Below are 124762 nucleotides of genomic sequence, written 5' to 3'. Positions count from 1 at the left end.
CCCCTCTCACTTGTTTCGAATCACCCTTCTTTTTATTATCTTGCTCATGTTCCTTTCTCCTAATCGGTAAAATCATTTTGCACGTTTTTATCTCTTTACTTTTCAAATGTCATTCAGTGTTTAGACGGAGTCTTGTCTGGAGAACCGAAACTATAGTATGTCCATTTCTGTACTTGATTTTTGTTTTTTTAAATAGTTTTTAAATTAGTCTCTTAATTATTTTTCTATTAAATTTTCTCGTTTAGTGAGCTGTATTTTCCTCACTTAAGTAATTTAGCCAAATGTACTTACTGTTATTACTTCATTTTTTTAGTAGGATGTTAAATGTGCTTAAGGGCAGTCATTACTTAACACCCTATATACATAAAGGGTGTTGTGTAATGTCAGCTCTTAATCTGTATACGGGATCCCTGAATGCTTCCTACGGAGAGCGAGTACAAAATATGTATACAGGTCGTATGGGGGTCATAAATGCTTTCCGAGTCGGGGGTTGCAAATTATATGCAATATACAAGAATAATATAAATGAATAATATAAATATTGTATACTTAAGGATTGTCCATGTTTACGTATAATATAAGAACATATCTTTATTTAGATTGCATTTTCACGTATGAAGATAAAGCGGAAGAACCCTTCAAGAATGACGATTGCATTGTGACGATTACTGAGTTTTAACAAATCGATAACGGTTCGGTCCGATATTTATTACATAGTGAAGATGGGAGGAAAAACGTGTTCTGCCAGCCATTGAAATCAGAATCAACTTTCATCTTTCCATCTTCATTTACGATCAATACTAGTTCAGCCTATATACTTGCTGTACTAATGTAACTACTGATGATTGCATAAAAACATTCAAAGTCGTGCTAAGCACTTAGGATAATATATCAGCGATAAGAGCAGACTAATGGATTGTAGTACGTATTTTAGTGCAGATTCTATTCATCTCCTGCAGTCAGTCGTAAATGTGTAAGATGTGTGGAATTACTGTGCAATTAAATCGGTACAGAAGGATTTATTGCCTTTAATTTTCACGTTTTCAATTTTCACTCTGTCTATATAATAATTCGGAAATTGGTTTAAAATCGACGCTAAAGAGTAGTGAGAAAGATTTCATTGATACAAAAAGGACTCAAAAACATATATTTTAGTGCCTTTATTACAAAATATGCGATAGTTTGTTCTAATAATTCAAAATAGTGCATCTTTTTAATAATAGTGTCTATATAAACAATCTGTACATTATGATAAATGTGATCAACACAAGGTAAAAGCAATGGTGGCAACATTACAGAAAGGTGGTCACATTATTCAAGACATTGTAAAAATATTTTTAAAGAATGTTGTCATAATATATCAACGTTTAGGGAAAATAGAGTATCAAATATTTATCTAACTTTCATATACGACCAGTGTTGTTTATGTACAAAGTCCTCTACACAATAAATCTTTCATAATAATTCGATGCAGAATTGATATAAGAACTTATCATGCTGTCTTTTTATATATAAGAATAACAGTTTCGTCTAAAATTATATCATTTACTGTAGGAACTCTGGCACACTTAAAATGTATCCATTTTGACAAACATTTTAATAGTTTACTTAATTAACTTACATATAGGATTTTAAAGATTTATATTTGAGAAACTATTGCAATAAATGATACACAAAATTAAAGAATTTTTTCAGTTACATATTTAATGTTGCACGGTTAACATCTAATCTCTTCGTTCCACGCATTTTGTAGTTTACACTGCATGCTGCACGAATGTGTTTATTTTTGTAGTGCTTTCGGCTTCATATTTAATGTTCCACCGTTAATATCTTCGTTCCATACCTTTTGTAGTTTACACTATTATGCATGCTGCACAAATGTGTTTTCTTATTTAGTGTTTTCGGTAGCTCAGTGTCTTGTGTGTAATGATTGATGGGGGAAAATTGCTCAATAATCAAAATTCTAAAAATTGAATGGAATTCAACCGGTGTATTCCTCCGATTATGTTATGTTTTCGAGAAGATGTTTGAGCAAGCTTCAATAAGTATTATTATTGGGATTTTTACCTAATTTTATCATTCATAAGAATTTTTTTTTTTTTTGTATTTTGGAAATTTAAAAAATTCAAATTTATATTAAGCCATCTATGCCTTTTATCAAATAGAGTTTCAAAATAAATAGTAAAAAGCACAAGTCATATCGTAAACAGTACGAATTAAATTATACACGATAGTGTATAATATAACAATATAGGATTAATATAACCTTCGGCGTTAAGCGTAAAATTTTTTTAAGTAGTGACCGGAAGTCTTATTGCAAATATACGCCTCCAATACTTAACTTTAGATTGTTCTCCATCCATATGGCCCCCAAGATCACTCGACCTGACGCCAAGTGATTTCTTTTGATGGTGATACATATAAGTGTATAAACATATGTGTGTAAAACATATAAGTGTATAAACATATATCTGTTTATGAGCCACTGATTCTGAAAGCACAGCAAGCACTTGAAAAACGAATTTCTGCCAAACGCATTGATGAAGCGAAACTACAAATAGAGTGAAAAGATTTAGATTACATATTAGGTATTTGTCGTATAGCAAAGGGTATCGGATTACATAAAATGTGTGTAGCAGAAAAAGTTTGATAATCATTTAGAAGCCAGTCGTTTACTAGTGTGTTACCCTGTATTTAATGTTCCTCCGAAAAAAACAAAAACAAAATACTATATTTCAGCAACTCTTTTCATGCGCTATAGCGTCAGATATGCAGTAGTAGCACCATTCTGGGATGTAAAGGAAGATAGGAGAAGAGTATTGTAGATTGCATATAACTGATGAGACAGTATGCATGAAAGCATTGAAAGTGAATGTAAAGTCGTGCTAAGAATTTCAAAGAAATGTAAAATGGATACATTACGAGCAGAACAATTTCTTAAGGTACGTTTTCAGGGACAAAAGGACTTTAATCCGGACCCCTTTATCGTCGAATGGTATCAGTTTATAGCGAGCGTTGCCTAGGCTATAAGTAGATAGTGTAAATGTATTTGTAAAGAGTGGACATCAATATCGAATGTAGCAATACTAGGGTAAGTAAATACCATGATCTCTAATTGATACATTGATGTTGATTAAATAATTAAAGTTTATCAAAGATTAACGAATCGTGACATCTTTACAGCACTCTGTTAGAGTAAACAAATTGTGCGAACACTTTCTTTATTAAATCCGTTTTAATGCACATTGTTCTGTTCAGGATGGATAACAGTCTTAACAGTCTTTTAAAGTGCTTTCATGCTTTTCTTTATAACCTTGAATGGTGGCACTGCTATCGCTATTGTTCTCGTTATCACGTGTGTACTTATTTTTACGACCCTAATAAATGCTTTTCTTGTTTTATTTATAAGTGGTATTCAAGGTTTAAACATAAGCTTTTAAAAAAAACGTGAATACAACTATTACAGCTAATAAATTTTAAAAATTGAAAAATAAATCTCAGTCGCAATTATTACTCAATTTAACATTTTAACGCTTAGTAATATTTCAATCTTTGCCGAAAGAAAAGTACTATTGTGTTTTATTTATTCTTACTTAACTAGTTAATCAAAGTTCTCCCAGGTATCAAATATAAAATATTTATTTTTGACACCTTTTTAATTCAACAACTATAAAAACTACATTATATCTACATATATACTTTTTTATATGTTTATCACATTTTAACTTGTATTGGATTGTAATATTACGTATATGTTGGAAAAAAGTAAAGCAGAATCTAGCCAAAATCGTTATGAGAACCTAGATACTGATGTCATACGTCTCACAAATCAAAGTACTCGTTCAACACAGAATTTTTCTTGTAGCAATTTTTCAATGTACAGCATGCAATGGCAGAGAATACATTGTATTTATACCTATTACACCCAGTCGATGTGGTAGTTTTCGCAGTTTGGACAGGAATTTGATTCCTCGCGCAAATGATTGATCGTCACCAATAGCCTAATAGAGTAGCTCAAGAGTGATGCTTACAACCGAAAAACACTTATAAAAATTAATTTAAAAAAAAAATATTTGGTTAATTCTGTGCTTTAAGATACGGTAGTTTATTTTCTCCCCATTATTGTCAGATGCAGGGTTTTATAAATATAAGGCCGAAAGACTAATTCCACGAGTAACAGCTACATCAGGTATAGGTTTTTCTAGCACATCTTACACTAATCTTTACCCCCATAGCTTCCTGTCAACAGTTGTAGTCTTCAACTGGCTGTGTGATCTTCTGTTAGTTATTGCGATATAATTCCCTTGATTGTTTGGCAACAGTTTCTACTTTGTAGTTCCTTGGTATGAACTGGCTGTGTAATTCATATCACATGTTCTAAAATTTATTGCAATTACACTCCATCCCCATATTGCCTTGTAAACAGTTCCAGTGCTAGTTAAATGATTTATGGCAAAATATCCGAAAAAAAATCACATTGTCTCTTCTTGTTTCATATCTTCAACTATTTGTTATTTTATCTATTATACATATCTTGTTGCAATATTAAATCAAAGGACCCTTTTAAATCCTTTCGGAAAGAATAAAATTTCCTCGAACAGTCAAATAATTTTAGCTTCAGAGAAAAGCAAAACGTAAACTAACTCAATACTACTAATAAAGAAGTAGTGTATGATATTAAGTATTCCAAACTACAGTTTTTTATTGAAAATATAAATTATTAAAATACTTTTAATTTAAATTATATCAATTTGATACATTAAACAACAATTAATTGAGATAAGTACCGCTAAAAATATAGTTTGGAGAACTGAAATTGTAAGTATTAAAGTTGTTTTAATGATGGGTTGTAACAAATGTACTTCTACTTCAATTTAAAAAAAACTAATTTTAAAAAGTATCAAGTATATACTTTGAGTAAGTATATACTTATTCAAAGTATATTTAAGATGACGAATAACAATTGATTGACGCATTTTCAAAAATATAATTTAGAAAACTCACAGTATAATTATGAAATTCTTTTAAAAAAGGATATTAATTAATGTGGACTTTCACTTTATTTTTAAATAACAAATTTCAAAAGTTTTTAAAATTTTTCTTTAGTTTGCGGGTTTAATTGATAAAATTTCTGCACAAAATTTAGCTTCGAAAAAGACATTAAAAATCATAAATTTAAAAAAAAAATATCTTTGCATTAAAACTAATGAAAACTTAAGTTTGTCATTGGGTATTGACATTTTCATTAATATAACAGTAAAGATAATCAATTTCACTGGAAACTTTGTCTTAATTTGCTCAAGATTAGATTTTTATTCTTATAAAATATTATTTTTCGAATTTCATACCTTATTTTGCATAATTTAAATTTTTCCTCCTAAAAATTTGACATAAACTATATGCGATTATTTAAAAGATTGTTAGGGATTGTTGTGCTAAAACAATTAGTATAACAAAGCATTTAATAATCATTTAAATCGCAATAAAACATTTTGGTGAGATTTAAGTGCATAATTTAGAAGAAAAAAAGCATCAAAAGAGATTTTTTTATTTTTTTTATCAAACGGTGTTAAAGCATTAATGTTTAACAAAAACTGATCCCTTTGTCAAATTATGTTCCTGGCATCTGTTGAGAAAATGAGATGATTTTCTGTTGACGATTTTCAATTGACATTGTGGACACAAGCAATAATTTTTGTATTTTTTCCCCATCGTCACATATTTTTATAGGCGTTTGATTGGAATTCACAAGAAAAGAGAAAAACGCAGGACAATCAATAATAAATTGAAGATCGTTACTAAATCAGGAATAAAGCTGTTGGCAATGAAAAGAGGGACATCCTGACCGACAATCTGAAGTGATTTGGTACAAATTTTGTAGAATTAATCGATTATGATATATTTCAACCCTTTAAAAGGCCCTTTTTTCTAGTTATGTAAAAAAAATTTTGGTAATGAAATAAACTCTATAAGAAATGATAAAAGGAAAGAGCGTATAAAATACAAAAGAAAATATATTCCAGTATTGGCTACTTTTCTTGACCCTACTCTAGCTTTTACTACATTGACCCTACATTGATGTAAACAAAGTTCTTGAGCCGTGGTGGCTCAGGGGATAGAGCGTTCGGCTTCCATTCAGGTGAACCGAGTACGAATTCCAGCAATGCCTTGTTAATGCGAACTCCACACTCGGCTTGCACCGATCACAGTGCTGACGTAAAACATCCTCAGTGGTAGACGGATCATGGGTTAGAGTTTCCTTGCCGTCAGGCTAACCGGGGGGGGGGGGGAGGGGAGGGTTCTTCTCAATGCAATGCAAATGCGGGTTAGTTCCATCGAAAAAGTTTCCACGGAGGCAAATTTTTCCCAATGCTAGATCCAGGAGTGCCCTTGTCTTCTGGATTGGGTTCAAAACTACAAGGCTACTGAGTTGAACATTAGAAGTCGTAAACCCATAATTGGGTCAGCTGTACAATAACGGTTATAAAACAAAGTTCTTAACAAATATTTTTTCTTGTATTTGGCGACACAAGTCATTGGTGAAAAAATAGTTTCACATCGACGTTTAAAAATGAATTAATTTGTTGGTATGTATACTTATAAAAGGCCTTATAAAGGTTAAAAAATTTATAAATTTACTAAGAAATTTTGTATCAGTTTAAATAAGGAAAAAACTTCCAAAATTTTCATTTTAAAAGTCGCGTGATACTTATATAAACAAATTTCAAATAGTTAGTGAATAGTTTATGTAACAGAAGAAAAAAAATGCGATGTCGTGACTTGCTGAACGCCATTTTTGTTGTGTTTTAGGGTGTGTCTAAGTTATGTTCTGTGCATTTTATTAGAGTGATTAAACAGAATTCACATTAGTTATAAATGGCATGTGTTTCGCTTATTTCTGCGTACAAACTGCCAACTTAATTTACCGTCATGTGGAATAAACATTATGGAAATACTCTATTTTTTATAGATTCGAAAAGGTAACGCAAATTAATTTCCATTTAACTATATGTATGATTAATAAAATTCTTTATATAAAAAAAAACAAGCTTAAATTCGTAAATAAAGTGATGATACAGAGGATGTTGCCTCCTAATAATTATATAAATTAGAAATAAATTGGAAATGCCTCCAACCATGTACCTTCACTGCAAAGCTAAGTTTAAATCGGATTTACTCTGTTGTCCTCGATAATTTAACATAGACAACTGCTTCGCACATCGACAAAGGTGGTCGCAAAAGGGAAAAGAATCGACCATCAGTGTCTGCTAGTTCAGCGTTGATGTTGTTTTCCCTGTGTTCGTTAGTTTGGTGCCTTCTGCTATTTCGATAAGAGGGATAGTTAGTTGCTGTTTGATGATTTGGTGTTTAATATTACAATTGGAAGCTTCAGTCATTTCATTTCTTATAGTTCACGGTTTAATTTTGATTTTTGAGGATTTGGTGTTCATTATTGCAATTTGAAGCTTCAATTACTCAATTTCTTATATTTCAGTTTTCATGTAATTTTTGATGATTTGGTGTTTATTATTGCAATTTGAAGTTTCAGTCAATTCATTTCTTATATTTCAGGGTTTCATTTTGATTTTTGACGATTTGGTGCTTATTATTGAAATAGGAAGCTTCTATCATTCCATTTCATATATTTTTGCTTTTGTTTATTTATTTTTATTTATATATTTTTTTGTTCAAAGATTCTATTATTTACATTATATTGGGAATCAGTGAATTTATAGCATTGAATTGTAAGGGAAAAAATGAAGAACTATTCGGCCGATTTCGTTCAAAATTTGTATTTTGCCATGCAAAATTACATTCTTTAAAATGGTGTAAAAAATTATATACCTAACATTTTAAATTTTTTTCAACTAATATTAAATAAAATATTAAAAATAATAAATATTTATAAGAAGTTATTTTTTGCATGGAATTATTTTTGGATGAATGAAGTTTATAATTGTGTGTAAAAATGTTTTCAATTCGCTTAAAAAGTTCTCGAGACTCAAAACGTAACATTAAGGGGATAATACTTTAGACCGCTTTCCTAACCAAACTATCGGGACCATGTTTTCCAGATTGCGACCATTTAAACCGCTTACGACATGCTTATACCATAGTAACTTCGAAAGACATGAAACTTAAATTCCTACGTTAAACACACAAACTTAAAATCTGGTAATTTGAGAAAAGCTATTAGATTGGGCACATTAAAAGCAGAATAATTTTAATACTTGTTCTAGTTTTAAAGAATGGATAAATAATCCAATGAATATTAAACAAAAAAAATGAGGGAATCGTTATATTTTTGTAGAGTTCTATGAAAAAATTCATCAGTAATTAAATGTCTTGTTTACATCATTGTGAACTGAAATAAACATCATAGTTCATCAAGTTGCTTGTTAATATCATAGAGAAAATATGGAGATTAATGCGAAGAGAAAAAAAAATTACTAAAATAAAATATATTTAGATAAAAAAAAATAAAAAAAAATAATATTAAAAAGCTGGAAAACAAAAGTATGAAAAGAAGTAATTTCTTCATCTTGTTCATCACTCGAGATTATATCTTTTCATATTTTAGTTTTCCGGCTTTTTAATGTTATTTTTAAAAAATATTTTCTTTCAATAATCTTTTTCTTCTTCTTTTTTCATTACTCTTTGATATTTCAAGCTTATTTTATGAGTTCTATATACTTGCAGCTGAGATGCGTAGTAAATAAAACTTACTAATTTTCTTAATTTTCTTCGTTTTTCTCTTAGCATTATCATTTCTTTTTATCATTTTTGTCTCATTTGTATACATATATATATATATATATATATATATAGTATACCGAGACCGAGTAATTAAACCGGTTCTTTTAAATATTTTTTTCAATTAAAATTTTTTCACGGATTTGTATTGTTGTGAGGGCGGATAGGAAAACTGCTTCAGTAACACTATTTAAAAAGCTTATTTTCATAAATAATTTTAAAAAATGAAATTTTCTTTGCAATCAGAAGAGTAAAGCTCGCTTATTTAAAACCATTTTAACCACCTTTCTGCAAATATTCTATGCAATACATTCTATTATAAGAAGAAAAGGAAGACTGATTGATGAAATTGTAGTTAAAAACAAACTAACTAAATATACGATTCTATATTATTGTATATTATTGCTGTTTGCTCTTTTCATATTCAATTGTATCCTCCATTTTTACAAACTCTTTGGGTTTTTTTCTTGTCAGTGAATCTTTTCTTCTTTGAGCTTCTGGTTGTCTCAAAACTAAAACGGGTGTTTTTTCATTCTGCCGGGGTTTGACTAACCGAATCAATTGTCCAATCTGTTCATCTACTCGACTTATTTTAGTATTAAGTCTCTGCATTTCTAATTTTAAATCAACTCTTAAATCTACTAAATTAGCGAGCAACTTTTGATAATCGGCAGATGTTTCTAATTCTTCTCCTCGTGGAGGAATTTCCTCTTCGATTGTTGGTTCTTTGGCCAATATGCGAGACCATTTGGAAAAGGAACGGTTACCTGTCCTTTGAACGGTATTTTCTTTATCATCTCCTGGATCTTTCGTGACTGTCCACTTGGTTGACTGACACTTAATATCACCGCTTTCAGTTACTTGTGCAAGTCTCGGACTCACCGTTGGACCTTTTTCGACATCAGGGGTGGTCCTATCGTGAGAGCCATTTCTACGAAATTTTGAGAAAATTTTTCTCACCAAATGATCTTGAGATAGTTCTTGTAAAGGCTCATTTTTTCGTCTCTCTGCTAGTTCTCTCTCCCGTTTGACATCCGATACTTTGCGAAAGATCAGCTGAAACGGAACTAAAAATTAAACAGAGCAGAAGATGTCAAAAATTGTAGCTTAAATCATTCAATATTTTAAATCCTTTTATTATTAAATAAAAAATTTCAAATTTGAATTAATTTTTTTTTTTGAGAAAAAGAAAAGAAGGAATTCAGACTTAAGGAAAAATATTAGACTTGAAGAAAAAAATTCAGCTTTGAAGAAAAAGCCTTAGATTTGAAGAAAAAAAATATCAGACTCGCAGAAAAAGCCTCAGACTTAAAGGAAAAAAAATTCTTTCAAAAAAAAAAAAAAAAAAATAAAGAAATATCAGACTTATAGAAAAATGTCTAGACTTTGAAAAAGTTTAGATTTGACACTATGGTGGTTAGTCTGCTACGACTTCGAATATTGAGGGTTGACCTTCAATACGCGCTGCCGGTTCCGAGTTTTTGTTTTCATTTATTTATTTTTTGATTCGGTCAAATATGTAATTAATGCGTGTGTTTGATTCTTATGAGAGGATTGGGCGCATGAATTACTGTCTTCTGGGTTTTTTGTTTACATTTGATGGAGTAGGAAAAGGCTGGAATGCTTATTGGTTTAGGTGGGTGTAGACTTGTTTCTTATTTAACAAACAAGTCTACACCAACAACTAGCAAACAGTATTCTGAATGTTTTGGGTAAGTTTTGCAATTTAAAAAAAAAATTATTAATGCTGTGAACATTTTACTACTGTTTATTTGGGTACTGTCAATAATAATAAACTGTAAATTTCACCGTATTTCTTTGCAATATTATTTTTTTATCAATTTTTAAATGAAATTAGGCTTAAATCACCCTTGCCTGTGTATAATCTCACCGGTCCTGAACTGGGGTCTCAGGAGGGTTAAGGCGTGAATTAAATTGTGAACAATATATGCATAGAAATAAAATGAAAAATCTTACCCTATGTCGCAGATTGTAAGTAAGAAGTAGGTTTCTTGCAAATGAGTTGGCAAATGCATGATAAAAATTAAGCACTTCAAGTAATTTATCTCGCTTAATGGAATGTAAATCACAGTAAGTTAGACCTCGAACATTAGCACAAGATTGTCCAATTGTTGGTTCTTTCCAAAACGCATCACCAAATACATCTCCTTTGCCTGAAATCATAAATAATCTCTGTTTAGACATCGGTGTTCTATGATCCTTAATATGCTTGAGGCATGTCCGGAAAATAAATACCGCTTTATTCTGCCACAATCGCAGTTTCGCCCATGCGCACACGTATTATCTGTCAAGTGACGCCATTAACAGTCGGATTGTGTTGCGTGTCACTAAGTGTTCAAAACGTTTAAGACGATTGCCGATCCTGCCGACTGTGAAGTGCGTTCTACAATACAGTTTTCCTCACAGAACATGAAGCTATCTGAAATTTATCGTCAACCTGAAAAAATTTACAGAGAAAATATAATGAGTGGTAAAGATTCAACTTTAGATCCCTCAATGTTCATGATAAAATATGGAGTGAGCAGCAATGGTCAATGATGGTGTAAAAGTGAATGAGAAAATTCGTGAATATAGACACAAACTCCAACAACTATTTTCCATGAGATGGTCACAAACTTTGCAGATGGTCAGATGGTTTTGAGATGGTCACAAACAGTTCAACAGTCTTTGCAGTCTTTCTTTGAAGATTGGCTTCCAGATTCTAAATGTTTAAACAATGTTTGTAATTATGTAGAAAAACAGTTTGTAAAATGTTCTTACATGTAAAAATAAATTTTGTTTAGAAAAAAGCAGCACTATTAAGGCGAATTTTTCCAAAACGGTGTTTGCTTTCCGGACGTGTCTCGAAAGAATGAAGTCAAAAATGTATACAAATTAGGGGCCGTAAAATAACATTTAAGCGATGAAAATATAAAATACGCGTTCAAAAATCATTATTGAGAAAGGCGGAATTGCAGTTAACTAAAACTGTTTACTGCCGAAGGAAATTAGGGGAAGATAAAAAGCGGTTATTAAGAAGTTTTATCAGGCAATCAAATTGGCTTTTTTGTTCTTAATCCCGTTTTGCTCACTTGCGATTCGGCAAATTTCTGCTGCGTTTTGGTTTCATGGTCGCATAAAACTAATTTGCGACAGCTAATGTGTATATTTTATTTCTTCAATAAAGATGCATTGACACATTTTTAAGGCCGGGATAGCCTGGTCGGTAGGGCGCTGGGCCCATATCCAAGAGGTCGTGGGTTCGATCCTCGCCGGCCGAAGACTCCCCATGTAGTAAATGGTGACTGATGCACGTTAAATCTGTCGAGTCTCAAAGTCCTCCATGTTCCCACAACAAATCAATACCTCTGAGGGTACTGATCCAGGAGTTTCCTTGTCTTCTGGATTGGTTCAAAATTACAAGGCTACGGAGTTGAACGTAAGTAGTCGTAAACCCATGAAATTGGGTCGGCTGTTCAACGACGGTTATAAAATAAAATAAAGATGCATTAAAAGAGGTGATTTCAAAACACTCTGTATTATTAAACTACCTATATCAAATCTATCTTGACGAAAAGAGCAGTTTTATAAATATAAATATACGATATGCATTAACATTTATTTTGGTAAGAATGGAAATTACACAAACTTGAAAATAAATTAAAATAAAAATACTAAATAATACACTACCCAACAATAAAGGAAGAGACACTTTCAATTTTTAATATTTTTTTTAAAAAATTTCTCAAGAGTTACTAAGAGAATTATTTTGTAACTTTAGAGTTGTTCAGTTTTAACAATTTTTAAAATTTAGCAATAAAGTTGAAAGCTTTCAGAGGTACCGACAATAAATTACTAAAGAAAACAAGTTTTTTTTACACTCTATGTTAGAAAATCAAGTAAGAAGATTGTAAACTTGGATCAATTAGTTTGGTTGTTATTTTCAATAATTGTATGAAATTTCGTAAGCCTAGCCTAAAAAAGTTTTGGAGTTATGGACTGTTTTACAAAATACTAGTTTTTTTGTCTTACGTCTTTTGCTATAACTTTAAAAATATTCAATAAAATTAAACGAAATTTGGGGAGCAATTTAAAATTAATTACAACAACAATGTTTAAAAATTTTTAAAAAATTGTTAAAAACTGCGTAAGATACGAATATTTAAAGTAGCTTTTTAATACTGCGCAGCGCTGAAAAAATATAAAAAAAGCATTTTCTATAATTTTGTATTGAATCGAATTTGAAAACTAATGAAAAATATATGATTTGAATATCTTAAAAATTTATGAAGTTTCAATCATTTTTCGAAGTTGTTTTTGTACTTATTAAAAGAAAGCTCAAAATGATCAGGGACTTTACACAAATTTTATTTTATTCTTGCTGTCTGGTAGTAGAGTTTGCAATAATACGAAATTAACTTTGTGGGAAACGACTGATCAGTTTGACATTTCCTTTAAGAAATACAAAAACTACTTGAAAAATTGATTGAAACTTTTTATATTTTTTCGATACTCCAGGCAGATTTTCTTCATTAGTTGCTAAATACAATTCAGTCAAAATTATGAAATATTCTTTTTAATTTTTTCCCCGCGCATGCGCAGTGATCATATGTTGATATTGAATACCTTACGACCAGAGTTGGAGATCGATTACAGTAATCGATTACAACTGTAATTGATTACAGATAATTACAGCTATGTAATCAATTTACTTGTAATCACGATTACAAGTAATCGCGATTAAAAGTAATCAAAATTTTTGATTACATCAGAGTAGAGCGAAACTGTAATCGATTACATTTTTCAATTACAGTAATCAATTACTTGTAATCGCGATTACAAGCTTAAAAAAATTTTGATTACAGCTGTAATCATGATTCCAAACAATTGCGATTACAAGTAATCACAACAAAAACGATTACGGGTAATTATGATTACAAGTAATCAAAACATATGATTACATGTAATCATGATTACATGTAATTTTATTACATGTAATTGTGATTACTTGTAATAAAACTATACGATTACAAGTTCTTACGATTGTGTACTACATGCAAATTCATTATGTAAGTATGTATGAGTTTACATATTTTTATGTACATAGAATGTACGCACGCATGAACGTACAATTTGTGATTCCTACAATGTATGCACAAACGTTGTTTGTACGCGCAATCTACATAATTATGTTGTAATGTACTTAATGTAATATGTATATGCTTAGTACATATAACTATGCATTCATGATACATGTACGCATCTATGTTAGTTTGCACGAAAATGCAATGTTTTGTATCTTTGTATACATGGACAATATATGTATGAACATAAATGAAAGTAATGTTCATACGTTTGCATGCTTTTATGTACTTAACTACATACATTGTACAAATTTACGATAATAGCGCGTATATACAATGTACGTATATATATAAAATTGTACGTATTTACGTGCAATATGTATGAATGTTGTTTAAAGGTACAATATATGCACATAGTTGCGTAAATAAAATGCCTACATGTATGCATGTGTATGTTCATTTATATGTACATTTATATGTACATCGATATATGTACACGCAAAGTATGTACTTATGTGCACGTACGTATGTACTTATGTGCACGTACGTATGTACTTATGTACAACGTACGTATGTACTTATGTACACGTACGTATGTACTTGCATAACTACATACTTTGTTAATACATATGCGCATGTAATGTATGGATGTACAAAAAAATAGTTACATGCTCAATGTGCGTATGTACATACAACAAATACGTGTACATAATTACAAGCAATGTATAAATACATGCTTACATTTAAATATATGTAATTGCAATATACACATACATTGTGCATACACCATTTTGCTGTGATTACTTGTAATCGCAATTACTTAGAATCATGATTACAGTTGTAATCAAAATTTTGATTACAGCTGTAATCAAGATTACAAGTAATTGGTTACTGTAATCAATATTGTAATCATGATTACAGCTGTAATCAAAATTTTTTGAAAGTTGTAATCACGATTCCAAGTAATTGATTACTGTAATCGATTATGTAATCATGATTACAGTTGTAATCAAAATTGAATCACGATTACAAGTAACTGATACTAGTTATAAACTTATTGCTTATTTTCTGGCATAGGGTGTTAAAAAATGCTTGTTAATTTTTAACTTCGTAGCAAAGTTCCATCTTTTATTAGAAATTCAATCCTCAAATTCTTACCACTCGCGAGAAAGAAGAGGGGAGTGTAGAGGCTTACATAAGTTAGCATTGGAATGATTTATAATATGCTTACTTTTGCTGACAAGGCTTTTGTAAAAATTTCACAAATTTACTTTTCTAAAATTTGAATATCTTTTTATTATTCTTTACTTTTTTGAAAACATAAATCATCACTTTAAAAGAAAACTAGGCACAAATGAATTCATTTAAAAAACTGTCAATTCTTTCCATTTATTTTTCAACATATCGTCAGTGAACATTTTAGTCTAGACACAGCTCAAAGTGCGTGCTTGAGAAAATAGACACAGTGCCTTTAAAAAAATGGATACAGCTCGAAATTTTGAGTTTTGAGCTGTGACCGTTTTCTAAAACATGCATTTTGAGTTGTGTCCTTTTTTAAACACGCAGTTTGAACTGTGTCCATTTTCCTAAACATGCATTTTGAGCTGTGTCCAGTTTTTTAACACGTTCTCTGCAGCTGAGTACAGGTGGTTATGCTAAATCTATCATTGAAAGTGGCAATCGATAGATATGAAATCTAAGCTAATTTTTTTTAATTTTAGCTTCTAGAATTCGCAATTAGTTTGTTTTAATAAACAATATGTTATTGACGGGTGAAAATTTCCTACTTTTTGTAAAAATAGTTGAATGATAATATACATTTTGCTATCAATTGATCTGTTTTGTCGACACTAACTGCTAAGCTGAATTTTGTCTCGTGCTGGCGCGGAATCGGCAGTGAAAAAGTTAAACACCTATTTCTAGCTGAATAAAAATGACGGTATGTTTTACTATACCTAATATTGCTACTACTTCATCATCTTGAATAACTTCTAATGATCCTGTGACTACGAAACATAGTGTATCAATACTTTCTCCTGTATGATATAATAAATCTCCAGGAGCTGAATGTTCCATTGTAAAATACATAGCTAAAGCTCTTAAACATCCATCACTGGCTAAACGAAAAGCTGGATGCTCGTTAAATACTTTTCGATTCAGGTGTACGCAGATGTCAGCTGTCATGTCTTTTGGACAATAGCTCAAAACCTGAAATACAAATCATTCTCAAATCAATTTTAAATAATTACACGCTGTTAATAATAAATCGCTCTCAGTATGCAGAGTATCCCGTAAATTTGTAGGAGAGGTATGGCAAATTTTCAAGATTATTTATTGCATAAGAGAGGAATTTCCTATCCAATGAAATTTCCTTTCCTATCCTACAATTCTACTGCGTAGCTAGGGGCACATCCCTAAAATGGATTACACTGGCGTGCCTTTAAACCGGTACTTTTATTTATCAAAAATATCTTAATTTTGCGTTAATTTTATGTATACTGATAATTATTGACAGAAATTGCATTCAAATAGGATCAAAAATATCTGTTTTATCGTAATTTAATGATTTGTCTTTCCAAATTATTAAATTACGATGACACAACTATTTCTGAGTCTATTTATATGCAATTTACGAAAATAATTATCAGAAAACATAAAATTAAGATATTTTAGAAAAAAAAGCATCTGTTCATAGGAACCCGAAAAATAACTTAATAATAGTAAAGCACCACTTGTATAGATAGATGACATTTCTATGCAATTCATAATTCTTATAATGTGCCCTTGAAGTTTGTCGCTATACACAATGCATATATTTTTTAAATATTTGTCAAAAATGAAATAAAAAGTGCATACGCCTCACAAAATAATATTTAAATAAATAAAGAAGTTGAAATCTAACGAAATACTATTAAGGAAGGCGGGGCTTAAAATCTCAACCCGTTAAATTGTCGAGAGAGGGTTGGAAAGAAAATATTTAAAAACTCTTCCAAGTTTCGCCAGACAATGAAATTGATTTTGATGTAATAAATTTGTCTTCTCCACTAATAATTCGACAGATTTTGATACATTTTTTAGATTTTCGTCAATAAAATAGAAATTTGTGATCCCTCAAGTGTCCACTTTTTGGCAATTTTTCTAATAATATATAAAGATAAAATATTTAAACTCATTATTATTATATATACGTAGTACGTATATTAATATATTAATATATATACGTTATTAATATATATATACGATAAAATATTTAAATAATGTAAGGAATACAGAAGTGATGTTCTACTTTCGACTGTTTTACGTTCCGTTAGGTAGCTTTTACTAAGATATTCGCAATAATCATTCTTGGGAATATTTCTCAAGAATGAAGGGATCGAACAGTAAATTTTAAGAGAGGAGACAAAGTCAAACGTTATAAAAATTCAATTAATCACTAATATTTTTTAAAATTTTTAACAAGAATTTTAGAAATGCATATTAAAGTTAGTCATTGGACATCCTGTAGAAGCAACTTAATGAGAAAAAAATACGTAGAAAATTCGAAATTCGAACAATAATTTGATTTTTGAACAAAATTTTATTCATTCGTTGAAAATGTTAGAATAGCACAATAAAAATGTACTAAACAGCAAATTTTTTCCTGCCTCAAATTTATATTCTCTTAACGGCTAATTTCAAACTCTTTTTTTATTAACTAAAGTTTTCTTATTTTTTCGCTTTAAAAAATTGCTAATTCTTTTTCCAGAAATCTTTGGAAAATTTGTGTGCGCAATTATGTGCATTTGTCAAATATTCTAAACGATTTATAATGCAGACCTCAAACTTTATATATGCCTACAAGATTTTTCATAAATTTTTAACATTGTCAATATATATATATTTATATATATATATATATATATATATATATATATATATATATATATATAATATCATATGTCTATAATTTCATATGTCTGACATATTTCATATGTCTATAATTTTTCTTTGTTTTATTCTTCATTTTGAACTTATATATATATATATATATATATATATATATATATGTTACGGCCAAAGCCCGAATTCGGCCACTTCGCGAATTGGCCGGCGAGATCGCGAAGTGGCATAGGATGGCTGACCAATGTCCGATCCTTTCTTGATTTTGGGAATTGGCCGGCCAGATCGCGAAGTGGCATGGGAGGATCAGCCAAAGTTGGCAGAAAAAATATATTTGGCACGTATTATTGGCTCTGTATAACCATAACTTCATTCTTTAAAAATTACTAGCGGCGGTACCCGCACTAACTGCGGTGGGATGTGGCAATTTGAGACAAAGTAAAAAATTAAATTTTTAAAATTTTAATTTAAAAACTTGTCTATTTCTTATATTTTTAAATTAGAAGATTTATACTTTAGAGAATAATTATAATTAGAAGATTTATATTTATAAAAGCACAAATGTCGCCACGTGGCACATTCCCGCCGGAATTGCAGATGCGCCGCCTACCGGGCATTCTTGAATGAGCACATCGCGTTTTGGCCGGAACATCGCTGCCACTTCGCGAAATGGCCGGCCAAAGTAGAATATTCACTGATCGTTTCAATTCCCTCTCACTTTGGCCGAGAGGCATGGCCAAAGTGCAAAATGGCTGGACTTAACATATATATACATTTTTTTTTACAAGATTAAGTATTTTTTTCTGTTGACAATAAAAACAATTAGTTCCCGTTAAGTAAAACAGTTAGTTGTTTAGCTTCCCAACTAAGTTTTTATTTTCCCCCAACGGGCATCTTTAATGCTTTTACGTAATATGAAGTATTTTTATGTTCTTTTAATGCATAATTTATTTATAATTAGCGACGATTTTAATATAAATATAAAAGTTGAAAAAGGAGAAGAATTTTGTGACTTCTTGAGAAACGCTTGTTGGCTGGAATTGAAATTGAATCCAGCTCATTGAATGACAACTGGATAAGCATAAATTGATGCAGTTCTTTCAACCCATAAATTGAAATGATGAAGTGTTTATGAAAGTCTATCCAAAAAAAAAAAAAAAAAAAAAAATGACCAATGGATAACCAGTGAGTGCAATCACAATTTCCTCTTCTTTTATAAATGTATTATTTTATAATTTTTCATTATATTATTGTTTTCGAATAGTTATTTAAATTGTGTTCTAATAAAAATATGAAAAGTATATACACTGCTCCAAACAATTAAAGGATATTGTAAGTCTTGTATAATATAATGGTATAAGCAAATTTTTTTCTTCATAAAGTGGAATAAGAAATTAAAATTTTCCCTATTTTCTAACTTCGCATTATGCAAATTTTGAGTTTGACGTCGAAAATGACGCTTCAGCAGCCGCGAATCTGGTTTGTCTTTCAACTTATATAAGACAAAGCGGAAAAGAACGACCGACATTCAGTAAGCGCGTTGTTTCGATGAGTGCGATGTCTCAACGAAGTCATTTAACCGAATCAGAAGCTTGGAGAGTTGTTAGCAGGTTCTTCTATACCCAAATGCTTAATAAAAGGTTTTTTTTTTTTTTTTTTTTTTTTGCCGAACAAATGCCATTTTTATCTCATATAGCCTACTACGTCTGTCGATAATGCATCAATCATTCAAATAATTCTCCAGGTGCAATATCAACTCACGACCTCAACATCCTTTTATTGTTTTGAGCAGTTTAATTGTTTTTAAGTAAATGTCCAATTTCTCTCATTACATTGGCAATGTGGCATTATTTGACGAGTTTGCAAACAATTATAAAACTGGACCAAAAAGATATTGGAGAATCTCATTCGTATGATCGTATGAGAGAAGATAAAAATGAAGTAGTTAAATGAACAAACGAACAAGAGACATCGGTGATTTCAAGAAAGATCCTTAATAGAAGATTTTGAAAGATCTTTTATGATAATAGGGAAAAACATTGAAATCGCGTGCTTGATATGTAACCTATCAAAATTCATTTTCAAATTTTCCTAAATCAGTAATATCATCCATGGGTTAAACAAGTATTAAAAAGAAAATTCGTCTAGTCACGCCATTCTCAACTTGTTGGTCTGGCAAAAAATCTTTGGCATAGCTGGTTAAGAGCTTTTCATCGCAAATTCGATTTCACCTGCGAAACTAATTTAAAATTTAAGATATAGAAAAAGTGAGTTCAGGTTAGCCTAGAGTGAGCCATGAAGTTCCAAATGCTAAAAAAGAAGTTTTCAAAATATCAAAAAGTAAACAAATTATGGAAGGATTACGCAATGGCCTCTAACAATTTATTTGCATTTTTAAAATATTTTTTCCGTGATTGAAACGACATCGTTTTCTTCCAAGTTTACCCGAACTCACTTTTCACTAAATTTCAAAAAAGCAATGGTGGTGAAAAAGAATTTGCCATGAAAGGCTTCTACCGTAGTATATCGTACTCTTAATATTTGGACCCATAAGAAAATGGGAGAATTCCAAAACAAAGCAGCAGAGAGAAAAATGGATCGAATATCAAACTTGTATTATTTATTGGTTCCTAGAATCCTCAAAGTATTTAGATCATTATTTATGTGAGAGCTCATCATACCCACATTAAAGATCTTCATTAATACTTTTTCATCTCAGTTTGTTTAATACATAAATTATATATTTCTTTAAACATTTCGAATTAAATTTATATCATTTGGTCTGGCTGTTTTTAATTTTATTTCATTATACTTTAAGAAAATTTTATCTTTTCCTCTTTCCGCCAATTACCCTATTAAAAAAAATAAAATAGCGTTAGTATTTATGTAAAAAATGATGCTGAGCATCTTATTAACTACTTTATTAACATAATATAGTATAGGTGGACAATTATTGTAACATATAAAAGAAACAGTCATAGCTTTTGAAATGAGGGAGAGATTCAATTAAAACATCAAAAGTGAATGCTCGACATAATGGAAACTTTTTGAGCATGAACAGTTTTATTTTTGTTATATGCAGCGCTGAAATGCAGCGATTATAAATGCATATAGGTATAGCTCATTCACCAGCAGTGGGCACTTAGCTCCACCTTCATTACTTGGTATGCGACGATACTATTTCGCTATTTTTGGGAGAAGGTTACGAGCAATCCTGAACAAGGTTGCTATTTGGCAATCGTTTCACAAGAATATTTATTTCGAAAACTTTACCTGCATTTTTTAACATTAAATATTTAATAAATTTGATGATATTTCGCGCCATTTTTTATGATATTTTTCTCTTTTGAGTGAATAGTTTGTCCTTTTTGAGACATTTTGCTGGGAAAACAGTTTTTAAATTTAAAATATATTTAACGAAAGGTATAATAGCAGATGATAAAGCGAAGTAAGTAACTGAAAAAGAAGTCACTGCTTGTGTTTGGCGCACATAAAGGGTTATCCCAATTTCAAGAGCGGAGATGTTTCTCTTCTTACTCCCGCGCTGAAATGAACTCTGCGCTCGAGGAGGTGGAGCCAAGTGCCAACTCCTGGTGAACGAACTATACCCATATGCTACTGAAGTAGGAATCGCTTGACTGCCCTATTTTCCTGGTCTCAACTCTCGTAATTTATTTATGTTAAATAATATTTAAAAAAAAAACTGTTTACAAACAATTATTCAGCTCAAAGCTGATAGTTACTTTGTTTTTATAAGTATCGAAAGTTCAGAATTCATTCTACTCATATGTGCCATATCATACCATTGATGTCAAGAAACTAAATCCGAAGTTGTGAAGAGCTATTAAAAGTTTTTAACATTAGCAGCTTTTGGATTTTGTTTAAATTTTATATTACTCATTATTTGACAACCTGTAAACTCTACAGGATGTCCAAAACTAGGCTTACGATTTTTAAAAATTTATAACGAGAAAAATGCAAAAAAGAAAAAACTGTTTCTGCAGCATTTCAATTTTTTTTAAAATTTTTCAATTTTTTTCAATTTTTTCGCCATTGCTTCTTACTGATCATGAGGGAAGTTCTTTCCATAGACAGACTATAGGAACTTAACCTAAAAAACGGTAAAAGGAACTTACAGTGAATCCCTTGGAAAAAATTTGAAGCATACTCAGAAGCTCTTGGAGGTAAAAAATTATGCCTTGTTTCCTTACCTTAAGAGTTTTTTTTTAAAAAAATCATTTTTGAAAACCAAGAGTATAAGTTAGGACAACTCGCATGTCCTAGATAAAAGAAGAAGAATATTTTGTGCAGGCTGGAGTTAAACGTACCTTACTCGTATCAATTCCTTTTGTCATGGCCCATGTTGATACAACATAGTCCATAACTCGTTCACTAAGTGCTTTGGGAACTTCATGCAATTTCATAAACTCTCGTACATTATTTAGCATTTCATGATAGCGGGCAGTTGCTGACGTCATTTGCTGAATTATAGTAGTGACATGACCAAAAATGGTGGCGTACAATAAAGCTGAAATAGAAAATAGTATCGAACTTTTATTATCCCGAATTAATAACCATAAGAGAATCAAAAATAGAATAAATCAGTTGATGAGCAGTAAATTAGACCAAAAAAGTGGAAGTATTTTTAATTATTTGGTAAAGCGGAAAAGTTGCCAACTATTATTATCTAGAAATGTAAAAAATTCTATAACTGTGAGTTTATATCTTCATCCACCTTAAAAGGAAAACCACTTTATGTATATATAATATTATATTAGGGGGACTGGAAAGTAATGTCGCTTCAGAGCCTTAAATATTCGTTAGTCTTAAAAACCAATTCATTTTCTTCGATCCATTTCGATTCATTTTTGAACCAGCATTGAAAGGTTGTTGCTAACATGGGAGAATACATTATTGATTAAAAATAAATATAAACAAATAGCAAATACACCGAAACGACATTAATTTCTGGTGCACCTAATATATATATATATATATATATATATATATATATATATATATATATATATATATATATATATATATATATATATATATATATATATATATATATATATATATATATATATGCGCGCATGCATGGTAGAATGGGGTAAACCAGAATCCAGATAGTGGGGGGAGACCGAATACCTTGATTGTATCGAAATTATTTCCATTTTCTAGATTAGACAAACTTTAAATTATGTACACTTATATAATCAAGAAAAAGGATCTACCTTACTGGCGTGATTTGGTGTTGTTAATTCTAAGCGTCTGAGTAAATAATTTTGTTTCGATATGTCAACTCTCTTATGTCTTATGTTTTAAAACTAGTCTTAGCTATAGGTCATTTCAGTTATAGAAATTATATTTAGTGCAGCTTATTATACGTTTACAAAAGATTCGTACCCTAATAAACAATTAGGTTTTAGATCAACTGCACTGTTCTGTTTAGTTTCAACAATCCCTGCTTTACAGATAAGTACGGGTAGTATCATGTCTTTCCCCTTTCCTTGAAGTGAGTATATCACGTGCTCACTCTGCAATATGAATATATCGTATGTTAACACCTTGAGTTGAGCTTTAGTTTCCATCTAGAATTGACTGAGGAAGCAAAGGGGGTAAAGCTTACACGCTGCTATCTAGACAAATGATATTATGTTTTCTATGTAAGTGCTTGCTCTGAATTGAGTTTTTGTGACTTTAAGATTATTTTAAAGTCACGCCAAAAGTGCACTATACATATTTTGATTTTTTTAAGGTTTTACTTAGGAGATTGCATTCAAAGAAGTGTTTACCTTTGTGGTAAATTGTTGGCACAAGTAAATTTTGACGGCGAAAGTCTAAGAAATTAGCCTTATTTCAATTTTTTTTTTAATAATCTTTGAGGCAAAAGCCAATTGTGAGTATTTATATCTTATTTGTTAGTGTGGAGGAAGTAGAACACAAAATAACACTAACTGCAACGCTTCACAAAATGTATTGCCACTTCTTAATGGATGTGTTTTTCTTAAGAATACAGAGGATTCCCAGTTTTGACCCCTATAACTTTGCAAAAATCTAATTTTCGCAAAATTTAAAGAACACACGCTTAATAGGTTTACGCAAAAAGAAAAACATACCTTAAATATATCAAGAAAATAAAAAATATCAACTGCTTTTATTTCATGAAGAGAATTCAAAAATACACCTACTCCACTCAGATCTAAATGGAGCGTTAGTACGGTTTCTATCTTGCAGTTTCGAAATGCTATTAATGCCATGATTAAATAAAGATTTACCTTTTGACGTGTCAGCAAATTTTTCAATGCATAAATTAGGAGTGAATGATTATGACTTGTATGTGCAAATAGGTTGTATGGTCTCTTTTAGCATGGTGGATGCTTGAAGTCTGCGAGTGAAAAGATAGGATGTTCCCGCCCACTTCCCTCTATTCCCTCCGGATAAGATTTGATAGATTTATTTTCACTTAGTATTTTGGAAGATAATCATTGAATTTACCTGGATGAATTTTTATGATGCATAACATTACTCCACACATATCTAAAGAAATCTTCCGAAGGTTTACAATGTGTCATTGCATCTCGCGTGTGTATAAAGTGACGTTTTTACCTTTCTTACGTCCACTTTACATATGAAGATCCCTCAGAATAAAGATATAGATTTGTTTTATGTCGCGGTAAAAGAAGGTAATCAGACGATTCTTCGGTGAGTATTGTTTAAAATGTAAGAAGGCGATTTATCTTCAGAACAATCTGCAAGATGGGAACCGTACTAGCGTTCAACTGGATAATGAATTATTCCTACCTCCAATTATCATCATGCAGATGGTAAACACTTTTTCATTGTCTGTCTCAGCAGCAACATTGCCGAATCCAACAGAGGTCATACAGGTCATCGTGAAGTAGAGTGCCGTGATGTACATAGTACCTCTTGGTGGACCACCAATTAGCTCATACTTAACAGTCTCTCTATTGGTGATTCTACTGAAGTTGAATTGCTGTTGAGTGATGTTACCCAATTTCCATAACCAGCTGTAGGAGACACCATTTTCTGCGTCACTTCGACCGATGCTGTAGAAGATGCAGGCTAACCAATGAGCAACCAACATGTAGAAGCATAGAAGAAGAATAAGCATAGCAGCACCATATTCCAAGTAGCGGTCAAGCTTTCGGACGACGCGACCCAATCGGAGTAATCGGACCACCTTCAAGGCGCTGAATAGGCTCCCAATGCCTTGCTACCGGGACACAACGTTCATTTTAGAGAGCCTTGGTACCAACAATCCCCTTCGTTTTCCTCGCCTTTTGTGAGAAAAACGCCATTTCTTAATACTACCTCAAGTTTGGGCGGCGGTATAAGAAAACAAAGGGATATTATTTGCTTTTTAACATTATTTTCTTTTAACATTATTTTCTTTTTAATATTATTCTCTTTTTAACATTATTTAATTAAATTCCTATTCAACGGAATATGCAAGATGGATACGGTTTGTAATGATGAGAATTTTATTTTCTTATTTTTTTTAAAATTTTTTTTTAGAATTTACGAAACCGATTTTCAAAATTAGTTTTTTTCTTTTTTTTTCTCCAGATTTATCTGTTCTTAGGACTTATTAAGACCTCACGTTTTTTTTTTTTCTTTTTTGCAATTCTGAGGATTTCCCTTACGAAAATTAAAATTTAAAAAAAATAGATAAATAAAAGGAAAGATTTAACGAAACTTAAAACCCCCATTGACTAAAAACTAAAAATTAAGTGAAATTAGCGTTACGGATTCCAAAATTTCGACCACTGTCCAGAAAAAACTATTGGAACCATGCTATCCAGATTGAGCTATTCAGAGAAAGTACGTTTTTGAGTTTGATTTCATAATTTAAAATATTGCCTGCAATAATTAATTAGTACACTTATGGTAAGATCTTCAAACCATAAAGATTGCATTTTAATACATTAAAATCTGATCTTTCGATCGCAAGTCATTATGCTGTTTTTTTATTTTCTCTGTACGCTAAATAATCTTCTAAAGAAAGCACGAAGATAAATCATAAGCTAAGCTAGAACATTTCCCCCTTCCTTTGTACAAACACGTAACAATAAAATGTAACCACGTTTTAAGCGTTTCCTAAACTATTTTAAGTTATTATAGCTTTTATTTGTGAAAATTATGACTGGCTGCAGTTTAAGAGGGCGATATATCACGGGAGGAACTTGTCACGACTAATTCTCTATCAACTCCATAAGTTATTTTAAAGTATAGAAGCATTTAATTCTTGTAAACCTAGAGTAGCCATAAAGTTTTAAATGCTGAAAAAAATTTTCAAACTATCAAACTGCAAACAAATTAAGAAAGGATTACTGAGAATAACGTTAAAGGGAAGTTCTCTTCCAATAATTTGTTTACATTTTGAAAGTGTTAAAATAATTTTTTAACATTTGAAACTTCATGGTTTACCTAAACTCATTTTTTTAAACTTTAATTTACAATATATCAGATTGCAAAATATCATTAAATTCAACAGTATGGATAATGGAGACAAAACAGAATGCGAGATGAAAAGTTTCTCGCTCGGTATAGCGTCCTCTTAAGAAGCACCCCGATTTAACGAGCAAATTGCTCCGTTTTCATTAGTATCTGTTTTAGTAAAATGCATTTGAAGTTTTGTAAAACTTTGCAGCAAAAATTACGAAATAGATACATAAAAATAATTTTGTGGATTAAATCACTAATCAGAATCAAGTGTACTTGATCATGAAAGCATGTAGAAAAACCATGTAAAAAAGAAACATTATTTTGAAATGAACGAACAGTAGACTCTAAGGCATTTTAGATTTAATTGAACATGGGTAAATAGAAGGTGAAGGTATTCTGCAATGACTCATAATATATACAGTGGTGGCCAAAAGTGTGGACACTTTTTGAAAGTTTCATGTTTTTCAACTTTGTGTGCTTGTAGAATATATTAATTTTCGCTTAAATACAAACGTTTATATATCAAATTGAAGGTAATTTAATGTAAAATTTAATAATAAATACAGTATTGCAATATCTGCATTACAAAAAAGTTATGCAATTAATAGTAAGATCTATCTTAGATTTGTATTTTTTTAAAGTGATACTTACACAATCAATACTTAGTAGGATAACCCTTATTGTTTAAGACAGCTTCACAGCGTCTTTTCATCTAGTGAACGAGTGTTTGGAGTTCATCTTTCGTAATCACATGGTGCCAAGAATCAATTATAGCTTCAATAAGTTGTCTTTTATTGGATGGACGTTTTTTTCGTACAAGAAGTTTCAAACGTCGCCACAAATTTTCAATTGGATTGAGATCAGGGCTGTTTCCTGGCCATGGTAATATATCTATGCCTTTATTTTGAAACCATGCTTTGCATACTATTGCTGTGTGGCATGGAGCTGAATCCTGCTGAAAAATAAATGGCGCGTTGTTGGAGAAGAGATCCCTGATGGAAGGTATCAATTTTGGTTTCAGGGCAGTTTCGATGTATTTTTTGGCATTCAGGATGCCATCAATCACTTGAATTCGGCCCACGCCATCTGCAGATATACATGCCCAAATCATGACATTTGTTGGATTTTTAGTAGTTGCTTCAACGCAATCAGGATGAAACGCTTCACCTACTCTACGTCTCACGTATTTTCTACCATCACTTCTAAAGAGCGATATTTTACTCTCATCACTCCAGATTACTTGCTTCCATTGATTTTCTGAAAATTTAATGTGTTCTTTTGCCGACTTAACTCGTTTTTCGCGTTGCTTTTGATTTAAATATGGTTTTTTCCTTGGAATTCTAGCTTGTAGTCCAAATCCTGATAAGCTTCTTCTTATTGTTCTTGAACTTACTGCAATACCAGCTGCATTATTTTCACATCTAATGGCATGTAATGACATTTTTCTATCTTGAAGGCATAGCAATTAAATTTTTCTATCGGTAGTAGCACTTGTGCATTTTTTTCGGCCTGATTTGGCATCCTGAATGCCAAAAAATACATCGAAACTGTCCTGAAACCAAAATTGATACCTTCTGTCAGGGATCGCTTCCCCAACAACGCACCATTTATTTTTCAGCAGGATCCAGCTCCATGCCACACAGCAAAAGTATGCAAAGCATGGTTTCAAAATAAAGGCATTGATATATTACCATGGTCAAGAAACAGCCCTGGTCTCAATCCAATTGAAAATTTGTGGCGACGCTTGAAAATTCTTGTACAAAAAAACGTCCATCCAATGAAAGACAACTTATTGAAGCTATAATTGATTCTTGGCACCATGTGATTACGAAAGATGAACTCCAAACACTCGTTCACTCGATGAAAAGACGCTCTGATGCTGTCTTAAAAATTAAGGGTTATCCTACTAAGTATTGATTGTGTAAGTATCACTTTAAAAAAATGCAAATCTAAGATAGATCTTACTATTAATTGCATAACTTTTTTTTGTAATGCAGATATTGTAATACTGTACTTATTATTAAATTCTACATTAAATTACCTTCAATTTGATATATAAACGTTTGTATTTAAGTGAAAATTAATATATTATACAAGCACACAAAGTTGAAAAACATGAAACTTTCAAAAAGTGTCCACACTTTTGGCCACCACTGTATATATATATATATATATATATATATATATATATATATATATATATATATATATATATATATATATATATATATATATATATATATATATATATATATATAAAATAAATAAATAAATACAAGAAAACACGAAGAAAGTTAAGAAAAACAATAAGTTTCATTTATTGCGCTTAAGCTGCAAGTAAACAGAACTTATTAGATAAGTTCAAAAAGAAAATAAAACCAAGAAAAATAATAGACAAATTTGTTTTATTTTCTTTCTGAACCTTGAATCCTTGATAAGAGTTAAGTAAAAAAGCACATGGCCTGTCTATTTAAGGAACTCCCATTGACCTGGAGCAGTGGCGGGGACTATGCATACGATATTTAACCACTTCTGGTAGGGGGTCAATAATCAATTTTCTTCGGTCTATTACAAAGCTCCCCTTTTATAAAGTGCTATTCCTTGATTGCATAGCATCTAAGACTTAGAGGAGAGAGGAGTTTTTTAATAGACAGATTAAACACATAATTGTCACTCATAATTATTTACGTAAGAAAGGAGCAAAAACGATATCGAAATTAATATATCATATAAAATTAATATACATCACCACTGAAGTTTTTTGATTGTTGGTATAAACAGACAGGAGTTAAAAGGCAATTATTAGAACCCCTTAAAGCTTGTTTTTGTGAAACAAACTTAAACCGATTTTGGTGTTTTAATCCTTTTTTCCTTACTAGTAACACAGCAACACATATACTAATAAGTAAAAGAACGGAAACATAGAAATATTTTCAATTTGCTAAATCATATTTTTAATGAGCAATAAAATAATTAAAGTTATACATTTTTTTCTAAAAAAAGAGATTCTTTAACATTACGGAAAAGCTGGAGAAGGACGTAGAATCAATTTTACATTTGAAAATGAGTTATCAAAATTCGGTATTAAATTTTATGGAGCATAAACAAAGGTACTTCGATGCAAAATATGGGAAATCGATATCACTCCAAGTGTTTCTAATCGTAAAAAATAAATTTCTACCAAATTGATAACCCTCTCTAAAAAATTTCTTTAACTGATGTAGCTAAACTGTTCTAAATTTTGGTTAAATTTAGTTCGCACTTTAGTCACATGGATATTATGTTTTTCCTCAATTCCGTTTACAGTTATTATTATTTTTTCTTGAACGTGGCGAGTGGCTCGAAAAGTATTTATACGAATTAGGTAACGTAGAATTCAGTATTAAAATTGGCATCAGTATCGGATTAACAAAGTTACTTTGAAGCAAAATAAGGGAACTGATATGACTTCAGTGTTTTTAATCGCAGAAAATATATCTTTCTTCTCTGCTAAAGTGATGAGCCTCTTTATAAATTTTTAAAGCTGATGTAATTAAAATGTTCTTAACTGGAGTTAAATTTAGTTTGCGCTCTAGTCATATCGAAATTAGGTTTTTCTTTTTGATTCAGTAAAATATTTTGTTGAACGTGGGTAGGAAGTAGTGTAATTGAATTTAGAGTTCGGTATAGCAGTATTAAATTTTGCCTCGCCTTAACAAAGTCATTTTAAAGTTAAATATTCAAAATATCTCGAAAAATGAATAATTTTTTCCTGCTCTTCTTAAATTTCTTAAACTGGCGAAACAAAAAGATATTTATTTTGCGTTTCAATGATTTGATACAATAAACAATTTTGTAAATCCTGGTTTTTGAGTCAGTGATATGGTTTCGGAAAAGTATCTTAATTTAGGCATCGAGATTTTGGAAATTGGAATTGGTAGTTGAAATTTGGATATGGGGTTGTTCAAAAAGCGCGTTTACTTTGCATTTGCTTTGTTAAAGAGGGTTGTAAGGTTCTTAAAATTCTGTAACCAATTCTCTAGACATAGAGTGACTTGCAACTCACGACTTTTTCAACAGTCTTTTTCCCCCTTTGTCAAATTTTGCTTTTATCACTCAACTCCTTTTCTATGTCAACTCATCAATTGCAGTATTTAAAAATGAGGACATTATTCTGAAGTATTCATTATTTCTGAATTAATAAGGCAGAAGAAATTTTTTTATTATTAATGATCATAGATTTTTATGTTGTACTTCATATGAAATAATAATAATAGCAATTAAAAATTTGTTGTTCTCAGAAACATATATTTTAATGAAGTAAAAGTTATTTCTTCTAATTGCTATTCAGTTTCCGAAAGAAACTGATTTTCCTTTTAATATTGATGATAAATATTTTTGCTTTTAGACATCACAAAAATACATATAAATGAATATTTTCTACTAATACAAATGCAGTTATTTTAAAACATCCCCTACGATGCAATTTTATAAAGGAAAAAAAATTGTTGGTAATTTTTTAAATTTGGACACAGTTTAAAATGAGTGTTTGCTAAAATGGACACAGTTCGAAATGCGAGTTTTCCAAAATGGACACAAAAATGCACCTTTTCAGTTTTCAACCCAAATTAAACAACTAAACGGGGAATTACGTGCTTACTTTACTTATTTAAACACTAGGCATAATCATTACGGGTAAAGTTCCGGATTCAGGATAGGGATGGCTGGGTATATTATAGTTGTAACTTTTCAGGCGTTGTCCTCGTTTTCAGAAAGATAAAGTGAGTTTTAAAAACCTAAATTCCTACAACTGAAAATTACTTCCACTATTATGAATTTTAAGCACTCGTGGCAACCTTGTAAGAACAACTGTTGACCTTTAAAACCCCTTAAAAAAAGACCAATTTAATAAAATGTGCCAAATTATTCATCCAAGTGGACAATTTCATATTACGAATTTCCTTAGATTCAATATTTTTTCCTTAAAAAGAGGAACAATACTCATTAAGGAAGAATTAAATGTTTATGACCGTTTTCTGAGCTGCTGTACATTTTCCTAACTAAGCTGTGTCCTGATTTGAAAACTCACCCAAGACCAAAGTAAAACAGTCTCATAACAGCCAGTTGTCCTCGAAGGAGGCTAAGGTCTCACAATTCCAAGAACAACGGGTAATCGGGCCAGAATTGTATAGTTTGTCTAAAGTAAGAACTCCCCTAGCCATTCATCTGAACCCGTGGTGGTGACTACGGTAACCAGGTATAACTATTTTAAATCGGGGTGTGGGATTATTGTTTAGGACATGTCTTGGCTTGGGTCGGCGAGCGAAAGGGAATCTTTTTCTTCGGTCTATTGTATTAGCCCTAGAGTGAGGAGAAGCTACCCTCCCTGAAATGCTCTATTCTTGTTTCCATAGCATTAGACGGCCTCAGACTTTGTGGTGGAGGGATTTCTTACTATAGATGAACTATACATTATCTGTCATTACTTCACAGACCAGCTGGTACCCATCGATTTCGAAGCTGGTTGGACTTCATACCACCTCCAGGTAAAACATTTCAAGCCATAATTTTTTTTTGGCATTAAAAAGCACTCAATATTTTTTTGCCTACTTTTTTAATCCTATTTTTAAGCAATAACATATTTCGACGTCGCTATAAAAACCCGTGACCCACTATAAAAAACGTCAACTCCATTTGTACATATTTGACTTTAATTAATGGTTATATAAAAACAAAATCATAAAAGACTAAATAAAATTAATGCGTATCATTTTAATTTTGGTATTAGAAAAGCACTTAATATTTTTTGTGTCTATTTTCAATCCTACGCCTTATAAATAACATATTTTAACGTCTTATTAACCAAAAAATAAGAAATATAAGTCTCATAAACTGATAGTAATATAATTAAGTTTACAAGATAACATAAGATAAATAGGTTAAGAGCATTTATTTGTATCTCTACACAGAGATTATCACCAACCCACATTCATCATAATGCTTGAGGTGAAAATTTCAATAAAGAACAAATTATTTACAATTGCTTTTGCAATTTTACCCATGCATGATCTCAATCCTTGCGAATCCTTAAATATTGTCCCTGGAAATGGGATAATTTGTTATATGGAAATTGGATCCTACGTTATATCGAAATCCGAATTTTTCGTTACATGGAAGCATCCGAAAGCAACCCAAACTTTTACGCATATTAAAGGCAGTAATATTCCTTGTGGTATTAAGGGGCCACATACTACAGTCAGATCTTAATACAGTGAATTGTCTGACGAACTATAGCAGTGACTTTACTATAAGAGATGGTTCACTATATTCAAAATCATTAAAAAAATAATTTATTTTAGCATATTGCAGTGGCATTGTTGCAATAAGACATAATTTGCAATATGCATAGCTTAAATTGTTAGTATGAAGAAAGGCCATAGCTTTGGGAAAAGGATTGAAATTTATTTGTAATCAAATTTTTTAATCCTTGAAAATTTACTTCAAAGCACAAAGCTACAATGTCTTGCCAAATTAGCAATTTTTTAAAAGTTTAGTAATTTTTAATGACAAGACATTTTTAACGAAAGCAAAGGACATAATTTAAAATGAATTACTTTGCTTCGTGTTTAAGGTACTTAAACCGTGACTTTATTTTCCTTGTCGAAAGATCTTCAAAAAACACCCTTAATTTTTTGCGCTTGGTTGCCTTCGTGATTGCTGTTGGCGCGATTATCTATCGAAACGAACAGTTAACAAAACTACCATAGTCACTGTTTTTTATTATTGTTTTTTTTCCGTAAAGCATCGTGTTGCTTTTTGAAAAAAGTAGTGCAGTGAGTAGTGTGATACAAGAAAAAAAACTTAGTAGCGTTTGCAACTAAATTTTCGAATCTAATTAGTGCTAATCTTACAAAAGTCCTTCAGCAAGCTCAAAAGGAATGCTTCTTATGTACTTTACTTAATTTCTTTCAGATAAGTTAACTTATGCTTTAAACACTTAACAAAAAATATAGATTTGAAGCGTAAAAAAGTCATGAAGGAAAGAAAAAAGTCGTAAAAAATAAATTGGGTCATTCTAAATCATGAACTTTTTCTTTCAATATTCAACATTTTTAAAATTTGAGCATTAGAGTAAATTGAACCCACCAGCAAAATTCGTCTCCTAAAAGTATTGTAATCACTACATTTAAAATAAAATTGTAGTTAACTACATTTGTAATAAAGTTGTTGAAGTTAAGTATAGTTATTCCGATCACTTAGAGTAGGATATTCCTTAGAAAAATAAATAAATACTTACATCTTCTTCATGATCAAATGCATTAAAAACATCATAAGGTAGGCAGGAGAGAAGATCAATGATAAACCAACTTTTAAGGTAATTCATCCTAATTATTTTAGGATCTGAAACAACTTCTCCGCCGGGTCCAACAAATGTAGTATGAAAATTAAGTACAATATCTATGAAAAAAATGACATCAACAATACTATCCAAGACTAACAAGGACACATCTTCGGAAGTTTTGTTTTTGAAGGCCACATTATACGGGACCATAATGGCCGTGTAAAAAGTCAAGCACAAAATAACCCAATCCCAAATGGCTTTAAAGGCGCAATAATGTAGCAAAATATGAGGAGGAGTTTTGGGAGCTTCTTGACGATACTGGGGAAGGACTTCCGAATTCAGACTGATCATCTGAAAAAAAGACATTAATTAGGCACAAATAAAGCGAAACTTTTACGGTATTTGCTATGGAGTTTTTATAATGGTAGTTAAAAAATGAAGTAATAAAGTAATTTAGAAAATTCGGCATCACGAAAATTCGTTTTAAATTTCGTCATCACTTCACAACAATATATCTCATTGCATCAATTATTCGATATCTTATCAATACTCTGTAAAAAAATGGATACTTAAATATCCCGAAATTTTCTTTGTTTTTGACGAAACCGCTTCCCGGTATGAGCTCCAAGCAAAAATTTCATCAAAAGGAAGTGGAAACGAATTTCGTCAAAATTAAGAATTAATTCTTCTTTCTATTTTTTTCCCCAAAAAGTACAGAGAGATAAATTTCAACCACGCCTGGAGCGGGATCTGAACCCGAGATCCTCCTGGTACGAGGCCAACACTTTGATTACCTTACCAGCCAGTGGTCTTATCTCTTCACTTTATTTTCGATTGTTTAATCTTCATCCTGATTTCGACATTCTAGTTTATCTCACACAATTCACTACGATGAGGTTTCAAGTTAAGGAAATATTTTCGTCATATATTTGAAAGTTTGCGTTTTGTCACAAATCACGTGATTTCTCGGAGAAATGATTCTCAAAATTAATAAAATACAGCTCAAAGTTTGCTGAATCGTCAAAAGTAAGAGTTGCATTTCTGAGAGTGTCGCATAATTTCTGGATTCCTATATATATTTTTAAGTTCTTTATTTCGTGGTGATTATAAATATTTTGAATCAATTTTTTTTAAAATTCTGAATCATACATAAAAGCATACAGCTTGTTACCATTCGTAAAAATCTTTCGTAAAAATCGTAAGTTGGCAGGCATGTATAAGGCCCTAAATTTAACGGTACATTAGGTCCATGTGAATTATAGGTCAAAAATAAATATTCAGTAGAGAAAAAACGTATCCAAGCTCTGAGCAATCAGTATGGAGGCCGGGAAGAACAAAAGTGGGACTAAAATAATCAAAAGTCAATTTGTTTAGTGAGGCTGAAATACATTCGCGTTGCATTAAGAACCACACAAAGCTTTATCTTCAACTAAACTGGTTTTCGATAATTTTAATTCTTCTTTTTCTCATATTTACCTCAATAATAATTGGTTTGAGTTTAAAAACACCTTTGTTCTTTCGTATTTAAATTTTTTTTGCCACTCTTTGTGCAAATTTTTTTTCTGCGGTTAGTCCGATGGTAAGAAAATTCTAACCCGAACCAAACAAACTTACTGAGCCAACCAGAAAGAAACACGCTTTCTGGATAAATTGTAATTAAAAGATACAGATAGCTAATATTACTCATATCTGCTTAGGCTCACTAAAAGAAGTCATATTTAAAAAATAAATAAATCATAAATCAAGTGTCAGTTTTAATGTACGTTTTTTTTTGTAATAAAACTGTAGAATTGCTGATTCATTTGGTGTTTATGTCTTTAACCATTCAAAAAAATATTTAACAGTTCAGATTTGACTTGGTACAGCCTATCTGGAAATCGGACTTCCACCAGACTGAATTGTATGCTATTGCTCTGGCCACTATACACGAGAGATACCCTTGTCAGGAATGTCTGCGGGTTTTTATTGATGGATCCGCCACTTTTTCAACTGGTAGAGTTGGAGCCGGTGCTTACTCCAAATATTTCAGCCTTAGAGAACCTTTTGACACTTGGGCAGATAAATTTGATGGGGAAATGTTTGCAATCCTTATGGCTATTACAGCTATTGGTGAACCATCTGAACAAAATCTTGCTGTCTTTTCGATTCTCATGCTGCGAGCCATTGTGGCATCTACAGAAATGAACGGGCTGACATGTTGGCTTGAGAGGCTTCAGTATAGCATTCACCTTTTCATTCAGTTCCTCTTAGAAATGCAAGGCGGCTTCTTAAGAGCAAATTCAGACACAGAGTAATATCTGCTCTTAGGGACTTAGCTGATGGAAAATCCTGGGCTAGCCTTCTTGATGGATAGCAGTGCTCTCATCTTTCCCTCCTTCCCAGGGCCGAGGAGTTGTTTGTCTTAGAATAATTACTGAACATGACAGCTTGCAGGCCCATCTATTTAAAATTAACCTGGGTTAAATCTATCATGCCAAAGCTGAGCTTAAATAATGAAAAAACTAATGGATTACGTAGGTTTCAAAAATTATTATTGATCTCATAAATATCTAATTCACTCTGAATCTAAATAATTGGTAGCGTCAAGCATAAGCGAGTGTTACCCTATACTAAGTACTCGCTAAATTTGGTGAGGACACATTACCGGGTAATGAGAATTGATAACTATGTCTGGTTATCCGGGACCGGATGCTGAAATTCTTTCACAGAGTCCGGGTATGAAAATACGACTGGCTAGGCCTGATATCCGGTATATCCTTTGTTCGCTGCTTTTTTTGTAGCCCAATAAATAGTATTGAAAAAAAAATTCCCCTTATTTCTACTTTATGGTACTATAAGTTTGTTGTTATTTTAAAGCCTAATAGATAGTTTTAAAAGCCCAAATCTTACTTCATGATCATTTAAGTTCGTAGCTTTTTTATCGCTTAATAGATGGTATTAAAAACCAAATTTCACGAATTTTGACTTTATAATAGTTAGTGGTTTTTGCTTTTTAAAAGTTTAATAAATAGTATTAAAAAACCAAATTTCATTTCATGATAGTTGCTTTTTTGTAGTTTAATAGATAGTATTAAAAACTGAATTTCACTTAATGATAATTTAATTTTGTTGCTATGTTATAGCCTACTAAATAATATTAAAAAAAATTCACTTAATAATAATTTAAATACTTACATGAGCGATTTGTGATTGTTTTGTGTTTTCTGTTTTGATGGGCAGATGCATCGAAAATTGTTGAACAAGAACGGATCGACTTCTCGTCACGGACCTCGCTAGTCGCGCGAACTTGCTCAGCCCTAAAAGAGAAGAAATTATATAGTCCTTATAGTTATTTTATTTTCATATAGGGTTGATAACTATTCTGGTTATTTTTAAAATTAATATTCACGTAGACTCCCAAGATACATAGTAGTGTTCTTTTTTTCGAAATATCACTTACCTTTGGATGCATCGTCTTCCAAGGGCTGCTTCAAGGCGGTTATGTCTCGAAAGATGAGAAGGAATAGAACAACTATATCCTTCTCGTTCTTTATGGGTGCTACGTGTAAAAGTAACCATAATGGAGACCCTAAAAATTAACATATATCTTGATTAAAATACAGAGAAATATTTTAAGATTTTAAAAGAAAAGTAACTGGAGCTGCAAAATTTTCATGAAACTCTTTTTTCTTCAAAAGTAAATAAATTAGACACTCGATTTTCCAGAGCATGTCTCACGAAAAAAAATTGATAAAAAACAAATCAAATATGGATAGTATAATAAAACTTCCTTTCTGAAATACGTTTTACAAAATAAGATACGAAGCTATAATACAAGTTTTTATTTTTTTGAAAATTTATTTGTTTCCTGAACTAACAACAATGAATCACATATTATAAATCTATCCTCCCCCCCCCCCCAAAGAAAAGTGGATGAAATATTTTTTTCCTAATAGAAGGATCTTCCCCTTCTTAGTTTATAAGGGACTCAGGATTTGAATTTCGCGCATTTCATTCAGCTGCGTTCGTGCTAAAGCTCGGACTAGTATATCCTCCTTAAGAAACACTTATGTATAATAAAAATTAAAAAATATTTCTAGAAGGTGAAAAATTGTTTTGTAAAAGAAAATTTTCAAAAAGCGATATGAAAAAAAAAATCTAATTTCCTTTTCCATTTGTTGATATTAAAAACTAAATAATTTACATTCTCATTCAGCTATAAGTTAATCTAAAAAATATAGTTGATTTTAAAAATCCAGGGTTTTCAGACGAAACCTTTTTGTGTAAATCAAAAATTAAAATATCACAAAAAATAAAAAAGGAGTCTTAAAAAAATTTTAATGAAACTTATTCTGTAATGTTTATAAAAACAGAACATCGCGCAGCAAATATGTGAAACGTAATTAAGTGTGTAATATAGTTTTATTAAATGTTCCCTTATGTAACAAGATGATATTTAGTATTCAGAAATGCATTTTAATTTGTTTTTATAAGGTTAAGCCTATCACCCGAATCTTCAAAATACATAAAGTAAGGTATTCAAAATAGTTAATTTTAATTAAATTATATTAGATAATAACACACTATTTATATCAGAAACAATGTTTTTACATATTAAACCTAATATAGGATAAAGTACAGAGATTTTATAAAGATCCGGCATATGGACTAAAACTTGTCTATATGTTAGTAATATATTAATAATATTAATAAATTAAAAAAATCAATAGATACATTTCATTGTTTCAGTGATACATTTCATTTGTAAAATACAATTTCACAATCCCGGGAAAAATCTTCTTTTAGAAACCATAAGAATCAACTGCTTTGTTTACGATATTCATAGTAGCACATTTACTCCACTTTTGTAATACAAGCTGGCTATTGTTTATCTTATCCATAAATTTATAATTATTATTACACATTGAACATCTTATTTAATTGTTCATTAATATTTACTAAAGTTCTCACTTGGTGGAAACCCGGTAGCAAAAGCCCTTCATCGCGGTAGTGGGGCTTTCAATAAAATTAAACTTAAACATAAAATTTTTATGTATAGTTTTTAAGAACCTTATGTTCACAAATTTTATGACATGTATGTTAGAGTAAACTGAATTTTTTTTAATAATTATCTCTGCTGGTGCCGACCAGGTGGCCGAGTGGTTAGCGTGCCTGACTGCGGAGCCGATGGCTGCGGGTTCGAATCCCGCTCAGGACATGGATGTTTCTTTCTCTCTCTCTGTGTTCTATGTCCTTTCTTCTGTGTGATTGTGTGAATGTGACCCGCCCTATAAACGGGTTTGTGGTTGTGTGACTTGGGCGACGCTGCTCCACCGCCGTGGCTTAGCCATAGGTGCTCACTGGATAACGAGGAGAGAGTAGCAGTTCTGGCATTTCTGAGGTCAATGGGAAATAGACCCAAGTGCTCGCCATTAACCAAAAAAAATAAATAAATAAATAAATAAATTCTCTGGTGGTAGACAAGTTTGGATTTAAGTAGTTAGTGCAGCAGATTTATGCTGCAATTTCTGCTACCGTAAACTGGGGCGATTCTACCCATTTTAGTTTTATTTAATTTTCACTATTTTAAATTGCAAATAAAAAATTTTTTACCGACGGAGGACTTAGTTCAGACTCTAAGGAAGATGGCGCTGTAGTAGTTTGATCCGTTTTTATTTATTTGGTGTATTTTTAACCAACCTGTTCAAACGTCTTTTGAGATATTTGTATTGAAAATCAGCAAACTTTTAGTTGGTGCTCCGTAAGTATATTATTATTATTACTATTTTCACTTTGGTTAAGTGATAAACTTATCTAAGACTAAGATTACATTAATTTTATATGAAAAAAGAAAACAAAAAGAATGTAAGTTTTGCTGTTGTAAACAAAAAGCCAGAATTCGCGGGGCGAGTCTACCCATTCGTATTTAGTTTTAATAAAGCATAATATAATTTAGAACTTTGTTTATATTAAAATTAAGTCATTTTAAATGAATTTGAGTATACTACTTTAATTTTGCATTGATAAATTTATCATTAATAAGAAAATTTTTAGGTTAAATATAAATGTAAATATAAAATATGTTTATTTTACCTACTTTTTCAATTTTTATATTACAAAATTAACTTTTTTTATTTAATGCAAGTTAAATAAATTATTATTTATTATTACAGATGGTTCGAAATTATATTCGCAAAGCAAATGGATTTAAATGTTACAAAAAAATGCCACCTGAGATGGAAAAAGCTATCCAAAGGGTAAAAGCCAAACAAATTATTAACAAATTATTAATTTTAATTTATTTTTATCAACAATAATCAGAAAAAAATGTTATTTTATAATGTTAATGATTGATCAAAATGTGATAATCGATCAAATACTCAATTTGTGTTATTTTATGAATAAAAAAATGGAATCTATAATAAAGTTATGAATTTTGCTTCATAAATATCCTATATAGTAGCTAAAATAACAATTTAATAGTAAAATTTGATTATTTACAATGTTAACATTCATTTTAGTAGAATGGGTAGACTCGCCCCATACGAGAGATTTGTCAGCAGTTCTATAAAAATATACAGTTACAGCGTAACTGTTAATATTTTCTAAAATCGATTTCACAGCTTTAAAGAGGGATAAATAGCGATTCCGAAACACCTATTAAAAGTCTTTTTTCTTTAATATTTACAAAAGTTTGACCACTTGAAAGTTGACAAACTGAAAAAATGGGTAGACTCGCCCCGGTTTACGGTACCGGTGGTATTCATGTATGCTCAAAAATAACATAAGTACAGATACTATTTCGTATTAAATACAGATGCTATTTCTTATTGATCTCTCATATAGATATATTATCATACATTATCTCTTTCTTTCTGATTGAACAGACCTTATGTAATGCAAATAAATCTAAAGCAATAATGAATGATGATAGTGGACTCATATTTATCTAAAGAAAGTTAAATATTTACTTACTGTTCTTTTTGTAAAGGAGAATTTCCACCTGTATTTGGTCATGGTTTTCTAGGCTATGTTCAACTTTGGATATACTCATTCTATCTGTGTGTTCCCCATACATAAAGGCGCATCGGCATGATTTCTGCATCACCTCGGCTCGATTGTAACCGGATATTTTGCAGAAGGACTCGGAACAGTAAACGATTGGGAAGTCAACAATCTGAGCGTTGGCCAAAAGGAAACTACAATCAGCTAAAAAAATAAGACATGCAAAATTTTCATTCATACAATACATTACTAGAGGAGAGAGACAATATTTACTACATATATAGCACAATAAATAAATACAAAAAGGAGAAAAAGAAAAAAGAGAAAAACGAAGAAAATCAATAAGTTCCATTTACTGCGCACAAGCTAGAAGTGTATAGAACTCTTAAAGTTTCAAAATGTAGAGAAAATATGGAAAAAATTACAGAATAATGAAAAAAGAGAAGAAGAAAATTATTTTTAAAAAAAATTAATAACAATCCGGAAAAAAAGCTATAATCTTTTCATCAGCTTGTACGATTATATCCACAAAATGAAGTGCTTTCTAATATTGTAACAATATAGCCAAAGCAAAATATATCAATAGAATAGTGTGAGGAGTACTTAAAAATTTTTCTGAAGCAAAATAGAATAGAACACATTAAGTTTTAAACATCACGTAAAAAACAGAAAATGAAATGTAGAGTGAAAACAGAACAAAACATAAAGCGAAATCTAAAAAGCGAGTAGTAAAACTTTTAGTAATAAGATTACCAAATAGCAAAATATGAAAACAGAAGCGCAAATTGATTTAAAAGCGTAAATAAAAGGTTTTGTTTTATAGCGGATGCAGTACTGAAGCGCTTTTGATTTGTTAGTAATCACAAAACATAGGGAATAGTTACCAAATATGATCCCAATAGTTTGGACAGGAGGGCTGTCGTAAATTTGGGCCCCCAATGATTTTTGCATTTTACTCTTTCTGAAGAAAAAAAAATCCTTAAAATTGCAACACTTGTTTTTTCAAAATTAATTCTGTGTTTTAAATAATTATTTAGTATATTAATAAAGCAAAATTTTTTTAAATTGTAAGATATATAACACCAATATAAGTAATTTTGTATGAAAAAAGCAAAATTTGAATGGGATAGCTAGAATTAAGTTTAAATATGTCTTTGAGTTGGTGAATTATGCAAAAACTGAAACCAACATGAAGGAGTTCAAAATTTCAACCGGCCTAAACTATTATCACCATATTTTCCGGCTACCCCCTCCCTATATTCTTAAGGTCCGCCACAAAATTTATATTTATACAGAGAAAGAACGTTTTTGCGCTTGATTTCGAAACTTAAAAATATCATCTGCACTAACTAATTAGTAGATTTAAGATTGGGTCTACAAATAATTAAAATTCAATCCCAGTACATGATTATTAAATAGGTTAAAAAGGAGTTCTATTTTGCGCCATGCATACTATCTACAATAATTGTTCGGGCACTCATGGATGTTTTACATTATATACAATAAGTATTTGGACACAGATCTTCATTGCAAATCCATGGGTTTGTAATTATGGTGTGGGTATTTCCCTGGCTATGTACTGAGATCGTTGCTCTAAATTTGTGAGAAGTTCAACGCTTTTACTACATTATATTTGTCTGTAAGCAGTTTTATGGGTTAAACCAATGTTACTTCTTGGAAAACAACGCTAGATGTCGCGTGATCCACCATGGAATTGACAATAGGGTCAACTGAACGGATTGGTCTGCCCAATTTTGATCAAATTTTGTCATTTAAAAATACATAGTTTAAAATTATGTCAAATATTTTATACCTTACTATTCAATATTTTTTCTATAATTATCAAATAAAATAATAAAAAGTAATAAATAATTATTAAACAATATTTTTTACATAGTTATATCTTTGGAGAAACGAATCTTATAATTGTGTGCAAAATTTATTTTTTCAATTTTCTTAAAAACTTTACGGGATATGACTAAATATGTAGAAACTGAATTCGACATTAATGTACCGAAGTCGGTTGAATAGTTCTCAATAAATGAAGGTTTCCATATTCTTTAGAGGATGAACCGTGCAAAATCTGAAACTAACATTTAATAGAGTTCAAACTATTGGAATATAATTTCTCAAATTGCGACTACCCCTGATATTTTGATGTTCAAAACTCAGTTGAAAAAAAAAATTTTTATTCACAGAAAGTAAGTTTCCGAGTCTGTCCTTGTAACTCAATTTATAGTCTGCGCTATTTAATTAATGTATTTGAGGTTACTCTTTTAAATCATTAAGATTGGCACTTAGTACGGGAAAGCCCAATTATTAGAACTAAAATTACTTAAAATAATATCCTTTTTATTTTGCGCAGTGTACACTCATGTCAAAAAGTTAACGGATAATTCGAAAATCTAGTGAACAAAATCAAGTATTCCCAAGTCCTTAGATTAACATAAAAACAATTTTTCAACCTCGAATGAGAATTTATTGCGTATTACTGTCAAGGGAGTCATACCATTTATTCAACCGACAACAACATTTGTTATTCGCTAAAAATCGTTATAGCAACACAGTCTTTAAAGAAAGGCTTAAGAATGAAAGAAATAACATTTATTTGAAATCCCGTTCAATCAATTAGATTTTTATTGTTTTGTCTCACGCTTAATGTATTTAAAGCATGGTAAAAAAAGTGAGCGAATATGTGTGTTATATATGGCATTATTTGGAAATTAATCCATATAATTATGACAGTCATCTCAAGGGTGCAAGAATAATAATAGGTAATTAACCTTTAGACAATTAGAAATGAACAACAAATAGCAAAAATGGGACAATTCTGTGATCATCAATTGTTTTTCCAATACAATTTGGAAATCTTTATTTTGGTAGCTTCTTTTTTGTCCCTCAAAAGATGGCTTGAATTTATAGTGTTTGCTTGGTTACTTGAACATATGTTAGTAGAGGGTACTTCTATTTTGAACAAATGTTCTGGTCTGTCTGTAGTCTAACTATTACGGATCCTATGACTATACAATTTCCAACAATTTTGCATGCCTATTCATTATTAAAAAATAGGGTGTTTTTGAGGTAGACAGGTGTGAGGTTATGTTTTGCACCAAAAAATAACTTCATCAATAGACCTCAATAACATAATCCTCAATAATAATTTCAACCTCATCTGCAACTACTAAAATCAACCTCATATATAGCTCAACAATACTTTAATGATCAGGTAAAATTATTCACCTTGAAATGTAGATAAAATAACATACATACCTCAAAAACAACCTCTATAAACTGGTTGCTCTAAGGTAGATTTCTATCAATCCTAAAAAACCTCAAGTGCTAATAAAATAACTTCATTTGTCTTAAGCCTTGGGAGGTAATTTCTTAAGGTTCTGTTTGAACTCAACTTCCAATAAACTTTAAATCAACACCTCAAAAACACCTTAAATTTTTTAAGGGATAGTATAAGCATTGATATTCTGGAATTTAATGTTAAATATATTCATTAAAAGTTATTAATTTCTGGGACAATAAGCATTTCCCCGATCCGAGTCGTGATACCGATGTGCATCTGAATAACTTTTGTTCAAATGAATGGACGTAATAAGCGTTCTTGAGGTGGTACTCAAATATGCTAATTAAGTACTTTGTCTGAACAAACATTTCTTTTGGATTCTGTGGGGTTGTCGCCCTCTCAAAATATCACACCCTTAATGTAAATTTTACTTTAATGCAAATTTATTTTAATGTAACCTTAATATAAATTTATTGTAATGTATAACTTAATGTAAATTTTTTTATCGTATTTCTGAAACTACTTAAGCCAATCTTTTTGCTAAAAATTATGAGGCTGCTTAAATGAATCTAAAACTTTTTGGTCAAAGTTATGAAACTATTTAAGCGAATATTTTTGCTCAAAATTATGGATCTATTAAAGTCAATCTGAAAGTTTTTGTACAAAATTATGGAACTATTTAAACGCATCTGAAACATTTTGTACAAGACTATAAAACTACATAGTTCATCGAAGAATAATTCTTTTGTTGCAAATTTTAATTATTTTAATGTCATTTATTGTTTTTTATTATTTATTTTGATTATGAGTTAGTAACTTAATTATTTTAATGTCATTCATAGTTTTTTATTATTTATTTTAATAATGAGAATAGCTTCATTAATATCATTTTAAAGTAAATGCATTCATTTGAAAATATCAAAAATTTCGAGAAAAATTTAGTCAAATAGTTTAAGGTAGTCGTCTTTTCAAAATTTTGATTTCTCAATATCTAGTTGAACGATTTTGCTCAAACTTTGGGTTTATTCATTTAAAATTATATAGTTTGAAATAATTTAAAAAGTTGTATACTAATACAATTTTAAATATTTTATCCTAAACATCAGCATTAAAATAAATAAATTTAAAGAATAAGATTTTGCAAAAATGTTTTTAAGATGAGCGAATTTTACAATTTCACTCAAGGATTTTTTGATTTGCTTAAATAATTTTATAAATATGGTGAAACACTCAAAAGGTAAATTTAGACGACCAAACTTCCGGCCACTTTAAGAATTGAGACCATATTTTCCAGATTGTGGTCATCTTTTGAGGGAAAATATTTGTTTCGTTTTTGAATCTGGTTCGCAACTTAAAATATAGTATGCTCCTTTTAAATATCATAGTTCAGATTGTCCCCTTCAACCATAAAGATATGATGCTAGTTTAATAATATACGATCATTAGTTTATTATGTTTTTTCCGCACTATGCAGTTTATCTAATTCTTTAGAAATTCTCATTAATCTTTTGAACTTTTCTAAAATTATAGTTAGAAGAAAAACAATTTAGAAACAAATAAGGGCAGCATTTTTTTGTCTTTTACAGCATGCATGCTATTTGATTATTTATTTCGAAGCCATTAAAATTCTTGAGTTTTTGGATTCCTCGTTGGCTATTCCAATGAATACAGACGAATTATTTAATGACTTTTCCAGTTCTTTTATTTTATTTTAAAAGCACTTGCAAATCTTTCTTTCCTTTAATTCTTTAAATTTGTATATCCGCAGTTGAATGCATCTTTAAATTGCCTTTTTCATTTTAATTTTTTTATGCTTTTCATACTCAACAAAATTTTAATGATGGAGTATTTTCCACATTACAATATCTTTCATAAGAAAGTTTAAATATTGGCTTCACTTTATCAGAATAGGAAGAATAGTACCTGATTACTTTTAGATAATCCTCTACATATTCAAAGAATTAATGTGCTAAATAATTTCGGAACGGTATAGTATCCAAATGAGGATAGGGAATACTTCATTCTATGTACACTATTGAAATTTCCGAATAATATTACGGTAAAAAGTTCTGGTATTCTGAGTGCAGTATCCACAAAATTCATTTCTACCATGAAATTTTGTACCATAATTTTCACAGTAATATTTATTTAATTTCAATGATTCAGTAAATATTACTGCGAAAATTACGGTTCATCAGATTTTATGTTCCCTACAATTTTACAGTAAAAACTAATTTTATGGCCAAAAGTACCGGCACTCAGGTAATAGTACTTTTTACCTGAATTTTATCCAGAATTTTTTACAGTGTATAAATAAAGTAAAATAACTTGAAAAGCATAAAACTTTACACGTGTTTCATTCGTGTTGTTTTGCTTCACCAGGTAATTAAATACTTTATATTCATCTGTGTTTAGAATTCTTAAGAGCTATTTTTATTTTTATCCAAACGAATGAAAAATTATTTGGATGAAGCTGAAAAGTTCTTTGACTGAAAAATTACGCACAAACAATGATATTTTTCAAAACTTTAACTATTGACAAATCTATGCTACCTATATAAAAATGATAATTGAAGATTTGTATTGATATAATTTTGTCAGAAAGAATTCCATTAATATTCTAAAAAACCAAGCACTGACTTAATACTGTCCAAAGTACTGTACTGTTACTGAGGAAAATTAATAAGCAATAATTAAATTTTACTTTTTACTTTTTGTCACTCTGTTTACACACCTTTGATGGTAGAATTTGGTCATGACGGTAAAGGCCTCTTGATCTAAAAGGGTGAAACCACACACTGCAAAAGCTGCATTTATACCGGTAATACCAGTCCAAATTTGGTGTTGAAGTGGTATGTTATTTCAGTTTAATTCCGAATTGAAAATGAATCATACACACTTTGTAAGGTGTAGTTAAATCTTAACTCCAACAGTTGATAAAGCTTATACAAGCTCAGATTCATTCACTCCATTTATGAATTATTTTCGTCAATGTTTTACTTACGAAATAGTCAGACAATCAACAGTTTTTGCTCACAATCAAGGTTTGACTTTGCCTCGGACAATTTTTTGCCTTGTGAAACATCTAGATCCAAGAGTTATGTATGGTGCTTTGTTACACCTCTTCGATGTAAATTATTTGCAATTTTCGTTGTTGAGATAGACTAAAAATTTTTTACAGTATAGTCCATATATTAAAATAGTAAATATGTTTGTCAAAATAGATTCTGCTAATATGTATCTATGTTTGAAATACATTAGTAGCAAATGTGAATACATAATATTTTTATTGTAATTCATAAAAAAATGTGTGTAAAATTATCTCCACCTTGAAATCACTCTGAAATATTATTGAACAATAATGCAAAAAATAAATTCAAATTCATAAAAAAAAGCTATGTAAAATTATTATTTCTAATTGCTTCTCTACCTCAATCATTCTGAATTGTTCTCAATAACTCTGAAATATTATTGAAAAATGGCGTAAAAAATAAATTCCTTCTCATAAAAAAAGTTAAGTAAAATTACAATTTCTAATTGTTCCTTTACCTTGAAATCACCTTAAAATATGATTAAAAAATGGCGGACATAAATAGATAAGTAATTTAATCGAAATTCAGCTTTTTATAGTGAAATAACGTTATTTGTTTGTATCGTATGCATTTCTACATACTTATTTATTTTATATAGAATTCATTTCGGATCGTATATTGCGCTTCACAATTGATTTCTCATCAGATCACGTGTTTCCGAATCCTTTCAAATGCTGTCATTTGAAAAAAAAAAGTAAAAAACTGTTTCAAGGTAGAAAATTTGATTAGGTCAACATTGTTTCTCAGTGTGAGAAAAAAATATTATTGGGAAAGTAATTGTTTCAGTAAATTTATAAATGAACTTTTTCCTTCAAATTTCTGAAGCTATGTTAATTAATTTATCTTTGATGAGCTTTCTATTACTATTTTAGAAATTCACAAGAAAAATTTAAATTGAATAAACAGACAAAACGAAATAAGGCAATGAAAAAGTTTTTACAAATTTCATCAAACAAATTTCGATCTTTAAAAATATACTAGATTAATTTAGAACTAGAGATCCTTTGGCTCAGATGGGATACCGGTGTCCCTTTTATGTATTTTTTTCTGGTGCCCTAATTACAAGTAAAGATATATTTTGGTATTTTCTTATAATAAAAAGCAGTCTAATAGCTACTAAAAAATCTGTTAGAGTATCGGAATTCTATTTAAATAAAAAATCCAAAATAAAAAATTTTGAAAATTATTCTTCATGAATATTCAAAAATTCATCATTAACTGATTTTGTAAATCAAACAAATTTCAATTATGAATTGCTGTTTCTCTTAGATATAAATAACTGCTTGGAAATGAGTCGAGTTTGGAAGATATTATCTTTAATATAAAAAGAGGCACTGGTGTCTTAGGTTGTATTTCATAACTTAAAATTATCAAAAAGCTAAATATAATATTTTTTCCGTTTTTCAACTTAAATTAATATAAATAATAAAAAGAAGTATGAAAAATGAGAATTTTGCGTTAAAGAGTTAAGAATTAGTGAAATCTGTCGAGAATAATATGCCGTTAAGATAAAATTACACTATTAAAGGGCTATATCGAACTAAAATGAAGAAGAAAACGTACACTTAGTATAAGCAAAGATGTACTACAAATTTTTGATATTATAGTCTCGTTTATAAAGTTAAACGAGCACAGAAACTGTCCAAAGTCTCACATTTATAGCCACTTTTCACTATTTATTCCTATATTCTTTATATATTTATGTATATTTGTATTCTTTATGTATGCATTTTTTTATATATTATTCTCAGTATTTGTATTCTTTATATTTACAACAGCTTACATACTGAATTAAGAAAACAATAAAGAAATTGGAGCTTTGAAATAAATGAACTTAGTATTAACAAGCAGTTACAGCCAGTTCTTAACTTTCGACGTTTGCTTATTTTTTTCTTATATGGAGCTATCGGCAGTAAAGTTAAAGTGGTAGTAAGGGGAACAAAATAGTTGAAACAAACATTCATGTTTACTTTTTGAGTACCGTCATTCGGGGCTACTTTGTGCAAATTCGAATTTGGCATTTTTCAAGTGCTGCTATTCAGTTTTATGTTTATTTTACGTTAAAAATGTGTGGAATTTGAAGATAGAAGTCTCTTCTATTACTACAAACATTTTTTCGAATTTTAAAACAATCTCAGAGTGTGTTTCGTTCATCCAATGTCAACAATTTTCCGAGGACGTCGGATGTCGAAAAGTGTGCGTGGAAACTTTAGCTGTGAAATGCAAAGACGTTGATAAGACAATTGTCGTAAGTGCAAAATTTTTTATTTATACATTAATAAAAAATTATATCATGTTAGCGTTAAAAATTTCTTTAAATTAATAACAAATAAACGGAAAATGAAAAAAAAATGCACTGTGGGGCTACTTTGTGCAAAGTTTCATACGTTTTTCTTTCGACAGAAAAATGGTTAGACGTTATAAAAAAAATACCTCGAACGAGAAATTACCTTGATTACACTTTAGAAAAGCTACAACAATGTTTGCAAGCAGTTGCTGGTGGTATGTCGATTGCAGAAGCTTCTCGGAAGTATAAAATCCACAGAAATACTCTCTCTAATAAAATTCACAAGAAACACGTGAAACGTGCTGGTAAACTATTATTTTTCTTCTAATGCGATTCATCAAATGATTTAACACATAAAAATATATTTTGTAGGACATCAGGTGATTTTGACAGAAACTGAAAAGCAAGTTCTGTCGTGTTCATTCAAGCATGTTATGTTCAAATTTATCAATATTATAAATGTTAATGAATATGTAATAATTATTATTTTTGAAATATCATCCATTTCAATGTTAAAAAAAGTATATGGTTTCCTTTTGTTTAAACTCAAATGTTTTGAAATAAACATTCTTTTTAAGAAAAAATTCTTCAAAAAAAAATGGTTTTTTTTAACTCTGAAAATTATTTTCAAACTAATATCTTTACATATCTTGATGTTTTTGTCTTTAAAAATGTCAACAATTAACTTTTTTTAACAATTTTATTTCAATATTTTACTGAAAATATGATTATTAAACTGAATTCCTATCGCTGCACAAAGTAGCCCATTTGGGGGCTACTTTGTGCAAGGTATGTTTTGACTTATTATTCGTCAATATTACATACAAATAATGCCAATATTGATCAAATTCACTCGTCTAAGTCCAGTTATGAATATAATATCGATAAATTTTACTAAAGTTTGAATTAACATAGTTTTTTTACATGTCAAAGTTCAAAAACTGCGAAATCCTGCACAAAGTATGCCCCGAATGACGGTACTTATTTGTATCATTTATATCAAAGGTAATAACGAAGAAAAATTTCACTCTTAAATGAACTTACAGCCTGAGTAAAAATATACCAATAAAATGAATACAGTATAGCATTTCGATAACACGAATTATTTGATATCACGGAAAAATTCCCTACTCCAAAGCTATTTTGCAAATAAGTATAAATCCCCTTTAGTTTAATATATTTCTCGATGACCTTCTTCACTAAAAAATGTTTCTTGTCTGTTATCTGAAGAATTTAAAATGCTAATTTGAAAAATTTCATGAATTATTTCTTGAAGCACAATTAAGAACACGATTACCACGTTTAAAAAGAAATTGCCTCAATTTTCCATTTCCAAAGAAGAGGACGAGCAAGCTGGATAAAAGATATCTGCTCATAAAATAGGAATAAAATTGCGTATTTAATGAATCCAAACGAAAATATCGCTTATTTATCTAGAAAATAGTCACCTTGAGCAATATTTTTTCAGTATGTCAAATTCTGATTCTGAACATCGCTAAAAATGCATGTTTTTTTAGAAAATGGAAGCAGCAAAAAATGCATGTTTAAAAAAATAGATAAAGCTCAAAATGCGTGTTTAAGAAAATAGACACAGCTTAAAATGTGTGTTTAAAACAATGGACGCAGTTTAAAAAGTATATTTAAGAAAATGCATACACCTGGAAATATGTGAAGAAAACGAACACAGTTTAAAAAGCATGTTTAAGAAAATGGACGCACCTCAGAATATGTGTTTAAGAAAATGGAGACAAATCAAAATGCGTGTTAAAGAACATGGACACAGCCCAAAATGTGTGTTTAAGAAAATGGGCACAGGTTTAAAAGCATGTTTAAGAAATTGAACACAGCTCTAAATGTGTATTTAAGAAAATAGGCACAGTTTAAAAAATATGTTTAAGAAAATGGACGCACCTCAAGATGTGAGTTTAAGAAAATGGAGACAGATAAAAATGCGTGTTTAAAAATATGGACGCAGCTTAAAATGCGTGTTTAAGAAAATTGACACGCGTCGAAATGCGCGTTTAAAAAAATGGGCTTAGCATCTATTCAGTTTTTCAAACTAGCTCAGTACAGAGAAATGTGGATTGTTTTTTTCCGCTCAGTTCAGAGAAATGTGGATACGAGGATGAGAATTATAACTTCTTGAAATATATTTGAAATTTTGAATATTAACTGCAAAGGTGTATACTATTTCACCCACACATGTTTTAATGAAAAAGAATAAAATTTTGTCATTAACTTGCTTATTTTAATTTATGAACTGTGTGTGAAAAGACTTCGCCAAAAATGTTTGTTTCATGGTCTTGTCTGCAAATAGCTAGGCAAGTAATTCTGCAAATCTCTAAAATTATGACAATCTGATAGGTTTTATTTCTTGCCCACAGAAAATTGCTCTTCGTTACAAAAAGTAAGACTATTTAATTTTACTCTTAATTATTGTAACAACTGCAACAGAAAGTTACATTTATATCTCCACAGAAAAATTTCTCTCAGGGAAAGTTATGATACTTTGCACTCAAAAATAGTTTATTAAGATACTTTGAATTCCAGAAACAAAAAAGAATTACATATTTTAATTCAAGTTATTAAGCTTTGTACATGTGCGACGGTGACATACTTCTGTTTGGGGCGTGACTTTTATTTAAAGTCATACCTACAACATTATTTCAAATTGAATCCAAATGTAATTTAAGCAATCGATAAAGCAAATTTATGTAAAAATTATATACTGGAAAATATTTAAATGACAACAGCAACCTTTGATTTAGTAGTGTGAATCCAGTTAATAAATCAAAATTAGCCTGATTTGAGCTTAGACATTACGTACAATTGTTTATTATTTCTGTTTTGATTTATAAGTTGTTGCTTCTTCAGGAAAATACTTTTGTAAATGATATATGATTAATTATATGAGAATTATGTTGAATTCTAAAGAAAGAAATTAAATTTTCAAAGCAAATATAATATTAGGATCAGATTTCTCATATAATTTTTTTAAATTAAACAAAATCAAGAAATAAATAAAAGAGTAATTGAAATTTAAATGTATTAAATGTAATTTAAGCGCTTATAAAGTTAGAAAGAAAATTTAACTTTTGATCAAAAATTTAAATCATTTTAATAAAAATGTTTAGAATTTGTTAAAGATGTAATTTTGGACTTTGAATGCTTTATTTGTTCGATTGATACTTTCTTATGAAGTGACGAAATGCTCGAAAAGAGATAAAAAGCAAATCCTCTTAAATATGCAGAATGTCTATTAAAGAGAGCGTAGAAGGAAAAGAGAAAAATGAAAGAAAATTATTAATTTTTAATATTATTCATTCATTAAGGTATTAATTGTAAATATTTGTCTAATTGGTTATGACCAGTGGTCTAAGAGTGGGATACAAAAAACCAGTAGTTTGTAGCGATTCCTGAACTTTAGTTTAAAAGAAACCATTTTTCGTAATTTGATGGTCTTCGCGAGTCGGTCAATGGATGCAATGAAAATTACCAGCTGAACCGAATTTCAATATTTAAAATTATGTATTTAAACGAGTCATTTCAAAAAATAGAATCACTTTGGTCAAATTTTCATATGCGAACTCGTGAAAGATTGATGTTATTTCAAAGAAACGTATTTTCGATGTACTTAATTTCTTAGAGGAACTAAAATAGCGTTAAACAATTGCAATTATTTGATATTTCGCCTTTCTTAAATGAAACATTCGCTGCCCGAAAAGGCACAAGAAGTTGAAGTTGAATGAACAAATTCGAAAAAAATGTTTTGGAATAACAAACTTGCTCTTGTAAACATTAATAAATATTTCTTAGTGATTTCCTTGTATTTATTGCAAGCCAATTTCTTATTCAAAACCATTTTGAACATAGGTGTATATTAAGTTTTCCATTAAATTTCGTATCCTTAGAGCAGTGAAGTAAGTACTACAATTCGAAAGTAGTTTGTAGTTTCAATATTTAAAAAAAGTAGTTGTTGTTAACTACATTTGTAACAAAGAAGTTGTAATTGTAGTAAACTACAAAAATAATGTAATTTTTAGGGCCACTGGTTATTACACAGTTTACACTCGCAACGAAAGAATATTTCTTACAAGCAAGAATCAAGAAGGTAATTTAATTTTTTCATAGAATATTTATTTATACCATTAATGTCTAACATAACAACAAAGTTCACACAGTTGCTGTAATTCGAATAATTTTGAGTACCGTCATTCGCAGTCGTCTTTGTGCAGCGGGGGCTACTTTGTGCAAATTCGAATTTGGCATTTTTCAAGTGCTGCTCTTCAGTATTATGTTTATTTCACGTTAAAAATGCGTGGAATTTGAAGATAGAAGTCTCTTCTATTACTACAAACATTTTTTCGAGTTTTAAAACAATCTCAGAGTGTGTTTCGTTCATCCAATGTCAACAACTTTCCGAGGACGTCGGATGTCGAGAAGTGTGCGTGGAAACTTTAGCTGTGAAATGCAAAGACGTTGATAAAACAATTGTCGTAAGTGCAAAATTCTTTATTTATATATTAATAAACAATTATATCATGTTAGCGTTAAAAAAAATTTGAAAATTAATAACAAATAAACGGAAAATGAAAAAAAAGCACTTTGGGGCTACTTTGTGCAAAGTTTCATTCGTTTTTTTTTTCGACAGAAAAATGGTCAGACGTTATAAAAAAAATACCTGGAACGAGAAACTATAGTGATTACACTTTAGAAAAGCTGCAACAATGTTTGCAAGCAGTTGCTGGTGGTATGTCGATTGCAGAAGCTTCTCGGAAGTACAAAATCCACAGAAATACTATCTCTAATAAAATTCACAAGAAACACATGAAACGTGCTGGTAAACTATTATTTTTCTTCTAATAAATTAATCAAACGATTTAACACATAAAAATATATTTTGTAGGACATCAGGTGATTTTGACAGAAACTGAAGAGCAAGTTCTGTCATGTTCATTCAAGCATGTTATGTTCAAATTTATCAATATTATAAATGTTAATGAATATGTAATAATTATTATTTTTGAAATATCATCCATTTCAATGTTAAAAAAAGTATATGGTTTCCTTTTGTTTAAACTCAAATGTTTTGAAATAAACATTCTTTTTAAGAAAAATTTAAAAAAAAAAAAATGTTTTTTTAACGCTGAAAATTATTTTCAAACTAATATCTTTACACATCTTGATGTTTTTGTCTTTAAAAATGCCAACAATTAACTTTTTTAACAATTTTATATCAATATTTTACTAAAAATATGATTATTAAACTGAATTCCTATCGCTGCACAAAGTAGCCCATTTGGGGGCTACTTTGTGCAAGGTATGTTTTGACTTATTATTCGTAAATATTACATTCAAATAATGCCAATATTGATCAAATTCACTCGTCTGAGTCCAGTTATGAATATAATATCGATAAATTTTACTAAAATTTGAATTAACATAGTTTTTTTACATGTCAAAGTTCAAAAACTGCGAAATCCTGCACAAAGTAGCCCCGAATGACGGTACTGAAGGATGCCTGTCTTTTTCATGTCACACCCGCAAAGCGTGGAATTAATTTTTTTAGAAAAATTAATGAAATAGAGGGTAGATTTATATTAATGTATATGTAAGTGATCATGATGTTGAAAAATCCATAAAATTTAAACCATTGCTTTAAAATATTTTAACTAATCTAAATCTCATATCCGCAACTCTGGAGTTAGCTTTCTTTCTTTAAAGAGTATAATAATGGATCCAAATAAATTCGCCATTTGCTTAAATCACTTAGTACATATTCGTTTAATTAGCCATTTTTGAAAAGATATTAGAAGTCAGCTTCTTTACACAAGGTTGTCCGATTAATTTATAATAGTTTTTTTTAAACTGACATTGTTCGAATTTATATTTCTTAAAACTACTTTATCGTTTAGTGTTTTGAATACGAAGAGATACCTAAAAAATTGCAACTGTAATAAACTAAGTCATTCTGAGAATGAAGTTTGGGACGACCCCGTAATAATTGTGCTTTGTGTTTTGGCGAGAGCTAGTTTTACATTTACTGAAACCCCATTAAAATATATATGTATGTATGTAAATATTGATTTGAGTTGTGTAAAAAGGATATTTTAGGTCGCTGTATTATTAAATGATTTTATAATACAGAATGTTTTACAACAGTCGTTGAACAGCCGACTCAATTTTTGGGTTTACGATTACTAATGTTCAACTCCGTAGCCTTGTAATTTTGAACCCAATCCAGAAGACAAGGGAACTCCTGGATCAAGTATTGGGAGAAATTTGCCTTCGCGGAGGACTTTTTTTTATTGAACTAACCCGCATTTGCGTTACATGGAGAGAAAGACCATGAGAACCTCCCACGGTTAACCTGACGTCAAAGGGACTAGAACCCATGATCCGTCTACCACTGAGGATATTTCACGTCAGCACTGTGGTCGGTGCAAGCCGGATGTGGATTCGTACCCACCAGCCATCGGTGGGATTCGAACCCATTTCACCTCATTCAAAGTCGAGCGCTCCTTCCCCTGAGCCATCACGGCTCTTTGCAACTGTTTGTAAGACAAAAAAGATGTTTCTTGATGCTTTATTAATACTTTTAAGAAAAATATCATTCATTTTAAGAGATTAAATTTTAAGAAGGCATATCTAACAAACTCATGAGTGATTCAGCGGGGGTTTCATTCTCAGCGTTGGCGCAATTTTCTCCATTCCTCTCTTGCTAACTTTCACTTTTACGGCTTTGAAATTATAGAGGTAAATAGTTTAAAAAACCGTATAGTTTTGTATTCATTTTTTTTAACCATACTAGTTGGGCAAATGCTTTAAACCCTTAAAAGTAAAGAAACGTTCTTAACCGTAAGCTTTACAGTTAATAGGAGTGACAGACTTCTGCTGGTTATTTTACCGTAATTTTAAAATGAAAATTCTAACAGTGTGAGAATTATCTTTCAAATCAGAAAGCACGTTAACATGTTATTTATGCAGGGTGTTTCATAATAATTGCTCTTCACATATACAATTTTTAAATCCTTGTCAAAAGTGAAGTCAAAATCTGTCATATCACTAGTGAGGAAGGTGGCACGACAACTACTTTGATTGCCTTGTGAGACTTGATGGTGATTTCAATATTAGTTTTTCAACTCCTCTTAGTTTTTTTCGGCAGCCAAGCAGGCTTTAAAATTTAGGATTCGTATTCCGCAGCAGTAGTGATTCGTTTTTTTTTTCTAGACTTAAAAATGAATTTATGATAAATGTCATAAAGGAACATCTTGTATTTTAGAAAGAACAAAATTTTCTCAAGAGAGAACAGACAAATATCGATTAGTCTGGGGAATTCAAACTACGTTTGGGAAGAGCGAGGCACAGAAAGGAAGAATTGTTTCATTAACATTTTCTTTGAACTAAATTGTGTTTCGTATATTTCCAAAAACTAGTGAATGCTGACATTCGCATCCAGACACGGATAAAAATATTCACACACAGAGTTAAAAGTTGGAAAAAATGAAACCTTTTACGTAATTTATTAATCAGAACTAGATTCAATCATTAAAAAAATTTAATTGCTTTAATGAGATTTTTAGTGCACATTTTACGCAGCCCAAATTATTCGCTAGTATTTCAGTATTGAAATACCCAACTACTTCAAATCGAAATAGCAGCTCTTTTAAATGGTTATTACTTTTCCATTTTTTAAATGTATAAAATAAGTGTCTAGAAACATAACTGCTTAAAAAATTCCTGATAAAAATTATGATAAAAATTGAAGCACTCAGCATGCCAGTACTTTTTACTGTAATTTTATCAGAAATTTTTTAGTGTAAGGGTATATATGAATAATGGATAGTGTTCGAAAATATAAAAACAGAATGATTTTGTACTATATTTTGAACCACTGCCTTGTAAATAAAAATAATAATCCCAAAAGTGTTACTGGTTCTTATAGGCCTGTCCACAAATTGCTTTAAAATTGGCTAAAAATACTTAAATTTATTCTCTCAATAAACACTATCAGGACACATGGGATAATTTTTGTTCCAATTCAATTAATTATTTTTTAGGGGCAGCTAGAGGTATTTTGCCCTGAAAAACTGTTCTTGCACTCCATACTAATGTGCTCCTGAAGAAACTGCTTGTCGTCAGTGAATTTTCCTTTTATTTATATTTTTTATTTATATTTTTATTCATATTTTTTATTTATCTTTTTTTATTTACATATTTTTTTATTTATATATTTTTTATTTATATATTTTTTTATTTATATTTATCATAATTAAAAATTCTAAAAAGTCTAAGATAATTCGTCGTTCTGCAACACAGAATTTTTTGAGGCATATTATAAAAATTATACTTTCCAGAAACCTATTTTTTAGGAAAGAGTAATCGGCTACTGATCACACCAAGTAGTTTACTGGGAAAATTCGATTCGTTTATTTAAATTTTATTCGTCAGCTTCTTATAAAGACTTAAAGTATGCAAATACTTTGGGCCAACAACTATTGGCAGGTTCTTTAAATAACATATAACTAAGTAATTTTTAAAGTATGACAATAAACCAGGGCGTGAAGTTCACATTTGCCAGTTCACCATTAGCAAACAAACATTTAAGACTGGTGAGTAAGTTTTGTCTAGTTGAATGTGGTGCTTCAAATCAAACTATTTTATTCTTCCTAGAGTTATGATTATGTACTTGACAAATATTAAATAAGGGCATCAAGAGTCAAGAGGGATAATAATTCCAAAGATGCAAACATCATAAAAAAATGAGAAAGAAAAAAAGATTATCCTTATAATTTTTGAACAGTTAGTCGGATTTTCATTCTGTAAATTGCTTTGGCAATATGTCACACAATCTCTTAAAATATACATAACTGTAACCGGGGCTAAATATTTAAATTGTGCCGTAAAAACGCACTTTTTTGAGGAAACAAATAACTTTTTAATGCTTTTGATTTATTGAGTAAAATAACCCCTCAAACCATATTTCATAAAATTCAGACAATAAGGATGACAAATGAACATTTGACTTTAGAATGTCGCATTGGTGGAATCTGATTCACGTAAAGCGTCACTTACGAATCGTAACTAATCGCTTTACTTACTATTTAATTCAGTGAAGTAAATGCAACTTCAAATTAAAAAAATTAATAAAAAGCGGTAAAAAAAAAGATTTTGAAAATGATTCATTGCGTAAACTTGTAAACCTACGTAGATAAGTGAAACTGACCCCAGATTAATAAAATAAATAAAAAGTGGTAGCAAGATATTTCACGTTATTAATTGCGTAAATCTATTAATCTGTGCGGCGTTGTAAACCTGACCTCAAATTAATAAATTAAATAGAAAGTGGTAGTAAGATTTTCTTTCTTCAATTTAAAACCAAGAAAGGAAGTATTTTATTTTCTCTTTATCTAGCTATTTGGGTTCAATACGGGAAGCTATCTCGCCGTATTATTTCAGGAATGTATTTTTTTTAAAATTTAATTCGTACGTATTAAAAAAATGTTTAAGTTTTTTTCTTTACTTCGTAGAAATTTGCTTTTTGAAACCGAAATTGAACTTAAAACGGTTCCTTCCATTTTCGACTAGGAATAGATACGTTTAAGCTTTTTCATTAAAAAATAAGAAATGAAAGAAAAAATGATAGGACAATTAACTTAGGATTAGCTTTTATCTCGTCGAAACAAAATGTAAGTGATCACCGTGGTAGATAAATGAATTAAAGTCACTAACATTAAACAACAAAGTTTTAACAATTTAGTGGTAGCTAGCATAATAAAAGTTAACCTAATATACAAATGAATTTTCTATCATTCCTTTAATTATAGCACTTTCTACATCACTGAAATGTGAAAATTCAGATTTTTGGCAATTTATTACGGACTTTTATTGACTCATCATTGCCTTCCTTTCAGGATAGCTGGAAATTTATTAAAAAAGTTAACAAATTTTTTTTATATTGATGTGAAATTATATGGAAGTTCTTTTTTTATTGCTGCTTGCGAAAATACAATCGGAACTTGTTCTTTCTATTATTTTATGTTGCAAAATTTGAATAACAAATTATCGTAGCTGCTATCTTCTCTCATTTCTGACGCAATATTTTCCCCAAATAGTTTATTAATGTGTGTTTTGTTTGTAAGGGTGCATTTCCTATATTTATATTCATTTTATTTATTTTAATATCATTATTTTAAATTACTATCTGAGAAGGTATAAACATTCCATAACCTCCTCGAAATGTGCCAGTTCTACATTTAGAGCATTAAATATGATCTCTGACGCGTTCATGTTTTTTCAAATGAATAAAGTTTTTTTAAATTGCTTTTTTTCAAAAAGTATCATTTCATATTTATATTTTTGCTAACAATGTGATTAATTGTACACACATCCGGATCAAATTGGATTTCTTTTTCAGTTTAATATATCGTCTGCATTATTTTTCTATAATATTGTTTTAAAATAATACAAATGGTACATAATGCAACATAAAAATAGAATATTTCACAATATTTTAAATTACGTCGAGCGAGAAAGAAAATTAAAACGATTGCTCTCAGTGGAACAAAAAGGGAAAACTAAATTCTTGATATGACTTTAAGATAACACAAAATTTCATTGCTGTTTTCATCTTTATAAATCAATTTTTAAAAGAATAAAAGACTATAAACTGATTCATTCGTAACCTATATAAATAATGACAAATATTCCTAAAATGAACAAATTTCAAAGACTAAAGTTAAAATGACTCTATGAGTACCCAAATGCATTCTACATTCTCAGAGAGCAATAACAGTGTTTTATTTATCCTTAAACTAAATAAACATATTTACAATATATCGACAAAATAATACAAACACTTCTATTTTAGCTATTCTATTTAACTATTCTATGCTAACTAACTGTTCTATTCTAAGTATTTTCTAATTTTCTTTTAGCAGCAAATGATTTGGAAAATTTTACATGGCAAAACTGCTTGTACTATTTGAAAGACAACGTTTGACTCTTATAGAAAGGGAGTCCTTTTTACCCATGCAATATTAGCATCGACCAAAATGAACGTCTTTCCTTTTTTAATACCACTGTAATTCTAAAAGCATTCTTTATTGCAATTCTATAGATTGATTTCACGCTTGCTGGTTAGTATCAACACTTTCTCACCTTAGTTTCGTCAATCCGAATTTCGCTTGGGTTTCGCAACCTTTCTATAAGTTTCAACCTATGCCAGCACTTTTGCCATCTGTCAAAACATTTGCTGCTAAAAGACAAATAGAAAAAATGTTCTTGCACCCACCTCCCCCATCAACCACTGCTAGGCATGGGGAAGAATCTCTTTTTATTGATGGTTGGCCTATTGCTGCATTTTTTCATTATTTATTAGGGTATTTCTTTGAGAATTCATTTATATCATCCATGATGAATATATGCTGGCACACTTTGAGGTAGAAAGGAAGAATAAAATCGACAGCACACCCAACCAACAACCTAACATAGCTCACTTTGCTTCTTATGCGCTGAATCTTAGTATATATGCTACTGTGAATGATCAAAATTGGTGACTTCCACCTGGGAATGTTGACAATCACATAGTAAATGTCCGAAATATTTACTAGATATAGTTATGTAAGTGCCATTGCCCGATATACATTTGCTCGTTTCTCCTAATCTATCCTCAGCAGATATTAAAATATCGAATGAATATAATAATATCAACGAATAAATTAATATAAAATATTTCGGACATTTACTATGTGATTGTTGACATTCACTGGTGAAAGTCAACATCCAGTCTTTCAAGATAACATATATCATACGCTGCTAAATCTGTTGCTCTCCTTGCAAATTGTTTTCCTGGTGTAGCATTCCGTACTGAGCAGCTTGCATATATTTTAATAGTTTCTTTCAAAATTCGTTTCAGACACTTTACAGAAGAAAAAAAATACAAACGATAGTTTGAATGCACAGTGGTGTAAAAAATTAAGAGACTTTGCAGACTTGGTCAATTATCTCTAGAACTATTGAACGGATTTTAATGAAATTTGATAAGTACGTACAGTGAAACCTGTTTTTGTGCGGTCCTTTTTTATGCGATTTTGTTTTTGTGCGATTGGTTTGGTGCGATTTCATTTTTGTGCGATTTATTTTTATGCGGTATATGAATCTTAGCGGCGTTAGCACCAGTTTAATGTTTCCTATCAATGTGCATATACATGTTGTGGACGAACTCTGATTGCGTGGTCTCCTTGACAACGATGTATCTGGACTTCACGATGCTCTGTTTATTTATTTTCATTTGTTCATTTATTACCAACTCCATTTTCTCTTCTGTTTAAAATTTATTCTGCGCTAAACAAGTTGAAGTAAGTCAGTAAAAAATCGTCTGCTGTGTTAAAATACTTTGCATTTCAAAATTAAACCATTATTTTTATTTTGTAAATTCTCGTCTGCGCGTATCTCAAATACGTATTCGTATTCAGAGTTTTATACACGATTCATATGATTAAGGATTCATTTTATAGTGAGATTAAAGGTAAATAAATTAATTACTTTTGTTTCTATTTATATGTAGTTTTTATGATTTTTATTTAATTTTTTAGTCATAAGTACTCCCTTAAATGGACAAGAAGAACCGGAATCTGTTACAGCAGATAAAATATATGCAGAGATCCATATTTCAAAAAAATTGGAAACGCATTTTCTTAAAATAGATACCAATGCGGAAAGACGCTTAAAATTCCAAAAAGAGCTGAGATCATGCGTGTCTCAATATCGTAACGTTTACAAGCAATTGACCAGTCGACCGTCGTCACAAAAACTGATCACTGACATTATGGTACCAAAAAACAAGTCAATTGAAATCCTATCTTCAAGCGACGAAAGCGATTTTCAACCAATTCATCACAAGAAGATGCGCGTTTTGGATTACGACGAATAGCAGCAAGCTATTTAATGTATAATTTGAAAACTTCTCCATGTATATGTACAATGAAGAATTTAAATATTTTTACAATTTCTTTAGGTCTAATTTAATTATTTAATTTAATTGAAAGCATTCTCTCATCTATTTCATGAATCATTGATGTATTTTCTGAGTCCGACTTTTTTTATGCGGTCCCTATTCACCGCATAAAAAAATGTTAGGTTGTACATCGTACAAAGTTGTTATTATATGTAAGAATTTATAAAATTTTCGAATATTTTTTTGTACGATTTCTTTTATGCGGTCCCTATCCACCGCACAAAAAAAGGTTTTACTGCACATTGATGCAATGCAAAACAAATAACCATTCAACAATTGTAATACACACGCATGATCGTGCGTAACACTCGCTGTACTCGAAAGGTATGAAATTGCCACAAGAAATGATGAACTGCCTTATTTCAAGTATGAAATTACGCTGCATTGCCTGTATATCTGCAAGAGGGGACCAAACACCCAAACATTTTGTTTGTTTATTCTGCAACCGCTGTTTCATACCTTCCTACTCCAACGAGTGTTACACACGATCTTGCGTGTGTATTACAATTGTGGAACGGTTATTTGTCTTGTATTGTATCAATGTATGTACATATCAAATTTCATTAAAATCGGTCCTGTAGTTCTAGAGATAATCGACCAAGTCTGCAAATTCTTTTTATTTCTTGCACCAATGTAGTAAAAGATGATCAGTTAATAATATTATTATTTGCCTTAATGGAACCCTGAATAAACCGAAATTAATTTCTGAATAAATAAATATATAGTGCTGATTTTTCACACTTTATCGGCTCGCAATTTTAATTAGGGTAACATATACTGTACCATAGTAAAGTTTTTAATAAATTTCACGAATCATTTTGAATCATAAAAGTCAGGGTTTTCAGTCCAAGACTTCGATGGTTATTTTTTACAAAGGTTTTTTTTACTATTTAGAATAAAATTGTAATGAAAGTGTTTTATTATAATAAAAGCATTTGAAAAGTATGTTACAGAATGCAAAATTTAGAAAATTTTAAATTAGTCGGATTTTGTTTGAGCGTAGCAAACGATGTTGTTATATACCGATTTAAATGAAACATAAAAATAACGCTTAGGAATTTTAAGAAAATTATATTTTTTTTCAGGATTGAACAAATGCTTTACGGGCCGAAGGACAGAATTTATTGAGAGCCCTTTCCTCAAAGCACAAAAAGCCTTATTTTTATAATTTGTAGAATTTTTGTAGACCCTTTATACAAAAATGTAGTTTTTATTCCACAGTTTAATTACAATTTTCTTTTAAAAACTAATTAATAAACATGGCATTTTTAATAAGAAATTTTGCTGGGACCCACGACAGTCCCGGGACAATTGTCACCCCCCCCCCCTAGAGTACGACTTTTTATGAATATGTGTTGTTAAAAAAATGGATATGCCTATAATTTTTCGTCCTCGAGAAAGCTTTACTTCCTTTAAATTTCTTTCTTCAGAACACGCTGATATTTTTAAAGAGGATTGTAATACATAGAATTGTAATACTGATTGTCATACTTGGAATGCATATTACAATCAGGTGCCGAGATGAGAAATCACTGTGTCCTTCTAAACATTTTCACTGTTTGGAAAAATGTGTCGGGCATAAGAGAAATAGTTGAAATTATGAGTAATAGAACAACAGTACTAGCTTCGGTTTCACTAAATTTGCAATGCTTCTTTATTTATTAATTTAAAATTGCGTGTAATTGATCAAAACTATTTATCACCATCTCACTGAATTCGCATGATTTTTTTTATGAATGTTAAATTTTGAACTATGTTTCATTGAACAAAAGTATTAACAACTATTTCCCTGAACTTTCTCTTATTTTTATAAATTTCATATTATGTGTAATTAAATTTCAATATTTTTTGTTAAACATCCTTCCCGTACTCCTCATATACTTTTATTGCTTATCCACATCATAATCAAAAATAATGATGCAATAATTTGTTTGCATTTTGATAGGTTGGAAAAAAATATTTCAGCATTTGAAACTTCATAGTTAAATCTTGATATATCTGAACTAAATTTTTATATTCCTTAAATTTTAAATTATTAATGTAATTATAAAAAATCATCGCATTTCATATGTAATGAAGATGACTCAAAATTTGCAATGAAACGCTTCTTCCTAGGCCCTCTTAAATCACCAGATAATTAACACTTGATTTATCTAATAATATTACCTTATTAAAAAAAATATTTTAGGGGAAAATTAAGCCAATGAGAAATACTTTTTTCCTATTATTAATGAGGTAAGTGAATAAAATAGTTATTATTTCTTTTATATATCTTTTATAATAGCTTAAATTATTTCAATTAGTCTCACACTATTGGTTACTTACACAAATTTACAAATTTCAGTATACAAATCATTGTAAAACATTCAAATAGCTGTTACTACCAAATAACTATAAAGATCTTGATTTAAAAGTTTCCGCAAAATAATAATAATAATAGATACATGAGAACGACTATAGATGCATCTGTCGTCTATCTCATCTATAGTGATGAATGACATGACATGAAATTATCTAAAAATAAATATTATATCTTTTCCATAAGTTTACTGTGTGGGATATATATTTAAACAATATGTCTCTCCCTTCAATAAATCTTTTTCTATCTGACATTGCTGTTCGATTGAAAATTTAAAAAAGCACTCTTACTGTTATGTCATCTGTTAGTATGTAAAAAAATTGTTTTCCTCTTTAGAAAATACCATTATATCAAGTTCAAAATAATGAATGTATACAATAAAGTAAAACATACTTTTAGTTTGAAAAACACATATTTCTATAAAATATAGTAGTTTCAAAGTGCGTGCATTTTTCTTGAATTTTAAATTCTAATGTCTATAATATACATATCAATAATCGAAAACCAACAATAATGTTCATTACTTTTATATCATCTCTCGCAAAAGGCACTTACTTAGTATCTTAAAAAAATGTGTTAAAATAATTACGTAGCTATATTTTTGAAAAAGCTATTTAATAGAGAAAAAACAATTACGTTAAATGTAGATAAATATCTACAAAAAAAGATGAATATGATACACGAAAATATACTTTTGGCTAAAACACTTATTTTTCAATAAAATTTATATTTTCAAAACGTTTACAATTTACTTTTGTTCAATAGACACCTTCACAACAATGCAATACATTTATGTTATGTCCTCACTTGTAAGTTACATACACCTTAAAAAAGTTGTTGAAATATTAATGTAGTGATATATTTTTATAAATACCATTTTTTTTTGTAAAATAAGCAAATATGTAAATAAAAAGAACAATTAACTAAAAATATTTGAAGTTAGAAACAGATTCTTTGAATATATCTAACATGAGAAATTTAATAATATAGCATATTTTTCTAAATATATCAGTACATATATAAATGGGTTACAAAATAATACTAACACTATGCAAACGATCTCTCGTTTGGCAGCATATATTTTATAAGACTTTATGTAGCAAAACTGTGTTGGCACAATCTGAAAGATCATGCTTGAAGTTTTTAAAAATGGTGTCTTTCTAACCATGCAAAATTTGCATCAACCGAAATGAGCGTATGAAGTTCTTTTTCTTTTACTACCACTATAAATTCAAAAACATTCTTATATGAATATCACATTCCTATAGAATGATTTCCAAATTGCTGCTATTAAAGCTAGAAAGAAGCTATTAACACTTCTTTATTTTGGTCAATCCGAATTTTGCAATGGCAAAAGTGTCACCTTTTTTAAAAGCTGTAAGCATGATCTTTTAAATTGAGCCAACAGTTTTGCCATGTAAAATCTTACAAAAGGATTGTTTACATAGAGTTGTTACAGAAGTGCTCGTATTATTTTGTCATCTATCTGTATATAGACAATAGTTTGTCATCTATCTGTATTATCAAATATAGACATATTTATCAAAGTTTAAATATCTTATCTAAAATGATGAATGACGCGACAATAGCTGATACATAATATATTTATCCCATGAGGTTAATATGGCAGATACTGCATTATGGGATTGTTATATGGTTCCCACCTATAGTGACAGACCTACTATACAGTGCTATATATTACGGATAAACTATCCCTTGTAAAGTGTTCAGTTCTAAGTTAGTAATTAGCGCGATTTTCTTTAAAGGCCATTATTTTAAAAAATAAAATAATATGGATAAAATAAATAAACTTGCAAAAATAACTGAAAGAAAACTTAGTTTGAAGGCCATAATTTGCTAATAAGTTTAATAATTTCAAAATTTTTTCTTTTCATTTGAAATACATGGAATAGATCGCAACAGGCAAAATAGGAGATGAGAAGAGGTCGACAAGGACACAAATTCGATCGATAGCATCGATCTTTTACGAAAAATTGAAAGGATAAACAGAGCACCAAACCACAGGTGGTCGGGCCTAAAATTTATTGAATGAAGAAAGAAAGTTAACTTACATAAAGAGTTATATCTTCGGATAATGTTCTCCAAAAAAGTATTTTGTGGTGCGACGAGACCCCTGCGTCCACCGGGCATCTTGACATCCCGACCAAATCTTTGTTAGGGGAAACCCTTCCCCACTACCACCTGTTAGGTCCTGACCAAAAATAGTTTTGCTATATACCAAATAAGTTTGAGAACTAGTCTTTCCTTGCGAACATATTCGACTGTGTAGTGTCCTTTATTCTTTCTAATATTGATTGGGATTTGGCGTGTTTGGAGATCATTCGCCAGAACATCCACTTTCCCGGCTCAGGATTCGCCAAATTTGGCTTCTTACGAATCTCGGGAAAATTGCAGAGATTTTAAATGGTAGTTCATTTATTTGAAAAAAAGATTTTTTGAGAAAATTCTCATGTGTTTGGGTAAATGCTTTAAAGGAAGAAAAAAAAAGACATTAGTTTTCGCTGGTTTGAAAATAAATGAACTGAATGCGAGGAAACCATAACTTGGAATAAATAAATAAAGACAGTTTGCTATTTGGGAGAAATTTTCGATTATATTTGAATCGAAAGTCTACAATAAATTCCATACTTTTTATTTATTACTTATGTCATGATTAATGAGAAAACTAGACAAAAATAATGAATAAGTTACGTATTGACAGCATTGTTGCGCTACTGATAAACATTATATGTGTTTTTACTAGCTACGTATAAAAGGTTAAAAGCGCATTGGATAATTAATGCAGCGAAAGTAGCTACTTCAAACCGGTGGAAAGTTATTAATTTGTATATTAGACCTGAAAATTTAAATTTTTAGTTAGTAGCCAGTGGCCGGTAGACTCGAATAACTTAGTAGCCACTTTTTCCTCAAATCTAATGAATCGGTGACTGATATTGATAAATCCTTTTCTTTTGAAAGTCACTTTTTGCAATTTTTTTTTGCTTGGATGAAATAGTATTAGAAGTTATCTATGGTTATAAAAGGTTAATTCAACAATAAAAATAATATAAATATATGAAAAATTTAGTTCATCGTACTGACTTTAAAGTACTTAATTTGAAAATATCTGGGGAGACAAAAAACATTTAATGTATGTGTTACCGGCAAAGTATGAAACGCCGGCATTGTATAGAATGCCTGACGTTTTTAGGCAAAGTATGAAATGTGAGAAGTATTACATACTTTGCCTAGGCATTGTATAGAATACCTAGGCATTCTATAGAATGACAAATACTATTTAGGCAAAGTATGAAATAAACGTCCTGATGAGGTCATTATGTAAATGATGTGCATGTTACTGTGAATGAGCGAAATCAGTGGTTGTTGACTTTCACCGGTGAATGTTGACAATCATAGTCGCTTCGGTGAATGTCAGAAATATTTATTACATCCGATTTGATATTAATTTATTCGTGGATATAATTACATTTACTCGATATTTTAATACTTACTAACGATAGATTACGATTAGAAGAAACATCAGTGTTAGGATTATCGGGCAAATGTATACCGGGCAGTGACCCTTGACCTTAAAAAAACATCAGTGTTGGGTATACCGGGCAAATGTATACCGGGAAATGGCAATTAACTAGACCTAGTATATATTTCGAACATTTAACAAAGGTCCAATCATACTAGTTCTAGTTAAGTGCCATTGCCCGGTATACATTTGCCCGGTATACCCTACACTGATGTTTCTTCTAATCTATCATCAGTAAGTACTAAAATATCGAATAAATGTAAAACTACCGATTTCGGTAATTCACAATAACATGCATTTCTCAAAAATAAAAATGTTATTCTGAAAAAAATACTGAGAGTGCCATTGAAAAACATTTATTCAAAATGTGGAAAGAAAATTAAAAAGTTATGCAAAACAGAATTTAAACCTATCTTATTAAGGGAAACAAAATTTTCATATAAAAAAATATGAAATTAACCTACTTGTTGCAACATGGCAGGCTTGAATGACATTTTGAATTATATTTCATTAAATTTTTCCATGTAAATTTCATTAAATTCCTTCATTTCCATGTAGCAGAGTAAAAAAGTAATTTTTGTTACTAGTCAAAAGTCACACGTTAAAAGTCACGAGCCTTGCCAAGTGATATTTGAAACGAATAGGAGATGTATTTTATACTTTGCCGGTTTCTCATTTGGCAATCTGTAGAATGCCTAGGAAATGTGTGAAATATAAATCATTTCATACTTTGCCGGCTAATTTTAGGCATTCTATACAATGCCTAGTCATTCTATACAATGCCGGATTTCATACTTTGCCGGTAACATATGCATTAAAACTTTGAAATATTTAAATTGTTAAAGAAATCTCCTACCACATGTATCTTCCGCATGAATTAATCCTTCAGAATCAATAGATTCTGAAGGATTAAAATTTTGAATTGATAGAGAAATTGGACACTCTAATGAAAATTCTGTTTTGCAGAGTCTTTCTGCATTGATGTACTTTTATCATTAAACGATCTTTAAAATAAATAAATAAAAACGATAGGTAAAAGTGACCGGTTGTTTATTTAATTTAAGTCTCTGCTTTTTTTTTGTTGTTGTTGACTCGCCATGTGGCAAGTGGAGAGCGGTTATTTTCATGTATATTATTTACCATCATCCAGGATTGAATTACTTTTAGGCCAGCGGTTCCCAATTTTTATCGACAATGGAACACCAAATGATCTAACTTTTTTCGATGAAACTCCAACTTATATAAAGATAAAAATATATAAAGATAATTGTGAAGATATTCAACAGTAATATATTATTTTATTTTAAGATTATTTAATAAGACGAATGGAACCGTGGTGGTTCAAAGAATAGAGCCCTCGTCTCCCAATGAGGTGACCAGAATTCGAATCCCAGCGATGGCTGGTTGATACGAACTCCAATCCCAGCTCGGACCGACCACAATGCTGACTTAAAATATCCTCGGTGGTAGACTCATAGGTTAGAGTCCCCTTGACGTCAAACTAACCATGAGGTGTTTTCGGGGCTTCTCTCCATGTAACGCAAAAGCGGGTTAGTTCCCTCAAAAAGGCCTCCACGAAACCAATACTTGATCCAGGGGTTCCTTCGTCTTCTAGATTGGGTTCAAAATTACAAGGCAACGGAGTTGAACGTCAGTAGTCTTTAACTCAAAATTGGATCGTCTGTTCAACAACGGAAGAAAAAAAATGAAATAAAAAAAAGGAATTATCTTATTCATCTTTTATCATTAATTATCTTAAATCAAATTTTATGTCCTACAACTAAATTCACAGTCCTGGAGCTTTGTCTAGTCTAGTACTGAATTGGTTGTTGGTGTATATGCATAAAATAAAAACGATTAAAATGACCCGAATTATGATTTTCTTTAATATGAAAACTTAAAAGAGCTGCTATAAAAGTTGGAAAAAGTTATCAAGGAGACATATTTCTTTATTAGCAATTTTAGTTAATCTAAAATGCTCGGTGACAAATACAAATGCAATTCTTTAATGCTTGTCTTTTTTATAATTTATTCAGTGTATTGTTATTATAAAAATTATATGTTTATTTTCTTAAAAAGTGTCTTACTTTTTATTCGGACTTCGGATTAAATTATTTCAAAAATTCAACAGAAATATTAAATAAAACCTGACTTATTGATTAGACATAAATATAATAAAAAATTCAAAAATCATTGCGGGTTAAAAAAGAAAAAAAGTCTTAACTCTTGGAACCCTTTTAACACATCTACGGTGCACTAGGGTTCAATGGAACAACATTTGTGTATACATTGCTTTAGGCTACTTTTCAAGAAGTGCCAGTTTAAAAGCGCTTACTTTCGAGATTAACTAATTGCAAAAAAATTTGGACCTACATAGTTACACATAGTTTTTACATGCAAAAATTTAAAATATACATGTTAAAAACAAATAGAACATGATGTAACCCCATATTGTGGGAAACAAAAAGCTAAAAATAAACGCACTGCTCGAAACATTTACTAGTAAACATAAAAAAGTAAAAAGTAATTCTTTTACATTTTTATTTCTAGTTTAAAAGCAACGATTGAAACAGTTTCGATTGCTTAGAGTTAAAAACAATAAAATCTATGTATTTTTTTCTTCGATGCAGAATAAACTTATGCAAATAAAATAACAAATAAAAATCTATTGTAAACTAATAAAAATAATGCTATAAATTCAGAGTTTTGTTGAATAAGACAATTACTGGATCAGTAAAGAGAAATATTTAAAAATAAAACATAATATACCGTAAAAGCTCGTAACAATAAGTTCAGCACATTACGAGAAATCCCCTATCATGACAAATTTTCAAGCCGCCGACAAAATGTTAATAAAAAGAAAAAGAAAAAAAGATTTGCGTATATAACAAGGTTAAAATTTCTAACCTTCCGCTGTTACCTCAAATCTTTTTAGGGAAATATATTTTTCAGCTGTTTAAGTAAGAAATATTGTACGAAAAAGGTTTGAATGGAAGTGATATTTATTTATTCTTGGTATCAATACAAAAAGATGTAAAAAAAATATCTTTTCCGTCATAAAATTTTTTTCTTATTTTTATGATGCAATGTGGGGAAAACCAGCGGCTAAGTTACCTTCTTCCTCGCAAATTTTTTTTTCTTTTGTTGCTACTTTTAAAACTCTTAACACGCATTTAAAGAGAATGCACCATTTGTTGCACAACTCTTTCTCTCTCGTTTCTAGTCTTCTGAAATTAAACCAATACTCTTCATCTCCCGTCGTCTGAAATTGAACCAATACACTTCATCTCTCGTCATCTGGAATTAAACCGAAAATCTCTGGAATTTTCGCTGATCGTGGGGACTAACTAAACATTGCCAAATTTTACTCCCAAATTGAAGCGCAATCGTCTTTAACACAAGCAAGCCGATGACGTTCTTTCACTGTTTTATTTATAGATCAGCACCACAACTTGTCTAGGGGATTATACAATGATTAAGTATTTTCATGTGGGGCCTGAACTGTCGGCAATCACAAAGCTTTATCACTTCGAAATATACATCTAATGAAATTTATCTTAATAAAGATAAAAGCAATAGAAAAATCGACGTAAGCAGCAAAAAATTCAAAATTGAGATTTTTATATATTTGGCATTTTTGTATGATAAGCAAAAAAAATTGGAAATAATTTTTTTAAATATTTTTTTCTTTTGAAATTCAGTTTTAGTGTTCATAGATAGAATTAGCAATAGAAAGATGTTAGTTGTCTAACCACTTTTCTCGAAATCTATGTTGTTGTTGTTAATTTACGTCGCACTAGAGCTGCACAATGAGCTATTGGCGACGGTCTGGGAAACATCCCGGAGGATGATCCGAAGACATGCCATCACGATTTTTATCCTCTGCGGAGGGGATGGCACCCCCGCTTCGGTAGCCCGACGACCTGCGCGCGAAGTCGAGCACTTTACGGTAGCACAGTTTAACGAGGACCAATACCGCACTATCGACACTAATTTCTCTGCAATATTGCAATCTCAGTTTACTGGATTTGATTTTAAAATTTTTAGTACTCTTGTTGAGTTATTTTATAGAAAAAAAAATTCAATAATTTTCAGAGGCAAGTTTTTAAATAGCATAAATTGAGGGTCATTTTAACATTAAGCAAAGACAGTGAAAAATCTTATGTGATTCCGATTTGTAAAAATAAATAATAAAATTTATATATTTTTTGTTTGATTTAAAAATGATTTAAATTAAAAGATCAATAATATCATGTTTTTTACATATGATGAATATAGGGACCATATAATTATAATTATTATAGAAAGAGGTTTTTAATCATTTTATTAAAAAATATTGAACCAAATTATAAATTTTAAAAAAAATTTAATAGGGAGAATTCAACTATTTACATTTGTAATGTGAATTTATTATGGCTTGCTTAGCTCTTGTTCTCTAAACATCTTTATCATTAAAGTATGATCTGTAATATTAATCTTGCAAATGTTTTCGTTGGGTATATATTCATATATAGTTTTTATTTAAATCTTAAGCATATACTCGATAACTTTCTCAAATTGTAATTTTGAATGAAAATTATTTTTTACATAAATGTAATTAACAATTTAAAAAACAGAATGAACAAATCTAGATTGAATATATTTAAAATTATGCATTAAATGGTAATAAAATCAGAAAAGGAATTTTTTGCCAAGAACTATTATCATGACAGTGTAAAGTATTTAGAAATGTTATTGGATTTTGATAATTTCATGTAAATATTTGACGAAATTTCAACAAAAGGAATAAAGGTTTCATTACTTCATATCCCAATTTTTTTTTTATTTTTAGAGTACATAAAAATATTTTTTCAGCTCTTAAAAAGTGTTGCAAAATTTGGTTACACACTCTGCATTGGTAATTAATTTTATATGGGGGAGGATATTTTCTTAGGAATTTTTTGACTGGATGATTACTTTGATCCATTTTATTATACGTTTATTATGCTCGAAAAAATGGAATTCTGAAAGTTCTGATGCAACAAATCTTTTTGTTATTGCAATGTTAAGCTTGCACTGTAAAATATCTGGGTAAATGCTTAACCAACGCTTGGTGCAAAGTTTCTAATTACACCATAAATTGGTTAAATGAAAAAGTGTTTTACTTAGGTTGCGCCAAAAATTGGTAAATATGATCGAGAAATACGTTCATGGTGCAATCGATTGCACCAAACTTTCGTACTATGAGAAGCACAAGCTTTAACTGTGACCGATAACTTATTTTGTAACTGTTGACTGGTGGACGATTTTGTTGTTGAAGCTTGATATCATCTCATGCAAGTTGTCTTTGAAATTGTCGCTCGCAGGTAAGTAAACTTTTCTTATTTATTTGCATTATTACAGTTCATTCCTTTCATATCATGTTTAAAAATTTTGTTGTCTGTTCTGAAAGAGTTACTTTAAAATTTCTTCTAGGAAAATATATTCGTTGTATGAATAATTAAATATTTTAAAATTTATATTGGCTTTTTTTTCAGTAAATAAAGAGATACATCCATTTTATGCTCACAGAACGTGCAATACCAGTGACAAATAAACTGTAAATACGGCAATCTTAAGTGGCATAGCTTTCCGCCAAATTTACCGCTGGGGAAAATTTTCTAGATCCGTGTTTTAATTGCATTCTACCGAACAAAAAAAAATCGTATGTACTTTCAGTTAGGATTAAAGCTCTTAATCAATATCTATGTTTCTGTTTCGATTTTCATGTTCCATATTACTCATTTTGGTTTGTAATGTCACATAATTACACGAATTTTTGTCTATGCATTCTTAAATGCCTTTGTTGTAAAATTTTCAAAGCGAATTATACTCCGTTCAAGTTAGGCAGCTGTTGCCATGGAAACTGGGTTTCTCTTCGGCGCACGAAGTAGGAAAAAAAGAAAGTGGCCAATATTGGCGTTAAATAAAACAAAGCACTAAATGTTTTTATTCACCACGAATCTTACTAAAATTTTGAACGAAATACCGAGCAGAACAAGATTTGTTTTAGAGCATTTAGAAATAAGCTGATTTCTTATTATAATTTTTTTTGAAAAATAGATTTTCTTATTCATATTTTTTAACTTAGCGAAACAAATATTAAATGAAACAAAATATCGTATTTGAAAAGTTAATAAATATATTTTGTATTAAATCTAAATAAAAAAAATACTTAGATGCTTACAGATACTTTGCTTTAGATACTTATTTCTCCATAAATTATTTATTTATTTATTTGTTTAATTTTTTTGTAGATTCATGTATATTAATTTAGCCCACATTTGCGTTTTGTGAGGGAGGGTAAAGACGACATGAGCATAAAATTGAACGTCATAATTGATCATGAAAATGGTCGTATGCATCCTTTGTAATATTTAAAGTCTGTTCTTTTTTTAAAAAAAGTTTTATTTTAATTGTAGAAGTAATTTTCTCTATTCTGAAATATATCTGCTTATATGAAACAAAAGAACTTCAGTTAAAAAGACAATCCTCATAAACAGTATACATGTGGAGTTTTAAACAAATGCTTGTGTGTATATCAGCAGCCATATCCCGCCCTCTTAGACTCAACACGAACTCTTTGATCTATACAAGTGATGATCATTTTAAATATGACTTGCTTTTATTGATCTTTCTATGTTTAAAAAATTTAGGGATTCAAATTTTGTTTCTTCTGTGAAATTATTTCAATTTCTATACATTTTATTAGCATAAATTACAATAATTTAAATCTTTCTTCATTAACACAAAGGCACCAACAACTTTAATGCTTTTAATCAAGAAAAAGGCTTAGGAAAAAATATTGTTATAACCAATGTTAAACCTATTGATAAAAATAATTATTCTGACGAAATTACCAAAATTCCAGAAGGTTATAAACAGTTTTTTCAAACTTCAAAAGTACTAGTTTCAAGAACAGCTTACAAACAAGGAATGTATGCAGTTTCAAGTTTTGAAAATCAAAAACCTGTGTTTGGAAAAATAATTATTATTTTATGAAAAGGTTCCGAAGTTTCATTTGTGTGTAATCTTTTTCTCTTTTGTTGTGTTTTTAAACTGAAAAAAAAATGTGATGTAGTTAAAATAATAGCACCAGACAATCTTTTACATTATAATCCTCTGTCAGAATATAAATATTAGAAAGACAGTGCTGCCATTCCCTAACATCTATCATTTGATCATGAATAAATATTTAAATATGAATAATAAAATTTTTGTATGTAGTACTTAGTGTTATAGTTAGAATCTGAAATTGTAAAGCTGTAAAATCATTTTAACGGTTTGCCTTTTGTGTTGAAACAATCTATACCATCAGCTCAAAAAACATCTGACATATATATATATATATATATATATATATATATATATATATATATATATATATATATATATATATATATATATATATATATATATATATATATATATATATATATATATATATATATATATATATATATATATATATATATATATATATATATATATATATATATATATATATATATATATATATATATATATATAATGACAATTTGAAACTTTATGTATCATATTCACGTATGTACTTTGCTTTTTTTGTATATTATTTCCAGTTTAATAAATTTTAGTTCAAGTAATGTATTTAACTTTATGTACCATAATCTGTAAATGAAAATTTTCCAACTGAGGGAAAATTTGTCCAGTCTAGGAACCTTAGTTTTACTTTTTTACTTTGGAGACCAAGCTCTTACCACTAAAGCCCACTAGACAATACCTTGCTAACATGAACTTACTCTGATTACCCTATAAGCATTAGTAACCTGATCTATGAAAATTATATGAATCTCAAAGACATATAATAATGAATATGCAATAAAAATATTGCTTTTTCTCAAATACTCACCACCATTTACTAATTTGCAAAAAAAATATAGTAATTTATTTCTCTAACTCAGAAAAATTTTAATCTTTTTATCAATTAGTAAATTATGTTTGTAAAAAAGTAATTTAGTTATAGTTTAAATTTTAATTCAAATGAGGCAGAATATATAAAGAAATTTAGTATCTTATTAAAATATTGAAAATTACTTTTAGATATTTCCAAATTACAAAACTGTAAACATATAGGCGTATGCTAAGACAATTTTGATTTTAAATTACTGTAAATTAAAAATAAGTTTGAATTGAATGTACTTTTTTAGTAACAAGTGCATACTTATCTATCATATTTTTGATTGAATATTTGGTATTTTTCTCATGAATGCTGCGATATGTAAAAATATGTAAAAAGTATAATATATTTAAATTTTAAGATTATTATTTTGCATAAAAATTATTACATTCTGTCTATGTATACAAACATCAAGGTGATTGTAAATGAATAAATTATGTTTGAATATTGATCTGGATCTGTATATTTTTTGCTATTATTTCCAAGTTATTTAATTATTTTTACATTTCTAAATTTACTTCAAATTTATTATTTCTCTACGCCGATGTAATTAACAGTGGAATGTTTCCTTCAGTAGAGATTGGGGTTGACCAATCCAATATTTTGTCTACTCTTTTATATAAATTTTTATTTGTGAAAGTATTATTTTCGTTTTTAAATAATAAAATAATTTCAGAATACATAGTAATAAAAATTTGCTTCTTCTTAAAATTCTTCTTTTTTATAACATTAGTGGTACTTACTCTATAGCATCTGTTGGTGCTTTAACGAATAACATGTGAAGAAAAGAATTTTAATTTTACATATATATCAATGTGAAGAATGGAAAAAATTTTATATATATATATTAAATAACACAACTAAAATAAAAATAGTTTTTTTTAATTTCTATAGATTTAAATAATTAAATTATATTTAATTTATATAAATATAGTGCTCTACTTTCCTGCTAAATAATAAGGAAAAGTTACACTAAAGTGTAACTGATCCATATTCAGTTTAATTAAATAACCCACTTATGATAGCCCCCTTTCTCTTAATTTAGTATTAATGAAATATCAATTTATGATACAATTTTCTCCTCTTTTTTAATAAATATTTAATAATGATTACTTTTAGTGATATCTTTGCTTGCTTTTTGGCTCTTTAAAAGTGCTTAATAACGGTGCAACCTTACCCTGCTTTTTAGCACTTTAAAAATACCAAATCATGGTGCAACCTTCGCTCGCCTTAAAAACACTTATTTTTAGTGCAACCTTTTCCTGTTTTTAGGTTTTTTCAAAATACCTATTTTTGGTGCAGCCTTCTCTCGTTGTTTGGAGCTAATGAAATACCAATATATAGTAAAACTGAACACCAATTTATGTAGTCAGCAAATGATTACCAAAGTTTGGCGCAACATAGCTCGAAATTTTTTACGGTGTACAAAAAAAGAAAAGAAACTGAGCATTTTGCGTGCCGTACTTTTAAACTCTTAAATTTTGATAAAAGAATTAAATTCACTGGTATGAGTTCACAAATAATTGGAAAGTATTGATCGCGTAAGGGATCGCAATAGAGCCGAAGAAAAAGATTTTTCTAATGAAGAAGAGAAAGTTAGAAGCAAAATTTAGAGACCTGTGGATTTTGAAAAGTTTTAGTTGGCCACTTCACTTAATCAATTTTTAGAGGATTTTATCAACTGTTAAACACATTAACTGTATTAAATTCTTTTGCGGAAAGGGAAAAATTAAACTTATAATACAAAACAATCTGCGTCATGCCATTACCACAGGTAAACAAAAAAACAAAAGCTCTCCTTCATTATGATATATACCATATCAGCTTTAAAAAATTTCTAAATTACACATATCGTATTGAGATCATTACTTATGTCAAAATATGATTAAACAAGTGTTTTTTTAAAGAAAAACAGAAAGAAATGCATATTATATTGAAATATTTTTCAATTTCTGCAAATATCCTTAATTTATGAGAGAGTCCCTGAGAGAGCTAACTGATACATTATGTATGATTATATCCCCAGTGGCAGATTGAAATCCATCCAGTTTCAGCTTGTCTGAGAAGTAAAAGTGACCTGACCCCATTACCGCAATCATGCCGTTGATCATGAAATTGTGGATCCTTTACCTCCATGGCCCTCAATGGACTGTTGCGCGAATGCTTCACTTTTGCTTTTTTTATATACTAATATATTATGTAGGTGATATATAATTGAAATAATTTCCAATTTAAAATATTGGAATTAATTACGAATACTTGAAATCCTTGTATAAAAATTTTTTTTTTAATATTTAGTTAAATTTGAAGGAAAAAAATGCTTAATTACATTAAACTTAGGCTTAACAACTTGAATCAAATTCGTCGTTAAAGTGATATAATTTTCGAAAAGGAGAAAAATTCACCACTTTATGTTAGTGTTTCATTGTGATCCTATTACTGTTTTTTTTTTTTTTCTTCAAATGATTCTCTTTTGTTGTGTTTTACTAAATATTTCTATCAGTGAATCGTATTGAGATAAATTAAATGTATCAAAAAATTGTTGTTTAAATAAACATTTTATATGTATTTTTGTTGTTTTAGGAATTGGGGGTGAAATTTTCTAAATATAGTGTAATGTCCCCCTTAGCTTTGGGGAAGATGGGCACCCCTTCCTCCACCCCCTTGATTTGAGTCAATGCTGAACTCACGAAAGCTGCAGATAAAAGCTGAGGAAGAAGATAATTACACTTCATGAGTAAATTTAACGTATAATTTCCTTTAAGTAGAAGCTATTTTTCACTGAAATTCTAGTATTTCTGAATTCCCCATAGAGTTACACCCCCCTAGATGGTTTTCCTTTTTCTAGTGATGTTTCATTTGTTCAAAACTTACGAAATAATTTCTTTTCTGTATCTAAGTTAATAAAAACTATAAATTAAAATCAGATGAGAACAATAATATTTTTATTTTAAGTAATAATAATGACATTGTTTCAGAGCTATAAATGTAAATGACCTTTTCGAAATTAACATGGAACCTTTTAAAGATAAAATTTCTGCTCACTCTATTGAATGCAATGTAGTAAAAAGTTCTGATATTTACGACATTTGGCACAAAAGACAATGACATTTAAATCCAAAATATATGTCTCAAATGCAAAATATTACCAGTATAAATGTTAAGGATTTTGAAATTTATAATTGTGAATCGTGTGATATGGGAAAACTAACTTGTAAAAATCATCATAAAATAAATGTAGATCACGATAATTCTATTTTAGAATTGGTTCATGCTGATTTTGCCGGAAAAATTAATACTAATTCTTTGGGTAATTCTAAATATTTTTTAATATTGGTTGATGACTATACTGAAATGTATTTTCCTATTGTTTGAAACTTAAATATGAAGTGTCTAATCAAGACTAACTGGAATATATGTGAAATAATTTTAAAGAAAGGTATGCAAATTTAGTGAATAAGAAAATCCAAAGTCTCAAATAGATAATGGATTAGAATTTGTGAATAATGATATTGAAAAATTCTTCTAAAAATCTGGTATAATTCATATAAAAGCTATACCTTATAATCTCGAAAGCAACGAGCTAGTATAAGAATTCTTGTAGAAAAAGCTAGAGCATTATTATACAATCGAATTGGCATTAAAATTCTGACAAGAAGTCATAAACTGTAGTACTCATATTTCTAATCTCACCCGAAGCAAAAGCAAGCAGAAACTTCCAATTGAATTATGTCAAAAAAAGAACTGAAAGTAAGTTACTTAAAAACTTTCAGTTGTGTAGCTTATTTCGTTATTCCTAAGGAATTTCAATTTAATAAATTTTCAGTTCCTGGTAAACGAGGAATTTTTGTTGGTTATTCTAGAAACAATCATGCATATTGGATATACAGGAAATATAGTAATTGGGGAGAGATTAGTTAAATTTGATGAATCTATTATGATGAAAGTAAATTTTTAACAAGCAGAAACGAATTTTTTGATTGGAATATAGAGGATTTGACCCAGTTAAACGAATCGCTATCACTTACCAAAAGTGATACTCAAATTCCCTTTCAGAAATCGGATAAATTAGCACTAGTAACAGCTGGCTTGCAGAAAGATCAAAACGACAATTTTGAGAAGTTCTGAAAGGATTTAAAACTGACTAATAACAGCGAATTTAGTATTGAAAGGTTCACCCGTTCAAATAAATTATGATCAAAAAATAAATAGCGATAAATGCTTGTGGCATGAAAAAACGCTCTAAAAAACGGAACTTCTTTTAAGGAATAAACATAAGGTTTTTGAGTCAGTTGATCGATCAAATAAAGAAAACATAATAAAGTGTAAATAGATGCAAACAATTAAGCATTTAAATGACAAAGAAATTTTTAAAGTATGGTTTGTTGCAGCAGGATGTAATCAAATTAAAAACGTAGATTATTCAGAATCATATTCACCAGTAGTAAACATTGAATCATTTAGGCAATTAATAGCATTATCTGAAAAACTTGATTAATGCGTCAAATTGTTTTTGATTTAAATGCAGATATTGAGTAAATTGTTTTCATGGAAATTCGACCTGGTTATAAAGAGGAGTATAGTAAGAACAAAGTTTGCAAATTAAATAGTAGCATCCCTCAGTTTGATGAAAAATGGCATATTAAATTAAAAAATAACCTGAATTAGATATGCCTCGACCAACTTGCATCGTAGTTAATGAAATTGACTAAACCAATTTTTTTTAGCTATTTGTGTTTACGTTGATGCCTTAGTATCATTTCTAACAGTTCTAAAGTATGTGAGGGCATAATCATTTAAAAATCATTTGAATTAAATGAAACTACTGAAAATTCGAAATTTTTAGATATAGAAGTTTTGAAACCTAAAACGGAATTAGCTTACCTCGAACTCAGTATATTGAATCATTAATTAACATATATGGCCTAGTTTAATGTAAGAAAATTTATCTTCTTATAACTAAAGGTGGGGATAGATGTTTTAATCCAACAGATCATTTACTCTCAGACAGATTACCAGGAAATTGTCGAAGAACTTTTATATTTGGCAAGCTGAACACGCCCGATATTTCTTTTGTAACTATTAGTTATTTATCACAATTTAACAAACTTCATGAGAAAAGGAGTTATATTTCGGCTAGAAAGATTTTGAAATACTTAAATGTTTCTAAAGAATAAGTTTTGCTTTATGATAAGGAATTTAAACTGAAGTGCAAATGCAAGAGGGGGAAATGGTGAACGAGGTAAATCCTTTTCAGGGTGTGTAATTATGTTAGGTAATTCTCTGGTTTAAACAAAGACTAACAAAGACTCTCAATATGTGAAGCAAAACTATTTGCTATTGATGAAACAGCAAGAGAATTAAGATGGATTACAAATATGTAAAATAAAATTAATTATAAAAACTTTATTAATGCTCTAACTGAAATTTATTCTGATAGTCAAGCAGACTGGTGAAATAATGGTAAACCATCAAATAAAATTATACATGATGTAAATTTTTGAAATTTCCTTTTGTTGGACATATGATAGGTGATAAAATTTTAAAGACAGTATACAACAATACTAATGATAATCTTTCTGATTTATTCTGACAAAAGCTGTAACATGTGATAAGTTTAAAACTTCTTTGAAAAAAATATGTTTATTTGAAAATTTATATGAGTTATTTTGATGGATAAGTTATTGTTTTTCAAGAAGTTAGAGTTTTTGAGAAAGCTTTTTGCAGGAGGAGAGTGTAGTATTAATTGACGTTACAAAGGTTTTTTTAATAACGTCAAATAGTGTTTTATGAGTTTTTCAATTGTTTTTGTCTTGTATCTAGTTAATAAATGTTAATTTATCTTAGGTTCTCTTGAAGCCAAGACTACTACAATTTGAATGGTATATAGTGAATATATAGTGAATTTTAAAGATATGAAATAGAATATTTTTAATATAAAATAAAAACTTCATATTATTGTTGAAATACTCAAATTTGAATTATATAAATTGGATTTAGCATAAAATTTTTGTAAAACTCCGTCTGCCACTGCAAAACTTTGGCTACAAATTGATGATTTTAATTTGTAGAGTAATATTTAAAAATGTTATACCGCATTATAACAACTTACGAAGAATAAATTGAAAATGGTAGAAAAAGTATTTCAATTATAAAAAATATTTATGATTGCAATAATTGCATTATTAACCAGCTAAGATAGTTTACATTAGATAGTGGTATATGCAAATTTATAACTGAAAACAGAAAAATTTATAAAAAAATATCTTTTTTTTACATTGTCTACACATCTTAAACCTTGTGATGTTGTATTTCTAGGATACAGCATCTTGCTTCAAAATTAAAAAACATTAAAAAAGCTTATTATGTATCGTACCATTAACAAAATAGTAAGTTCAAATTAGATTTATTTATGCAAGCATTAAAAAGTCTATAATCAATATTTGTTTAACTCTGCCAACATATTTGTAAGAAAAATTATTAACTCTAAATTGTGATCCAACAAAGGAAATTATAAAACTTTGTGCCATGTAGACATAAAGAACAAAACAAGGTGAATAAATCAGAAAAAATAGAACATAAATAGACTTACTAAATGTCTGTTTAGTTAGTTCATTTACCAAATGTCAACTAAGTATGTACTTTCATTTGGGCTTTATTAACATTGTTTTTTGCTATGGTCTAAACTGCTATTTTTAAGGCCTCAACATTTAAGATTCTAAATAAGATGAAAGAAACCTTAAAACCATCTTATTATGGATCGTTAACACCTTTTACAAAGTATTAAGAGTTAAAGACAATTTTTAATAACATTGTATTTTGATCACTATTAAAATAACGTATTTTAATTAATATTTTAAATATATGGCCATTTTCTTTTTCATGTGACTTTATTAAAAAGTTTTCTTTAATCATTTTACCACTAAAAACAAAACATAACATTAAAGTTACCATACTTTAAGGCAGCAACTTAATTTAAAATTTTTTCTTAAAAAGACTTCAGTGTAAATCGTTCTTTTAAAACTTAGAAAAAGTAGTTAAAAACAATGAAAAATTCAATTACTTCTGTCAATTATGAGCTTCCAAAAATAACTAATTTCCCCTCTTTAATAAAATTCGAACTTAATAGCGTAGTTAATATAGAATTAACTTTTTTCTTAACTCAGCGATTTTTCTGAAACATTAAATGAGGTTGTAAAGGAGAATGGGGCTGAAATGTATATAGTGAATAACTTTTTTATTTATAGGTCAAATCTCTTCTCTGTAAGTTATCATAAACTGGCAACACTGGTTTACAATTCTATGAGAATTTGCATAGTTACATTGTGAATATTTTAGTAGAAATTTGCTTTTTTAGGGTGCAAAAGTGACTTCCAAGTTTTCTCTTTACTTCTTTATTAACATATTTTATTTTCTGAATTACAACTAAAGATGGCATGTTAAAAATGATAGTGTTTTTTACTTATTTTAATTATTAACTTTTGCACTGTATAGTTTCAATTAATCAGCATTATGCATAAATAAACATATTTTTTCGTGGGAAGGTAGTGGATAGTGGCGCTAGTTTGCGACATGCTGAAATGGATTTTTTCATTTATAAGTTGGCAATTTTTTTGTTTTTTTTAAACCGCAATCATATCATATCGATAAAAGTAAATTGAAACTTCTTGACAGTATTGACTCAATAAGAGTTCACATTCGCCATTAGACTTTTTTCTTGTTAGGGGAAAAAAACGAAAAAAGAAAAGAAAATCAATTTTATGCACTATATTAGTAAAGTGAAAATTCAACTTTGTACAGCTCAATTTTATTTGCTATGATGTTCAATTTCGAAGAAAAAAAGTGGACAAAGTTCTTAGAATCTTTCTTTTCTCCAGAGAAAAGAAAACAAAAAATTTCCTAAATCTCAAGAGAGGAAATAGTAACCAAACATTCATCGCCAGTTATTGAGAGAACTGCTTAGTTTGCAACTCAATGCAATTGACATTACAATTTTTTTGATAAAATGAGAAGAAAAAATTTGGTAATATTTATCAAATGAACTCAATAGGTTTTTTATACATTTATTTAAATTTAAAATGTCTTTCTTAGTATAATGATATGCTCTGATACAAATTTGTTTTTTTTTATATAAATCAATATTTATTCTCAAGTAAAGCTTAGATTGAAGCTAATTTCATTTTGTCTTTAGATTTCTGAGTTGCAATATATGACTGCTTAACAAGTAATAAAGTTTGTCGACACTAGCTTTGCTACGCGTGACTAGTGTGAACAAAAACAACCTTGTTTTAAGAAACATTATTATGGAAAAACTTAACAACTTTGTTGTTTCATTTATAAACCAGAACGCAAGACAACTCCAAATTATTTTTGAAAAAATATTTTATGAATCGAAAATTATATTTAATATGGTTTTTTAACAAATTTGTAAAACATTTAGTCAGTAGGGGAGAGTGGGGTCAATTGTAACATTTTTTACTTAACTATTTTTAACTAACAAAAAATCTAATATATTATTAGTATTAATTGACAGACGAGTAAAGTAGACTATCCTCTACTAGAAAAAAAATAAATACCTTATTTTAAATGTTATTATATTAGTTATTAACAATTTTTGACAGTCGTGCACTTGTTACAATTGTCCCCACTTACGGGGTCAATTGTAACAGTTCATAAATTCAACTAAAACATAGTTAATTATACATACTATTATCATAGTTGTGATATATTTTTTTATTGATCAAAATAGTAGTGATATTTTAGGAGTAAAAATAATAATGAGAGGAGACCTAAAGGGTTAAACTTTTAACTTTAAGGGATAAAAAATTCTAATATGTGCTGTGAAAGATGACAAATAAAGTAATGCACGTGCAACATAATATAAATGATATAGGAAACTGTTGGTGGTTCTTAAAGAGTTAAGTATTGGTTTGTAAACATTAGATTATATATTTTCAGCTGTTACAATCGTCCCTTTACTTATTGTTACAATCGTCCCCAAGACGCCATTTCAGCTTCATTTGTTAAAAACAATGCTAGTTAATTAACAAAACTAATCCTTTTTTTTCTGAAATGTTAATTAAGGTGTCCACTTACATATTCGGTTAATAATTTTTATTTGTTTAAACAAAATTACTTTGTTACAATACAATATTCTAATACCAAAAAAAGTACTTACATAGCGTGAAAATATCTTTTGTGATGTAACTCTTTCAAAAGTACATAAAAATGGTTGCCAGCAGGGGTGTACATGTAGATTTATTAAATACACCTTGTGCGCCACCTTGGAACCTAATCCAGAACGCAACACTCGAAATTTTTGCTCTGTTACAAACGTACCCTGTTACAATTGATCCCACTCTCCCCTACTATTGTACCTTCGAAGGGTTTTTACTTTTTTCTAATTCAATTAATTGCGTTAATAATATCGATGTTTTATATTTTATTTTCCGGAGTTAATAAAGTACAAACTGAATAGCATAGTTATTAGAAAATTTAGTCCAACTCAATTAAACAATTTTTCCAATGCAATCTGTCAGAAGTATTAAGAATAATCAATGGGACTGATTAATTTTTCTTCATTTATTTCAGTTGTACCCCTACAATAAAAGGGCATTCACATTTTTTTTTGTTCATTTATTTTAGTGAAACGCGATGACAAAAGATTCGTAATTCTCTTATTTCCCTCGCTACTAAAGTTAATTTTAATATTATGGTTAAAAATTAAATTCCTCCTTATCCATTGGCTTATCTAATACTGCAATCGTTGAGTAATAGTTATTATACTAAGGGAAATATTATTATTCATTTTGTTGAATTGCATTGATAAAGCATATGCTTATTACTTAAGAGTCTATACTTTAGAGACTTTTTTTTTAAATATTTGGCAAATATCAGGCAAGGTTGGATACTCACATTTTAGATTTTGTTAAAATTTTCAGGATATGTTGTTTATGTAAATTATTAGGCAAGGATAATTTTTTTCTTTTTTTTTTGAAAAAAAAAATTTATTCTAGGGTTTTGGGGCCAAAATTGAAGATCCTCAAAATTTTGGAATGAAACACATCTATTTACATGCGGTAATACTTTTCGTGAAATGAGTGAACTATGGCACTGATCGTTATTTTATTTTTTGCTACTTTCACACTAACTACTAAAACATGAACACTTTAGTGAATTTTTGGATCGAAAGTCAAAGATCATTCAAAAATCTTCGAAAATAGGCTAAGGCTTTGACCGTCAAAATTTACAAGTACAAACAGTGAAGGTATATCTTAGTGTGAATAGATGCGAATGAGTAGCACCTAAAAAAAATAAATGCATGTGTGGCGTACAGTGTGGAAAGGATCACACTGTATAACTTTTGATTTAAAGATGGCATCATCACGACTGGAAATTTATGGTTTAAAGGGATGATATGCTGACTAGTTAGCCCAAACAAGATTTTAAGTATCGAAATTTGGCACAAAATAGTTCCTAAGATTTCGAAATTCGACGATTATAAAATTCGATTTCTCTGGAACTTTTCAACTGATATCGCTCAAGTTTAGTATTTTGTCGTGCAAAATTACATTCCTTAAAATGATCTAAAAAATTATATACCTTAAAATTTAAAATTTTTTTACTATTATTAAATAAAATAATAAAAAATAATTAATCTTTACTAAAAGTTACTTTTTGATGTAATTATCTTTGGATATTCTAATTGTATAATTGTACGCAAAAATTTTCCTCTTCGCTTAAGAAGTTCTCGAGATATAGGCAAAAGGGGTCCAAACTTTCGACCGCTCTTTTCACCAAACTATTGGGACCCTATTTCTCAGATTGCGGCTACCCCCTGCATATTGGGAGTCAGAAATACTTCGAAAAAATTTATATTTATTCAGAGAAAGTACGTTTTTCTGTCTGATTTCTAAAGTTGAAATATCATTTGCACCAACTAATTAGCATGTTTGAGTTCATCCTCTCAAACCATTACGATTGAGTCATAGAACGTGATGACCCCGATCATTCGATCAAACAGGGTAGTTCTTTTCTTCTTTTTTTTTTCTTTCTTTTTTTTTGCTTTCTGTACTTATAGTGTGACCTTAAAATAGCAAGAAACCGAAATTTTGCACAACTTTCTAGGTCCCTTCAATGCCTTTGCCAAAACTAGACACGTATGAAACTCGTTGGAAAAGAAGTATAGCAGAAACAAAATTCAATCACTAATGTATGGTTATTGATTCAAATATTATAAATATGGCCCTAAACTTTGAAACGTGTACCTGTGTAATTGAATATAGAAATAATTGTTGCAGAGCTATAAATTGTTTTAAAAAGGTGATTTAGGACTGTATATCTGGACCCTCCTCGAAATAAGTTCTCTATTTAGAATAAACTGAAGGGGTAAAGGTTGCTCACTCTTTACAATCTAGGTAAGACATATAGTGTTTCGGATGTAGTTTTTTGAGCTGAATCGACTGAAGTCGATATACCTACTAATTAAAAAGTTATTTAAGTTCTATTAAAAAAATAGCAGGACATAAAAATAGGGATATTGAAAAAAAATTAGAAGATAAGAAGTTGGTTAAAACAGAGCTGAGTTAGAATTTTCTGGAGTTAGCAAGCAATCAGTAAGCCCTTGTGATTGTAAAAGAAGATACTTTGTTCCCGTAAACATTACGTATTCATTAAATTGATGGAATTATCTTACAAAATCCCTTCAATGCTGCGAGAGAAAAAGTAAAAATTAATTAAAACAGCAAATTATCAGTAATCATTTTAAAATAATCATTGTTATTTCATCTGTTCTATACTGGTTTTATTTTATTTATTGAATTATTATGAACTATTATACATATTGAATAGAAAAATTAGGTATAAAGTCACATTTACTGTATCCGTATCAATTTTATTATTCTTCGCTCTTTAAATTCAAGTAATATTTATATTTTAAAAAAGTTCTGAACACTTTTTACTTGTAATAAATTTTTTATTCTATTTTGAACTACTGAAATCATATTTTCATTTTAAACCAAAATTCTCAGAATAGGACTTTTTATTTATTTCTATCCGATATTCGACTAGAGTTTCTGATTACTAAATTATTTATAATTCGATGGAGAAAATAATGCCGACATCTTAGCTGCCTATTAATTTTTTTCTTTTTCTGCATTTATTTATCAAGCGGTTTATTATTTATTTTATTTATTGAATAGAATTAAAATAAATCATTCCCGCAACAGCCATTTGTGTGCCAGGAGATTCACGAATGTTAACGCTACACAATGCGGTAATTGCTGATGCTGATTTGTGATGCTGATGCAGATTTCGGCAATGTGTTTAGCATTGCGCACAGGCAGTCTTTACTTCCTTGAAAGTATACCAAATTTAGGCATTAATCGCTCCATTTAATTTTTCTTTTTTCATTGTCGCCAAATTATTTCTTAAAAAATAGTTAATTTCAATTTTTCTCAGTTTCTACTGAATAAAAACAATTGAAACTTTAGATTTCACTCTAGAAAAATATGTTGATTAATATAATATAGAAAAATTTATGGCTCATAATTCAAAATTTTTTCGTCCAGTATTAAATTAAATAATAAAAAATAATAAATAATTATTAAAAATTAGTTTTTGCATGAAATTATCTTTGGCTAAACGAGTTTCATGAGTGGGTGCAATTTTTATAAAATTACGCTATTAATTTTAGAGATATGACCAAAAACGCAAAAGGTGAAATTAACATTAAGGGGACCAAACTTATAACCGCTCTCCTGATAAAACTATTAGGATCACAATTTCCTCGTGGCGTCTACCCCCACCCCCCTATTTTGAGTGTCAGAAATCCAAATATGTAAAAAAAATACGTTTATTCAAAGAAAGTGCATTTTTGTGTCTGATTCCGTAACTTAATTAATAGTTAGCGCTAATTAATTAGCATATTTGGAGTCACCCCCTGGAATCATTAAGATTGACACTTAGTGCGTGAAAATTCAATAATTAGAGCGAAAGTTACTCAAGGTGACATATTTTTATTTTTTATTTTGTGCACTGTGAGCTATAAAAGGATTTTCACTTTTTTTAACTTTATTTCTGTGAATTGCGAAGATTAAATAGATGTTTATAACTGAATTCTACCTAGCCAACCAGTTTAAATTCAATAGTATGGTGAATAAAAAATTAAATGCATTCCAATTCATCGATTTTTTTTTATAGAATCATTGAGCATTATCGAACAGTACCTGTACAATGAAAGGGTTTTCGCTTTTTTATTTATTTCCGTGAATTACATCGCTAAAATAAATCCTTAATACTTAATTTCACTTCTCTTATACAGTTCAAACTTAATAGTATGGTTAATAAAGAATTAATTTGAACATAATAGCATAAAAAAAAGAATTCATTTAATTCTAATGAAATTATTCTTGTTATACAATCGTTGTATAGTAGTGACCTAAAAAGATAGTGAATGAAGTCGATAAAATAGATTTTCAGTGTGTCACCAGGATTCATTTAAAATGTCGATCATCGCTATCGATTGTTCCACTTCAGATAGTTATGGTTTACTTTTAAAATGTCATTTTTACTCAAGATAAGGTTACATCGTTTATCGGTGAATCGATTAAAAGGATTTAAAAAAATAAAACGCATTTAGTGTTGTTTTTTTTTTACTTGTAAATACAAATCCTTGTAGATTACGAATCTGCCAAATTAAATGAAATTATTTGTCGCCGCATTTTAACGAATTTATTGTTTGGTTCAATCATGTTTATCGTTTATTGTTATCAATTGTTTATTGTTCAATTATAAAAAAAAGGCATTTCTCTGAAATTTTTTCAATCTTTTACATATGATTTCATTTAAATACGAAGATATTTCAATCTAGAAAACTTACAATAAGAATATATTTATCTCATTTTTATGTCTATAAACTATTTTAGTTTATCTGGAAGCAAAATAGGCTTTTATATTTTATTAATGCAATAACAGGATGAGATTAAATAAACATTCCTTATCGAAAAACTTACTTAATTTCATCAGAAAGTCTAGCTTCGTATCTTGAATCTTTTAAGGGTAATAAAGAAAGTTATTACTTATCAAAATCTTATAAGTATGAATTGATGCCTTTTGGTCATAAATTGTAAGAATTGGATTAAAAATTCTTGAAATTCAAAACAAAAAACCATAAATTTTGCTGATAGACTTGCGTAAACGCTCAAGTCTAGAAATTCAAGTCAAAGTTATTGTTAATTAACAAAAATATTTGCATGAAACTTTAGAATTGTTATTTAATATTTTCTGCCATCTCAATCGCAGTGAATTTTAGATATTAAGCGATATATTTACATGGCTATAAAAACGAAGTGTGATGTCTATTTATTTAAAAACTTGTTTATAATATCCACGTATCCTGGAGGTGGTAGAGAATAATAATCTATTAAAATTTTGCACTAATATTGTAGTTAAAATATATATCTTTAAACGCTGCCGCAAACCAACCAACAAAATCTATGACTTTTTATATATATATGTAAAATGATGCAGTCGGACCGAGCAGGAAAACAGACACAGGATTTTAATGAAAGCAAAATTATTTATTAGATCATATTCAAATAGATGACGAGCGAAAAGTGAAGTTTACTCCATCGGCGATCCGGTAGGGAAAATCTTGCGAAAAATCCAAAAATTTCTCTATTTAGGGAAAAGAGGGAAATCTTAGAAATTACAATTGGTTTATGAAATAGGTCGAGTGATTCCCACGAAGATTAAAGGGAAAAATGTCTTTACTTATAATTATGCATACGTGAGCCAAAAATAGATTTAGGAACAGGATGTGCCTTTTTAAAAGTATGAGTAAGTGTTTCGATTAGAATAGTTAATTAGGAGGAAGTTTTATAGCAGAGAAAATAACATAAAACGATTAATCGAAGCTTTTTATGTTACATATATATATACCTTTTTTTAATTTTTAGCATTTTTAGTTTGCACAGTTAAAATTTTGATTTTAAAACTACGGTAAGATAACCGGCAGTAGTCTGTCCATCCAATCAAGAATAAAGTTTACGGTTAAAAACATTCCCTTGCCTTTACGGGTTTGAAATCGTTGACCATTGGTATAGTAAAAAAAAAAACCTGAGAATACAAAACTAAATGGTTTTGTAACTATTTACAACTAACACTAGCTATTTATAAAAAAGTGAAAATGAAATTTGACTGGATATAGGTTACGCTTGGAATAGGTTACGCTAGGCTTTTACACTGCTTGACAATGGCTAAGGAGCAACTGATTTATGCAAAATAGCGTTCTTGACAGCCGACCAATAACAATAAAATCAAGTGTCGAGGGCGTGGTAGAGCAGTACCCGTTATCTGTATAAAAGGCAGTGCACACAATCTCTCCATTCATATAATCCTGACATCCTTGATATCATGATCACTAATATGAATCTTCATTTGCTCAACAGGCCATCAATGACCTAAGCAGTAACCACTTACCTGTATTAATTACGACATGTAACCCCAAGTGTGATAAAAAAAACATATTAAGAAAAATATAGACTGGTTGTTCTACCATAATACACTAACTAAATCCATTCCTGAGCCCCCACTGATATTAATTCCCATTCAGATATAAATAATTCCAGCACTTCGCTTAGTAACAAACTAACTGAGGCCGCAAATCTGGCCACAACTGAAAGAGATATTAATTTAGATAATTTCATGTTACCTAGAGATATTAAAGACTATAAGCGTACCTTAACTCCTATTTATAAAACAGAGTATAATAGACTAATTAAAGATATTAAGTGACTTTACAAAAACTTTAGAAGGGAATTATGGAATGATAAAGTTGCCAATCTCAATAGGGAGGATTGCTTACTCTGGAATATGGCCAGAACACTGAGAAGACCAATACCGTTAAACCTACCCCTTAAACATAATAATCAGACTGCCTATCTCAACAATGATAAGGATAATGCCTTCTCGAACATAATGCAAGATCAATTTTCTCTAAAGAGCATTTCATGCCCAATTAATGATTATTATGTGAATTCTGCTTACGATAATATTATTAACTCCACCATAAATAATAATGCTATGGATATTACCAATAATGATGAGATAATCAATATTGTTAAGAATCTTAAAAATCAAAAGGCCCCGACCATGATAATATCTCTAATGAAATGATAAAGAACGCTCCCTCCAGAATCATACTTAGAAATATTTTTAACGCGTGCCTAAGTCCTAGGTACTTTCCAGATACCTAGAAAAACTCTGACCTAAAACTATTTCCAAAACCTGGTAAAAGTGCATCTAACCCAAGTAATTATCGCCCAATTAGTCTACTGCCAACTATGTCCAAAATCTTAGAAAAAATTATTCAAGAGAGACTGGATAAATGTTTAAATAGTGTACCTAAACAACAATATGGTTGCAGGCCCAACTTATCAACCACCAAACAACTCATCAATATACTTGAGTTTATAAGTAACGGAAAATATAAGAATGAGACTATGGCCCTTATCCTACTCGACGTCGCGAAAGCGTTCGATCGAATATGGCATAAGGGCTTAATAGTTAAACTTTATAATATGTCCATATTAATGTATGTCCTTATTCCCATTAGATATACTTCATCTATTAATCTCATGTTTAAATAATAGGAAATTCAGAATCAAGTTAAATAACGTATTCTCTCCTTACAGTATTATAAAAGCAGGTGTCCCGCAAAGATCAATCTTAGGACCAATTCTGTATATTCACGATACCGCAGACTTCCCTATTGATAATAACAACCTTAATGAAATGGTGGCCCTATATGCGGATGACACCGCCATTGTAACTAAATCTATGAACTCCAAAAGAGCAGTAGAACTCCTTCAATGCAAACTAGCACTAGTTGAAAACTGGTGCATAAAGTGGAAGACCCAATTAGTACATCCAGATAAAAACCAATTTATTATTTTCAATAATAAGAAAATGAACACCCATTCAATAACCCTTTTCAATACAACTATAAAACCTGTTACTAGAGTTAAGTATCCAGGGGTAACTTTATCTCAAAACCTCAGTTGGAGTCAACACATTAATGAGATTATTAAAAAGGCTAAAGGGACATACTTCAGCCTCAGCCCAATTATAGGCAAAAATTCAACACTGAATTTATCTAATAAAAGGTTAATTTACTTACAATCTATAAGATCTATACTTACGTAAGCTTGCCCGGCTACCATGACAAGCAACCTAAAGAAAAGTCTCTCTAACACTGAAGGCAAAATTTTAAGGATGATGCTAGGGGGCCTTATGACAATTAGTAATGATTCACTTAGGAAAGATTTAAAAATTGATAATATTGACGAATTTATAGCCAAACTGAACACTAAATTTTTGTGATAAAGTGATGCTACTAAGTGTACCACTTCAGATTCTTAATTTTAACCTTGATATCATTGAAGAGAACGTTAACTATAGCCCAGTTACTGCTTTTCTAAGCTCTTACTGCATAATTTCAAAGTATTTTAAAAATTTAAACAACACAACACTACAACATAAACACACACGGATTTCAACACCAGGATGTGACGAGCCCGATTAAAGAGTAACCCGAAAGGGTCCGAACTGGCTGAGCTGCATACCTGCTAACATTCACAGAAAGCAACCCATTACCGAGACTTCCGGGTCTCTGGACTAGCAAAGTAACACTTACGACACCACATCACACCTAATATTATTTTATCATGTATATTTTATGTATATATCTTGTAAATTACTTTTATTTTCTGCTCATTTTAGTGACCATTTCTAACTCGAGCAGAAATGTCTCTCCTAGGCAGATAGCAGCAGACCTTACAATCACAGCCAGTACACATCCCAGAATCATCTCACGGAGAAGTTGGTTGGCATGCACGTAATTATACTGGTCTAAAAAACGGTTGAGGGAACCAACAGTGGTTCAGAGCAATGTTCTTCGGCGTTTCACTATGAAAAGTGATTCTGACCATCAGTTAGTGTGGAGAAAGAGGGGAACACGTTGTGCATAATAAACGTGGTCGGTAAGGCCCAGGCATGCCGGTATGGACATGCAATCAAGCACAATGGCTGAACATCGCTTCACATCTTTGAGCGAGGCAGCGTTGCATCATAGCGGTATGCAGAGAGATTATTCTGAATCATGTTTGTCTTTTTGCGGGTGTGGTAGGTCCAGGCTTGGACGACAAAGTGCGGCCACACAAGTGCGCTGAAGTATCGGACGTACTAGAAAGAAAAAATATTGACCGCATGCAAGGACCTGGGTACTCCTAGGACCCAAAATTATAAGGTATGCCTAGGATGTCCTTGACAGACGTGTTTCACAAAGAACACGCCTTTCCCAAACCGTGCAACAGCTGAAAACCTCTCTGAAAGAGGAGTGGGACAATATCCCACAAAGATTCTTCGATAGTTCAGTGGACAGCATGAATAGCATTAGTTTCCGAAGTAATCACATATCTTACAGAGGTACTCATTTCTATTTCATTCTAACAAGAAGACCCAGTTTTCGTCGCTGTTTGGAAATCGACCAATGAGCATCTTTTTTATTTTTCATTTCATTATTTTTCGATATGTCGATATCCGAACTGTTTTGTATAATAATAGATACACGTTGTGTCCACTAAATATGTACTTAGTTTTAGGGTAGGTAGGTATTTAATTTACGTCGCACTAAAGCTGCACAATGGGCTATTGGCGACGGTTTGGGAAACATCCCTGAGGATGATCCGGAAACACGCCTCCGCTTTGGTAGCCAAATGACCTGCGCGCGAAGTCGAGCACTTTACGGTAGAACAGTTTAACGAAGACCGATACCGTGCCCCCTTGGACCCTATGTAGGCTGATCAAAGTGGTCATCCACATGATTTCCGACCGCAGCCAGTGATGCTTGACTTCGGTGTTCTACAGGGAACCGTGTCCTTACGATCAGTCCACTGCGGAACCAAAGTTCCTTTCATTAGTCTATTATTAATTATTTCGAAAAATGTAACTGTTCCAATCTCAATTAGTGTAGTTAAGTAAAGGATGTTATATTGAGGCTGAGTTGTGTTTCGTTAAATGAACCGAGGAAAATGGCTTAATTAAAGTATATAGAGGATAATTAGATTACATGTAATTAATTAGATTATATATGGGGGTGCTCTCTAGACTGAAAGATAGGAAATACCACACTTTTTTATGTTAAGCAGCTCTGTGGTACTGCCATCTATACCTGAGCGAGAATTTTGTTCTCCAATAGTTCAGGGTCGCCAACTGAAGAGTGCAGAACGTTAGAAACTCATCGTGTGTTGAAAAGAGGAAGGGGATATTGTGGTGTCAAAGCTAGGGTTCGAGTTCCCGTTTAGTCGATAATGAGATTGGCAGGTAATGAGATCAGCCTTTTCGGCCAAAGCACGTTCCAAGCAGCAATGAACTAAGTGGGTTCATACGGTGTTCGCGACACACTGGCTGTTTGGCATCCAGTGATGGAAAATAAAATATATAAATCGGTAATCCTTATCACATGGCTTCCAGCATTCGAAGAATGTGCACTCGATTCTCATTGGCTATTTCCTAGTTGACGCGGATAAAATTTGAATTGTTCAACAGTATTAGAAGAACAGTCAATAGTTGATGTTTCTCACAGTTAACACTTTGAATGACATCTTTTTAAAGGTTTATCAATATTCCATTTTTTTAGCTGAAAATATATTGAGTACATGCTTGAGAATATGCATAAATATTTATCTATTCTTAGTACTTTTATTTGGATTTGAAAAAACTAAGGCCACCTAGACTTATCCTGTTAAAACACATAGGAAAAAGGCTAAGTTAACATTTCAGACGCTGATGGAACTATGGGTTATCTAGATTGCAGTTTCCATATTTTAATGGTTATAAAAAACATTTCGAGCCATGCTTTTTTGTCAGATTTCATAATTTAAAATATAATCTGACCGAACTACTGCCATGACGAAAAATCCGATCATTCAATGAAACGATGTATTTTGAGTGGTTGCAAACAAACAGAAAGAATGGGACTATTAAATTCTGCCCAGATAAGCACAACAGTTATTTCAGCTTCTAAATAAAACAGGATTTTTCTATTTTTATTAGTTTGTATATGAATGTGTTACATTTAGCTTATAGGAAGAAATAACGTACCCATCGATTTAGATTAAAAAATAATTTTTTTGTTTTATTCATTTATATATATATATATATATATATATATATATATATATATATATATATATATATATATATATATATATATATATACTAAATTTTGCAAATATTTAACTATTTTTGCTTGCTTTTTAAAAGGTTGTATAGCATGACTTAACTACTATAAAGTGATGAATTGTAAAAGCCTTCGAATTATTTAGAAATAGTGGTGGATGAAAATCTACTAAGTTGAATTTATTAAACCAAGAATCACAATTCAATTGTTAAACTACCACTTTAAAATATTTATTTGCTGGAGCAAGTTGGCATCTCTGTGTTGAAGACGTCTGAGAAACGTCAATTATTGTTTTGACATAAGAAACAAATGACGTCCCGGACGTCTTCGTATGTCAAGGGGTTAATAAAATTAAGTAAAATTTGTGGGGAGAAAATTGAAATCAATGACAAAATTATTACTTTAAAATTTGAGGAAAATTCATTTAAAACTGCTCAAGGTGTGGATAATTAAAGTAGTTGTTTTATACTGCAAATGAGCGGAAAAAGTTAGTATTTTTTTTCCTAATTTTGCAGTGAATCGTATTTTACGACAAATGAAAAAAATCCGATTTAAAAATCTTAAACATTTAAAAAGTTTCAAACAATTTTCTAAGTAATTTTCGTACTTTTTAAAAGAAAGCTCAAAATGATAAGTGATTTACTACAAATATTATTTTGTATCCTAAAACAGAATTCAATAACAAATTATAATACCTTACCAGAAACATTCATTCACCAAAATATGATTTAATAAGGAAAAAAAGATACTTTTATGTCGGAGGATCCCCAACAATACCGGTGACATTTTTAATAAAACTTTTTTAGTAGTACAAAATGAAATATGTGGAAAACCCCTTATCATTTTTTTTAAATTTTCTTTTAAGAAGTACGAAAACTACTTAGAAAATTGCATGAGACCATTAAAAATTTAGAGATATTCAAATCAGACTTATTTTATTAGTTGCAAAATACAATTCACAACTAAATTTGTAAAATAAATATTTTTCTCGCGCATGTACAGAACTACTTCAATTACTCTTATCTTACACAGTTTCAAACGAATTTTTCTCAAATTTTATAGCAATAATTTTAAAATTAAATTTAAATTGCTCCAAAAATTTTGTTTAATTTATGGAATATTTTTAAAAATCTGGCAAGAAAAACGCAAAGGGAAAAAAAATTGCTTTTTTTTTATAAAAATGTTCATATCATCATAAATATATCATCATAAATATTTAAACTAAGCTTATGAAATTTTATGTAGTTATTGCGTATAATAACTAACATAATTGTCCCAAGTTACCAATCTATTGCTACATTTTTTGGCACAGGGTGTTTAAAAACATTATTTTCGGTTTGTAATTTAATGTCTGTCCCTCAAACTTCTAGAGGCTTTAAACTTTATTGACATGCATTAAAAAACACATGATCTAAAAAAAACTTCTGAAGTTATAAAATGATTTTTACAGTGTTTCTGGAGAAAAATGAAGAAAATTTATTAATATAGAAGTGTTTCCATTATTGGTATATTCCCCTGTAGGTCAAATCAAACAGAAGTTATGATGATTTTCTCTTATTTTGGCTATTTCATTGATAAATGCCTTTTTTGTACTTTTCCTCAAAATATTTTAGTTTGTATTACTTGAAATTTTGCATGAATGTTTTCTATGCATATGCCTAAGGAACAGACTGCGGACTAGTTGCTTAAACTATTATTTTATATTTTACAATTAAGATAAAAATAACTAATTGCATTTTTTTTTGACAAAAAAGTTTCGATATTTTCTAAAAAAAACATCTAAATATTAATACTATGTTCAATACGTAGCGCAGTCTATTCCCTAAGTTGGGTTTTTATGACTATTATAAAGCAAGAATAATGACAAGAAAAATAAATTTTACGAAATTATATCATTTTGAAAAAAGGTCAATTTTTGATCTTTTTTTACCAGTTTCCCTTCTCCCTAAATTTTCTTTGAAAAAACAATAAATATCTTACTAAAATTTCCTAAAACCAGATAATTAATTAGACTAAAACGGACAAATTAGTGGAATATTCTAACGTAGCAACTTAAAAAACTTTCGTTTTATTAAATAATTTTTTATTAAAGAAATTACGAAATAAAATTAGTTTTCGATAAATCTTTTATAGTATATCAATTCGGTTATTATTGCTGAAATCTCAAATAATCCACTAATTTAAAACACGGACATTAACAAAAATTCCTATTCATTTCAAAGAGCTAAAACTGACCACTGGGTTTTATTTTTGCTCGCACGATTATTGAAGCAACATTGAATCTCTTATAAATATTCATTTTCCAAAAATAAAGGAAGAACTGAAATAAAAGCAGTTGAGCGTAAGAAAATGATATACGTGATTAATAAAGAGTAAAGATCTATTTCAAATAAGACTGAACTATTGAAAAGGTTAGGGTAATCTTGAGGTAAAGAAAGAAAAAAAAATAACCATATTTTGGGATTTTTTTTAAATTGAAGTCATCAGAATTCTCTGACACTGAGGTTCCCAAAAGATGCTTCGGGGAACCCTAAGGTTCCATGGAAAGGTCACAGAAATTTCGAAGGTTAGGACATTAATTAATCAACTGTGATTTTCGTAATCTGTAATTATATTTATGTCTCATCAATAATTCATTGTTTTTTAATATTTTGGTTATTTTAATGAAGTTATTTAAATTAAATGTAGGGGATTAAAAAAAACAAGCAGTCATTGAATAAATAATGTAAATGGCATTTATATAAAAATTACATTAGCATTTCAAATCAAACTTTTCAATCCAAAATAATAGAGCTAAATTCAATAATGAAGAAATATGTTCATGAGCTCATTCCAAACAGCAAACCATAATTCAACTCATTTTATTTATTTTCAGCATTTAAATTTTAAAAAAATTGTAGATTAACTGTTGCTCTACAAATTAAGCTGTCTGACATAAAATATAATTTTAATATTATCATAAATAAAACGATGAAAAAAATTTATTCTTCTTATTTTCAAATAAATTCGTTGTCTTTTTCCTTGGTTAATATTTTCACAAATGCCAATATATTTTATTTACCATATCAGGGATCCATCAAATGAAGGTCGATCATGTAGGGTTTCATAGCCGAAATAAATTGAAAACCACTGCTCTAACCGATCTGTTATATACAACTAGTAAACTTTAAAAATTAATTTAAATTTTTCAAAGCCATACAAAACAAGATGGTGCTTGGACCACTCTTTTGATGAAGCATTTTTTTTTTTTTTAAATATGTACGGCTAATCATCATTCTCAAAAAATCGAGCCATCGTGGCTAATCATCGAGCCTCGATGGTTCAGTGGTTAAGGTGCTGAATTGTCATTGTGTTAAATTGAGGTTCAATCCCCAGTGGCGTCTTGAAATCCACCCAGCATCAGGTCAATGGGTACCAGCTGGCCTGGGAAGTAAAAGTGATCTGAGCACAATACTAATCGCATTTCCACAATTCTGCCGTTGATCATGAAGAAATTGAGGAGCCTTGACCCCATGGCCCACAACGGGCTGTTGCGGAAACGCGTTTTGCTTTTTACTGTTAATCATCATTTGCAAAGTATATGTTATGGTGAAAAATATTTTTTTAAGATTATACAGGGTGTTCCGTGATTATGACCCTTCATATATATTATTCGAATGTATCTCAAAAGTAAAGTAAAAAAAAGTCAAACATTGAGGGTCTCAAACTAATATGTAAGTGATTAAAAAGGAGAAACGCTATCAACATCTTACGAATCACTTTTTAGAAAACGGGCTTAAAAACTTTGAAACTTGTTTGTATGCTGAAGGAAACAGAAAGAAGGTGAGAAGCGATTATTAGACAATCAAATTGGTTTTGATATTTTTGAGCATGCATTTCTCCCTAGTGGTTCGTCGGATCAGGAGAACGTTTTTTTTTTTTTTTTGCTTCCTTCTCACCTAAATATAAATTTTTAACTCTCAATGTGTGTGCTTTTTTTTACCTTAATTTTTGAGAATTGTATCAATTTAAAATTTTATTTTCTTATGCAACCAGTGATAATTTAAATAGCTCAGAAATTTTGTGAGAGTGATATTATACGTTATTCTGTGAACATGATTTTTTGTGAATCAATTCTGTCATAAGCTGCAGAAGTTTTTTTTAAAGATAAGGTAAGAAGATGATATGATGGAGTAAGATTAGATAGAAGAGTTGGAACATTGGCTCTTTAGATAGCATGCGCTTTGGGTGTTCTTAACTTGTTATTTAATTCACGCAATTAAACCTTATTTTTCATAAGCTAAAATGAATGAAATTATCTAAAACGAATTATTAAAGTTTTATTGGAAGCTAAGAATTAAAGTGTTACTTTATTCAAAAGGGATTCTAAGCGTTTCATTGTGTATGTAAAGACAAAAGAAATACTGGTTTAAATAATTTATTTGAAACTTTTCTGAATCAAATCACTATATTGGAATAAATGGTTCTGACGTTCTAAAAGACATTAAAATAACATTGTGTTAATGGAATAGCAAAACGTACTTTATACGTCGTTATAATGGTCTTTAATGGGGTCGTAATCAAGAGCGGTAAAATAAATCCTTATTTATCCATTTGAATAAATATTATAATCAAAAATCTTTTTTTTCCAATATATTTTATTTATGCAATTGTATTCGAAAAACATGAAAAAACGAAGTACTAAATAAAAGAGTTTCCTTCAATATGTTTTATTCAAGAAGCATTTTTACCATTTCTGTATTAAACAAATTACCAAAATGAAATGCGTGCATTCACGCTCAATGTAGAGTTTTCAACTCAAAATGTATGCAAATTGTTGTTAGAAAAATCGAAGCGAATTTCCTCTTTCCAATACGTGAACACATGATGAAATTACCATCGATTCCTATTTTTCTTCCTAAAACATTTATTTATTTCGTGATAACTTAAAGAGAAACACGAGATTGATACAAATAGAAACTCTTTATAAATATTTCAATAGCTAAACAAAATTTCAGAAAACATAGTGGATAAAACTAAGCCTAAATATTTCCTTTAAAATAGTGATCGATTTTCAGATTGTAATTTCCGTGATTCTAAGATTTAACTTTATACAATTTTATTAATTTATGAGGATAAAATTTAAAGTTATTATATCAGACACAAGACACAGGTTTTTTTTAGATAAATATACCTTTTTCTAAACAAATTTGGATTTTTTACCCTTAAAATAACAATCTAAAGACACAATCTAAAAAATAGGATACCGATAGTTTCATTATGAGAGGGGTTGAAAACGAGAGCATTTAAAAATTATTTAAACGGCATCTCTAGAATTATTTAAAAGAATCCAAAAGTTTCTTCACACAATCTTAAAACTCGTTTATCCAAAATAAATTCAACGTCAAAAGTATTTTTTATTTATTATGTCGTATTATTTAGTATAATAATGAATAAGGCAAAAAATAACATGAATAAAGCACAAAAAGGGATATTTTTAGTTCTTTAAACAAGAACCTTCCACAGTGTCTAAACATCGAATGTTAGTAGAAGGTTCTTGTCTAGAGAACAGAACTATATTATGTACATTTCTGAACTATATTTATGCTTTCATTACGTTGTGTTTTGCTTTATTCCATGTAGCACACAATCCATCCATTTTTGGATAATATAATGATGATAAAAAATTTTGACGCGTAAGTTAAACAAATATTTAGAGGGGTGTTCGGAAAGTAATTTCGCTCATATGTATATATGAAAATGAAAATAGATTTTCTCATAGTGAATAAATATTTTTATAAGTTATGCAAACGTTTTACATATCCAATAGCTTTTGTTATCTTTCTAGCAATATCATGATTCCACGTTCATAAAATGTTTGTTCTTCGAGGCAAAATGTCAGCAGAATATATTTTGTAATAAGGATAAAGGTTATTAATAATGCTAACTTGCCAAAAAATAAATGAGCAATTTTTTATTTTTTTTAGCATTTCGGGTGAAAATTTCGGTGAGGTTTGATTGAATGGCTTATCTTTCTTTTTTCATTCAATGAAATAACACACACGCATAATATATATATATATATATATATATATATATATATATATATATATATATATATATATATATATATATATATATATAAGCATTTCTAATTATCTATAAAATGTTATTCATTAGTAATACGTCAGATACCAAAAAATATATTTTTCAATCCTCAAATGTTTTTTAAGGAAATGATGTGCGATTCAAATATGTCCCGCTCATTTGAATTTTGACTTGAAAGTACTTCAAATTTAGGTTGATAAAGGTTTAAATTTAGGTTGAAAGGGGATAGAGCGTTCGCTTTTCAGAGAAGTGAATCTGGTTCGAATCCCAGCGGTGGCCGGTGGATACGAATTTTGCCCCCGGCTCGCACTGACCACAGTGCTGACGTAAAATATCCCCAGTGGTAGAAGAATCTTGGATTAGAGTCTCCTTGCTGTCGGGTTAAGCGTGGGAGGTTTTCGTGGTTTTCCTCTCCTTGTAACACAAATACAGGTTAGTTCCATCAAAAAGTTCTCCACGAAGGAAATTTCTCCCAATACTTTATCCAGGAATTCCCTTGTCTTCTAGATTGGGTTCAAAACTACAAGGCTACGGAATTGAACATTAGTTGTCGTAAACCCAAAATTGAGTTGGCTGTTCGACGACGGTTATAAAATAAAATGTCTGTCTTCAAAAGAATAGATTCTGTAAAAAGAGAAAATTATTTTGATATTAAACCTTTTATTTTACTCATTACATAGTTTTTTTAAATCTCCACCACTGAGAGTAAAATGAAAAAAAAATGTTTCTTTTGTGTAAAAAAAATCCCATAATCAGCCTTTAAATAACATACCCCACCTTTTTATGTTTTTAATCATGTTAGAAAATACAAAAGTGGCATGCATAACATTTTCTTACTTTAGAGTGGCATGAATAACTTTTTCTTAAAGATAGTGGCACTCTTCCCAAATATGTCGGCCACTTCTTGTATTAAACTCTAGATACAATTTTAAAAACCTACTGCAGAGAAAAAAAATTTATTCACTTTCTTATTTGAAATTTCCATCACGTTTATCCAAATTTAAAGATAACATAGAGGAAAATAAGTTGGGTTCAATTTTGTGATAAATACAGACATGATAAATATTGTTTCACCAATTGTTGACAACACAGCACAGAAATATAAAAAGAATTTAATCTATTATCTTACTTTATTTTATGAATTGTTGTTCAACAATGCGAATATTTATAACTCTTTGCTATGATATAATGCTTCATCAATTTCTGACGAGTCTGAAATAAATGCAAACTGTTCTCGATATTTTTATCTTATGCTATTTTATGAATTGTTTTCCAACTTTTTATGACTTTTTGAAAACTTCTATAACTCTTTTCGGGGGAAATTTATTTGAAAAAATAATAATAACAAATTGTTTATAAAACAAAGGATTTTGTTATGGACGAAACTTTCTTATGCATTTTAGCAAAAAAAAGTTGAAACTACTTTTTGTATTTAATGAACTATAGATTTCAATTCAATGTCTTATTTAAAAAAAAAAAAAAAAAAAAAAAAATCTGCTTTATTTTTACTACATTTTGATTTCTAGTTAAAAATTAGTTAAAAATTTAGTTTCTCTTCCTTAAATGAATTTCTGCGGCAAGTGTCTTGAAATTGGACTTATGGTTTTTTTAAAAAAATATTTCAAGTAAAAAGTTATGTTTAAAAAAAAAATTCTTTCAGAAATTTATGCAATAGGAGAAAAGTTAGTTCTCTCAGAGTTTTGGATGAAAAAGTTTCCAAAAGGTAGCGCTGTGTCTTTTTTTTTTTTTTTCGTGTCTTTTTCTATTTTTTTCTGCATTTTTATTTATTGCATATGTAAATTTTATTACAAAAATTTTGTTCTTTGTAAGAAAAATATTATATCTTGTCACAGGGCGTTAAAAATTCGAAAAATGCGGTTAACCAGCCAAAATTTCTAGTAGTCAGTAAAAATATCTAGTAAATTAGTAACTCATCTCGTTTTTTCCCCTTCTTCTAAATTTGAAATTTTGTTTAATACAATCATGCATAGATATCAAATAGGGGAGAGTCGGGTAGCCCCGCTCACTTAAGGAGTATTGCTTATATTTCTGTATAATACTGAGTAATAATCAACATTTTTGTATGTTTCTATTGTTTTATCATCTAATTAAATAATGCAAAAAGAATAAACCAAAAAAAGAATAGTTAAACTTAAAAAAATAGAAATTTAAAAATACGTGTTTTTCAGCTCTTTTCAAAATGTATCGGGTAGCCCTGCCCAGTTACAAAAATTGTGTTTTTTGGCTATCTTTTCAGGTGTAAATGAGAATGACCAATGTATTGACAATAGATAAACCTCATTTATCATTTTTATCACAAAATTATTTTATTTATTACATATTTATATACTTTTAGTGAATTCTATCATTTAATAACAACAAATGTCATACTTTTTATCATTATTAATGTATATTAATATATTATAATATTAATATATATTTATATTAAATATTTAACGAAAATAATTTAATTTAAGTAACAATAATTAATAACAATAGTTGTTTTTCAATAAAAACTTATTTGGTTGATCTCTTCTTATAAACTTAGTATAAAATACTTCTTATAAAATTACAAATTCACTTTGTATTTTGATTGCATTCAAATGCTTCTGTAGATTGATTCGTTCACAAATAAGTGAAAATAAATAAGTAAGCAAATAGCTTATTATAATATTTATGATTTCTTGATATTAAATTTAATTTGGATATATCAATTACATTTTAAAAATATTTAATTTTTCATTTTTAAATATATAAATTTATGTTTCATATAATATTAAAACATATATTTGTTGCTAAAAATGCATATAACATTCAAATTTGAAGCAATAAAATAATAATCTTTGCAACCGTACATTTATCGACGAAATAAAATTGGGCGGTAATACCCGACATTCATGTGAGCGGGGCTACCCGAAATCCAATTTTTTTGTAAATTTGTAATTACTCGAACAATTTTTTACATACAAACTTCTTTCCTTGTGCAAATTAAACTTAAGACTACATACTTCAATGCTGTATGTATAGAAAAAATTATTTTTTTTAGTATTAAAATGAAGTTTAATCGAAACATTCAACCAATTTTTCTTAATTTCATGACTACTGTATTCAACATATTTTCAAAACTATTGCTTACCATGTTAACAGCTGCATAAATACTTGAAACTTTGAAAATAATCTTTTTTTAATACAACAATTAATGTCCGGTGGCCCATTGACTTGAAAAAAATATTCTATACATATGAAATTGACTGTGGGTGGGGGTACCCGACTCTCCCCTACATACATTTGGAATACTTATTTCAACATAATAAAATATATCAACTTTTTTACAAGAAATATCAAAATATAATAAAATCTATGAGTAATTTCAAAGTATTACAATTAAATTTGAATATTATGAGAAAATTCGCGATTACTATTAAAAAGATTTAATATAGCGGGGTTTTTTACGCAAATTTTTAAATTGGGACGAAACTTCATCAAAAGGTCTGAAAGAATTTCAATTTCGAAGGAACATTCCGAAATCCCGTACCTTGATCAAAAATTAAGCAATTGATGTGGTTATAAAACTTTCTTGTAATTATTTTGCTCAAATAAAATTGAATCGAACTCATTTTTCCATTTTATTTATTTTTAAATGCGAAATTAATACATTTCGGAAAATTCTAATCGCGCATTTAAGTGATCATCTTTTGACGAGCTCGATTTTGTGCAGATCCATGCGGTTTTTTTGCAATTATTTTTACACATTTCAATTTGCGCCAATTTAGTTATAAATTCATGTGTTTATATTTCACCCTTGGATTCTAAAATAATTTAAAGTTATTTTAAAAACTCCGATATTTTTAAAACTAAACTAATACCACTCACGAATCTTGAATCATGTAATGATTTATCAGCTTCTTTACCATGTTCTTCCGATTTTCACGATTTTATTAAAATTTATGTTGTTTTGTAGCAGTTATGGATTTCTAAATAATTATAAAAATTCTGATATTTATAAAACGAAATTATTACGACTCACGAATCTCGAAAGGCGTTATAAGAAAATAGAGGAATACCGGACAAGGCAAAGATAAGGGAGGGGATGTATATTTCTTGGGCTTAACTCTTAGACAGATATTTTTTTATAAATATTAAAATATAAAAAACTAGAAATATAGTCGCCACTCAATATTTAAAGGTCCCCAGTGGTGACCGGGCGACTATATTTCACTAGCTGTATTTCAAGAATTTCTTTTAAACTGTAACCATTCAAAAATTAAAGAAGCAAAATAATCTAAAATTTGTAGGTTGGAGCCTCCCTGGCCGAGCTGTACAGCCCGAAAAACGCTCTGTTAAGCGTGGCAGGATCCTATCCCGCCGTAACCCTAGATGTATTCTTTGCGATGTCCTTCTACTTGACAAAGGTTTATAAACCTTAATTGAGCACAGAAGCCTGCAAATGCATGTTGTACCAATAAACCAAACCAATAAAATTAGTAAAATTAATGAAAGAAAAAAAAAATATATAAAAAAAAATTCAGTTAAATTGAAACAAAATTACTAATGAAAAAATATTTTAAAGTGGCGATATTCTCAAGTTATATTGGGATGCTAGAAGCATAATGAATACCCTATAGGACTTTCGTGTCTCCATTTGTCTGACATCTTTTACTGTCGTTTACTTTAATTTTGGCATCCTTAATTTTCACTGCTCTCGTTTATTGTTCATCTATTTAAATTGTTGTGTATTCTTATTGTTCATGTATTCATATTACTCATATTCTCGCTCTTGTACATGCTGCCAGTAATATATGGATTGATTTCCAATAAAGCCATATGTTGGAAAAAAGTTACTTAAATTTTTTTTAAGGAAGCAATGGAATTTTTAAGACAGTTTCCAAAAAGAACTTTTTTGAAGATTCGATGTATCAGTGGAAAAAGGAACAAATTCTGTAATCTGACCACCCAAAATGTTTTAGTGTTTTACAGATATCTGCAGATAAATATTTAGAAAGACCAAATCCCAATTAATTTAAATAAAAGGAGATGGATCATTCAAATTTTATAGAATTAGAAACAAGCAGCCATCAAAGTTTACCCAACAAGGAATGCATCAAATTGACGATGACCAAACTTCATCTTTTTTTCTTTCTATTTTCCAAAATTTACACACAAAATATCGAAAGCATTTTTTAAAAATATTTCAAAGATTACCAAAATTAGTAATATACTATTCTATCGTTAAGTGCTCAACTTCACGCGCAGGTCGTCGGGCTACCAAAGCAGGGGAGTCATCCTTACAGCAGAGGATCAAAATTACGATGGTTTGTTTTCGGATCATCCTCAGGGATGTTTCCCAGACCATCGCCAATAGCCCATTGTGCAGCTCTAGTGCGACGTAAATAAATTACCTACCTGCCTACCTACTTTTCTAATTTTTCAGGCTTCTGGGAAGACCCTAAAGAATTTCGGGTCTGGGCCTGTAGACCCCTTAGAGGAATGATTTGCATAGAGAGAACCAGTCCCTCTTCCCTCGTTGCAAAGAACGTTGTCACGTGATTCAGGAACCATTTTCCCTCATGTAAATCCTATCCCCAGTCTCTTGCTATGGAGGTGAATTGATGAGCTATATTTTGAACTATAAAATTCAATTAAAAATGGTCGCATACGGAAGTGAAGAAAACTTCATAAAAGGAGTATTTTTGCATTTCACAAATAAGATTTTTATTCTTTTATATTCGTTTTTAGACATTTGTTTGCAATTTATATGTTAGCATGAAATGTTATAGAATGAATTTAGTTGGTTTTTAACTTGTAAATTAGCTACTATTTTTTATATGTTTATTTAAATTGATAGATTATAATGTATTTAACATATATAGGTATTTTCATTACAATTAAATTTATACTGATATAAAATTTCGGATATTTTTACAGCTTTTTCGATGAAGCATGTGCCTCGAATTTGGTGCATTATTTTTACGCCAATAATTTGTAAGCAGATCGCTTTTTATTTTCACTCTGTAATTTATATTGGATGCTTTGAAATGAATTTTTTTTTAATAATTTAAAGCGAATTTAACTAGATATTTTAATTTGTACTTTAATATAATGAATAAATTTTTGGATAAAAAAAAATATATCTTTTGATAAATTTTGTCATTAAATAAAATTTATAAGCAGAAGAATATATATTTTTTTTATTACTTTATTTTTTTATTATTTTATTGTATAGGAACAATTTTTTGGATATTCATATTTATTTAGGAAATTTTATATTTAGATTTATTACTGTTCATTTATTATTCAAGACAAAATGAACTGACTAAAACTAAATTGACACAACTGAGTTTTCTTAAAAACGATTGTCAAAGGTGTAGCTATTTATTATTATTATTATATATGTTTTTGAAGCAAGGGAGAAAAAAAAGACAATAGTTTAATAATGAAACTTAACATTTAATAAAAAGAAGGAAGTGAGTTTAACAGCGATATCATGAACGATGAGAGCTGCCTACATGCAGCGTTGCAGGAACCAGAATGAATGCTAAATTAGATTATTCTATAGAAAAGAGCTAAAGTTCATTTCATATTCAAGGCTGATTCAAGCCAGATGATTAGATCACGTTCCTCTTTTCGACAAATCCAAGGATCTCACTGCTACTCTTCTCCGCAAATTCAAGGATCTTACTGCTGCTCTTTTCGGCAAATTGAAGGATCACTGCTGATCTTCACGGCGAATTCAAGACGGAATTTAACACAGTTTTCTTTGGACAACATTTGCTCGAATGTTAAAATAAATCTACTACTCCTATACAAGAGTAGAATTCCATTTGAATTGTTATATTAATCAATTGCTCCTACAGGAGAGTAGAATTGCAATCTATTTAGCTCCATAAATATGGTCAGTATCCCCTGCACGGGATTTCAAAAGTCATTTAGTCCACAAATTTGGTTCATATCCCCTACACTGGATTTCCCAAGTTAAAAAATTATAAACTCCTGTTTGTGAAAATTGCAACACCATGAAGGAATCGTCATAATTGAATGAAATTTACTACGCAGTTGAGTGGTAGTGGTACAAATAAATGATTAAACTTTCAAAGCAAACAAACAATAACAAGAGATCGAAATCGGTATTTTGTGTAGCCACCACGCACCGCAATAAGCGCTGCTACACGACGTGGCATGGAGTCAAGCAAATTTTGAATATCTGTCTCAGGAAGAGCATTTCATATAGTTTGTATGCGTACCCAAAGTTCGTCTGTAGAAGCAACAGGACGAGGATCACGAGCGAGGCATCGGCCAACGAAATGACACACATGTTCAATCGGTGACGTATCTGGGGAATACGCAGGCCAAGGAAGAAACTGTACCTGCCGCAATGCAAGGAAGGATTGAACAGTCCTAGCAATATGAGGGCGGGCATTGTCTTGTTGAAATACAGCGCCTGGCAAGGCTTGAAGGAAGGGAACAGCTTGGGGCTGTAAAACTTCACTGATGTAACGGTTGTTGTTCAGATTACCCACAATTCGTAGCAATTGAGATCGTCCATGATATGCTCTGGCACCCCAGACCATAACTCCGGGTATTCGTCCACTGATAATGCACTCCGGAAGGTGGCGTTCACAGGCATAGCGTCTGACACGAATGCGGCCATCATGGTACCACAAATTAAAGAGGGATTCGTCAGAAAACACGACATGCTGCCAATCAGCACGCCAGTCCTTATGCTGATTGGCCCATTGTAGCCGCAGGTGGCTATGGTTTAGCGTGATGGTGATCCTGTATAAAGGAGTCCTTGCGCGCAGTCCACGCTGCAGTTGACGTCTACGAATTAATGAAGCACACAATGAAACACCTGTAGCTATTGACCACTGTGCTGCCAGTTGTCTAGAGGGAGCCGTACGGCCTGTCAGCGCCATGCGGACCAGGTGTCTATCATCGCGAGCTGACGTGACATTTCTTGGTCCACTCCCGGATTTCCGAGTTGTCTGACACTCGTCCGTCCACTGCTTTCAAATACGCATCACTGTGCTGCTGTTACGCTGCACACGAGCGGCTACTGCACGATGAGACAATCCAGCTTCACAAAGGCTGATGATTCTCCCCCTTTCAAACTCCGTAAGTTGTTGAAATCTCGCTCTCTTTCGTCGAAGAGGCATAAGTAACGTCTGAGCTAACGTTACCACAAGCAGATAACCACCGATAACTAGAGTGACTAGAGTAAAAGAGTGTGGACAAGGGAGAAACGATTCCTGATTGGTGGAAAGAAAAACTTTACGGCCGGAGGCGAGAGTGGAAAATTCGCCATTGGAATTGCACGGAGTGAAAATTATCTGACTCAAAAAATTTATGTTCTGTATTAATAAATGCATGTAATAAGTTCATTACTTACTTTTTTTCAATAAGAAACTTCACAGTACAGTAAATGTTAAAATTATGGCAGAAAATTTGGATAGTTGTTAGTTATTCGAATTTATCCCTATTATCACTTACTTGTGTGCATATAAAGTTATGCTTATCTCATTGTAAAGAGAACAAGATGATGAAATAACTAATGGTTAGATAAGAATAAATGTATTTACTTTTAATACACATAATTTCTATCTAAATTACTTAAGATTTACTTTAGGACTTTAAGATTTGAGCATCTTTTTATCAAAACTTCAGAAGTGCAGAGTTTGGCGATATTACTTTGACATGATGGCGCGTTACAATGTTACAATGCGCGTTACAGAGTAGCATTTGTTTACTTTTCGTTACCAACTGTATAAAATGCTAGTTTGTTTTAAATTTCAACTAATTACGGAAATTTTTGTTTACAATTTGTTGAAATAAACAATACATTTTCAGGTGAATATGTGATAATTTTTTCCTGAAAAAGTAATAAATAATAATAAATTATATAATTTGTTTTATTAATTATTGTTTCTGAAATAAATGGCATAATCATTATTAATTTTTATATTTTATTTAAGGCATTTATTAAAAGCTGAAGTCTTTTCATAAGTCTTTTTTTTTTCATTGACGTTAATTTTCGAACAATTTCAGATGCTAGACAATGTTTCTTAAAAAATCTGTAATATCATGTGCTTTCCAATCTTAGAGTTTATATTATTGATACTTTAGTATATACTCTTAGAATAACAGAACCTTCAGAATAACACCAAATGAGCGAGTGGCGCCAATTTCGGTGTATCATCTGGCAACCCCTTTGGACAAAAATATGACGGCAGCGCATGCGCTCTTGGATATTGTCATCACTCTTTTCAATACAGGCACTCTACCGATAACCATACACGCCTCGCTACAGCCGTCTATTTATTCGGATCCATCCGCAGTTCAGAGGGCGCTGCTCAGCATACGCATGCGCTACGGGTCTGAAATTCTAAGCATTTGCATATTATGCTCTACTTTGCATTTCCTGAAAATTTCAGCTCACTCACATAAGTCCCTCATGGTGTTGCAATTTTCACAAACATGAGTTTAGCTTTGTATTTTTACATCACCGACGCGAGCCCCCATTATCTGTAGGGGCTTGTGGAGCAAGGGAGAAAAAAAAAAGACAATAGTTTAATAATGAAACTTAACATTTAATAAAAATAAAAAAAAGAAAGAAAGAAGTTTAACAGTGATATCATGAACGGTGAGAGTTGCCTACACGCAGTGTTGCAGGAACCAGAATGAATTCTAAATTAGATTGCTCTATAGAAAAGAGTTAAGTTCATTTAATATTCGGGAGTTTTCCCATCTAGACATTGTGTCTCCATGGACAGTCAGGCGCCTTTCAATGAGGAAGTAGATGATGCAATTCACCCAACTATTACATATATATTTTATATTAAATGTTAAATAAGTGAGAACTATCAATATGTCAAACAACAGGTACATAGTATATTCTTATATGGAATTTTTGTAATACTAATTTAGATAAAGACAAATAACGAAACTAAAATTTGTTATTTAAGTTTAAATACTTTTATCATTTTATGGTGACTCACTAAAATTTTAATTGCATGCATTGGTTAAATAAATAATTATTGCAGCAGAAAAACTAGGACCCCCATTTGTAGAGCATGTATCAATATTGATATTTGTTTTAAAAATAAAACAAAATATTTTATTTCCATCGAAAAAATAATTAGAGAATACTATCAGATAAATAATAATTAAATATCAGAATAATAATAAATAAATATCAGAGAATAACACTAAAACCATAAAGAAGTTGATTAAAAGATGAATTGTACACCCGTGTAGGGATCGATATACATATATATTATATATGTGTATATATTTAAATAATAAATATATATAATATATTATTATTTAAGTAAATAAATCATTATATTATGTATAACATTAAAAAAATTGTTAGTTTAGTTGTACTGTTTTTTTACTTCCTATTCGTCGCTGAACAGCTGACTCTATTTTTGGGTTTACAACTACTAATGTTCAACTCCGTAGCCTTGTAATTTTGAACCAATCCAGAAGACAAGGAGACTCCTGAATCAGTACCCCCAGAGGTATTGATTTGTTACGGGAACATGGAGGACTTTGCGACTCGACAGATTTAACGTGCATCAATCACCATTTACTACACGGGGAGTCTTCGGCCATCTGGGATCGAACCCACGAGCTCTTGGACATGGGCCCAGTGCCCTACCAACCAGGATATCCCGGGCTTTGTCCTGTTATTTAAATTTTTTTATTGTTATAAGAAATATCAATAAAATTTTATGCATTGATTAGATTAATTATAATCACGCAATTTATATGACAGGCCCCCATTGTAAGGTATGTATATATTTTAGGAAAACATGTTTCAAAAATTCAACTCAATATTTTTATGACCGTCGTTGAACAGCTGTTCCAATTTTTGGGGTCTACGACTTCTAGTGTTCAACTCTGTAACCTTGTAATTTTGAAAATTTTAATTTGGAAAAATTTTGTTTGGAAAAATTTAAAAAAATTTAATAAAATATATATGTATTATTAACTATTTTTTAAAGTAAAGCATTCCCACAATAACCCATTGAGGACCAGGAGGTTAAATTGCAACAATTTCGTGACCAGCTGCCATAATAGTGACAAAATATTCCTGTACAATGCAACCCCAAGATATGAATTGTTTGCCAAAGAGGTGATCCCCTTACCAGTTCATCTTTGAACAAGTTTTCAGAACCTGAACAATAGACTGACTATCTCTACCCTAATATCTCCTCTAAAGTAAACCCAGCCTTATTTTATACCTGGAAGGAGAATAACTAATATTTTAGCATGGAAAACAAAAAATGAAAGGCATTAACACTTATTTGTTAATATTTTTGAGCAAGGTATGGAAGCATAAATTTTCCTCCACTTCCACAAGCCAGACACCACTTTATGTAAAATAAAATAAAAATTGTGTACGATTGATAAAATAAATGTCCATGCTAAAAATCAAGTCAAGTTTGTTTAAAAACTTTCACAAAACTTTATTTATAATTAAAATTTTACATTTATGTTTAATTTGCAGGTTATATTGAAATTCTACATGTACTGTATTAAATATTGCACTTCAATATACATTGAATACAAGGCTTCAATGTTTTAAAAAAATCTCAGTTCATATTTGAGTAGTTTAAAATGGAATACTGTGTTGTAAGTAGTGAATGTTTCTAATGCAGTCAAACATTGGTCAAGTAAATATAAAAGAAATTAAAATACAGAGTCAATCTAACAATGTAGTTAGCAGTCATGAGAGAAAGTCTTGGCTTGTGGTTGAATGAAGTACAAAACCACTCTCTGTGTTAGCTGGAGTGAAGTCCCCATCCAAATAGTTAGGGGCCGGACGGCTTGAACCTCGGCATCTGCAGATATCTTGTAATTCATTTAGCATTTCTGCTAATATCATTCTCTAATAAAAAAAAATAGAATTATTAATACTTTAAGTGTCATACATAAATATATTTGATTACAAAAGTAATTTCTGTCTAGTAATACTGGAAGTATTAAAGACATTGTATAACAAACTTAATTTTTGTCTATTAATACAGGAAGTGTAAGTTATGGACATATTATATAAAAAGTTTAACTTCCATCTATAAATACAGGAAGTGTAAGTTATAAACTTATTGCATAAAAAATTAATTTTCTGTCATCGTCTATTAATAAAGGAAGTGCTAGTTAGAGACTATTTGAATAACAAATTTAACTTCTATCTTTTAATACAGGAAATTTTAGTTATAATCAAATTGTACAACAAATTTAGCTTCTGTCTATTAATACAGGAAGTTTCAGTTATAGAGATATTGTATAATAAATTTAACTATTGTCTATTAATACAGAAAGTTTTAGAAATAGATATATTGTATTAATAAAATAATTCAAATTTTTGCTTACTAAGAACAGAAATGAATATATATAACATATTGTATTAACAGCTCCTCATTACTGCAACCCTTGCTAATTGCAATTGCAATTGGGATCTAATGCATAAGATCCTAATTGCAATTCTATAGACATAACTTTATTTAAACACCTATTTTAGAGACTGCTCTGAACTATTTATTATTTTATTTTTTTATTTCTACAAAGTTGTTAGCAATTTAAAATATGAAGAAATACTGTTTTTTATTAATTTTAATAAACTAATTATAATTCTAAGTTATCCAGGGTTATTTATAAGCCAGAGAAGAAAAAAAATTGGGATATTTTATTTATTCTTTTTACCACTGAAAGTAAATTAACCATGACTTCCACTTCATTTAGTGGATTATAACATCTATATTTACTTAACAAAGTTCTTACAAAAAATGTGTGTTATAAATGTTAATAGTTGTTGGTAGACATATAAATACTCATTTCAAACAACATAGCTAGAAGAGAAATGGTTTTCTACAAGTTTTTTACCTCTTCTGATTATGTGATTAGAAACTAAAGACTGATACTAAAAGACAAACAGAATGAGTTTTATGTCTGCGATTTGAAATTAAACAAATATTAATTTAAAAATATCTTAAAAAGGTACTCAAGAATCTCAAGATACCAAAGATCGTTCTTCACAAAAACATATTATTAAGAGAATAATCTCCATTCTTTTTAAATGCGCATAAAATATTACATTTAATATTACACTGCCAATATATTTAACAATAATTATGAATTTACAAAATTGATACTCTTTGAGACTTGTATTTTTCAATTTAAACATACATATAAAAATGCAACATTTGAAATATTTACAATAAAAAGAAATGACTAAAAATAAAGTTGATTAATTCCTAAAAGTAAAAAGTAAATAAAATCAAAACTTTAATATATAGTAAACAAAAAAAGCAACATAATAAATAACTTTTGATCCAATGATTGGATCCTCATGGACAAGGACTCAAACTTAATAGATCACAAGAGTGACCTCAAATATACAATATATAATACTTTTAAAATCAAATAAATCAGATTTAAAAACGCAACTTTTTCAAAATTCAATAACTCGAGCTATTCGACGGATTTTGTTCAACTTTTTTATTTTGAGATATCAAATTGCATTCTTTAAAATGATGTAGAAATTTTTACACCTTATAATTCAAAATTTTTTCGACTATTATTAAATAAAATAGAAAATTATAAATAATTATAAAAAATTATTTTTTTGCATGGAATTATCTTTGAAAAACAAATTTTATAATTGCTTCATTGATTCGCTTAAAAAGTTTTCAAGCTATGACGAAACATGCATAGTGTAAAATTAACACTAAGGGTTCCAAACTTCCAATCATGCTTCTGATCAAACTATTGAGACCATATTTCAAAGATTGTAGCTAATTCCCCATATTTTGAGGGTCAGTAAAATCTGTCAAAAAAAGGAATGTTTATTCAGAGAAATTATATTTTTGTCTGATTTCATAACTCGATATATTGTCTCCATTAATTAATTAGGTTGTTTGAGATCACCCCTTCCAACCATTAAGATTGAGTCTTCGTACATGAAGATCTGATCACTAGATCAAAAATTTATTCAGGGTGTTCCATATTTTTTTTTTGGGGGGGGGGGACTGTACACAAAAAAAGTTTTATTCTAAATCAAAGGGCCACATTAATGTTTCAGGAGCTTCTTAAAATAATTGTAAACATAGTTTGTTAACATAGTTTGTAACACAATGAGCAATAAGAAAATTTATAGTAAAATATTATAAAAATATTAATTTGTCCAAACACAACTGCTAAAAGCATACTTTTTGCAGTGAATCCTGCACATTTTAATTTTCCTTTTACTATAATAAGATAGATTTCACTGAGGAATAAATTTTTTGTTGAGTTTATACAAGCACTTAATCTTACTTAATTCAGGTGTACGGATTTCGATTTGATATTAGTTTTGTTCCGAAATTTACGTATTTTTCTCAAAATGGTATTTTTAGTTCAGTTTATTTTTTGTCTGAATGTACAAGCTCATAAAGAGCGTATAGTAATGTAGCCATATATATATATATATATATACTTGTCTGCTCCTTTGAAAATAATACTTAAGGCATAAACCATAAAACTTTAATTTAGCGCATCATAAACTGAAATGTATTATCAACTTCCTCCTACTATGCTGTGCAAAACAACGAAGTGAGAACACTTAATAGACACTCGACTGAGTATTAAAAAATCCTTGTCTGGACAATATTATGAAATTGCATAAAAACTGTAACTTTTAGAAAGAAACCAATTTCAGACTTGAAATCAACAATGTGAAAGTATCTAAGATCTGTTAAAAAAAATCTCATACTACAAAAAAAGAAACTCTTTCCCCAGTGTAATCTACTAGACATCCATAGCGCCAGCAATACTAGTGCTGTTTTTAAACAGTTTTGCAGGATTAAATATTAGGTTTAAAAATAGTAATTTGCTATAGAATTATAAAAAATATAGAAAAAAAACATTAAAGGGTGATTATTACAGACTATCTTGTATCATAGAATTTGAAATAAGTAATTTAGGTTTTAAGAATGAATGACAAAATCATTTCTTACCTTTTATATTTGAGTCACTAAGAGAAAGGCTTTGCATGCAATAGAAATAATTTGTTACAAATGCATAAAATGAAGAATGAGAAAAATAATTTTATTTACTCTTATAATTTATAAGTATTAATGATACCTATTTTGATAATCACATTCAGAGGCATAGCTAGGCTTTACAGTGCCCATGGATAAACTCAGTTTTTATGCAAACTTACAATATAGTGTAAAACGTTAACGAAAAATTTTCAATAATATTTTAAGTTTTAGATAATGTAAAAATTTAAATCTACCGCACTTTTTTTTTTTTTTTTTTTTTTTTTTTTTTTTTTTTTTTAATTTTGATAAATATGATTTAGCAGCTTTACATAATATTTTTTAAGAGAACATAACTGAATAACTTCAAAATACTGCTACTAGATTTGGTTTAAAAATTTACAGTGTATTGTAGTGTACTAATGTGCACTACCCTACAATAATGGTAGAAACACTTTCAGCTCTTGACATTTTTTTAAATTTCTCAAATACTTAGAGGATAATTTCATAACTTTATAAGTATTTAGATCATGTAAATTCTCATACTTAGCAATAAAATTTAAGGCTTTCAGAGGTTTGAAACACTGGCAATAAAGTAAGAAGAAAAAAACGAGTATTCTTACACATTCTTCTCAGAAAATATAGCAATAAGCTTGTAACTTGCATCAATTACTTTGGTTGTTATTTGTAGTAATTGCATTAAATTTTGTAAATGTTGGTTAAATATTTATGCTGATATGAATATTTTTATTTAAAAAAAAAAAAAAAATTTTTTTAAACATTAAAAACATTTAACAAAATTAAACAAAATTTTAGAGCAATTCTTGATAAGTAAAAAACTAATTTTAAAACTGGAAAAAATTAGATATGAGCATTTAAAGCACAGAAAAAATTTAAAGAATTTTTTTTATTATTTTATAAATATTTTATAATATTATTTTATAAATCGTATTTAATAACCGATTTGAATAACTTGAAAATTTGAAATTTTTCTAGCAATTTTCTAAGTAGTTTTTGTTTTTAGTTAAAAAAAGCCCTAAATATTAAGGGGGTATCAAACAATCTTATTTTGTACAATTTATTAATAATGACACTGACAGCATGGGGAATCCTAGCCACAAAAGTGAGTTTTTTTAACATGTTTCTTTTCTTTATACCATCACATTTTAGTGTATGGACATTTATTGCAAGGTATTATAATTTGTTATTAAATTTTGTATTTAAATAAAGTAACAAATTATTATCACACTTCAAATTATATAAATATGAAATGAAAAACAAAATAAATTTATTTTAACTCTATCAATTAATTGGATTCCCTCATTAGGTTATGATCAGTGTATTGATTTAATTCAAGCTCGATATGCAATATATTAGTGCATTTCCATATTTCAGCAAACATTAATCGCAAACGAACTTTACTAATTCAATAGAAAAAATAAATAAAAAAGCCTATTCGCAAATGTAAAAAATTAGATTGTTGCAAAAATCCTAAAAGAGCAAAAAAAAAATTAATCATTATGTAAAATAAAGAAAAATAACAGGATAAAATCCAACAAAAAGGGAATGATTTTTAATAATGAGCAAGAAATTGTGAGAAATAGTTTTGGGCAAAAATTGGTTTACTAATGTTTAAATATTAATAGCCTTATTTATGATCATATTTAATACTAAAAAATTTAATAATACTTTTAAAAAAATTTTAATATTTAAAAATTTTACCTATAAAATAAATTCACTTTTTCTTTATTTAGGTGCAATTTTTAAAAATTATTAAAAAATTTGCTAGTATCAATCGAGTATGAGTATATTCGAATTAAGATCAAGTGAGTTGAAATGCAGAAATGGGTGGTTTGAAATTTCTGACATCACTCACTGAACAACGGCTCATCTTAGGAAATTTCTGACACCACTGAGCAACGGCTCACTCTGTAGTCCATAAAAATGCATAAATTGTGCTGTACAGCTGTACTCTTACAGCTGTACAGCACAATTTATACATTTTTATGGACTACTTAATTTTGCAGTCACATAATTAAAAAGCAACGCATTGAAACATAGAGCTAAAAAAAAAGAAGCATTTTCTGACTTACACGTTCATCTCTTGGAATCTTTTTTGTTCTCCAGATGAATTCAAAAACTGCAATTATCGCTGCCATTCCTAACCCAGCCAAAAGAACAACAAAAACACCACCTACGTTAGGTAAACCTAATTCACTGGCAGAAGAAGGCTTTTTATCATCGTCTTTACATGTTGAAGGATTTTTCCACCATTTCTCTTTGAGCTTGTGGAGAAAGCCTTCTTCTTGTAACTTCAAGATTTCACTTGAAATTAAAGCTCTATAAGGCGAACCTATTAAAAAAATTTACAAAGTTCATTAAAAAAGATTAAACCCACAGTGTTCCATAATTATCAATCTTTATCAAAAATGAATTACAAAATGTATACAAATTAAAAATCACAAATTAGCAAGGAAGAAACAAAACACTTTTGAACTCCTCTCCGTTTCCTTTACCAATCAAACAGGTTAAATTTCTTTCTTCAGTCCTGTCTTTCTCAATTGTGATTTGTTAGGTATCAATAGTATTTCTTTTCTTCACGCTTTAATATTATACATTAATATGTGATCTTCAATGCACATACTTTTTTTAACTCACTTTTTTTTACAAAACACTCTTATATTCTCTCTGCATATATTTTTATGTATTTTTACAAACTGCTTCTACTTAAATTGTTTATAAGTAAATCTACAAAATATTCCTAGAAATTTCTGTATATGCTTTGAAGAATATTCTTCAAGACAATATAGATTGTTAGAAAAATCAGAGCAATATTTTACAGACCAAATAATTTGTTTTTCTTTCTATTATTCTTTATTGCATTTATGTAACTGAGAAAAATTAACTTAAATAACAATTCTTCATGGATTTTTCAGATATATCAAAGGGTCATGAATTTTGCACCCATTATATGATATAAAATTTGAAAAATATTTAGGCCTTGTGAAGGATCTAAGGTTGTCTTGTTTCAACTTTGCACCAGAGGTGACAAAAAATTCTTAATCAATAATCAATTTTATATTCAGAGAAATTAAATGTTGTCTTTTAACTATGAGATTTAAATATGTGTTTAGTCAATAAAAGCTTTTTTATGAATATTTTTTTATCACTAAACTGCAATTAGGTAAAAGTAAAATTAAAATCATGTATGTAATTTTTTTTCAATAGCTTAAAGTAACTTATACATTTTCTAACAATTTTCTTTGAAATTTTGTTTCTTTCCATTCATATATAAAACTTCTAATGAAAGCTGTATTGCAACCTTCAATAAAACAAATAGTCTAATTGGTATTAGATAGTAAATTTAAAAATAATAAGTTTCACATTCATAACCAAGTTAATACAATTATTCTTGTTTGATAAAGATCATCTTTACGGATCCCATTTACAAGATCAGGCATGTGGCATCACTCAAGGAAACTATATTATTAATTCAGATTCTCCTAGACTGCTTTCAAGCTGTTGTGGGAAGGCAACTTTGAGACAGGCCTTGCCTAGTTTTTTTAAAATGTAGCAAAGAAATGCAAGGAGGTGACTTTGTAATCACTATTTCATAACCTGATTTTTTTCCCCACCAAATTACTTTTGCACCTGAGGTGTGGATTCTTCTCATAGAAGTATAGTACATATCATTATTAAAACTATTATAACTCATTCATTTGAAAAGTTTGAGACAAACTAAATTTTCAACTTTTGAAGTGATTACTTTTCTGTTGTATTGCATTAAAATAATCAGACTTAATTGAATTATAAAACGCAATGTCTTTTACTGCTTTTGAAAAAATTAATTTTAAATTTTTATTGTTACAGAAACATTCTTTTTTCTCATTATACATCACTGTAACTGAATTTTGTGTGTATTTTGTTATTAAAACTAAAAAAAAACTTAAAAAATAAAATTCCAACAGTGACTTTTCTTTTCTTTTATATAAAGGCTGGGTGGTTCAGAATCCAATCTAAGGTAATGCCCCCCACTGTTGCCGAGCCGGAAAAGTTCACAAAAAGTTGGGTGATGTGGTATAGAGGATAGATAATAATTACAATATCTGCCCTCTAATTTAAATTGCGCTACTTTAGTCTGTGTTTCATTTTCAGGCCATCACTTAGGATGAATGCTAGATCATCACCATAGCCCAAGACTAGGATTGCAAGTTAAGAAACTGTCTCATAAAAAACATTTAGAGTTAATGTTTTTCCTAATATCTCCAAATTTTTTTAAATGCTAGGGTTTGCTCAAAATTGTTTCAAATATGAAATATTTCCTTTTTATTAGAAAAAAAAACATATTTAAACAGCATTTAGTGCGTTTCTGAAACTTCAAAATTGATAATGTAAAACGGATAAAAAATGTATGGGCAAAATGGTTCAGAGTTTGTCTAAATCCCGTCAAGTAAGAAGGTCTTTCTATCCTTTATATTATAAATTAATAAGGTTAACATATAGTTCAGTATATAAAAAGATAATAAAATGAATTAAAAGGTTACTTAACCCCTTCTTAACCAGAAGATTAACCAAAATGAGGTGGTAACTCAGGCTATTACGCTGGACAATAAAATTTCTAAATCTTTTGCTTAAAAAACATGTGGGACACTGGTAAATCAATATATGATGAATGACAAAAATTTAGTGAGAATAATTTTATGACGTACAATATTTTATGCCGAAATTCTGTTCATTAGAATAAAAATATTGAAATTGCATAAAATTTAAAAAAAAAATTTCAGCTTTTTTATATACTTTTATTATTTGAGTCATATCCATGTCTTTCAGTGCATATAGTGCAAATTTTTTTGAATTTGTGTCCCAGCAAAGTTTTCAAAATTTTTCACAAAGCTTCCTCAAATTTCAATCGTCTTTTTTTATGACAAACTTGTAGTCCTACCCATGACTGTAGCTTTGATATGATGTGAACAACCAAACTTCCTTTTATTAAAATTATGTCACAGAAAATAAATTCAAAATCACTCCTTTCTTTAATTACATACCAGGTGGAGTAGCAATACCATATCCTTTAGAATCTAGAAGCGTTCCTATTTGTGTTAATTCACAGTCTCTTTCAGTATAGTATTCAATAGTTGTTGATTCCATAAGAAAAGCGAAATTTCCTTTTTTTACTCTCTCTATACCTTCATCATTGTTAGTAAGTAATACTCCTGGTTGAGCAGATTGCATAGCAGTCCACATTCTTTTATATGGTTGAAGCTGGGAATTCTGAAACAAATTAGCAATTGAAATTCATGATGCTAATTATTTATTATTATCCTATTTGTTCACAGTAATCATTCATAGTACTACTAAATAATAAAATAGCTTTATACCTCAAAAAATTTTCTTGTTGAACCAGATTTTACACATCCATATTGAATATCAGATTGACGAGCTAAATCTTCAGCACTTTCTATTGGACTTTTCATTCTCTCTGCTGTTAAAAAAGCTGCAAGATTTGCAGTATATGAAGATATCATTATAAGTGTGAAGAACCACCAGAGGGCTGCCACAGTGCGAGTTGAAGTTGCCCTGTATATTTTAAAACACAATATGAAATCAAAATGCAATTGATCACAGCATAAAATAATTAAAATGATTATATTAAACCAAGTGATGATTCTATTTTTTGAATTTTTAGTGTGATTTTTATGAGGGAAAATTTTTTAACAAAGTCATTAGTAAGAATTTAGAGGATTTACAACCAGCTCACTTTCATACCAAGACTTTATAGAAAAAAATATGTCTAAGTATAGGGTAGTCTTATAATATTTCTTTTATATGAGCCTCTTAAGGTTTGTTTCATTTGTTTCAAAATGAAATAGAGTAATTTAAGGATAATAACCGAAGATCCTGTTGATTTTCAACAATCGAGCTCTCATGGTAACTTATAGTGGACAAATTACAAAATTTTAGTATGGCATTACCTATTTTTTCATCAAGACATGATCTTAAAAAAAGAGAACATAAAGTTGAGTTGGAACCATATTTCAAGCATGAAAAACAACAGTTCTAGGCAAAGATGAACTCTAGAGTGTTTTATCTGCTCTGATTTGTCAAAATTGAATTGTTGAAGTCCGATCTAATGAGAGGGCTCTGACTACATTGAGAATTAATAAGAAAACACAGCAATTTGCAATGCTGCTTTTTGCTCTCTTTATCTTTACTAGCGCAACTGTTTTATAAACTAGACATTTCATTCCAACTTCATTTTATGTTTTATATTGTAATACTCATGTTAAGGTGAAAAAATGGGTCCTGTTACTTGAAAAGTTTGAATTGGTTCACTGTAACTGTGAGAGCTCTACCGTTATAAATCATTATATATAGGTAATCACAAACCCATACCATCAAGTAACACCACCTGAAATTTAATTTCAACTACTTAAGTGAACAGGTCAATAAGGATTTCATATGAAAAGTTATTTTATGACCATCCTGTATACAAAATAATATGATAGTAACAGGTTTTTTTTAAGAAACCTGATTATTTTTTAAGACTTTTGTATGTAAGTTCCTAGTTAAAAAAGTAACTCAAAAATAAAATAAATACTCATGAATATAAAAACTAAATTATTTAGTTTTAGACTCATAAAGCTAATAATTGGTTAAATCATAAAAGTTACTTTATTTTTTATTGCAATTGGAAGTTTTTCGAATTCTAGATATATTTGATGAAATGAAAGTTTCTATGTTTGAACAATGTGACCAAATTTACAGCCTTTCACATTGCTTAACATCAGTGCTCAATTTTTTATTAGACCAAAGAGACCTAAGGCTAGGAGTGGCTTAAAAATTTTACGAATATTGTTTTTTTTCCCTTGAGAATTGTCCATTAAAAATTATAACAAAAATGTAAATAAATATAAGCTTAAATTCAGTACTTAATATATCATACTTATAAGTACAGTACCGAACCCGTTCTCCGGAAATCAGAAAACCGGAACAAAATTCAATAATTTTCTCGCCATTTTTAAAAAAAAAAAAAAAAAATTTCCTCATGAGATTTTACGATTTTTCTTTCTTTTTTTAAAGATGTTTACCTTACCATCATTTTGGAAATAATCATTAGTGTTTTTCATCGTTCCATCGTTTTTTCTTATTTTTAAGATTATTTCCAAATAATTTTTTTTTTTAGTTGGGTTTAACTATAAAAAAACGGCTTTTTGTAGCGATTCAGAAAACCGGAAAAATCAGTTATCCGGAATAGCGATGGTCCCGACCGTTCTGGATAATCGGTTCCCTACTGTATATAATATATGATATTATATACATAACTCTTATGTTATAAATCCTCAAAAAGGCTTTGTATATTAACATGATACACA

At 29.6% G+C, this 124762-nt stretch overlaps 2 protein-coding genes across 6 annotated transcripts in view; both read right to left on the bottom strand.

Annotated features, from left to right (window-relative positions):
• Positions 1 to 8868: 8868 nt before the first annotated feature.
• Positions 8869 to 66834, bottom strand: eag (potassium voltage-gated channel protein ether a go-go). The gene is made up of 10 exons (XM_016070198.4): positions 66618 to 66834; positions 40465 to 40698; positions 36950 to 37078; positions 36685 to 36806; positions 33466 to 33861; positions 24525 to 24957; positions 22046 to 22245; positions 15794 to 16046; positions 10732 to 10928; positions 8869 to 9810 (listed from the first exon to the last, which is right to left on the bottom strand). The coding sequence occupies exons 1-10, from the start codon at positions 66694 to 66696 to the stop codon at positions 9154 to 9156; spliced, it is 2700 nt and encodes an 899-aa protein (XP_015925684.1). The 5' UTR covers positions 66697 to 66834; the 3' UTR covers positions 8869 to 9153.
• Positions 66835 to 113812: 46978 nt separating this feature from the next.
• LOC107453363 (glutamate receptor ionotropic, kainate 2) overlaps positions 113813 to 124762 on the bottom strand; it is a 51341-nt gene continuing 40391 nt past the window's right edge. For 4 of the 5 annotated variants that reach the window (XM_016070168.4, XM_043041143.2, XM_016070170.4 and 1 more), the window contains 4 exons: positions 122768 to 122966; positions 122435 to 122660; positions 119483 to 119742; positions 113813 to 114259 (listed from right to left, as the gene is read on the bottom strand). In XM_016070168.4, coding sequence (XP_015925654.4) covers positions 114098 to 114259; positions 119483 to 119742; positions 122435 to 122660; positions 122768 to 122966 — 847 coding nt within the window. In that variant the 3' untranslated portion in view covers positions 113813 to 114097. Of the gene's footprint in view, positions 114260 to 117365; positions 117395 to 119482; positions 119743 to 122434; positions 122661 to 122767; positions 122967 to 124762 lie in introns of all 5 variants that reach the window. The other variant, XM_016070169.4, reaches the window with a different exon arrangement.

Source organism: Parasteatoda tepidariorum, chromosome 12 (assembly GCF_982258835.1).
Source record: "Parasteatoda tepidariorum strain Cologne lab strain chromosome 12, Ptep-v5.0, whole genome shotgun sequence".
NCBI lineage: Eukaryota > Metazoa > Arthropoda > Arachnida > Araneae > Theridiidae > Parasteatoda > Parasteatoda tepidariorum.
Note: the sequence above shows the minus strand (reverse complement) of the source record. Positions and strands in the feature narration are given on the sequence as shown.

Excerpts from the sequence above, each read along its gene's own strand:
- eag (XM_016070198.4), bottom strand. The coding sequence starts at position 66,696 with ATGCCCGGTGGACGCAGGGGTCTCGTCGCACCACAAAATACTTTTTTG. Across the intron at positions 37,079-40,464 it reads TCTCCTTTACAAAAAGAACA|GGTCTCCATTATGGTTACTT; the intron begins GTAAGTAAATAT and ends GTTAATTTTTAG. Across the intron at positions 36,807-36,949 it reads GGAAGACGATGCATCCAAAG|GGCTGAGCAAGTTCGCGCGA; the intron begins GTAAGTGATATT and ends CTTCTCTTTTAG.